General features: G+C 29.9%; 2 protein-coding genes and 1 long non-coding RNA gene across 3 annotated transcripts; 1 reads left to right on the top strand and 2 right to left on the bottom strand.

Moving 5' to 3' along the window:
* Positions 1-22,702: 22,702 nt before the first annotated feature.
* On the bottom strand, positions 22,703-61,887 carry LOC142331484 (cytochrome P450 4C1-like). The gene is made up of 10 exons (XM_075377426.1): positions 61,597-61,887; positions 58,434-58,501; positions 56,644-56,784; positions 35,657-35,725; positions 32,231-32,357; positions 30,572-30,665; positions 27,099-27,208; positions 25,904-25,972; positions 24,494-24,662; positions 22,703-22,853 (listed from the first exon to the last, which is right to left on the bottom strand). The coding sequence occupies exons 5-10, from the start codon at positions 32,336-32,338 to the stop codon at positions 22,834-22,836; spliced, it is 570 nt and encodes a 189-aa protein (XP_075233541.1). The 5' UTR covers positions 32,339-32,357; positions 35,657-35,725; positions 56,644-56,784; positions 58,434-58,501; positions 61,597-61,887; the 3' UTR covers positions 22,703-22,833.
* A 5,098-nt stretch (positions 61,888-66,985) lies between these two features.
* LOC142331486 (uncharacterized) lies at positions 66,986-119,988 on the top strand. Its single transcript, XR_012758007.1, has 3 exons — positions 66,986-67,110; positions 117,549-117,887; positions 119,811-119,988. It is a non-coding gene; the product is annotated as an uncharacterized LOC142331486 (long non-coding RNA).
* A 12,877-nt stretch (positions 119,989-132,865) lies between these two features.
* LOC142330883 (LIRP-like) lies at positions 132,866-139,166 on the bottom strand. The gene is made up of 2 exons (XM_075376350.1): positions 139,010-139,166; positions 132,866-133,017 (listed from the first exon to the last, which is right to left on the bottom strand). The coding sequence occupies exons 1-2, from the start codon at positions 139,164-139,166 to the stop codon at positions 132,866-132,868; spliced, it is 309 nt and encodes a 102-aa protein (XP_075232465.1).
* Positions 139,167-144,179: the final 5,013 nt, after the last annotated feature.

Genomic DNA, 144,179 nt, shown 5'->3' on the forward strand with positions numbered 1-144,179 from the left:
TAACTTAACAAAATTTAATAAGAAACAAAGGTGTGAAGTGATCCAAGTTCCCCACATACAATGATGTAGGTTACTCTTACTTATTACATCTGTCCGTGGTTGTACTCATTTGCATTTATAAATATTGAACAAGAACAATATAATTCAGTGTACTCTTTACCGACCACCAGAGACCCACTGCTGTGGTAGTGTCCGGTCGACACAATTCTTCCGTTTAGAAAATATCCTTTCATCTATTTTGACAGTCATACCAGAGCTGCTGATGCATATCGGATTGTTGATTAAGTTATGAGCGCATACCTCTTGCATGTAGCGCACTCTTCACTACTGTGTTGTTTATTTCTAATTCTTTCTTAGCCCAACAATAAATGAAAAAAAAAGTAAATTTTAAACTAGTCATAAATTTTTTTTATCGTAGCAGTTTGACCTCCCACAGCAGTCCCTCAAGCATGTCAAACTATCCTGCAAACCCAGTAGTAAAATCATGTTATGATCGCGTTAACATGTGCATGGATTACGGAGAATGCTCCTGTAACAATGCAACGGGTCATTTTTATTTTTAACTTGTTCAAAAATGCGTACAGAATTCATGTTGACTGAACTATCGAACACTATTTGATAAGACTACATAACAACAGGCGATACACAATAGAACTGCGATAATGTAATCATTTAACGAACATGAATGAATTTGCAACGTGGATAAACTTGTTGGCTAAATGGAATCGTAAACGTCCAAGATAACGTGAACAATCACAATGTACGTACAATGATAAATAAATATGTAAAATTAGGTAATTTCAGCAATTAACATTTTTTTATAGAAAACAGAAAAGTTTATTTCAATGAAATACAGTTCAACTATAATTTAGGTACACTGGGGATCCTCCCCCTCCCAACAGAGAGATTGAAAAAATCATTTTTTATCCCCCTTCCTTCATAGGGGTTTGAATAAGACCAGAAAATATGTTAGCTATCAAGGAAGCGTTAATATGAAAAAAGTTTTCCTCTTTCAATAAAATTTTGAGATTCAGGACCCATACCACATGTCCCTGCCTTCTACACCTATTATGACTGGAATTAATCGCCATCACGTACAAGAACTACTCATTAAGGCAAATTTCATACGATTAGGAGATATCCAGCTTCTTATAATTTGCAATGCTAAAATTGTGTAATTTGGTTAGAAATAGTCATTAAACAGAAAGATCTGCAAAAATCCAAATGTGCAAAATTTGAAATGTATACATACATTTTCCTTTTACAGTTTACAGTACAGCTTTACAACTTAGCTGGGAAAGTAGAAAAATTAAAAAACCAATGTATTTAAAATTTATATATTTAAAAAACCATAAAGGAATTAATTATATTCATTATTTATGAAAATTTCTTTAAAAAAAATAGATAACCATTTAATCAAATACTGTTTGACTATAAAACCCTAATGATAAAATAGTCGCCGATTAAAACTGGCAATGGAAGCATAATTAGTTTGCTTATCATGATGAGTTACATAAAACTAATTCTGCTTTCTGGTATGATAAACAGGATTTATCATACAGTACTTATAACGAAGAGAACCCCTCATTCTCAGGTGTTTTGTATGTTGCCAAACATAGGGTCGAATTTTTTTGGGGGAAAGTATTTTGGGTCAGGGGTCGGATAGGTCAGAAATGATGTGAAATGCCTAGAATTGAAAGAATTTGACCAGACGAGAATTTTTTGGGGGGTTATTTTTGGATTGGGGGATCAGGAGATCCGGGGGGTTTTGGTCTGGGACGAACAGATTGACATCTAGAGTTTCCAGATGTTTGTGGAATATATCTACTAGCATTCTCAAGTACCAGGAAAGTAAAAGAGATAAGTTGATCAAAGGCGACTGCAACACCATCGTCATACTGTGATGGTAGAGTTTTATGGTAACCGTTCCAATCTGCCTTTTCAACAATCCATCTCCGTGGCCTTTTACTCACCTCGTGGTCGATATCAAAAGCAATAATAATTGGCCTGTGGTCACTACCGTAAAAATTGTCACACCGAGATCAATTAAGACGAGGAAGTATACACGGTGACCATAATTAGAGACCGACAATAAGGACATAAATGTGTATGATCCATCATTCACTAGACAGTGGCCTAAATTTTATCTCACTCTGTTTATCACTTTTCTTCGGGAGGAGCAGAAAGATGAGCCTCATGAAACATGGTGGGTATTAAAGTCTGTTCATATTTATTTGTTTACTTTGTCCTCTTGCTTCATGTAAACATTTCCTGTCATCTTCTTATTTGTTAATAAACCAGCTGATCTTAGTTACTGTTAGAATTAATTATATGAATTTACTTTTTTTTAAACTGTATTAGCAACATCACTAAATTTTTATTGTTCTAGCTAAACATATTTAATATTTATTTAAAATGTGAATTTAACTAAAAACAAATTATTATAACTCATTGCAATGTTTAATTAATGAAGTGTCATTAAAAAATATGGATAAGACAGGATAATTAAATAATTATGTGAAATATCAGCTACATATGAAGTTCTAATATTGTGATATATATAAATATATATTTGCCAACTTGGCAAATTCAATCTTCATTGGTGATATTATTTTGGAGTTTTCTTCACTACATTGAAACTAGGTTTGTAATTTACATTAACACCATTGTCTATGTATTATTATTTGTGTAATTTAGTTTCAGTTTGTCTAAATTCATTAATGATGTTTCTTCATTTGTCAACTTACTTGAAGCTGTTGACAAATTTGAATTTATTGTAATTCAATTTCTAATAACAAGGCGAGATTATAATACTGCCAGATTATGGAAGGAAAGAGTATCAAATAAGGACTGTCCAAACTTTCAAGTTCCTAGAATTTCTTAAGACCAGACAACACATCCTGGAAAATCTTAGTTAAGTACTACAAACTCTCAATTCACTATTGGAAATGTTAAAGGACAACATTACAACAATGCATTTAAATCTAATTGCAAACATCCTACTTAACAAAATTCATAAACAATATAATGCTAGTTATTATTCTAGATCTAACTTTAAACATTGTTTATTTTATAATCTCAATCATCAATTATAAAAATTAAAGAATTTTTTAATTTATCCAATGATGAACAAAGAGACTTTTTAGAACATAATAATTGTTGACGCATATGTTTTCACAAAGATCATAGTAACAATCAATGTTACTCAAATAACTTGTGATTTATGTCAACAAACACAACACACTTGTTCATACTGTTAAAGTTAATGATTCAAAATTAAGTAATAATAAATTTAGTAATAATGACTACTGTTAACAATTAAAACAAAAATGTAATTTTGTCTACTGCTGTGTGTAATGTAGATGTCTTTGGTCATTCTCATTTCTGTAGAATCTTGTTAGACTCAGGCAGTTAACTAAACTTAACCCACCTGGTCGTCTAGTGGTGAATGCGTCTTCGAAAATCAGCTGGTTTGGAAGTCGAGAGTTCCAGCATTCAAGTCCTAGTAAAGTCAGTTATTTTTATACTAGCATTTCATCAATCAATGTTTGAATTGTTTTCGCTTTAACACAAGCCAAATGCAACAAATACGTCAGTTACCATCCATTCTATGTCTGTACAATAGATTATGGAGGTCCACTTACAATTTGATATGGCAGGGAGCAGTTCAAATCCTTAAGTAAATTTTATATTGCACTTTTTATATGCCTTAGTACCAAGACAATTCATTTAGAATTAGTCTCGGATTTGACTACACAATACTAGAGATTTATTTCATAAAGAGGTATTCCTACCCAAATATTTTCAGATAATGGTTCACAAATAAGAGATTTATTTCATAAAGAGGTATTCCTACCCAAATATTTTCAGATAATGGTTCCAACTTTCATTCTGCCAAACATACTTTGTATGACTTATTTAAATTATTAAATTCGGGAAATTTAAAATCAAGCATTCATTATTGCATTAATATGCTTTCAATTGTGATTAATATTATGGTCATAAATGTTATATATTGTTATAATGTAATATTCTGTATTTATATCAATGTATAACTTACTCATATGCTCTTAAACTTTTAACACTATACTCTACAGGCTAATTATTATACTACATTTACATGTACATATATACTACATGGCAGGCACATATGCAGACAACACATACAACATAAACACACAAATATTATATATTAGATGCTATAAGTCACTAAATGTGTAATAATTCATCATTGTTTACACTTTCTAGCAAATGACACAATGGTAATTCGGGTCACTGGACACATCTTCTCACAATAGGTGAGTCACAGACAACATATTTAAAGTAATCCTGGTCGCTATAAGATTATAGGTACAAGTCTGCAGTAATGTATATACGCAAATATATTATTACTAAGTTATTAATATTATGAGCATTATTATTATTATTATCTTGTTATATATTTATGATTCTCATATCAAGATTAATGAAACTATGAGCATTATGATTATTATTCTTATTTTGTTATTATTTTTATAAATTTTCATTGATTTGTGATCACTAATTATATATATTATATTGATTAAAAAAAATGTAAAATAAATATGCTTGGTTTATCATGTACTACTGAATCATGTTAATGATATAATTTATATTTATATTAAAATAACATTTATGTACCATATATAGTATGGCTTCTCTTGACAGGGTGCTTATTAGATGGCTTACCACCAGCTCTATTTACTCCTGTCTGCAAAGGTAAAACCTTAGGGACAGGAACTTTCAGGGAGATCCCACTGTTGGTTTCACTAGCTACAACTATTGACTTTTTGTTCATCTTTGTCAGATAAATATAGTATATAAAGACTGCAGGTGTCCACAAGCCTTCCAGTATATTTGACAAAGACCTTTTTTTTCTTTATTTTCCTGTTTAGCCTCCAAGAATTACCATTCAGGTATTACTTCAGAGGATGGATGAGGATGATATGTAAGACTGTAAATTAAGTGTAGTCTTGAACAGTCTCAGTTCAATCATTCCTGAGATGTGTGGTTAATTGAAACTCAACCACCAAGAACACCAGTATCCACGATCTAGTATTCAAATCCGTATAAAAGTAACTACCTTTACTAGGACTTCAACGCTGGAACTCTCAACTTCCAAATCACCTGATTTGGGAAAACGCATTCACCAATAAACCAACCCAGTGGGTTAGATAAATATTACACAAACTAGGATAAAATAAAATTGTGTAATATCTATTTTTCAAAAATACATTGAGGAAAGCTGGCTCCATTTTACTGAACAGTTGAATAGTAACTGATAATAAGTAATTTATATATATATATATATAGGATAAATCAGACAGAAACTGATAATTATTAAATGGAAATTTAAGAAACAGAAACAAAATATAAATTTTAACTAACAGGTGGGATCATTGAAAATTTTTTAAATGAGAAATGGTATTCCATAAATATTATACGTTAAGATAGAATATCTTCCTTTAAATACATCCAAATTGAGATAAAATTCTCTTGGAGGTTTTGATGAAATCGGTTCTGATTTTGGTATGCAAAAAAAATTTTAAAAATTACCAAAAAAAATTAACTGATCAGTTCTTTTTTAACACTAACACATATTTAAACTACAGTTGGAGGCGAATTAGGCCAAAAACAGGAAATGTTTTATTTCCATTCTGTATATACACTGCTTGACCATTTTTTAAGTTCTCTGTAATTTGAAGTGGTTGTTCTTTGGTTATTTAGTAATTTATATGTTTGAAAAGTTTTGTAAAGTTTATTTCATTTTTTATAACAAAATCATATTTTTGTATTTTTTATCCAATTTGTCTTAAATATATAATAAAATGTAACTTCAAACATTGTTTCTCTTCCGGAGCACACCACTATGACACAATGAAAAATAGCTTGCAGTATGGTACTGAAGAGGAACAGTGAATACTATTTTAAAACAACTCAATTCTGTGGAGAAAATAAATAATTCCTCTTAACAATTCCGTTTAATATTTACTAAAAGTAAGAAAATAAATAAAGATTAAAACATTTTTTTAAAAACATGCTTTTCAAAAAAATAAATAACTAAAACAAAGAATTCATAATAAAAAGTAAAAAACTTTCCATTTATGCATGACTAAAAAGAAATGCATGGGGTGCAGTCTAATTAGAAAATGGTTACTTGAGTGTCCAAGACTTTGCTCTTAGTCAGACATAAATAGAAAATTTTTTTAATGTAATTTTCTTGAAAATTACTTTTAAAAAAGTACTTTTTTATTATTTTAAAAATATTACTTCGATTATTTTTTTACTTTTTAGTATGAATTGTTTTTTGTTAAGTAAAACATGTGAAATACCTCTTTTTTTGTGATTAATTTTTTAACTTTACTTATATTTATTTACTTTGTCCTTAACTTCTTTATATTAAAGAAAATTAAGATAAAAGTTGGAATTTGAATTTCACTTTCAGTTAAGATCATATGACAAATTAACAAAACTTCTGTGATAAACACAACAAACCATGATTATTTAAATTAAAAAATGACAATAAGTACTAAATTATCCATATGGATGTACAATTAGTTCCTATAGATACAATGAAAAATAACCTCAACATGCAAATCTTATGCATAACAAATAAAATTGAAGTCAATAAAATTCATTAGTGTACTGTTTTTTTGTCATATAATGCAGTTACATGGAGTATCAATCAAATCAGATTCAACTATAAAGAATGTACACTTACCGTATACTTAAAAAAAATAACAATATCCACTGATATCAAATTGGACAACAAAACAATACTTTAACTTACAAGAAAGGGGTTTATTATTCTCCCATTGACATTTTTGTTTAATTACAGTACCATTTGAAAGATTTTCTCACCTATTTATTTAAAATACAAATAAAAGATTTTCTTTATAGAAAAGAAACAAAAATTTATCTGTCTATAAACTTTTAAGTAATATTAATTATAAAAAAAATTTTGAATTTTTGCATCCTGCTTATGTGTAGATAATTTTCATAAACACCTTCTGAATAATATATTATTTTGTAGTGTGTATTATCTGTACTTTTATTTTAAATAATTAACATCTATTTTTAGACTAATCTTATGATGCTGATATGATAAAGGTTTTATCGCTGTTTCCCTTGATCCATCCAGGTAAATGATATGGAAGTTCCTTTTTTTATCCATTTATATCCACCCACCCCTGATATGAACTGTATAATTTATTGTCTAGTAATCAAAATAAAAAAATTGTTTAATTTGTATTTGACTATGTAGTGATTTTTTTTTTAAATTATCATAAAATTGAAAACTAACAATAAATAACTTAATAATTATGAGGCAAAATAAAAAAAAATCTTGAGCAAACTGTTTTTAGTGCTATTACTGAACAAGGAAGTAGATGTTTTCTTTTTTAAATATTTTAATCATATTTTGTCATATGATATTGTAAATTTATGTAGCACATTGCTTATAGAAACACCCTAATTTTTGTCTGATGGTTATTTAGGTTAGAAGTCTAGTGAATACAATACTTTTGCTAAAAAAAATATACTATTTATTCTTAAAATAATAGTAACATCATCCTCCTTTATCAAACTAGAAATAAAGCCCAGTGCACTTCGGTATGCAAGAAATGACTTTTTACACTTACCTTGCCAATCCATTTTAATATTCTTCCTGTCAATTTATTTAAAATATTAAAAGTTATTGAAACAAAACTATTCCATTCACCTGTAATCATACAAGTGATTGATTATACAGGTTGTATATACAACTGAAGATTCTTTTCATTATTGTCAAAAAATTTATTGCCTCAAAATTGGTCAAGTTGTAAAAAATGTTCAATTACTTAACTGTAATCACAATTAAGGCAATTTGAATACAAAAGGTTCAAATGATAATGTATGTAGAATAGTTTTAAGAAAAGGAAATTTTAAAGATACTGAAAAAAACATTTAAAAAATAAATAATACACTATTTAGAGATAAACAAAAGGAAAGAATATTGTTTAGAAGTTGTAGAAATTTCTTGATTAGATAATTTATTGGTGTGGGAATTATAGAAATCACAAGTAGGAAGCAACACAGATCTGAAATGAAGAAAGGTGAGGTGATAATTGTAGTTGAATAGGGATATGTAAATGTGTAGTTGAAGAACAGCTAAAGAAAGGGGAAAGTTTTAAATGTTAGAGAATACAATAAAGGAGAGGATATAGAAAGATATAAATCTGAAAGTAGCCATAGATAGGAATACTTGAAAACATGTGGGGAATTTGACCTTTTATAGCCAATCAGATTTACTAGAACTCAATATTTTCACATATAACATAAAAAAGATTTCTGCAAAGAAGTGTAGAGCAGTAGAATAAAATTTCTTGACACTACAACAATACAGATATGTGAAAAACCATCAAAAAGTAAGTTTTGGGAAGGAGTCGTCCTTTCAAGATAAAATAAGAATATGATTGTATGAATGTCGGAGGAGAGTGAAGAAAAATGGCTATATTGTACAAAGAATGAAATGCAAAATGGAGAAAAGAAACCATAGTTAAGATTGAAAAAAAAAGGTTTGTGACAAAGTGTACAGAAAAGAAAACAGTAGAAAGTAGTGGTAGGGTAGATAAACTTATCTTTCAATTAAGACTCGGCTACTGGCTAAAAAGTATGTCTGTCAGTAAGTTTGTTTGTCATATATTCTATGAAATTTCAATGAAAATCTGCCATTGTCCAGCAAGATAAGAGGACCATTACTAGCAAAGTTTTCAACAATTTAAAGGCTATTTTGTAAAGCTTTTTGGGGTATTTTAGTTTTACTATCTTTGCAGATTTTTCTTAAAAATGAATCCTGAATAAATCATATAAAAGATGTATAAAATCAGATGCCATAAGAGTTTATTGGTAAACCCAATATAATTTAATCATTAATCAGTATTTGAACTTCCTTCTTAATTCATAACGGAAAAAACACATTGTAAGTCGCTCAATAAAGGAAAATATACATAAAAATAGGTTTCATCATTTATACACAAATGAACCTGAAATTTTCATTTTTGTGTATAGGTAGTCTTAAAATGTACCATTACTAACAACATGAGATCATTTTTAATGCAGCATCTTCATCGACATTACTAGTAAAAAATATGCTACATCTTTTTCTTCATCATGTTTTTTTTAATCTAAAATCAGCCAATTTTAATGAAAAACAGAAATAGCATATTTAATGACAATGATTTGAAATCACTGTCATTAAATATGACATAATAAATGTCATATGTCATTATAAATGTTTCTGAATCTAAATTTAGTAACAATGTGGTAAGATTTGCTCATTAATATAATAGTTAAGTATCTGTAGGCTTTCCTTTATTTACATTTAAAATTTTTAATAAAAAAAAGAGAGTGGAAAACTAGGTGAAAGTGACAAAATAAAAAAAGTGGATGCAATAGTTCATTCAAACTAAAGATGTGATATGCTGTGAACTAAGTTTTTATTCACCAATATTTACTTTGTAAACCGTTTATTACAGCTTCTGAAAAAATCAGTTTTCTTAGATGTTTGAAATCGTAGAAAAACAGTAATAATTTTTAGAGCATCAGTTGTTGATATTTACCATTACACGACAACTGTATCAAGATTTTTAATTTTAGAAGATTCGAGGAGGTACCAACTATATCTGACAATAGAATAAAAAATTTTATAACCACCTTACAAGCAAAAAAGAGGTGTTTTCTTGAGATCATCAGGAGATGAGTATACTGAAAGTATACTGATGAATATCAACAAAAGTATACTGAAGACAATATAGTCAATCTGGTGGAAATATATGTTTTCAGTATACTTTTGACATTCAATCAGTCAAGACTCTGTAACAATTTTAATTTTTGACTTATTACATTATTTTTATCTCCTGAAAATGGTTTGAAATAAACTAAAAGATCTTGAGAGAACACATCTTTTTTCTGGCAAGGTGGATATAAAATTTTTAATTATTTTTTATTCTACTAAAAAAAATTATCGGCTTCTAAGGTAAATAGAAATTATTAGTGATCATCACATAGTATTGTAAATGTATGGGTTATTAAAACATACTTAAGGAACAACAGATGAAAAAAAAAACAAATAAGAGATTTTGATAAGGTTTTATATTTTAAGTAATTACACTGTTTTAAACTCAGAGCTAGATGGAAAAAAAATTATTTCTTAAAATAATGAATTTAACCAATAAAGACTGATGTTTGTACAAAATAAATTGAACTAAATTAAAAATAAAACAACCAACAACTGAATTAAGCTAACAAATAGTAGTTTGGACTTAGTAACAACTTACAATACACTATAAAATGTATTATTTAGCTTCTAAACATATATAAGTGCTATTAACAATTTCATCCAGCTTCTGAAACTTTTCTTGAATTTACACATATTAGAATGATGATATTAGCATTTATGTTTTAATTGGAAATCAAGAAAGGTATTTTCAAATTATACAATTTATACAATTATTTATATAATTATACAATTATTTATATAATTATACAATTACTCAAAAGTGGCTGAATTCATGTAACTAATAATGAGAAAAGGTATGTGTATAGACTAATAATAGTAAATTTTCTTGTTACAACGACTACAACAAAGTTTAGTAAATTTCATGCTAATGAAAACATTTAATATTAGTTAGGCAAACATATAGCAATTTGTTTTTGATTAAGAAATCTTACAATATTGTTTTAGAATGTGCAGATTAATGTTTATGATAACTGTATATTGTCAGAGTCAATAATTGATTCAGTCATGTTTCAAGATATATAAGAAATCATTTTATTTCCTGTTTAAGTAGCTTGTTTATTTTGCTGTACCTCATTTTACTTGCTTTAAAAATTTTATATTATGAAAACAAATGTACTTGGTAATTTTTATTCATTACAAAATGTCATTTTGTTTTGTCTTTGGCATGCGCAGATCAATGATTTCAATCATGTAGACTGTGCAGAGTTTGTTGCTTTTTTCTTGGATGTTCATTTGTGTTTGTTATTTTAATGCAGAAAGAACATCAGTCATAATTTTCTTTTACTAATAATGAGGTTATATAGTATTTAGATTACCAATTACTTATTTCACTGTTATTAGACAGTCTTTAACAATATTTCTAAAGTCAGTTTTTAAAAGAATACATATTTTATTCAAAATGTAGTTAATAAGTGACATGTGTTGCCAAACTATTATTATTATTGTCATCAATAGTCAAGGATAATTTAATTCAAATGATGCCATTTTGATGAGTTGTGTGCAGTGATGTGGTTGATCAAAATTAAAGAAATTGTTATTGTGTGAGGTTGTTCAAAACTAAAAAAAATTTGCTAACACAAAACACTAACGAGGATATGTTATTTGGTATAAATGTAATAGATGGTGTACATGGTCTGTTCAAAAACTACGTAGCCTAACGTCATAAAACAAAATGTAATTTATTTAGAAGTTACTTGTCTGGGTCCCTTCAAAATACTCTCCTCCCCAATGCACAAAATTATCCCAACGATGTTTTCACTTTTGGAAACAATCCTGGAACGCTTCTTTTGTGATGTTCCTCAGTTCCTTTGTCATATTTGCCTCAAATCTTCTTCCTTCCAAAGGTCTTTTGAGTTTGGGGAACAAGAAGAATTCACAAGGAGTGAGATCAGGTGAGTGGGGAAGAACAGTGATCAAGTAATTGGCCAAAAACTCACGAGTTCTGCGGACTGAATGGGCTGGAGTATTGTCGTGATGAAAAAACCAGTCACCACGTTTCACATTTCTGGCCTTTTCCGCCGGACAGCGTCTCGCAGATGTTTGAGAACTTCAATGTAGTAAGTCTGGTTCACTGTGGAGCCTTAGGAGATGTACTTGTGGTGGACTGCGCCCTGAGCATAAAAAAAAATTGTCAACATCACCTCCCCATTGGAATGAACTTGGCAAGCCTTTTTTAGTCTGGGAGATATTTCACCCACCCACTGGGACGATTGAACCTTTGTTTCGACCTCATAACCGTACATCCAAAATTTATCACCTGTTATGATCCTCAACAAGAACTTTTCATCTTCTTCTGACCATTCAAGCAATTCTTGACAAGCCTGAACACGATGGGCTTTCTGGTTGTTCGTCATCAGGCGAGGAACAAATTTCGGAGCAACACGATGCATCTTCAATTTTTCAGTCAAAATCTCGTAACATGATTCAACTGATATCCCACACTCTTCAGCAAGCTGTCTGATGGTCAGACGTTGATTTGCCTGAACGAGGGTGTTGATTTTGTCTACATCTGAGTCATCAGTTCATGTGGAAGAACGTCCAGGATGCTCATTGTCATGTCATTAAAACATGTCGCACGCTTTATAGCAACGTTGCCTTAAGCCATCTTGAGCATATCAAAAGTTTCACTCGCAGATTTTCCGAGTTTAACACAAAATTTCACAGCAACTCTGCTAGTTCAAGTCACTCATTCTAAAATTCGCCAAATGAAAAAACACACTTCACAAACAACCACGTAACTAAGCAACCAATAATGACATTTGCAATCAAAAAACTGCGTTGCAATCAGCTGATCTGTACAAACATAAATTGACTGGAACCAGCTGGACCCGAGCAATTCAGACAGTCTACGTATCTCTTGAACAGACCTCGTATGTTTATGATTTATAATTGTTTTATTATATACTTAAAAAATCTGCTTTTTAACTATAGTCCTATATAATTTTTTAAGCTATATAATCCTCTTCAGTCCACTTCAGAGGATTTGTTACACATATATCTTTAGATTTTTATAATTTTCCATACTCTAGTAGTCTGCTTATTTGCTATAATCTTAGCTGTTTGACCGAATAAATATTAAAAAAATTAAGTGTTCTTCATTGTGCTATTAGTTACTGATATTTTATATAATGTTTTCATTTACTTTACTTTTGTCATATGATATTGTAAATTTATGTAGGACATTGCTTATATAGAAGCACCCTAATTTTTGTCTGATGGTTATTTAGGTAGAAGTCTAGTGAATGCAATACTTTTGCTAAAAAAAATATACTATTTATTCTTAAAATAATAGTAACATCATCCTCCTTTATCAAACTAGAAATAAAGCCCAGTGCACTTCGGTATGCAAGATATGAATTTTTACACTTACCTTGCCAATCCATTTAAATATTCTTCCTATCAATTTATTTAAAATATTAGAGTTATTGAAACAAAACTATTTCATTCACCTGTAATCATACAGGTGATTGATTATACAGGTTGTATATACAACCAAAGATTCTTTTCATTATTGTCAAAAAATTTATTGCCTCAAAATTAGTCAAATTGTAAAAAATTTTCAATTACCTAACTGTAATCACAGTTAAGGCAATTTGAGTACAAGAAGGTTCAAATGATAATGTATGTAGAATAGTTTTAAGAAAAGGAAATTTTAAAGCTACTGAAAAAACACTTACAAAATAAATAATATGCTATTTAGAGATATACAAAAGGAAAGAAAATTGTTTAGAAGTTGAAGAAATTTCATGATTAGATAATTTATTGGTGTGGAAATTATAGAAATCACAGGCAGGTAGCAACACAGATCTGAAATGAAGAAAGGTGAGGTGGTAATTGCAGTTGAAATGGGATATGTAAGTGTGTAGTTGAAGAACAGCTAAAGAAAGGGGAAAGTTTTAAATGTTAGAGAATCCAATAAAGGAGAGGATATAGAAAGAGATAAATCTGAAAGAAGCCATGCATACTTGAAAACATGTCGGGAATTTGACCTTTTGTAGCTTATCAGATTTACTAGAACTCAATATTTTCACATAAAACATAAAAAAGATTTCTGCAAATTAGTGTAGAGCAATGGAATAAAATTTCTTGACACTACAACAATACAGATAGGTGAAAAACCATCAAAAAGTCAGGGTTTCAGAAAGGAGAGGAGCCCTTTCAGGATAAAATAAGAATGTGATAGTATGAATGGCTGAGGAGAATGAAGAAAAATGATTACATTGTACAATGAATGAAATGCAAAATAGAGAAAATAACAAGTATTTAAAATTGAAAAAAAAAGTGGGTGGCAAAGTGTGCAGAAAAGAGAACAGAAAAAAGTAGTGGTAGGGTAGTTAGATTTATCTTTCAATTAAGACTCGGCTACTAGCTAAAAATTATGTCAGTAAGTTTGCTTTATTATTCACAAAATATTATAAACATATAATGTCATAGATTCTATGAACTTTCAATGTACATCTGCCATTGTTCAGCAAGATAAGAGGACATTAGTAGCAAATTTTTCAACAATTTTGTTTTTTAAAGCCTTTTGGGGTATTTTAGGTTTGCTATTTTTGCAAATTTTTCTTTATAATGAATCCTGAATAAAGCATGTATAAAATCAGATGTATAAAAGATCTTTTAAAAGATGTATAAAGAGTTTAAGAGTTTATGCCATAACAGTTGATAAATTTGTTTTTTTTTAAAAACCCAATATATAAACCATTAATCACTATTTGCACTTTCTTCATAATTCCTAAAGGAAAAAACACATTGCAAGTCGCTCAATAAAGGAAAATATACATAAAAATAGGTTTCATCATTTATAAACAAACGAACCTGAAATTTTCATTTTTGTGTACAGGTAGTCTTAAAATGTACAATTACTAACAACCTGCTTCCTTTCAAAGATCTTTTGAGTTTGGGGAACAAGAAGAAGTCACAAGGAGCAAGGTCAAGTGAGTTGGGTGGGTGGGGAAGAACAGTGATCGAGTGTTTTGCCAAAAACTCATGAGTTCTGCGGGCTGAATGGGTTAGAGGGTTGTCGTGATATAAAAACCAGTCACTACCTTCCACATTTCTGAACTTTTCCGCTGGACATTGGAACGAATTTGGCAAGCTTTTTTTAGTCTGGGAGATATTTCAATTTCATCCACCTACTGGGACAATTGAACCTTTGTTTCGATGTCATAACCGTACTCCCAAGATTTATCACCCATTATGTTCCTCAATAAGAACTTTTCATCTTCTTCTGAACATTCAAGCAATTCTTGACAAGCCTGGACACGATGGGCTTTTTGGTCATCCACCATCAGGCGTGGAACAAATTTTGCAGCAACGCGGTGCATTTTCAATTTTTCAGTCAAAATCTCGTAACATGATCCAACTGATATCCCACACTCTTCAGCAAGTTCTTTGATGGTCAGCGTTAATTTGCCAGAACCAGGGTGTTGATTTTGTCTAAATGTGAGTCGTCAGTTAACGTGGAAGGACGTTCAGGATGATCATCATTTTCAATCAACTGATGACCATCTTTAAAATGTCCATGCCACTTAAAACATGTCGCACGCTTTATAGCAACGTCGCCTTAACCTGTCTTGAGCATATCAAAAGTTTCACTCGTAGATTTTCCGAGTTTAACACAAAATATCACAGCAACTCTTTGCTCGTTCAAGTCACTCATTCTAAAATCCGCCAAATGAAAAAAACACACTTCACAAACAACCACATAGCTAAGCAACAAATAATGATTTTTTCAATCAAAAAAATACATTGTAATCAACTGATCTGTATGAACATAGCAATGCCTAGTGGATTTGACTGGAACCAACTGGACCCAAGCAATTCAAACAGTCTATGTATTTCTTGAACAGACCTTGTATGTTTAAGATTTATAATTGTTTTATTATATACTTAAAACGTCTGCTTTTTAACTATAGTCCTATATAATTTTTTTAACTATATAATCCTCTTCAGTGGACTGAAGAGGATTCGTTACACATATATCTTTAGATTTTAGTAATTTTCCATACTCTAGTAGTCTGCTTATTTGCTGTAATCTTAGCTGTTTGACCGAATAAATATTTAGAAAATTTTTCAAACATTTATTTCCTTGTCATAGGTGTTCTTCATTGTGCTATTAGTTACTGATATTTTATATAATGTTTTCATTTACTTTATTTTATTTAGATTTAAAGAATTTCAATCATTATACATGAAGAATGAATTGATTTGATTTTACAATCAGTAATTGAGTAATACAATAGACAAATGTAGGCATAAGATTTTCTTAATGTAACCATGATCCTTGCAATTCCCAAAAATTGATGTATGGTAAACAGGCAAGATTACAGGACAACTAGCTTAATTTCTCACTTAGCAAAGGTTCTTCTGTGAATTCTGAAAAGTGTAGAAAAATGGATTGGATGATACAGAAAAATAATATGGATTCAAGAAAGGAAAATGGACAACAGATGCAGTTGAATTAATAAGAATTACTGATGAGAATTTTATACAGATTAAAAATAAATGTTAAGAAAATAAACATGATGAGATTAGGAGACAATAAATCAATAAATAATTGCATTAAAAAATGAAGAATTGAACTAGTAAAAGAGTAAACATGCTTAAAGTCCCATGTTAACAAGTCTAGATTTGAAAATTGAGAATAAAACAGAAATAAGAATAGTAACAGCTAAGGAAGTGTTTAACAGAAAGCGATAATGTTCCATAATAGAATTAAAAGATTTGAAGAAGTGTTTTGTAAGTGGTTATGATTGGACTGATTTTATTATTATTACTTGTCATTATTAATCAAGATTAAAAAATAATGTCTCATATAATACATTCAGCAGGAGCTATGTTAGTTCAGATAAAAAATATGTAGTAACGCATTTACTTTACAAATTTTCTTATTTACTAATTTGCTTTTTAGTTGAATATCTTCTCTTTTAATATTAAAGCAATCAGACATCTACAATTCTGGTATGCATACACTTTAAGGTCATTATTTTAAGTGATTATTTTCAAGTAAAAAGTGATTAGGCCTACGGGTGACATGGAAATCAACAACCAAAATGACAAGTTCACATTCAACTGCTTATTAATAATCAACTTAAACTCCCATATAATTGATATACAGAGTGTATCACAAAGTTCTCCTGGGACTTTCATACGTATTCTACTCTTGAAAATAGTGAAAAAGGTTTCTATGAACTTATGTCCTAAAATGCTATGTTTCCAAGTTACAGCTAGTGAAATATTTTGCTTGAATTTCAGCTAACCCGCTGAAATGAGGTTGCACTGAAATTTTTATCATGTTAATTAAGGGGCAAAATTAGTGATTTCTAATGGTTTTTGACCTGAGAATACAGTAGCTTTTCAAAAATCTGAGATGAAAAACAATAAATTGGGATAAAAAAACAAGTGGTTTTTATGTTGGATGTACAATAACTTTGTTAAATGGGTAATAAACTTTTAAAAGTTACAAACAAAGCTAGTAAAGAATTTAATTTTTAACAAAATGGTGTAAGATAAGTTGAATAAAACAAAGAAAATTTTAAAAAATTTGTATTTTATTTAGAAACAGTACATTACTACATTGGTCTAAAACGTACTTAAAACAAAAATTAAATTTTTTTTGGTGATTTTAAAAATCATTTAAAACAAGATTTACTGAAGATAAACAGTAATAGATGACCAAAATTAAATCCTTTTTAATATAAACAACTAAATCTCAAAAGACCCAGAAATGACCTAACACAAAAAATGTTTTCAAAGTGTTTTCATGACACATTTTATTAACTTTACAAAAATCTTACATCTTCTGGAATTTTTCTGAAATAATATTGCCCACATGAATCACTTTCACTGCCCACATGAATTAACTTTTGTCATATTATTTTATTACTTCAATTCTCAGTAAATTAATAATTTCATGTGGAATTGTATACTTGTTTCAATACGCTTCTAGATTTTTTTATTAAAAAATCCCTCCGTCTGGTATTCCTTCACATACACTCTGATCTTTAAATGGTTATTAAAATAAAATGTTACATTATTCTCTTAGTGTGTATTTTTAACATTTACTTTCTTTAAAGTAATAAAAAATCAAAATATAAAGATTAGCTGTTTTTTTTTTTAATTTTTTTAACTGGGTTCATATACATTAATATTACTGTTTAAATTCATAGCAATGTAATGAATGTTCAATTCCTTGCCAGAGTGGCAACTATAAACAATGCACAGCAGTTTCATAGCACGTGTTATTCCTACCATTCTATAAAATAACATATCATGCGTACATAACATTTATATAAATTTTTTTTATGTGTTCAGTAGTTAAACACAGCAAATATATTTTAGTGGTATCAAGTTCATAATAAAATCAACTATACTGAATTGTAAATACTGTGTTGCTTGAAAGTTTATAGATACATCGTTCAATAACAATAATTATTCCAAAAATACTTATGAAATGAAACATTTTTATACAAATTTAACAAGAAAACAGTTCAACTATAAGGACCTAAATTTAAGAAATACATTGTGCTGTACTAAAATCAATAATGACCTATATACTAGTCATAATACAAATATCTTTAAGAATACAAGTACATATAAGGTGTGTTCAAAAATTAATGAGAATTTTGAAATTTTGCGGGTTGTATTATTCCCAATTCTCAGGATTCTTTGTTTTTGTATTGGTAAACACATCTGAAAGGTATCTGTACATTTTTAGCCATATTGGAAAACATCCAGCTGACAACAGGTTTAGTCTGTTGTCAGCTGTCAAAAGGATAACATGTGTTTTGGTACGATCTGTGATCTTTTATTTGTATAAATAATGGATCAGAGAATTTGTATTAAATTTTGCTATAAGAATGGAATAAAGTGTAGCAATGTTTTAAAAATGTTAAATATTGCTTTTGGTGAGCTGCTATATGAGTAAAGCAAGGGTATAAAAGTGGTATAAGCATTTCCAAGAAGGTCGTGAAGACATTAAAGATGACAAGCAGATATGTCACAGCATATCAACAACCAATGAAAATTTGGAAAAAGTGAAGGAAATGATTATGACTGATCGCTGAATCACAATCAGAGAAGTCACTGATGATGTTGGGTTATAAATTGGCTCATGCCATGAACAACTTTTTTTGGATGTTTTGGGTATGATACGTGTGACAGCAAAATTTATTCCAAAATTGTTGAATTTCAAACAAACACTGCAGCGAATGGAAGTTGCTCAGGAGTCACTAAATGAAGTCAACAATGATACAGAACTACTGAAACATGTCATAACAGGTGATGAAACATAAAGTTATGGATATGATGTCAAAACTAAGGCTCAATCATCCCAGTGGAGGCATTCTGGACCTCAAAGACCGAAAAAAGCTCAACAAGTTCAGTTGGATGTAAAGATTATGCTTACCATGTTGTTTGATTTTAATGACATAGTGCATCATGAGTTCTTGCCACAAGATCAAATGATCAATAAGGAGTATTAACTACAAGTTCAACACAGTTTGCGTAAAGCAATCAGAAAAAAACACCTGGATTTGTGGTGAAATACTTCATGGCTTTTGCACAATTTGGTCAATTTTTAGCCAAAAACAATACTGTAATGACACCCCAGCTGCCATATTCGCCAGACATGGCCCCATGTGACTTTTTTCTATTCCCAAAAATACAGAGACCCTTATTTATAGGCTTGTTGTTTTACAAGCATAGATGAGATTAAAAGCGAACAGCTGAAAGAGCTAAACACTATCCCAAAGATCGAGTTCCAGGGATTGGAAGTGTTTCAGGGATTGGAAAAAGTGCTGGCATAAGTGTATAATATCTAATGGGGATTACTTTGAAGGGGATAACATTAATGTAGACAAATAAATAAAATTCTTTCCAAAAAAATAAATTCTCGTTATTTTTTGAACATACCTTGTACATTATATAATTTTTTTCTGGTGTATTGCTTATTTGCAGTCACTTTCCTGAACAATGAAACTACAAGTAAATTGTACAGAGTAATGAGATGAAAGGGAGGCATCTGGTGATACCTTCAAAGACAATATAAAAGTTTAAACAAAATACAGTACAATAAAAAGTATAATGAATAAAAATATAATGAATCATATTTTAAGTACACACAATTCGACAATTAACTGTTATGAAAAAAGTTAAGTGGTAAAAAATATCTTAACGTAGATATAGAAAATAATAAAATTAAATGGAGAACAAAATAGAATAAATAATTGAGTATAAAATAAATTATCACAAGCCATATATAAAAAACAAATTAACACTAGTCACTTATAAGAAACAAAGTTGAAACCAAACTTAATCCATAATTCATAAACAATACAACAAAAGAATTCATATTACTAAATTAATGTAATTCATAAATAGTATCAGCATAAATTCAGTAAGAAAAGTATGATATTCGACGCACAACACCCTGTATGTCCAATACATGGAGCCTCTTCACTTGTCTCATATCTTCACTATTATCCAAGAGATTAACCCCCACATGGTTTTCATTTGCATCAAGCTTTATATACTGATGATCTAAGCTTGATATTTGTTTTCTCTTTTCTTTTGATTTTTCCATGTCATGTGGCAGACCAAATGAAAGATGTGAAGAGCACCTAGGCAGACTAGTGGGCAAACTCCTCTCCTCATTGCAAACATCATTGATTCTAATTTTTAGTATAAATGCAGTTGTTTATTGCAGTTCTCCAATGCTACTGTTGGTTAATGTCAACCACCATAATCATCAAGCAAAGGATGATCAACAAAGTAGATTTGAATACAAAAACTGACCCAAAACTGAGCTCTGTGGAACCCTCGATTTCATACCAAAAGAGCCTGATAACTCTTGGTCGTATTTAATCTGTGAAGATAGTTGTGTAATACCAAATATGGTTGACCAAAAATACCACCGTGCAGTATTCCTTCCTTTCCTAACAACTAAAGAGTCCACTCCAGAAACCAATTGGTGGTGAGAAATAATAACAACTCTGATTAATCTTTCCTGATCATCAGTTTTTTTAACTTATGAGCACATCTATTCATAGCCATCCTTCAAGGCTCTTGTATAACTGCCATCTTCTCCATGATCTTCTTTTAGTGGCAATAAGATTTAACTCCCTCTTGGATAGTCTGTGCCTTGGGAGTTAAACACCATGCTGTCACCTGCATAATCAAGGTCAGTCGATAGGTCACGTCATTGATGTCATTTGGGAATTGGGCACTGGGCATTTTAAAGTAATAGGTTGCCCTAGGCAGCCTGTCTTTCAATCAGCTTTGATATGATTCCCAATCTGTGTTGTTAATCCAGTACTTAATGAGCATCCGATCATTATTCTCAACATTAGTATAAAAAAGAGAAACTTTTGAGATGATATCAGTCAGGCACCTTGTAACATCTGTAGGCTTCAGTCCAAAAATTACATTCAGCTGCATGTAGATCAATACTATCCTTCAAGGCCCTCCCTTGAGTCATTGTGAGATCCCCAGAGTACATGCTTTGCATCCCAGTCATCCCCCACAATGAAAAGGGGACCTATTTTATGTTGAAGAATTCCACAATCAAGCCATCTGTATCACATGAAGAGGAGGACAAATTGCAGATAATATGCTTCGTCTAAGCCAGTCTAGTATTTCAATCAACGTCACTGAATATGATCTGTGCTAAAACCTGGAAGCAGGTAATGCCTTAATGTATTCTTAACTGGAACTGCAGTATGTGCTTTACTATCCAGGTAAGAAGTGGTTAGGGGTGTAGATCATACACAGAAATAGATGGTCAGTAGTAAAGTGTGTTTCAGAAAAATTCCTTAAATATCATTTCCTCCAATTACTCCCTTCAACTCCAGATAATAATTCTCACCATTAACAAAAACTTTTGTCAGTAGACTTATCAGACTACTAATTTTTTTATACCAATAATTATTTGCTAGGTTTTCTATTTTCTCACCATTATCTTTGTCACCAGAAATGTACTTGTTGTCTGTAACCACAGCTAAAGATCAGAGAAGATCAAAAGCAAGATCTTTTGAGTCCTCTTGTGAGATCCGATTCAAAGAGGAAAATTACTTTTACTAATGTTAAATGTTCCAACTTGGAATGTCCATTCATCCTTCCTTGTGAAGGTGAGCCCTAGGCCTGTCCTACAAACCAAGTCAATTATTTTCTTATTAATATCTACATCTTCTGAAATTAACCGAATTGTTTATAAAAACCTTAGTATTATCGGTTTGTTGGCTACTCATTCATTAGAAGGTACTAATGAATTCAAAAGAGGCGAGAGACTGATTCATAGTAGGAGGATTTGACACTTTCAATTTGTGTAAAATTGGGATAATCTGCTATGGAAAACAATTTGTTTGCAAGTCCGTGATATCCTCCTCACTTCCAGACTTGTCACCATGTCATCGATGATGTCACTGATATTTCTACAATGTTGTCTCTTAAATACTTGTGCCACAAATATTTTCTTGGATCCCAGTCTGAATGCATCTAAGGTGATCTTCTTCTATTTACCTGAACATTTGTACTTGAATTTATTTGTGAACTGTTGTTTTTATTTGAATCACTAAGAACTGATCCATAACAGCTCCCAAACAGAGAATTGTTGGTTAGCTAGGATAACCTAATTAAACTACTAAAGATGATTCAGTTTTTAAAAAAAATAGAGTCTTAATGATATAATAAAAAAATATATTAATTATTATATAGTACCTTCTGTTTTCCTAATTATGAAACCTTTATCAATGCAACATATAATTCAATATAATAATATAAATCATGACAGCAAAAAACAACATGCAAATTTTAATATTATCAGCTGACTTATAATATAAATTAACCTTATCTTTTTATTCTTAATTAGTTTTAGTTTCAACTGGGATGGGAATTGTTTTTCTTATTCTAGGTTTATTTAATTGTTACTGGATAACCAATTGAACTCCTCATCAAAAGGTCTACCTTTAATTTAATATCTTCCATTTTAATATCTGTTTGTAAGGTGTAATTTCTCAGTACTGTTGATACAATTATCTTCATATGGCATACTTGGAACCTGTAAAAAAATTTATTAATATTAATTAAAGTGTTAGTTGCAGGTTCTTTCCTATTATTAATTATCCTATAATTTGTTTTAAAATTTATATTCATTTTAACCCTACACGCCTGTGCATGTATGTATATATCCTAGGTTTATGCATCATGATTAAAAATTGATGCTGGTTATCAATAGTTATTCTTACTCTAAACTACATTTTTAATGTATTAAAGATATTTTTTATTAGACTAATATTTCTTTATTTATATTTTATGCTCACTACCTTCTGCTTCCTGTTGCAATACAATATTTAGTGCTCCCAACACAGCCTCTGAAGATGCTTAACTGTACTGAATTATTTTTCATGTATAATATATAAATAACAGTGAAATTAATTTTATTTTAATAGTATAATCTTTAGTATATAGTATTATTCCATATGATTGAGATAAAAACAACTCTTACTTGTAACTATGTAGAAAAAACTATTATAATATCAGAATTTAATTTTCAGCTTTCAGGAAAGCTTACTTACTAAACTCAGACACAATACTCAGAGTTATACCTCCTATACTGATGCAAGAATATTTTTTAATGATTTTTTTTTTAAATATTTGAGATCTTTTATTTAAGTATATTTAAAACTACCTCAAACAAAATAATTTGTAAAAAAAACTGCAGTTTGTAATAAACAACTAAATAAATATTTCATTCTCTGTATAAAGTCCCTAATTTCATTTGTCAGCATACTGTATTATATTTAAGTAGAAATTAAACTGATGTGTGACTATTAATTTAAAACATGAGGAATTTAATTTCTGGATGAATTCAATATAAATTACTTTCATTTCCAATTAGATTCAGTTACTGAATTATTTCCAAAGAAATTGGCTTATTTATCTTTCACACAGTTTAACAGCTAACTTTGCAATAAGAAGGAAATTGAAGTGTCACTCGGCTTAGTATAATTCTGCCAATGTTGATAAGGAATTTAATCTTCATTTTCAATATATATATATATTTTTTTTAAACGTGAATACACTTAAAAAATCTCAAGAAGAAATGTGATTAGTATAATGAGATTTAATAATAAGATTTATAAAAATAATACTTCATGTATAATAAAAGTGTAATTTTTTCAGTATAGAAGGAAATAATCAAAATTTTTGGATGCATTTAGGGAGAATAATTTGTATTAGATGTTTATCTATGAGATTTAATTTAATTTTTATAATATGTTTTTATTCTTACAGAGTGGAGTTCTATACATTCCAGCCTGATTTAAATTTTTTACATTTTGATGAGTTTCGTTTAAAACTGCTTAATGTTAGTTTAATTTTTACCATTGTTTGCTATTCCCTATATATTTTTTTTTATGGCTATTTATCTTTTATGATGTTTCTTTGAAAATAAATTATTTTATTTTAATTGTAAATTTCTCATAAGTCGGTGTATAATATCCTTTTGTTTGTCATATTTATATTGTTTCATTACTTTTTGTCTCTGTTATTATTTTTTTTTTATTTTTATAGTAACAAATCCAATAATTTTAGAGGAGTTAAAGATTTTAAAATGATAGCCAAATATGAAAAGAAATAGAAGTGATAATGTATATGCAGAATATTAATAATAATAATGATGATGACAAAAATGCATACTTAAATCAATATCCTCTTTTACTTCTCTTAGGAAAATTGGTCCTACAGGAAATCTACGAAGTGTTTCTTTAATGACTTGTTCATGATACACTAGTTTATTGAGGTCATTCCATGTCACATCACGATCTGACTCACCAAAAATTGAGTAGACCTCATTGTATAATTTATCCTGCAACAGATTAAAATTGCAATTTATATTTAAAAAGAACATTTAATAAATGTTACATTGCAATAAAAAAAAAAATGTATTATTTATATCACTAATTGACTTAACCGTACAGAATAGAAAATTTTATTAATTTTTTTACAACCATACAAAAAACCTTTTTTTTAAGTACTCAGCCCATATATTTCATAGGAGAGAATAAATGCTGTATATTTTAATTTCTCTTTTTCTATTGAAAATCAAAATTTTCAATAAATGTAAAGGATAGGATTGTGACATTATTTAAAAGGGTAATAAAAAAAAAAAATTACCTTATAACACTTCAGGCTATGACAACCATAACCAACATTTCTGCCATTTAATAGTTGAGCTGCCATTTAAAAAGTTTGTGTTGTCATGGAAGTGTACTTACATAGATCTCTGCGAGAGTATGTGGTATTACAGGAAATTCTACACAGCACTTATAAGATGTAATTTAACAAAAAAAAGTATTTTTTTAAATGGTCGCAATAAGCATTTTTAGAAAATCTGTTAAAAGTTATTAACATTGTCCAAAAAAGAGATCAGTTTTACTTTAAAAAAAAAAACAAATTACCATAATTTACTTTGAAACAAAAAAAAGTATGTCAAAAAGCATGTAATGAAATTAATCAATAACAAAACTGAAAATAAAAAATATATAATAAAAAAAGTTACTCGGGTAAATAAATAAGTTTGTACAGAAAAATGGTGCTGAGAACTTGAACATAATAATTACTTGATTACTTGTCTTTCTATAGATTTAATTATATTTTTCCATTAATAATTAACCAATTTTTAGCTAATTAACCGCATTTAGAAATTAGGTTTACCACCAGGATTGTATTTTTTTTAGATTAACTTAAAGTTAATGTTTAGTACAAGATAAATTGTTGTGGGTAAATATTTTAAAATAATTTCAAAAACATGCTTTAGTACTGAATTTACTGTAATTAATAATTACACACATTTTTTAAACACATTTTGTCTTGGAAATGTTTTTTAAAACTGAAAATTGATTAATTATAACAATTCTCAATTATTTTTTCACAAGATATTACGCTGTGATTTCTGACAAAATTATAATACTTTACTTTTGTTGTTGTAATTTTATTACTTAAAGGGAAAATTTTGCAATCCGAAAACAGTCCCAAAATGCCAGAAATTGACTGCTAAAAATACTCACTTTATTAATGATATAAGTATGTTATTGTCTAATTATTTACCTGAATCTCTGGATGTATTGCCAGCAACAAAAGACAGAAACAGGTAGTTATAGCATTTGTCTCAATACCCTGAAACAGTTATGAAAATAATTAATTTTCTGCATGAAAAAACTGTTTTGTTTAAATAGCGCGCATGATACGTGTATAAGCAGCCTATTTGCCATTTGCATTAATCATTGAGAGTTTTATTTAATTAATTTATTTTAGAAACTACCAAATTTCAGTTACTTATGAAAAATTATTTCTTTTAAGAAAATTGCCAACCCTGATGAGACTTGAATGTAGAACCTAGCAGATGAAAAGTAGAGATGGTTCCTGTTCACTACAGAGGTTGGCTTGAAATTAAATACTACTTCCATCTCTATTTCTAATAAGTGATACCACTAATATGCAAATCTCTCTTTTTCGGTTTAGTCTCTGAAACCACCGTAAGATTATTAATTCAGAGGATGAATGAGGATTATAAGTATGAATATAAATAAAGTTTAGTTTTGTACAGTCTCAGGTCGATTGTTCCTGAGATATGTAGTTAATTTAAACCCAACCACCAATGAGGCCGGTCTTGAAATCAGCTGATTTATGATGACGAGTTTACCACTAGACCAACCCAGTGGGTTATCACTAATAAGCTGTCAGCATTTCTACTTTCCTTTCATCTCAGTTTCTGATAGATATTGCACTGAATGAAATTACCATCCCACATCAAACAAGATTGTACATCCACATAGAAAAAAGTCATAATTGTGAAGAGGGTGTAACAACAGATTTAAAAAAAACTACGCTAATGTTTGGTAACATATATTTAGATAGAGGCCTAATGATAAACTATACCATACAGATATCATCTAAGGAACAAGTTAATTGTTGCAGTAGACACACCTAATCAGAAGGATTCTATGTGTACTAAAGAATCTACAGGTCATGTGGTTTGGCAGAAGCAGGCTATTTTATTATGCACCATTTTGTATAATATATCAAATATAGTATGTATAATATATCAAATATAGCATATTTGTAGTATTGTATAAAAAAATATATTTAATTATTTTAAAAATATTAAAGCTGAAATAAGGATTAAAACTATTTATAATTTTTCTTTATTTACAAAATTAGGCAAACCAAAATATCTTTAATTTTTTTTTTAATTCTTTACAATAAACATATAATTTTTCATGGATAAAATATCGCCACTTACTCCAACCATCATGGTGACTACTTCATCTCTTAAATCATCATCAGTAAATGTTGTACCTGAATCTTTAAGTTCTAAAAGTATATCCAAAAATATTTTCATTCTTTGGGATTCTAAAAAAACAAAAAAAAAAAATTAATATCAAAATACTTACATAATCTCAATAAGTTAAATATCAAAAATAATAGTAAAATTAAATAACAAATAATATAACAACATGCATCAAGCAGCAAAATATATTTACATCTTAAAAGTAACACTAAACGATTTTAATTACCTCTGCTTCTTTAAAATGTGTTTTTTTAATAAAAAAAAGAAAACAAACTATAGAAATACACATTATTATCTCAGCTGAAATAAAATTAATTTCTTTTTGTCTTCCTTAAAAGAATAGAAATTACAATCTGCCATATGCCAAACGTTATACACAGTCGACAAGGCCGTATAAATAAATAAATACTTGAATCAAGATCCACGGCCTCCATAAATCGCAAGACAGTTGATAATATCATTGCATTGTTCCCCAAAATATTTCACATGTCAGCTCCTAGTTAAACTTCTGATGCAATGCCACATAACACATGCAATCTACAAGAATATGGTGCACTGCTAGTTGGCATTCGCAGCAAGCATAAAGGGATGCATCTGTTTTCTGTTTTAGGCAAATAATAACCTCCTCTCGACGGTTAGTGTGCTTTATTGGATGAAATTTATTGTTAATAGCTGAATCCCAATGACTTTGCCACTCATCGTGAACTACCCTCTTCAGGAAACAGACAAGATCATTTGAAGCAATGCAACTGGTAAAAGTAGGCTGAAACAAGCCTATTTGGCAGCAATATCACTAATTGTCAGAAATTCCAATACGATTGGAGATAAAGCAGAAGTTCAGCTGTAATAGAAATAACACACTGAATATCACAAACAGGGTGTCCAGAGTACAAAGTCACTAATCACCTGTAAGGCACTCATGGAATCCAAGCAAACACATACTGGTACTTGTCAAAATGTTGGACTAATTATACTTAAGGCCTAATTCCAAGCAAACAGCTCTGCAACAAAAATACTGGTGATGCTATGATGGCAAAACATAACCAACAGAATTAATGTTTTTAGAAACATCCGTACAAACTTAACTTCAGGATTCACAATATTTATAATATAAAATTTGGTTCGCAAAATAACTTGATTTGTGTTTTATTATACTGACAAAGATCAAAACAGTCGTAATTAATGAAAGAAGGCCTCAACAGGGATAGTAATATGAAGCAACAGAAAGTACTGGAGGTAATTTTTTATTCAAGAGCTGAGGAAAGGCGCTGAGCTCTGATGCCTAGCGGAGCAGTAGATCTCAACTGTTCCTGGTATTGAATCAACTCAGATGTTGGTTAGAGAATACCACATCAAAGGTTGGATGAGGTTGCGCTTTAATCTGAACCACATAAAGCTAAAGCATTCTGCCTATTCTAAAGAGATGGCTCACCACTGTACACCAGCAGACTTACCACGGGGCTTGAGCAAAATGCACCAGTGGCAAGAGGGATGATTGAATGATGGACTGCATCGAGCATCTCTTTCAGTGGCCCATACTGATGAATAATATACGCTGCCACAGTCTAAGCAGGAATGTACCAGAGCTTGGTAGAAGTGCAACATGCATATTATGATCGGCTCCCTAACGGGTATTAGATAGAACTCTCAGCATGTCTAATATTTTTAGACATTTTACCTTCAACTCCTTCATATGTATTACCCACATCAATCGTTAGTCTAACCACATTGCTAAAAGTTTAACTCGCAGGCAGGCCTCAACTGATTCACCATGTAAATACTTGCACAGTTGAGGGTCAACATGTTCCCTTAATCCGGAAAAAGCAAATGCAATTTGTTTTCTCTGGGAAAAATATGAATCCAGGAGATTTAAACCATGATTCAAAGCGAGTTATTCTTATGAAGTAGCCTCTCACCTGTAGTTACCATTCTACATGTAAAGATAAAGATCATCTACAAATAAAGAACACATAGGGCAGCATACAGTATAATCGCCTTGCATACACCCTTGTAAAGGATACTCATGATCTTAAAATTAAGACCTCAATCAGGATTAACCACACGTCAAAAATCAAAGAAAGTATTATGTGCCTTTCCCACGATGTATTTCAAGTGCTCCTTAAGTTGAAAATCCTTATCAAAGTACACTCCCAAAGTACTTCTGAACCTAAACACATTTTATTCATTGGCCTGATATCAAAATGCAGGCTTGCCACATCACAGCCAAATGGCCTTTGAGCAGCATCATCATGGTCTTTGAGGGACTAAAATCATATTGCGTTAATGACTCCACAACTCTACTATCTGACAAGCTTCATTAGCTCTGAATTTGACCTCCCTCCACAAACATCCTTTGACCAGCAGGAACTTGTTGTCGGCATAAGCCACCACACAGCACCCACTAGGCAATATCAGCTGCAGAATATATTCAAACTACTATCCACAAAAGAGGCACCAACACACTGCCTTGAAGACAACCCTTAGACAGTGTCTTATCCACTTCATGGCTGTTCTCGCGGAGCTACACATTCTGATAACTGAAGTAGCATAATAGTCTTTACTATTTGAACATTTTCCTACGTTAGGGCATGTATGTCATCATGTCCAATACCGCCATAATGCACAAAAACTTGTTTATTTGTGCAACCATCTTTGTTGTGGCCAAAACCTTGATACTGAAAGCAGTGTCTAGAGTTCGATATATATATAGTCAGACACAGATACTGAGGTAACCTACTTTTATTTTGCCTGGTATGGTTGGACTTGAAAAGGTAAGAATTAAGAAGAATGTTGATACATCAACACTATTCTACTTTCTCATAATCCTATTCACTGACGTAACTGACTGCGTTGATAACCCATCTGTAATTTCATATAACTTATTTTCAGCCGAGTTGACAGAAAATAACCCCCTTACCGAAATTCACAGGTTTTTTCAGGTGGACAACAACCACTGAAGAATTTATAAGTGGAATTAACATTCAGTTTCCATGAGTACCAGCGATACAATGGACCACTCCAACAAAGCACAGGCATACTTCATAAGATGTCACAATACCACCAAGTGCAAGTGAGAAGAAATAGTGTAAGATGTTGTTGTGTAACTGTGTAAGGGTATATGATGTAATTTGTAAAGTGTTTTGGGTGTAGTGTATGTGTACAAAAATTCAACTTTTCTACATGACATTTTTATTAACTTATGAAGGTGACTCAATGCATTACCAAAACATTAAACCAGAAAAATAATAGTAATAAAATATGTTTTAGTTTGTCATCAAATAAGTAAAAAAAAAAGCAAAACGCTTATTAATACTTTTGAATACTTCAATATAGTATGAAATTTAACTAGTTCTAATATTATTTAGTTACAGTAGATAAATTTAAATGTTACAAATATTATCTATTACAAAAAAATATACATATACCTTCTTCTTCTTCTGATTTATCCATCTTTCCTTCAACAATCAGCCTTTGTCTTTCTTTTCTTTGATAATATTCATCTTTCCTTTTCTTTATTACCTGTTAAAAAAAAATTATTTATTGTAAAAATTAAATTAAGCAACAAAATAAGATAATATGCATAATAAAATTTAGTATACACTTTTGAAATACAAATTTAAGATTCTTATTATGCTTGTAAATTTTATAGATGTTTTATGTATTATAAAAAACAAGAATTTAAGAATTTATGCACTAAAACTATTTGATATTTACAATCATATTTAAAAAAATAATAATAATAAACAAATACAACATAAATGAAATAACATAAATAATGTGATAACAAACTAAAGGGATTTTCTTACTCCTCAACAGTGTGTCAACAACCCTTGTAATGCAGGAACTGATTCAAAGCTCTGAAAAGATTTTCAGGAAGCATATTTCCATAAATTTAGAACGCAAATCATTATACTTAAACTTTACTTTTGAATTCTTGAAGAATTAATTTTGTAAATCTGTGTATCATAGAATTTGTAAATAAATTTTTATGATTAATTTAAAAATTCTTCATTTTACAACTAATTACACACACTAGGTGATATGGTTAACCTACTACTGATTGTATTTATCCTTTCTTGTTAAAAAGTAGTGGATATCTGTTACAGCTGGGTAGCACATATTAAGGTTAACATTTTAAGCAGTATGAGGTAGTTTAGAATCTACTACTGCATAATTATGAAGCCACTTAAAAAAATAGATGATTTGTGTTAATGAAATAGAACAAGTTTTTTGCACAGTTTGTTAGCACCCACATAAATTTTATTATGAACTTTCAAAGAGTTTCTATCTGTTTTTTAAATTTACTAAAATCAAAAGTTGAAAAATTCTTTTTTATTAAAAAGAAAAAAGATATGATGTCAGGGGTTGTCTCCTGATTAGAATTACTAAGTTGGTTGCTGAACATTAAAATGCCTAGAGGTGGACTTATTTTATTACTCATTTGAGTAGTGGAGTTTTTTGTTTCACAGTTTAATCCCTCTAAATGTAGATTTTCTTTTACTTTCATTCTTTTCTCATTATTTTTGGTATTTGTCATTTAATGAGGTCTGCTTCACCTACAAATCTATTATCGACTATTCGCTATCTGTTGCTTACAATAAACAGTCTGACCTCAGGCTCAAGTAAAGCCAAGCTTCTGAATCAATCCTAAACATAGTATATTGTTTAACTGATAAAAAACTTAGAAATACTTTCATTTTAATGTGAAAAACACACAATTTGATTTATTTTTGCTGAGTATTAATAATACAAACTTAATATGTATAGAAAGCAGGTTGAAAAAACTAGCTATTCATTTTAAGTAAGGAATGACTTGGATCAGAAAAATATTCTTTGAGAGAGAGGCAGACCCTCCATGCTTTATTTGTTCTCTCTTTCTATAAGGGTCCTTTCCCTTTCGTTATCCTTAATCATTGCTTCTCTGGAAAGTACCATTAAGTCTGCGCCAACACCACATAAGTTTGTTGTGCCAGGCTGGCATTGTTTGGTAACCATAGAAGTTTAATTCTACTTTCCACCAAAATAATAATTTTAATTACTATTACTGGTTTATTATAGAAAGAATAAATAAAAAACCTAATTACCAAATTTGGCATTTCATGAAGTTTTTTGTAAATTTTTCTCGCTTCTTTGCCATAACCAGTATTGTAGAAAATTAAATCTGGGTGTAACCAAAATTTGTAGATTCTCATATAATCCAGTTCAGAAACCCTGAAATAAGAGAAATTAAAATTATTAATATAAAAAAATGATATATTTTATATTAATAAAAATAGATTATTATTGTAACACTTGAGGTTTTTTGCAGAAGCATTTTTTCTCTGGTATTACATAGTTTCAATGTTCTCCTGAATAACTACAAGGGTTACCTTGAAAACAATTTATTTTTAGGAATTTGGCCCCCAAAATTTGACCCATTTGTTGGTACTGTTTGATCGTATCCTGCTATTAGGATATGTAGGATACGTATTAGTAGGATCTTCCTACTAAGAAGGAAGATTAAAGAAAAACAAACCAACATACTTGGCGTTTATAGACCTAGAAAAGGCATTCGATAACGTAGACTGGAATAAAATGTTCAGCATTTTTAAAAAATTAGGGTTCAAATACAGAGATAGAAGAACAATTGGTAACATGTACAGGAACCAAACAGCAACAGTAACAATTGAAGAACATAAGAAAGAAGCCGTAATAAGAAAGGAAGTCCGACAAGGATGTTCCCTATCTCCGTTACTTTTTAATCTTTACATGGAACTAGCAGTTAATGATGTTAAAGAACAATTTAGATTCAGAGTAACAGTACAAGGTGAAAAGATAAAGATGCTACGATTTGCTGATGATATAGTAATTCTAGCCGAGAGTAAAAAGGATTTAGAAGAAACAATGAACGGCATAGATTCTTCCTACGCAAGAACTATCGCATGAAAATAAACAAGAAGAAAACAAAAGTAATGAAATGTAGTAGAAATAACAAAGATGGTCCACTGAATGTGAAAATAGGAGGTGAAAAGATTATGGAGGTAGAAGAATTTTGTTATTTGGGAAGTAGAATTACTAACGATGGACAAAGCAGGAGCGATATAAAATGCCGAAATTACATCAAAAATGAATTTAAATGTCAGGAAAAAATTTTTGAAAGTGTGTGTTTGTAGTGTCGCTTTATATGGAAGTGAAACTTGGACGATCGGAGTATCTGAGAAGAAAAGATTAGAAGCTTTTGAAATGTGGTGCTATAGGAGAATGTTAAAAATCAGATGGGTGGATAAAGTGACAAATGAAGAGGTATTGCGGCAAATAGATGAAGAAAGAAGCATTTGGAAAAATATAGTTAAAAGAAGAGACAGACTTATAGGCCACATACTAAGGCATCCTGGAGTAGTCGCTTTAATATTGGAAGGACAGGTAGAAGGGAAAAATTGTGTAGGCAGGCCACGTTTGGAATATGTAAAACAAATTTTTGGGGATGTAGGATGTAGAGGGTATACTGAAATGAAACGACTAGCACTAGATAGGGAATCTTGGAGAGCTGCATCAAACCAGTCAAATGACTGAAGACAAAAAAATAAAATAAATAAATCCTACTATTTACTGGTTCTCTCTTACGCCAATGTAAATAATATTTTATTAAATGAATAAAACTATTGATGTTGCTACTGACTCTACAGTCAGTGCCCAAATACTATTTGGGCAGTGGTATGTTGACTGGACTTTCAAAATATAATACCAGCTAAAAATCATTCAAACCTGGTTTCTATGTACGGTGTTAATAAGATGAATGAAAGAAATCAGCCAAAAGATATGACATTTTCCAGAATAGTAAACTAAATATATGATGAATAGCATTCTGAGTAATTAACAAAATATTCATGTAAGGGCATTGATTGACAAAAATAAATTAAATAAATCATTGAGTTACCATTTTGGATTTGGATTTTAAAATTAATTTTACTTGATGTTTTGATGTTTCTGGAGCAGTTGTAATAAAATTGTCCTTGACTGATTAGGCTATAAGATTTATAACATCAATACTCATATTAATGAAGACCACAAACAAATGAGAATATTAATCACATTCCATCACATGCTATACAGAAGAAGGTGATCAATTTTGCAATCTAATTTTTACCAGAGATGAAATTTGTCAATTATAGTCTAAATTTTAATCACTCAGGCGCATTATTCATCATTTAGGTTAGAATTATTTAGAATGGCGTTAGATGCGCCATTCTAACCTAAATGGCACATCATTTTAGGTTAGAATTAAAGTTTAATTGATATATTTTATTTTACTATGGAAAATTATTGTGAAAGATTACTGAGAAAAGTTGTAAGTTGTGCCATCCCATTCAAAATTGATAATGAAGCACCTGATAAGATGAAGTGTAATTGTGTTAATGTGCGTCTGAATTCTGCAACAATGTTGTTTCCAAGAAAAAATTCAGAGGGGATTATTACAATCTTTTAATATTCAAACATACTTAGCTTCAAATGTTTTCTGTCTGTTCAGTAATTTAATGGAATGTTGAGTGTCAAGCAATTTTTTTTAGAGAATTGCCATATTGAAAAAAGCTTCAAGATGGTTAAATGGATTAGCAGTAAAATAATAAGGTAAAAGTATTTTGAAGCTTGTGACTTGCTGTAGCAATAATACTTTCACGATAATTCTCATACACGTTAATATCATAAACAGAAGATGAATAATTTGCTATTAGGTAGTAAAATAACAAAGGATGAACAAAGTAATGAAGTTGTATAAAGGTGAAACAAGAAGAGTTTCATGCAGAAAATAAGTTTACTAATGTTTAGTGTAGATCTAAGAGATGGATTTTTAAAAAAATATTTGTGTAGAGTAAAACATGTAACAATAGAAAATGGACAAAGAAATATAAAAAGGAAAAGAATAGAATCCTTTAACTTAATGTTATAGGTGGATCCTGAAAATTACATGGATAAATAAAATATAAAATGAAGAAATCTTGAGAACAGAAAAGCAAGTTTGAGGCAGAATCTTGTATAGAGATGAACTAGGTTAGTGGGTCATGAATTAAGACATTCAGGTTAATTATTTTGCTAACAGAGAGATGCACACAAGATTGCAACACTACTGATTACAAGGAAAATAAAGAATAGTTTATTGAGCAAAAATGACTGACAAAATAAAATTTTGTTAACTACAAACCAAATTAACCTATATATGTTACAAAACTATTGAGTTTTTAAAAACACGTAATATATGTCTTTCACCATGGCCTTTAGTAGAATCCTTCAACCTTTAGTTGATTTAAAATTGAATTTATATTATTTACAATTTACTCTCACACCTATCACTATTTTTTTTTACAGATTATTTAATTTTTTAACTATTAATGTAAAGTTAGCTAAGTTGTTCTTTTATTCAATTTTTTGAAATGCAATTTAATCAGACTGTTCAGCTGTAAGAGTAAAATGAACTCAAAAATAAATTTAAAAATCTATAGTTAGTTTCATTGAATAAATTTCTAACTACTTACCTGTATAAAGCTTGGAAAATTCTAAGTTTTGATTATCTTGTGCTTTAACATCTATTCCTAGAGCAGTTTCTGAAATATTTACAAAAGTACATAAGTTTTTTTACCCAATTAGATTGTTGGTGTGCTTCAATTTTATAATTACAATTTTTTAACAAACTATAAATAAATAATCTTTTTTAGTTCGTGTCATTTATTTTTAAGGATTGAAGAAGAAAAAAATACATAAAATATAATAAATTGTATCCAATATTTTTCTTCTATCACATGTAATTTTTATTTATTTTTGAGATTATAACAACTCTAACAGATTGCAAAATAAATTTTATAGTTCAGCAGATGGTGTTGAATTAATTTTCTTTTATTTGTTTCAGCTGGATATAGATGAAAGAAACTAAAACAACCATATTGGGTTTTAGAGTGTAATCCCAGTTTGTAATTTCTTACATACTAACAATTATATTTATAACACGATATTTATGGTTTTAGTTATCTCAATACATTAACTTGTTTGAATAAAACATCATTTTTAAAACATTCATTTTCAATTCACGGAATTTTACATCTAGATCTTATTGGAAGTGAGAGTGTATGAATTTATGAACAGAAAATCATCTACAAAACATTTGCAGATTACAGTACTTTTATTTCTAACTGGATTTTTTTGATAATGTTAAAATTAGAATTGAAAAGATCTGTGTAATCTTTTCTCCTTGTCAGTAATAAGTAAAGTTCCAAAAAATGTTATTTGTTATTGTACAATTTTGTCTTTTTTAAAAAGAAATAGGAAAGCCAGAATATTTTAGAACAATCAGGGTTTATGGTAATTGGTTGTGTGACCTTAGGTAGATACTGCAGTCTAGGCAATGTGTTCCTTTTTTTTGTTTTTCTGAACAAAAACGCTTCCGCATTATCATCACCCAGACACAATATTTTTGTTGTATTATACAAAGAAAGATATATCACATTTTATTCATCAATTTAAATAATAAAGTTATAATCTGCTGTACAATTAGCATGAAAAGCTGAAACACACTACAGTAATTCAAATATTTTGATACAAACAAAACCGCTCTAAGAAACAATAAAACATAAGATAATAACATTTCATTATCCCCAAGAATAGTTTGCAAAAAACCTAGAATAGAATAGTTTCATGTTACCCCCTAGGTTAAACTTCTGAAGCAATACCACAAAACAGACACAATTCACAAGGATGCGGTGCACTGTTAGTTGACGGTCACAGCATTCACAAGCAGGTGCATCTGTCTGCATCATCAAATATCCATGAATGAGCCTAGTATGCCCTATTCACAAACAGCAAAGAATAATGTCCTCTTGACGGTTATTTCTGCATGAGGAGCTATACAATGACACTGTGTTCTTGACCGGATGAAGTTTATTGTTAAAATTAGCATCCCACTCACTTTGCACTCACCATGAACTATCCTCTTTAAAAAACAGGCAAGCTTGTTCGAAGCGAAGAGATTGCTGAAAGGAGGTTGGAAACAAACCTATTTTACCGCACCACCAGCATGCTCAATGTCTCTAATCCCAATATGGGTGAGGATCCACCCATATTGTTGTATTTCTAACTGTTGCATTATAGTGATTCATTTGTGAAATACACTGAATCTCACAGGCAGCAGGGTATCTGGAGAATACATCAATAATCGGCTGTAAGGCACTCATGGAATCTGAGCAAACAAAAACATGTCAAAATTTTAGGCTAATTATATGTAAGGCCTTATTAATGGCATACAGTTCTGCAACGAAAATACTGGTGATCCTGAAAAGGCGAAACATGTATGTTCTGCTGCCAACCACAAAAGCACAACCAATAGAATTAACGTTTCTAGAGCCGTCTGTATAAACTGCAGCATCAGGATTCACACTATTTACAATATTATAAAAATTGTTTTATAAAATATCTGGATTTGTATTCTTTTTATCATACTGAGAGACAAAAGCAGTAATTTACGAGAGGAGCCCACCAAGGCGGCAGTAATAACATGGAGCAACAGAAAGGACTGGAGATAATTTTATATTTTGGGCTGAGAAAAGGTGGTGAGCTCTGATGCCTAGTTGAGCAGCAGATATTGACTGTTTTTGGTATCGAATCAAACGTTGGTTAGAGAACACTGCATCAAAGGTAGGAGGATTTTGTTGTGCTTTAATATAAGCTACGTAAGTGCAGATGTTTTGATTCTGGCTATTCGAGAATGATTGCTAACCACTTTCCATCAGTACCATAGGGCTTGAACAAAATGCACCTGTACTAAGACGGATGAATGAATGATAGACTGCATCTAGTATTCTAAGAGCAGTGGACTAAGTGGAAGAATAATTCACTCAGCCGTAGTCCAAGAGGCAACGAACTAAAGCTCTGTAGAAGCAAAACATGCATACTCAATCAGCTCCCCATCAAGTATTAGATAAAACTCTAAGCACGTTTAACATTTTTAAACATTATAACCTTTAGTTCCTTTAAATGTGTAACCCACGTTTGTCACTGGTCAAATCACATACCTAAAAATCTAAGCTGTGTGCATGCTTCAACTGGTTCACTATGTAAAAACACTTTGAGGGTCAGTATCTTCTCTCAAGTGCAAAAAGCAGATGAATTTTGTTTTCTCTGGAGAAAATGTGAGTCCAGTTGTCTTATGCCACGATTCTAAATGGGCTATTCTATTTTGGAGCACTAGTAGCTTAAGTTCTAGATGTTACGTATATTAAGAAATTAATAACACATAAGAGGTTTTCACACGCAGTTTGTTATACTATTTATGACAATTGCAAATAAGGTAACAGTTAGGACACTTCCCTGAGTTACTCCGTTTTCTAAAATGAAACTTTCAGATAATGTCGTTCCAACTTGAACCTGAACAGACCAACTGCTGAGGAAACCCCCTGATAAATGCTGGGAGATTTCCTTGCATACCACATTCAGAAGTTTATTTAGCATTTCTCTCATCCAAGCCATGTAGTACACTTTTTGCATACCAAAAAATACAACCAAGCGAAGTAGGAAGGAATTTTGAAAAACAGATTCCAAGATAACTACACGATCAATAGCCAATCTACCTAGGCTGAAACCACATTGGTTGAAGAAAATTAGAGGGTTTATCTCAAGGTACACACTAAACGACGGTTTATCGTATGTTCCATCACTCAACTCAGCCTCAATAACTTCTGAAGACAAAATATCCACACGAAAAGAGGCTGCATCATTCCGAACATGAGAATGATATGCAGTCTCAACCGCTAAATCATCATCTGACAGCAAATAATTCAATAGTGAACGACATAAAATCTCAGTTTTATCTGAGATTATACTCACCAGGTTGAGAGAACAGACTTAAAAATGTTCTTCTTTCACTTGTAGCATAATATCCGGTAAACAACATCCCATGGGTCTTTGTTACCTTGCTCCTGCACAAAGGAACACCAGGAATGACATGTTTGGCCTGTCTTACGTAATGATAATATTAACATCTGAGTTCCTTGTATAGAGAACCCAAATCTGCACACCGTTAAGGGTCACCTTCATATTGAGAAGATCTCCACAAACAGAGAACAGACACTTCAACTCAATAAAGTTCCTGCATCCACCAAGGGACAACCCTCTTCCGACCAGAACTGTGGGGAATGGAACAACACTCAGTGGCATCTATGAAACTTCCCCAACACTATTTTTTTTCACAACGGCTTTTATATTTATTGATTTAACAGCATTCTACATCGAGTAGCCTACCCATATTGGGTCCCTGGGCAACTCGGAATACTAGTAGGTGTACGCAGTCAGCAGCGGTGTCGCAGGACTCACAAGCTCCCCACCACACTCCCGGGATGTCATATACTCGCCGGTCTACATGCACATGATCTGTTCTTCCTAACATCCCCTGTGCACGCTCACTTAACTGAAGAAAAAGCCTGACAACTGCATACAAGAGACATCAGGCCCAGCTCTATTTTATACGCGTCTAACACCACAGGTTTCCCTACCTGAATAGAACAGGTGAGTTAGAGGGTAGGTAGAGCTTGCCATCTGGATATGCATGCCCAGCTGCTACCCCGCTCATAACCACAGACATGGGAGCAACTGTCCCTTTTCAATTTACAGCATGAACCATGAGATGGGAGAGAAGGATGCTCAAGCACCATTGGTCTGCCGACCACAACTCATCTGGGCTTACCCTTTATGAAAGTTGCATCCCTACTGACAATCCTTGCATTGTTTGACTCTCTTCCCACCTTGCTGCCTAAAAAGCATCAACTATCGGAGGAATATCTGTGCATAGTACCCATCGTAGTAACAGAACTCAGTCTAAATAACCACTGCAGAAACTCACTTCTTAGCAGAAAAAGCCATCCGCCCACACAGATGATTCCCCGGGTCCACCCCCCTATTTCGCCAGACTCCAATTGCCTGCCTGTCATCAGACAGGCAACCAAGATTGCATGTTTTCTAGATATAAATTGCTACAAGTAAAAAGACCACTTAAATTTTTTAACTTTTATGTTGCCTTGAATTCAAAAATATTTCTATTTTTGTGTACAGTGACACAATAAAAATGTAATAAATTTTTTAGGACATGTTCTATTGGTGAAAATAAGGAAGAAAGTTCATTTAAACCTAGGTTCGGAAACAATTTGTTAGTGTATCGTTATTAAAATAAGTGTTTCCAAACCTAAGTTTATTTGAACTTTCTTCTTTATTTTTACTAGTAAAGCATATCCTTAAAGTTTATTAAATTCTTCTTGAATCACTCAGTACATAAATTGTTTTATTGAAAAATTGAATAAAGCAGGTCCCATCTTCCATAGTTTTCATGAAACCCAACATAAAACAGAATGTTTTAGTGACAATAAACACGTTTTTTTAGGTTTGAATTACTATATCATGGAAACTACCGAAGATAAGTTCTGGGACCTGTTTTATTCAATTTTTCAGATCAAAAAACATAAGAATCCATCATGTTTACCCCTTATGCAATGAGTATCCCTTAAAAATTTCAGTATGAGTTCATTTCACCAGGGGAACTGAAATCCAGGCGAAATTTCACTAGTCGTACCTCGATAATAAAGAATTTTTGGATAAATATTGTATGAATTTTTTCCTAATTTGAAGCTCCAGTATCAGTTCCAAAATTATTTTCCTTTTCTCCTGAATCACTTTGTATATTACCGTCTAAGTATAATGCCATCTCTTGGGCCTTTCGCAAAAAATAAGAACAAGTTTTCATTGGATTGCCAAATGTCTGTTTAGTACCCGTAATATGAATCCTGTTGACCGATATTTAAAAAATAAAATATAGTGAATACAAAAAAAATAATGTCAGAGTTTTGAAGCTATTTAATATATTTTTAACTTTGACTTAAGTTAATGAATCACAAATAAAAAAGAGTAATTCTTACAGTTTTCCCCCTCAAGTGTTCAATGTGAGCACATTTCGCAATGTGTTGCAAATCTATACTTTAACCAGCATGTCTTGAGTAATGGAAGCAACACCTGCTTAAATCTTGTGCCACAAATCAGGTAGGTACCTGATTTGATAGGTATAGGTATAATACCTATAATAATACTGATTATTATAGGTATTTTTGAAATGAATTTAATCTTTTTATTATGACCAATTTTTTATTTTTAATTACTACAAGTACATTTGGAATAATATTAAATAATAAAACGAGGAAACATTTTAAAAAATCAATAAGTTATTTTAAGCAATATAACAATCCTTATCTTGTAAATTAATTTTTGATCTTGTCACTTCATCAGGGGATTTACCTCAATAAATTGGGGTAAAAACGCCTGTTTTTATGTCTGACATATAATAACTTTTTTAAATGGATAATAAATACATAAAATGAAAACAAAACTTGTAGAGATATTAATTCTGAACAAGATTCTGTAAGATAAATTGAATAAAACAAAGAAAAGTTAGAAATATTCAAATTTTATTAGAAACAGTACACTACATTTTCAGAAGAGTACTTAATGAAGAGTTCTTATTTGGTGATGTGAAAAATTTTTAAATCAAAATTTACTGTTAAGAATTGTTTTAAAAAAAAATTAAAAAAACAACATAACAATTGTGAAATAAAAATAAATAAATAAAAATTACATGGATAATAATTTTTTTTGATATTGACAGATATTCAATACATTATTTGAAAAATTATTATTTCAAAGTTGGTAGTAAAACAACAGCTGATAAATGATGTGAAACACTGTATTAGTGTTTAAATCATTCTGTAAGGTACATATAAATATATCGGGTACTGTGAACTGTGCCGAAGTTAGCAAAGGTTTTATGTGAATTTTAGATTGAGTATGAATGGTTTGCCATTGAATTAATGCTGTACTTAATTACAACAGAGGAATATGCTGATATGACATTCATTTTTGATGTGTGTAATGGCAATGCTACAGCTACTGCCGTAAAATACGAAATACGTTTTAATGGCAGGATTCCAGATCCCAAAACAATTAGCATGACTTTTTGTAATCTTCAGGGAACAGGTTCACTATCTAGTATTCGTACCAGTTATGAACAATCTGTCCAACACAAAGCTGTTATTGATGAAATTATTAGTGATATAGTCCAGGTGTCAGTACACGACATCTTTCTAAGTAGGTCAGAGTTCACATTCGATGGCTTGGCCAGTACTTAAACAAAACAAGTTTTATCCTTATCATACAGCCAGTTAAACATCTACAACCAAGAGACAGTCCGCTTCCGCTTTGAATTCTACTGGTGAAATACAAATTGACAACCCTCAAAGCATGTTTTTTTTACCAACGATGCAAATTTCACCCGTGATGGTGTCAGCAACTTACATTATGAGCATACACGGGCAGAAGTAAATCCCATGAAAAGGTGGAAAACAATTTTCAATACCTATTTAACAGCCTTGCGGAATCAGCTGCTTGGACCGTTCATATTACCTGGACACTTAAATTCAGAGGTCCATTTGCACTTTCTTCAAGAACTCCCACAGCTGCTTAAGATATTCCTCAAAGTACACTTCCAGCAAGATGGCAAACATCAAAACAAATGCAACCTTATATGAGGCTCCTATACAAACGGATCACGTTACGGATAGCATGAATTTACGCTAAGCATTCCATCCGGTTTCAAAATAATCGAGTCACTGAAGAATATAATATATTTTTCAGTTAATACAAAGAATATAAATGAAATCACGTCATCATACATTCTTAGATGGTAAAAATGTGTCTGCAAACAAAGAAACTAAGATATGTGAAATTCTATTTACAGATCGATACAAATGATAATGCCACAAAGGCTTCAACTAATTTTGATATATCAAGTTGGTAAACGTATACCTGTATCTTAATTCACAATACTATCCGTACAATAATCTACAAGATGATGTGAATATGATGCATGAAATGTTGGCTAGCTTTTGCTTCTGTTATTACATGATGGTAGGCAAACGTTTAAAACACACCATAAGGAGATAATTTTGTAATTATGTAGATAAGCGCTTGTTTTTACCTCCTAATATTCCTCACTTTTGTCCAGGTGAGAAATGTCCAAGTGTATCCTTTTCGTTTAAATTACTGCTTTTTAAAATGATACTCCTAATTTGACAGACTTTTTTAATAAATAAAATGCCACATTGCAACTCCTAAACTGCAGCTAAATATCCAATGACCATTACAAGAAACCCAAGTTTCTTGTGTTTCAAAGTCATAGTCATTCTCTAAATAACAAGCACCTCAAGCCAGGATTATTAAGGGAAGTGAGGAATGATATGTTTTCTTCTAGTTTTTTCGTAGAGCCAAAAATACAATTGCACACAGGTATAGTCTACCAAAGTGCATAAGATGTTCAGTTCCACAACTGACATCTTTACACTGTACACTATAGGGACTGAGTAATGAACATCATTACTCTCAGAGAGAATTATTGAAATTCATATGTATCAAAGCTGTAAGGAAAAACCGAGATGGCTAGTAGAAGTGAATTAATGTATTTCTTCTAACAAGAAACAACTTGATTATATCTTGCCTCTACTCAATAGTGATCTCTCTCACTCTATATAGATATACACTAGCGATAATGGTACTTGTCTTGTTGCACAAAGAATACAATAGTTTCCAGAAAACTGTTGCTGACAACTAAAGTGATAATTCTTCCAGGGAAAGGAACATGAATCCTTTTCTGCATATTTTTTAAAATTTTTTGTTTTATTTTTTGTTTTTTATGTTATTATTATAGATTTTCTGGGTCAGGAAATCAGTTAAAAATGGTTTCAATTCATTTATTTTTAACGGTTAAAGAAGTTTTCCCAATACTTATTCTGAGAAAAATCACACTTTTAAGAATTTATGAAAACTAAGTAGTAATGAATTTTTATTTGCTTAATAAAACCAGGTGTTATTCTATAAATAAAACCTGACCTTTTTTTCATAATCAGGGATTTTTTTTTAATGATATACCAGTACAACGCTTTTATAGTTTTAAAAAATAAACAAATGACTTATTTATTGATGAACATTTAATAATGCTACATTTACTGGTAAAATTCTAATACACCATAAAATCCAGTTTTATTTTTTTTAAATATTATCAATTTAATAAATCATTATATATGAATAATTAATTCCAAGAAAAAAAAGTATATTTAAATGTTCGATTGATAAAAAAAAGATGTAAGGAATTGTGAAAATAATCTTTTTTATATTAAAGCTCTCCTTGTTCGGGCTAATGCGCTTTTGATCTCTCTGTTTTAGCTTTTCCATCCTTTAGAATTTTACTACCTATCTTTTATTTTGTATAATTATTTACTTAACTAGTACTTATTTTATAGTGTATAACATGTTTATTACAACAGATATTATTATTTTAAATTACTGTCCATATTTTAAATTCACCTTACGCGTCAATATACGTTTCAACCAAATGGCTGTCATGATCAGTACCTCTAGTGTCTCAATTTATATTTCAAAGTTAAAGTTAGTTTTGTATTTGATTTTTTTTTCCAAAAATGATTAGAAATGACTGGCTTTGGTAAAGCACATGCATCTAGTAAGAGGTAACCAATTACAAGTTACTATTCTGATGTAGTATATCATAGGTCATTCAGTAAATCCAAGTTTGTAAATAAAATCCAGACAGTTGAATTTGGATTATCTTCATTTTCATTTATAATTATAATGTAATATAATTCCACAATAAAAATTTGGATATTGACCAGTATTTGGTATTGAGTTCAATCAAAATGAGTTTCAAGATCCAGGCAACGAAGTTTGGAATTAAATCTTCTACTGGATTAATTTCTGGAGTATAATCCAATTAAAATATGTGTGAAAATATTATTTTCCAGTAGAATATAAAAAAAATAATTGAACAATTTCATTCAAATTTAAGCAACAAGGTTTTAGTATTAAGTGAAAAAAATATTAAATTTATGTACGATCTACGTCCAAATAAAATTAACCACATAAGCTATTATATCTTAATTTAATTATGAAACAAAAATTATTAAAAAAAAAAAAAATATTTAGGAATGATCAGCTATGATAATACATCAAAATCCAATAAGTGTTCAAATATCGATTCAACACTGAGTTAATCACTGCTTTAATGTGCATTAGTAAAATTATATTATTTAACTAACTGAGGTTTCAATATACAATCCAGTGGATTGGATTAGCTTTGTTTTTTAACACTGAAATCTTGAAATAACGTATATCTAGATTCTTGACGTAGATTTGAAGACTTGCTTCGACCAAATGGTGGATTTGATCAGTACACAAGATTTTTTTTAATCCAAAATAAAGAAAGCATTGGAAATATTTCCAACAAGTATGTATGTAACATCCCTAAGTAAAATGTACATGTATACTAATTGGAAAAAAAAGATTAAATACAATATATTTTCAAAATTTTTTCAGAACTAAATAAACAATAATACTAATAAGTCTTCTACATAGGTCATGTTGTCCATAGGTCATGTTGGCTTTATTTTAAGTAAATTATAATAATAAAAATTGTTTTCGATAAATTTAGTGTAAATGATTAATTCAATAACACTCAAGAATTATTGGACCTAATGAACAATTAAGAAAGGATTAATCTGTTTTTTATGTAATTAGAACATAATGTTTACTGAAAATATATTTTGATTTTTACCTAGTAGGTGATGTATTCAACCTAAATGACTGTCATATTATGGAATTACATTTAAATTTTTTGCCAGTGTATATTATACTGAAGTAAAATGTGCTCGTATTCATTATATAGGTATAGAATGTGAAAGTATACAACAGTTTTAAATAAATTTCTGCAATATATGGAAAATAATATATAATAAACCTATGATGCAGCTCATACTGTCCATGCTGCTATTTAGAATTGTGTATCTTAATCAGACTTAAAAATAAAACTATTTCAAGAAAATGAATAGAAAAGACTGACTATATTTAAGCTCATATGTCTAAAACAAATGTAAGGTTTAACTAATAAGAATTTTGAGCCAATAAATGAGGTAATTTTTTTAAATTTCATAATTTGATTACCGATACATTAAAAAAAAAAAGACTTTTGTTACAAATTGGTAGTTTATTTAATAGTATTTAACCTATGTTCAAATGTTTTAGATTTTAAAACTACATCCTGAAGGGTAGGTGGCTACCATTTCGATTCACATGGTCATCAAATTGAATGTTTATGTTTTCTATCACACAACATAATACATTATAGAAAATTCAGTAACTTAGTGACAAAAATGTTTTTATCTTCAATCTTTAAATATCCCTACAAAAAAAGTTACAAAGAAATATTGCAATGTTTATGAATAAGCAATAATTTAAATACATTCATTGAGTGTCTTCCTGCAAGACTGATTGTCCAATCTTGTTGAAACCACATATCTGGATTTATTTCAGATTTTTTTTTCGCTATTTGAAAAAAACAAAAATTTACTGATGTCCCATCATTCTCCTCAAAGACATATCAATCAGTTATTTCAGAGAGTTTTACTGTATGCCATAAGGTTTTAGGTTTTATGCTATTAACGCTTGAAGTATTTCATTAAGGTTGGTAGTGCCTCGATACTGGAAGTTTTGTTTATTTACATATCAGTCTAACTGGAAATGTGATTTATCATTGGCATTCTATGAATAATATCTTTGTTAAATTCATAAAATTTGAAAACCAGTGGAAAAAAGTCGTACAATAATCAACTTTATTCTAATATCTGCATACTTAAATTTTACAAGAATGCATGTATAAATTCTGATGAAGAATCCTTCAAACATTGGAGTTCAACAAGCCAAGTAAAACTTAGCAAGGATTTGTTAAGGCACACAGTTTGGTACTTCATAGTATTGCAACCCTTAGGGCATCAATGTTTGTAGGTGGATGTACTGTTCTTTGTTTACCAGAAGGCTTCTTGTTCAACGCTAAACCAATTACTTTAAAATTCTGCATCTAGACTTTAATGTCATAGGCTAATGGCACCGCATCATTCTGATGGATACTGAAGTGGCATTGAATCAAACATTGTGCAGTTATATAAATAATTATCAATTTTTTTATAATTATTTAATCCTAAATGTATGCTGTTCACCTGTCTAATATGCCATCATAGAAATTTTATAAAAGCAAAGATAAATGTTGCCGAAAGAAGAATATGTTGCTACCAAATATACCTGAATGCTCCAGGAAAAAACACTGTGTTTCTAATTGCCATTTCAACAGTTCATCCATTTTAAGATTACATCATTCAGTCTATTGAAAATCCGATCAACAAACTAGACAGCTGAATTTGGTTATTCTTGGTTCAGTTTTACAGATAAAACACATCACATTAACACAAAGTATACATCTAAATCTTGACCTACTCTTTGACAATCGTGATCAGTGCATTAGATTCTTAATTGAGATTTCTGACCAATATGTATTATTCAGAAGTAAATTGTACAAGTATAGATTGTTTACATATAGAACTTGAATTTGAAAGAATTTAACAATTTAGAACAACAAATTTAGCTGTATATATTAAATAATAAGTGAAAGAAAAATTTGTGATAAATGTCTTGTCATTTCCTCCCCCTGATGATCATAATCTTTTATTTTTATCCAAATGTAAACCTGAAACACTTATATAAAAACATAGTCAGATTGGACATGATTGGGTACGATAATGAGCCACAATCAGATATGATAATAAGGGACAAACCAATTACAATTATTACTTTGATGTGGTTTTTCTTATATTTTCATAAAACCTCTTAGATTTCATGATTTTAATTGTAGTCAATCATTTTTAACTGATTTTTTGAGTTAATTTTAAATGTTTTATTTATTTATTTTTTTGAGGGGATCTAAACGCAGGAATATCTGGTTTCTAAAACAAAAACCCCGATTGGTTGAACATGTTATATGCGTATTATTCAGCGTATTGAAGTAGAATTTGCAATTTGAATCTCAAACCAATCATGATCATGATAATAGATTTGTGTATTAATTTTTTTTCCATTTACTTTTGATCCAGTTTTGATTTATTATAAAAAAATTCATGAGGTGATTTATTTAAGAATAGAACATGATCTTTATGTTAAATTTTTATTAATTGAAGAGAAAATACCGCTTTCCAGATTGGTTGAGCTTTGAACCTGAAAACACCCTGACTACACTAAAGGAGAATGTTAACTAGACCATGTCTTCACAGACAAACACCATCACAAGGAGATCTATAATGTAAAAGGCCACCGAGGAGTATACACAGGCTCAGATCACTATGTAGTCAAAATTAAAATTAAATTTACTCCCAAAGAAAGGAACAAAACCAAGCCCCTTATACTAAAAGAAAAGTGGACCTTATCCAGCTAATCAAGAATGAAAATTACCTAAAAGCAACTGAAAAAATAACAATTATGAATAAACTTGAAGATCTAGTCAACAACCTTAAACAAAACGCAGAAGAATTACCCGCAATAGAATTCCAAAAAAAACATCAATGGTGGAACAGCAAATGTGTTGAAACAGTGGAAAAATACATTAAGCATGGCTATTCACCAATCCCAAAAATTAGAAACATCCTTCCTAAATCTAGTAAAACAAAGAAAAGAAACCACCCAACTCCTAAGGAGAATAAAAAGACACCATAAAGACACACTTAAGTCAATAGAAGAAGAATTCACTAAAACACAGTTAAGAGACTACTACAAAACGTTGAAAAATCAGCTCCAAAAATATACACTCACAACCATACTAACAAAGAATGAAAACTGTAATCTAACCCATAACAATAAAGACAACACGGAAATCCTAGCTAAATATTTCAACAAACTCCTACTCCTAAATTGAGAAGAATCGACAGAATACTAAACTTCAACACCAGCACTCCAATAACAACACCATCAGAAAACATCAACACTCCTGCATTAAAGGATGTCTACCAAGCACTGGGTGAGATGAAGAATTACAAAGTAGCAGGAGAAGATCAGACTTTTGTAGAGATCAGGAAACATGCAGGAAGATCAGCAAAAATTGCCCATTATAAACAGCTAGCCAACACCTGGATCAAAGAAGAACTACCAGAATACTGGAAGACAGCTCTCATCCACCGCTACACAAAAAAGGGGACTAAACAGACCCTAACAATTACAGGAGAATGTCACTCCTAAACACAACATACAAAATTCTTTCAAGAATCATCCTCAAAATAATTGGTCTACAATGTGGGAAAGAACTAGGAGAACACCAGGGAAGTTTCAGACCCTGGAGGAGTTGTACAGGCCAGATCATAAGTCTCAAGCTAATAATGGATTACAGCAGGAAAAGAAATAGGGACATGATAATAACATTTGTAGATTTCAAGAAAACTTATGATTGCATCCACAGAGAATCCCTAGTAGAAATTCTAACACACCTCAGACTACATATCAAGTTAATAAATGTGATAAAACTGACCCTCACAAACACTAAGTCAAAGGTAATTTTCAGAGGCGAGTTTTTGGAATCTTTTGAGATGAAAACAGGACTGCACCAAGGCGATAGACTCTCACCACTATTTATCAACTGTGTTTTAGAAACTGCAATGAGTGAATGGCTCAAAAAATGCTCCCCAAAAGTAAAAATAGGCCAAAAAGTCAAAACAGTCTTGGTCTCACTGACAACTTGGCACTGCTAGCAAACAAGATTGACAAAGCTAAATCACAGATATTAGAATTTCAAAACATTGCAAATAAAATTGGCCTCAAAATTTCATTGGAAAAGACAGTAATAATGACCCATAAACCAACACGATTAAAAGAAGTAAACATAAACTGTAATAAAATCAAAATAGTAACCCAATCTAAATACCTTGGAGAAATAGTAACAAACAACCTAAAAAAAAAACCTCAATCCGAATAGGAAGAAACAAACTAGCTAAGCTCAAAAATTAACCTGGTACACTTAGAATAAAAATGCTTATCAATAAACGCAAAAATAACACTACAACACAGTTATAAAAACAGAAGCCACTTATGTAGCAGGAACACTCTTCCACCTCAACGAACAATCAAAGACAGAGTGCAGAAAATCAAAAGAAGAATCAGAAGAACCTGCATCAATAACAAGTACCAGAAAGACGGGCGGTGGTGGATTATGCCCAACAAAGTTGTGTAGAAAGAATTAGAAACCTTCACTGACACCATGCAACTTGAAATCTCGACTTGAAAACCACCAAGACAGGATGCAGATGGATCAGAGAAATAAAAGAGGATCTGAAGGAAACTGACCATGCACCAGTAAGCACCATAGATAAGATAAAAATTAAACAAGAAAATCCAGAACAAAAACACCTGGTATGAACATTTTCAACACTAGAAAGGGCACAAAGATCAAAACATGTAAAAAGTACAGGGATGATTGCAAGGCCCAAACAGCCCCATTCAGTTTTTTTCCATACTATTTAGTGTATACAATGTTAATTTCAATATATTTAGACTAAATATAATGATGAATTTATCAAATTTTGATAAAAAGTAGTTCATTTATTATTATTGTACTCTATATTGCTACAAAATGTAAAATTACATGCTCCATCCAACAGGCGATAGCAATCAAAAAGAATATATTAGAAGCTAAATTTCTTTTGATTTCTTTTTTAATTCCATTATAAAATGTGGATGGAAATATTACTTTGGTGATAGAATGTATAGAATTATATATTTTTGATCATGTTCCTTAATTAATATGAAAATTAGAATGATTAAGAATGAATTATCCATGATAAAGAAATATGAACAAATGAAAATCTAGGTAGACTTTTGTATCAAAAGCTGATTGAAAATATTAATTTAACATATTTAAAACAAACATTCATTTATCAGATAAAAAAAAAATAAATTAATATATTTAAATGTTGACCACTAAACTAACCAACTTAGTATCTAAACCAAATGTGTAAACATAAATGATGTAAGTTGTGTGTTTTTTTTTAATTTCTTATAAAAACTATTTTTTTCAGTAATTCAGTATAAAAAATTAAATTAGATTCAAGTGATTAATTTTGGTCCAATTATCAGAATTTTAATCTTTACCTCATAGAATCTATTGAGATTCTATGAGGCAAAACTATGGCAAAATTCAATAATTCAAGAAAATTTTATGAAATTTCATTTATTTTTTATTTTTTATTCAGATTATCATATCTTATTATCTCTTAAAAAAACCAAAGATACAAGACATAGAATTTAGTACTTAAAAAGCTTTTTATTAATATTTTTAAGCTAATTTAAAGGAGGGGAGTAAAAAAAGAAAAGTTATTATTAAATTTGTTGTGATACGATTCAATTAGTTTTGCATCAACATCAAACTTTTCCAGCTTCTATTCTATTAACACAATATTTAAAATATATTACTTCAATAACTGAGCAGATCAATATTACTGTTTTCTAGAATATCCTTTCTTTTCTTTTTCCTGTTACCTCCGGTAATTACCGTTCAGATAATACTTCAGAGGATGAATGAGGATGATATGTAAGAGTGTAAATGAAGTGTAGTCTTGTACAATCTCAGTTCGACCATTCCTGAGATGTGTGGTTAATTGAAATCCAACCACCAAAGAACACCTTGATCTACGATCTAGTATTCAAATCCGTGTAAAAATAACTGACTTTACTAGGACTTGAACGCTGGAACTCTCGACTTCCAAATCAGCCTATTTGGGAAGACGCATTCACCACTAGACCAACCCAGTGGTTTTCAGAATTTCCCAGAAAGGTTAATCATAACACTGAAAAATTAAGTGATGTTCTTTATCATGCCAATTTAATATTTCTTAGATCCTTATAATATATGATAAAACACTATTATAAAATTTTTGGTCAGGCTGAGATCAGATTTTCTGACTATATTGAATCCGATGTTGGTAATATTTTATGGTGATATTAAATCTATGAAGCAAAAACAATATTTATGTTTCTTAAAAAAAAAGTTAAAAGTTAAAACAAAATTTCTTAATAACAAAAAGTTGTAATTTTCAAAGGAGGTCAAAATTTTTGACTTGATTTTTTTTTCAAGAAATACTAAAGAGTAAGGACTATAAAAAATAAGGATTTTTAAATTTTAAATGAAATGGGTAACTTGAAAGATGGATTTAAAATTAATATAAAATTAATAATTTTTTTAAAAATTAAAAAAAATTTTTGTTATTTCAGACCATAGAAGTGGGACGGAAAAAAATGCTTATAGTGGTTTGAAAGCCTATTGATGTAGAAAATATATATGCATAAAATCCCATTAACTCATTTTCTGATGCAAGGTGTAGATAAAAAAGAAAAATATATAGTCATTTTTGGAGAGGGGTGAGAATGTTAAATAAATTTTTTTGATAATTTCTAATCTCTATAAAAAAGCTTCAACTTTTGTAAGAAATTTTTTTTGCTAAAGTGCCCCAATAAAGATTTGAAATTTTATCCAAAATACCCCCACTCTTCTTCCAATTTTTGCAAAAATTTAGTACGTTTCTCCCGTAATGATATACCTACCAAGTTTGAAGAAAATTGGTGAACAGTGTCCAGAGTTATAAGACAAAGTACAGGCCAACACACATACATATATATGCACAAATACCTATTTAACAAAAAGAGTTTTTTGGACCTGGTACACTGAAATAAGAAATTTCTTCACATTGTAAATAATTAACTTAAAAAGATAATTTTTTTACCAATCTATCTACTTTTCTGTTATAACTATAGCTGCTGTAGCAGCATATAACAAAAAATAGCTGGAAAAATATAAAAGTTAGCAAAAATCAATACAATTTTCCTATGAGAACAATTCATAAAATGGAACCATATAAAAAAAAAAAAGTCAAGTAAGATTATTGCAAGATAAAGTGCATTCTGTTAACATAACATAAACATTATAAAAGATTATAAATACACTTATGGGTGACAAGACACTGATATCCAAATATTAACTTTGTTTATATTTTGGTTCAACAAATTTGATGATATGTGCTTACTTAATTACTAATTTATCAATGTTACTAATTTATATATCTATTCTAGGATGAGATGATATTGGATCAATTGATAATGGGTGTAAGATACTTAGACATCAGAATTGGTCTTTACAATAATACATATTGGGTGAATCGTGGATCTGTTACTTTACATCCTTTGTCACACATATTAAATCAAGTAAAACATTACATGGATCATACAGAGGAGATTGTCATCATTGATTTTCACAGATTTCCTGTAGGTAATAAAATTAACAACAATCTTCCCATATTAAAAAATATGTTAGTTTTGATTCTTATCAATGTAAACATCAAAATCAATCTGCATTATTAATAACATTACCATGTAGCATGCTACCCGTGGCTGTGAACCAGATTCTTGCAGTCTACTACAATACAAAATTAAAGAGTAGAATAGATATACATACCATAGAAAACATGCATAAATATTCCATGCACATATTCATGCATAAATGATTACAATGAATAGCTTTATTATTACTCCAAAGAAGATTGATTTAAAGATTTAAAGGAGGTGAGGTTCGAATACTTTAATTTTTTATATCTGTCTTACAAGACCCTCTATAATATATTCTAGTCGTTATTCTAATAATTCTATTTTTGAATTTAATTCTCCTTTTGAATGTTAACATTCAAAAATGACACCATAAAAAAATGACATAATATTAATACTTTTTTAAAGTTAATAAAGAAAAGTTAATTTTCATCTGGAAACAAGCTTTATTAAGGCTTAAAGAAAAATTATCCAAATATTTTTTCATTATAATCTGTTTAAAGACCCAAACAAAAGAAAATCCTTCATGAAATTCTGTGTTAAATCATCAAGTAGTATTCAAATTTTAATTTGAAAAGATTATTTGTTAGAAAGAACATTTTTTTTATCACACTTAGACAAAAGACCACTTTCTGGAACTATTCCTTCATGTTCTCAAATATCTCATAAAGACATCATGATTACAGTGGTGTCATCAAGTAAAATTACTTTCTATATTATTAGGCAAGCAGTTTAAATAAGAAGAGTGATAAATTTTGTTTATTCTGTCAAGGATTCTGAGGGACGCATGATTTCACTTTTTGCCATGAAGAAAAATGTTGATAGTCTTTTATGACCATTGTTCTCTACATTCTGTTTGACAAGTAAGATTTATACTGTAGCTCAACATCAGATATAATGTAATACTTAACCTTTCAATAAGAAAGTTGGCTAAATCATAAAAAATACCAAAAATATTTCACAATTCATCCAAAGATTCTAGTATTTGACCTTATCTTTAAATTATAAGTATGGAGTAATAAGTAATTAATGGAATAGAGAATTGAATCAAACCAGTCATGCAATCAGTGATAAAATATACATAGTATCTGTAATAATATGACAGGATTTTAAAAAAGTCATCATTAAGAAGTTTTTTAATGCTCTTCTCTGTAAAATTGTTTTCAATTCAATATTTTGTTCATATTTGCTGATCTGCCACACCTAACAGAAGAAGGTTTAAGGCACTGGTACATTTTTCCTGAAGTATATTAATCCCTATAAATTTAGAGGTGATTGATAAAATTTATTTGATATTCTGTTAGAACTGTATGTATCTTAATTGAAATGGAGTAGTAGGAAGTTGTATCTCCTTCATGTAGTAAAATACTTATGGCATATTACATCTTTGAATAAACAGACCAGGAAATGTAAATGAAACTGTAAATGGAACAGTGGAAATTTTATATTCCATTTTTGCTGTTTAAATTTATTAATTATGAAATTCATTTAAAAAATGTCATCTCTTTATTAGATTATGGTTGGTTGTTTGTGGACTGTATTTAAAGCCATTGAACTTTCAATTCAAAAATTTTGTAAAAATGAAATTCCATGTAGTATGTTAAGCATGGAAAGCTTTAAATTGCCATATAAAAATACAGAAAAGTTGCTACTTTGAATTATTTATCTTAAAAATTGTAATTAATCGTGATAAAACAAAAAAATTCAGGTGATATTATTTTTCATTAATATCACATACATGTTTTAAAAAAACGCTTGTTTGTTAATACAATTTTAAAAATACAATTGCTGAGTTCTGTAATTTACAAGCTATAACACAAAAAAAAACCTGAATAAACAGTGGTTAATTTATTTACAACTACCCTATAATGAGGATCTGGCTATAGTTTGGAAAGATTATCACCACATTTCCTGTCAATAGTTTAATCTTTTGGAAGAGAAGTGTCTAAGTAGCTGTTTAGAGAGTACATTTTGTGATAGGTGGTTGTGGTACAATTGAATCGGCTATATTTTTATATCAGTAGCACATATGAGTAGGATGGGAATTAATGTATTAGGATTAGAACCAGGACAATCCAATCCCTAATAAAATATAAATTTAATACAAGAGAATGAGAAGACAAACTGGTGATAAAAATCTAACTCTATTAATTGTACTCTTAGGGTGGTCTTCACATCTATAATTCTAATTCTAAATCACCATCACCACTAATTTTAATTTTAAACACTGTGAACAACAGCATAGGGATACAAATGCAAGGCTATTTCAGAAAAGTGTTTTATAACATCATACTTTTCATTTTTCACATTTAAGTTTGAAAGTATTTTGTTCTGTTATAGTGTTTGGTTGATTTTGTCATTGAATGTTAGCTAGGAATTGCATTTTAATTGCTTTTTTTTAAGTAAGATTAGGTGACCCTGTAACTACGAGTATGTTTATTTCATTTTACTTTGCATTTACAACAAATACAATCTAAACCAATCTAGGTAGACCTACAGAAATCTTTTTCTTAAATTCATTACTTTTTAGCATATTAGAAGTTTTAATGATTAACATATGTTACTGCTGTCTTAGAATTTTGATTATATATCATTGAGTTATATTTAAAATATTTTTACAGAATGTCCTATTTTGATTAAAGCAATTTAGTTTAATTTCTTCATTTTTATTCTGGAAAGGTTTTTTTTCATTATGGCCATGCTCGATTGGTTAAAAAGTATTAATAACCGATTAAAATAATTGCAAACAACATTTTTTAACATAGTCATAGCTTTGTTTTGATTTTCAAAAAATAAATAGATTATTAGAATAAATGTAGTTTACCTCAATCATCTAAATGATTCATGTCATTGCATGATTAATAAAATTAAATACTATACCATATATATATGTATATAAAACTATCATTAATTGCATGGTCAAAAGTAAATTGTGCAGTGAAACCACAATTAACCGTTGTTTAACTTAAATGGTTTATGAAGCTGATTCATTAAATCTGGCTTTGGCCAGTAGTTGATTACCACTTGCAGTTCGTAGCGTTTAACATGCTTGTAGATTAGAAAACCAGAATTTTTTGCATATTCAGTTAAAATGTAGAAAATTCTTTATTTTTTTTGTCCTAAAAAATAATTCCTCTTTTTTAAAAATAGAAAATTAATAAATAATAATTAATCATTTAAAAAAAAAATATATCACCTGTCACTTAGATTAATCCTAGTTAGTGAATTAATACATAGCCATCAGAGTAGTGAGATAAAACCACAAATAGGTCACCATCCATAGGACCTCCTCCATCAAAATTGACTGAGTACCACTTCACTGAAAACATTCCGGCATCTGGGAAGAATGTAAAGACTCAAAAAAAGGTGTATAGTTTATTATAAAAAAGAAAAGAGAAGGGATACAGTATACTGGTGCCCAGACTGTGAGACAGGCCTCTGCTTACAGGAGTGTTTGAAAATCCACCATATTCAACTGAATTTTTTAAAGGTAAAATAAAAAAAATATTATGAATTGCATGCATAATATACACATCCTTTGTGTAATTAATGTATTTTATGTGTTACTATAAATTTCTATTAAAATAAAATAATATATAAAATTTCTTATAATAATAATTATAAGAAACCTAATTAAATAATTTATTCATGAACTATGCTAAAACTGCGCAGGTGCAGGCACATGTGCACGCATGCGTGTATGTGTATATATATGTATGTGTGTGTGTGTACATGCATCACACACACATACACACAGTCAAAAAACTATTAAGAAACAAACATTTAAAAAAATTATATTAGTTTAGGTCAATAATAGTAGTTAAAAAAATAGTTGCAAATACTACAGTAAGTTAACATCAACAATAACAAAATTAATTTTTGACAAAAGAACATTTTACTTTTAATAAATTAAAATAAACAATAAAAACAAAACAGTAAAAACAAAATTTCAAATATCACAGTTAATTTTTAAACAATTTGTAACACAGGTTTATCTCTAGCAATTTTCTTGATCATAATTTCTAAGAAATCTGGCAATTTATTGATTGGATTATTACTGTATATATCACATGATATGTGATATTGTGCTACTTAAAGTGAAAGATAAATTCATGATAAAAGATAAATTCAAAATTTTATTTTGTTAACCGCAAACATCTAAATTTGTTTCTATCAATAAGTCATATTCAATTTGGTAATTTGAAGCCATTTCCAGACTTTTTTAACATATTGTGCAGTAAAAATAAATGTCATATATAAAATATCAATAAACATAATCTAAAAGGAATAACAAAATACTTAGTAATGAATGAAAATAAATAATTTATGATGAACAAGATATTGCATCATGTTACTGTTTGGAAATAAACAAATGTGTAATGCTAATAACAGAATGCAAAAACACAGAAACTCTTCTTACAAGTATCAAAGTAAATAAAAAGAATTAAAAATAAATCAAGTAAATTTCAACTAGAAAAAATTACTCCACTTGTATTCAGCATCGATCATGGCAGCTGGGTCAGACTGTTCAATAGCCTCTTCAAAATATGTCTCTAGAGATGGTAGGAAATCTCTTTCTTTAGCTCTGCAAGCTTCTAAACTGTCTGGCAAATGATTCCATAATTTTGTCAATTCAGGGTTATGAAAACATAAAAAAAGCATTTCCTTCCAATTGCAAAAAAAATTCAACACAAAAAGGAATAACATTAAAATATGATTAAAATGCTGATACAACAAATAATCAAAATCTGCAGATATTTGCTAATAGTCACATCAAATTTCATAAAAATTGTCATCAAGTTATGGAAAACAAGATTATACTGCAGAAACCATTACAAAAAAATTTTTTTAAAAATAAATTTAAACAGTCATTTTGATTGTTAAACAATCATCAGTAGATCCTACAGAAAAAGGGTGTGTATATCGACATACATATTTAAATTCTATTAAACGAACCACCTAGTGTAGAATATTGAGATGGCTTACCTTAATTCTTCATGAAAATACTTTTGCTGAATTCCGTATCCTCAGCCATGATTGAAATAATTCCATTACTGCATAATAAAAATTTAAAAACAATGGATAGATAACAATGGATAGATATTACTCTAAAACAATTATCAAAACACAATAATAAAATAAATGGCTTACAACCAATATATAATAAAACACAGACATACTAAGAAAGAATTTTTTGAAATTCTGAGTTTAAAGGGTTAAAACGAAGTTTGAAATTTACCATTTTTTTTTTTAATTTCTCTGAAAGGGGTGAAAAAAGTAAACAATTCTAAACAATGATTGCAATTTTCTCCTCGATTTCTGACTGTATTAAACGAGATATTCACTTGATTTGAGCTTGCAACTACTCTTCAGATAAATATCTAAAAAACATTTTCAGGTTTTTGAATTTTAATATTTTAAGGAATAAAAAAAAACATTTTTGCCATTTTATGCTACCGCTATTGAGTCAACTTTTATGAGATTTGGTAAGATTATGATTGTAATTTATTTTTGTAATTCTGATTATGTACAGTATATAGTGTGTGAAGGTGTGACAGAAATTCTAAAAACCAATTAATGAGTCCTGTACTGACCAAATTGTTTCTCTGAAGTACAATACACTGATAGTCTTTATAAATTGAACAGGCTTTAATTTTTATTTATCATCATTATTCTCATAAGCATGAATTTAATGAACACAGTAGGTCCAGGGGGCAGAGACCCTGGCTAAATGGAGAGGGCATGTAAAGCAAGTCCTGACTGACTGACTAAAGATCCCCTGATTGCGATGGGAAACGCAAGTTATCATACAGTGCAGGTGACACCGGAACAAGGATGCTAGTAAATATATATTACACTACCCTTCTCCTTATTCTCAAATAATTTCTCCTATATTTAGGTCCTTAATATCATCTGATTATCTCAGAATGCATTATATAAATTACACTTATAGCGGTTTTTATGTGTTAAATCAGCATATTAATTTGTATACACAGATATAATCATACAGAACTGAATCTCTTATATCAAGATAGTTATCCTACAAATTTTATTACAATTTCTTTGATAATTTTTTAAAAGCAAACTTAAAAATTCACCAAATGGGAGTTAGTAGACAAATATTACCTTACCATGATAATTAAGTACTGATTTCATGCACTATATTTTTATTGTGCTACTACAAATGTTATAACGTAACATACTCACTTTCCCAACATATATTATTTCTAAACAGCAGCGTCCTTCATTATTTGAGCTAACTTTTTACAGGGTCTTACTGTAAAACTGAATTGCAGATTGATGCCACATTTTTTACCACCTAACATTACACCACCAGTATTAATAGTACTATTAGTGATGTCATCTTCAATATCTAGTGGTGCTGTTTGTTGCCTTTTCACGTGACATCCTTCATTTTTCCAGTTATTACAGTATTCTTCTATCTATTAAGTGAAATCAATTCATATCATAAATATGTTACTGTAAATTTATTTTTTTATTATACATGTATAGTAGTCATTCAACAGAATGACTATAATTTTATCCATTGAATCATCGAATCCATTCATGGAAAGTAATTGACAAATGGTAGTAAATGGTATTTTTAAACACTATTAATCACCGGGATAAAAATTTATAATCACTGTTTAAATTTTGCTTTTTATTTTTAAGCCTTTTAATCCATTACAAAGATTTTGGAACTTTCATTTTCAGCCAATTGTTTTTTTAATATTATAATTTTGTTTAATTTTTTAAAAAGGTTTATAAATAGTATAATATTATTTATATTAGGATTTTAGTAAATTTCACATAATATTATTAATATATTTCAAACGTTAATTAATGGTCTCTGAGTTCATAATGCAAATAAACAAATAAATTTTAAAAATGTAAAAGTATTTGTTTTTTCAAATGAAAAATTATATTACTGCTCTATTAGTAAATTGTAGCTTCTGATTAATTTTCACTATCTCTCTTATGTTTAAATTCATTATTTTTTTTTTTTTAATAATAAATATTTATATTTTTATATCATTCACAAAAAACAAAACACTCAGCTTATGCACAGTTAAAGCCATTCCAAATAAAACAAAAAAGTTAGGATTTAAATGTTTGATTTGTATAATAAACAACTGAGCTTGTATGTGCAGTATATTTAAGAATAAAAAAATGAAAAATTTGCTGTAACAATGATGTTAATCAGCAGACTTCTGATGTAAAAATGTACGATAGAGAAATACTGAGGAGTAGGATATTCCAGTATTAATATTTTACAAATGAATTTAATTATGTTAATTCTATTTTTGAGTTCATAAACCTGAGCTTTTCTGTGGAAAAATACTGTAACTTAAAAATATAACTGAACCTTAGCCCATGAAATTTGAGCATTGTTTGTCACTAAAGCATGATAAAAAAGAAAGTCAAATTTCAGAAAAAAAATATAATGCTCAGAGGACCTAAAGGGATTGGAGTGAGAAATAAATTTAATCAGGATTTAAATAACTGTCAGTTCTACAGAAAAGCTGTACACAACAAACATATAAATTAGTAGTAACAGTATTAACTTACGATAATATAAAAAACAAATAAATGGGTAATATACAGAGTATATCACACAGTTCTACCATGACTTTCATAACCTATTATACTCGTGAAAATAATTGAAAAAGTTCATAATAAACATACGTCCTAAAATGCTTTGTTTACGAGTTATGGCTAGTGAAAGACTAGTACCAGAAAGATTAGACTCATGAAGGTAACACACATTATAGTCAGAAAGCATAGATTAAAAATAGCCAGTGTACCTGTGACTTCCAATCTACCACTTGTGCCAGTGTAATTAGCTGCACAAGTGGTCTCATGATTACCTTGTAATCTGTAATCTATCCGGGCATTCACAGTACTTACATTATTTTTACAACGAGGGCCTTTCTGGTTGAAACAGAGGGTTGAAATAGCAAAAATAAAAACATACTTGGCTAAGCTAAAAGAAATCATTTTTTAAAGCTGTACAAAGTGTGCAAATGATATAATACGTTTAGTTCATCAAATTTTCATTCCTGCTAATAAGTTAACCTTCTTGAAATTAATCACATTATTTGATTGTATACTATTTTTTTTAATATAAGATATTATTCAGAGTACTTACCTAGTTTATATGTACAAGTCTTTTGTAAATTCTTGTTTGTATTCATATAACATAACTAATACTCGTAAAATATTTAGAATAAGCTAAACACAAATAACTATGTAAACCAACTTTGGTACAGTTTTAAAATACGCCACTGTAGGTTGCAAAGAATTACATATTTCTTATTGTATATGACAACGTTAAAACAAACACTTAGCTTAATAAGTTATCAGAAAGAAAATATTACATAATATGCAAACTAAGTTTTGTTTATTTTTACATCACTTGTAATGGTATAAACAAATATAATTTTTCATCAACTTGCTGTAACATAGATTTTGACAGACAGTTGTTTTGACTAACTGTGGCGCAGTTTTTTTTTTTTGTTTTGTCTAACTAGATGTAATATGAGACAGTCGGATGCCGTCGCAGCAATTACGCTATCTTGTTTCCATTCTCTGTAAACACTCCCTCTCGCAATCACAACTACGTACAAAATTGCCGCAGTAATTAAATGTTTTTTCTTCAATTTTGTCGACTTCAAGTTTGTCGAAGCCATGTTTTTTTTTTTTTTTTTTACAATAGGTTTTTTTACTATTACTTCCTTATCGATCTGAATTATTTAGTTTTAATTTTCGATAGTATACTTTTAACATTTTCGTAATATATTTAAAAAGGATTTTTTAACTGTAATTAACAATTTTTTCACAAAACAAAAACAAAAGGATTTTTAATTACAGTTAGATTATATATGAAGAATGATTATGTATGAAGACCCGGATAATCGACTATTACGCAAATATTATTTTCAAAGTACTTCTTATTTTGATTAAAATATTTAATCATTTTCGTTAAAATACCACTAAATTAAAAAGATTGTTTAAAAGAAATTCTTTCACAGAATATTAGAATCACTGATGAGAAACGTACTTCAATATATACTTGAGGTTACTTTAAATAAAATTTCAAGCTAAACACAAACGCACACAAGATTTTATTAGCACCCCTCTTTGTAATTATTAAGTGCAATATTATACTCGAATTCCATCTAATAGTTGTACACAATAAATAAACCCTGTCATTGTAGTTACTAAATCTGTGTATGTCCAAATAGTTCAGTTTAACTATTACAATTTTCAGATTTTAAAACACGTGCACTACGATAGATTAATAAATGATAGTATTGATTCGTGTTTTTACAGAATAAACCGTTTGAAAGTAAGGCATGTTACCAAAGGGTTCTGGCTTCGAATCCCAGCAACGCTCAATATTTTTACACCCTAAAAATGCATTTCATAATTAAAGAGAAAAAAAAATTGTTAACATGTTAATTAATAAATTAATTATTTAAGATGAATAGATTATTAATGTTTGTTTCAGTAATGCGTGATAAAAACTGTTACATAACAGTTCCGCGCAGCACAATCTGGGTAGCATCTCTTCGCTGAACCCACCGGGTTGTCTAGTGGTGAACACGTCTTCGCAAAATCAGCTGATTTCGATTTCGGGAGTTCTAAAGTTCAAATCCTAGTACAGGCAGTTACTTTTATACGGATTTGAATGCTAGATCGTGAATACCGGTGTTCTTTGGTGGTTGGGTTTCAATTAACCACACATCTCAGAAATGGTCGACCTGAGACTGCACAAGACTACACTTCATTTATATTCATACATATATCCTCATTCATCCTCTGAAGTTCCTCCGGTAGTTCCGGAGGAAACAGTAAACGAAGCATCTCTTTGCTATTCGTGATTGTTTCGTAACCCTTTCTCCCTCCAACCATCTATGAGGGTTCAAGATTAGACAGTCTACCACTTAATACATCATTTACATGATAGTAGAAATGAGAATATTATTTTATAAAACAATTAAATAAAGTCAAAAATATCAAATAAAAGGTGACACTTTACGCCTTCACCGTCTGATTATTTTTATTTATTTTTGAATCTATTGCGCGCTTAAGTATTACTTTTATGATCAAATTATGAATGGCATATTAAAAAAACCGTTAATTCAAAAAATGAAACCCAGTACCTTATTTTTTTTAATCTGGTTACATTTTAGGTGTCTTAAACCGAAAATCTAACCTAGGATCTGCAGTTTTTTTAATCTGGTTAAACTATAGGTATGTGAGCTGATGTCTAAGTTGGGAATTAAACCTGAGACCTTCAGAATATCAATCGATTCTTTTCAAAATTTTAATTACGAACCTATTTACAGATGATTCTTAGTAAAACTGAACAATGTAAAGAATAAATCGATTCCGTATCTAATATTTATATTAATATAAGCGATCTGAGACAGAAGCATTACGCAAGTAATTGTGTGGTGATCATTATCCATAATGATTTTTAAAGATGATATCAGGATAGGCATATTACGTTGCGAACTGTCTCCAAGCAGAAAAATACCTTAAACTGAAGGTCTAAAGGTTTTAACTGCCTTTTTTTAACTGGCAATATCCAGATAAGCTTAAACATATGAGTTAGTGTCCAAGCCAAGAATTGAACTCAAAACCCTCAGTATATCATTCGTTAGTTATATTAAGGAGGTGACAAAATAGATTATAAAAATCCGAGATCCGAAAAAATTTAATTCCTAGTCACTTAATGAACTTTCAATATAATTTTTGAATTAAATTTTTTATCCAGTGACACCCAAGTATTATTTAAGAACAACGAAATATATTTTAAAAGATCTAAATAAAATTAAATAAGGCTTTACAGGTATAATAAAGTGTATTAATAAATAGATGTGTGGATCTATGTATGCGCACAATACCCATTTGATTTGGATACTGTAGACAGGCTGAACTGTTAAATATGGTGGTCGGTTGGATATGATTACTTTTAATTTTAGAAATAATATTAATTGTTACCTCCTTACTTACCGATCATGGTATCTATAATTTATATCATAAAAGATGTGGTTCTGTTACTTTTCACTTTGAGCTCAATTTTCCAGATCGTAACCGGGTATCGAATTCGGAACTTCTAGTCTAACAGGTACGCAGCTACCTCTCTAATAGCGTGGAAGTCATGTTTCATCTAAAAAAAATTAATACTATTTTTTTTTTTTAATTCCTGATTTGATATTTAAACAAATATAGTAATAATATTGTATGTGCGCGTGGCGTGCGGGTATGTATTTAAATCTACTATATATAGAGCTTGATTACGTATATAAGCTGATTATTAGATGTAATTAAAACGAGTTGTTCTAGCAGTGGTGAAAGCGTCTTCCCAAATCAGCTAATTTGGAAGTCGAGAGTTCCAGCGTTCAGGTCCTAGTAAAAGCAGTTACTTTTATACGGATTTGAATACTAGATCATAGATACCGGTGTTCTTTGGTGGTTGGGTTCCAATTAACCATACATCTGAGAAATGGTCGACTTGTGACGTACAAGACTACGTTTCATTTACACTCAAACATATCATCCTCATTCATCCTCTGAAATAATACCTGAACTGTAATTCCCGGAGGCTAAACAGGAAAAAGAAAGATGTAATTAAAAAATAAGTGAAAATTTCATTATAATCCCTTTGTGTGTGGTTGGCTGTTATATTAAAAATTCCATTTATAGTTAAAGTGAAAATTTATTCTCTTTAATATTTTATGTAAGTATAAGTTCCGCAAGCTTAATAATAAATTTTAAAAATCTGATGGACACTACATGACTTCCTTGTACGCCTATTAAATTACATATACACATTTTTTGCTGCACTTCATTTAATTAATTTCATTTGAAAGTGAGATACGATCCTCCATTTCATTAATAAAGTGGACATCTGCTGAAATATTAGTTTTTATTAACAGCAAATATTTATACAAAACTTAATTCAACAATTTTACATGAAATATTATGATAAGAGTAAAAGTCCTTTTATTTCTCGTATTACTAGATAACTATTATTCGTATCTTTATGAGTTGCTGATTAACAAAGGTTTTAGATTTCTGGAGTGTCGTATAAACAAAAGTTTATAATAATTAAACTATTCCGTTTAGTGAACTCCTGTATGGTTACAAATGTTAATTTCTACCTAACAGTGTAAAATATTCATTTTTTATTATTGGATTATTTGGTGAATAATCAAAAATGAAAATCATACAGGAAAAAGAAAAATAACATGAAGAAATGTATCTCAAAAACTACAAGAAGATGAATATGAAGGGGAAGAAAACGTTAAGACCAAGGAAATAATAAGTTAAGAGGATGATGAATATAGAGAAAAAATTTGAAAATTAGAGAACGTGTACACAAATTAAGAGTAGAAGAATTATATCAAATGAAGGAACGATTAAATGAATGGCAACAAAAAACAATTAAACGAAATGATGATCAACTCCGACTTAGGGAGAATATTGCCCGACAATATCAGAGGAGTAATGAAGTAAAACATAGAAATTTTTTGCAATTTATTAAAGATCGGGTATGTATGCCTCAGTGTATATGTTGTTCTTATAAGTGTCTATTTTCCAATCACTCAGTAGTTAACTTTAATATAGATAAAATTAAACAGAAATTCCACAATAATTAAGTAAAATTAAAGAGAAATTAAACTAGAAAATCCAAAAATAATACGATTTTAAATTATAATTTTAGTTAATATTAAATAAGATGTTTCACCAACATCTATTTTACATATACACATATGTAATGCTTATTATTACATTTACACATTAAAAGTACATAAAATTTTATTTCGCTAATAATTTTTTTTGTTATCGTTGAATTATTATGTATTGTAAAAATTTTTGTTTACTATCACGGGTTAATAATTATTAAATCAATATATTTAAATTAAAGAAAAGATGAAAAAAACAAAAGGAGATGAAGCCTTCATTTTAAGATCAAAATATTTCATTAATTAAAATTTTAGTTTTAATTTGCAATCAAAAAGGGATGTGCACAACTGTAGGTTACAACAGTGCTAAATCCAAAATTTCAACACCCTACGGCTAATCGTTTTTGAGTTATGCGACATACATACATACATACTCGTACAGACGTCACGCCGAACTGGTCAAAATGGATTCAGGGATGATCAAAATGGATATTTCCGTTAAATCTGAAGACTAACATTTTTCGCGATCACAATACTTCCTTTACTTCGTATAAGAAGTAAAAATAACAAAAATAATTTAATATTAGACAGCATATAATGGATGATCTATTGTAAAAGAAAATTGACTGAAATAGTGAATGAAATAGTTTGCGAACCAAAATTTTAGATGGAATTATTTTTCATGATAATTTTGTTGTTTAGATGTAGTGGTGTTAAAGATGTCTACCGGTGACGATCGTTGTCGTAGTGGGGGTAAAGCAGAAGCAAGTGTAAACAAAGATTAACATATGAAATACAGCTACCAGTCTTGTGTTATAGTTATTGGCGGTAAATTATACATAGATACTCAATAAGCACTACAATTAACGTTTCGAGAGAACGCTGTTGCTTAACGTAACCTAATCCAGTTGTAATGTCTTCCAATTTACATCTTTTTATTTAGATATTCGTTATTAGTGATTAAGGTGAGTTTTATTTACTTTCTTACAATTTTTGAAATAATAATTTGCAGTTGTTTTATTCTTTGTTTGTATTATTCAAATAAAATACGAGTAAATTAAACAATCTTTTTAACAGAAATTCTTTCGTAGAAAGATTAGATTACTGAAGAGAAACGTACTTCACTATAATGTAATTGTACTTCAAGGTACCGTAAATAAAATTTCACACAAAAGATTTTATTCCCTTTGAGATTATTGAGTGCCATATTACACCCGAAAACCGTCTTTATTACGTTCGTTATTTAAACAATAAACTACCTGTCATTGTATTTACTCGAACATTCCATTATTTAAATATTTATTAGATTAAAAATGTTAGAATCCAATTTACACTCATTTATTTTTACAAAATAAATTAATAATGTATCTAAATAGAGCGAAACATTATCGATAAAATAAACAAATAAAACGAAACAAATTAAATATTTGGTTATTTGACCATTAATTAACAAGGGAAGTAAAATATATTGTATATCAAATTTACTGTACTGATATAAGCAAAGTTTATTTCTGAATAAAAAGAAAGAGTTTTTACACATGGAATTTAAGATATTTCATTTTTGATATAACAAGTTTTAATTTGGGTAACGAGAATGAAGCTTACTAAGCAAGGTAAAAATTCGCAGCGGTATCGTTATGAAAAATATACTGATTCTGGAGCTCCTGGGTTCATCTCCCAAATAACTTACCATTTGTTCACCGATCTTAGTTCTTGTCGTTAAATATTCATAAATGAATTTATTCTCAGGAATAACAAAAAAAAAAAAAAATTTTGCTAGGAAAGAAAGCAGCAAATAAAAGCAACATTTTAATAAATTTGTAAAAATATTTTTATTAATTTACTGGCTGTAGTTTTTAACATATATAGTATTTTTTTAACATATATATTTAATAAAAATTAATTGTAAGAGAGGATAAAGCATCGGTAGTTAGTTTGCAGAAGAGCAACCAATACTTTATAATTTACGTAAGGTTCCGAGTTCGACTCCCGGTAAGAGCTTGATATTATCATGTAACATCTGATTACACATACATAATATTTAAAGCACAAATTATTCGAAAACAGTACAATGAGATATATATGACAATAATTCATTATGAGCTTTTATATTTAACATTTTCCATATTTAATTTATCTTTTGTTTAAGTTGAATTAAAAAAAAAAATCATAAAATTGTTGAAAATGTATAGTTGATTATTCTTTTAGAGGAAAATGATTTTTAAGAAAAATTTAATGAACTTCCTTAGATCGATCGGTTGGTAATTTAACAGACTGGATATACCGATAATCCTGGGTTCGAATCCCGGCATCATTCGGGATCTTATCAGTCACAGTTCATCTCATTAACTACACATAAGTAAAAATTTAAACAGAAATTACTCATAAATTACATGAAGATTAATTTTTTCTTTCGGAGAAACATTCGGAGCGAGCGTTAAAATATTTAAAATTTTATTCGTAACGTTTAAAAAATATTTACCGATAATTTATAAAACCGTCGGAAAATATAGTAATATATTTCAATATATATAATTAAAATTGTGCGCGCGTGTGTGAGTATACAAATAAATAAATAATTTAATTAATGTATTATTTATTAAGAGATAATAAGATTTACTGAAACTGAAAATTATTTCAAAATTATTTAAGACACCGGTTCGCTTCGGTTGATATACAGAGAATCTATTCTTAATAGGAAGCTTGTATTCATCATAAAACACAGTTTAAACATTTAGTGACTGACAGGTGCTAAGTTGCCATTTAGCCTGACTTTTCCTTCACCCTTGGCCCCGTTTCCGTCAAGTTCGGCAACATATAATTTGCTGCGTTTCGTTTGACTTATTCAACAATACATAGAACATCCAAGCTAACCGGTAAGGAAGTGAAAAAAAAAAAAATTATTTTTACGGTAAAATTTTTTTTAAATTTATTAACGAATCAATATATTACTATTTATTTTACTATTATTTATAAAAAAAAAAAAAAAAATCGTAAAATATTTTAAATCGATGTTATATTCTCCATTTGACAATACTTACTATGGTAAGTATATGGTAAGGTTGTACTTACTATTAATGAACTTATATCATATTTGTCGTTTTATGTATAGTGTTAAAAACTAAAAAAAAATCATACTTAATAACTTTTTTGTTTATTTTAATTTTTACGTTGTAAAAATACAGTTAGTAAAATAATCACTGATTTTATACAACCGACCTCTCAGTTTCTTATTCGAATGTATTTCCGTCCAGTGAAAAAGGAAAAACTGACTGGATTACACTGTTTAACGCATTTCTTTTTTTATATTATATAATTTTGTATTTATTTTTTCGTTTAACGCCTACATCTCATGCCCAAACTTATAATTATTGTTTGCTTATTTTTAAATATGACATTGAAGTAGATAAAGATTTTGGTACGTAAAAAATTAACGGGATTCGAATCCAGAACCTTTCGGATATAAGTCAGGCACGTAATACATTTAATCTGATAAGTAAAATGAAATGTACTTTTTTGTCAACCATAACGGTAGTAATAAAAAAATAACGAGAAAATTGTGTTCTGTTGCCATTGTAATATATTACGTGTTGAGCGTATGTATCAATTGACCTTACAATTTCTAATGCAGTAAATTTTCTCTAAAAAAAGTACTCTTCCCGTACAATTTTTGGGTCAATGAAATCAAAAGAATGGATTCGTGTAATACAAAAAATATTTTTTAAGTTTTGAGTTTGTTGCGTAATTAAAGAACATGGAGGGCGCGCGCAAACACACACACACATACTGTTAGGTAGATTTCATAAGAAAGCTATCTATTGTAATGGGTACCATGATTCGATTTCTGGAAAATTTCGACATATCTTCACGTTTCTCCTCCAGACCCCAAAACCACCGTCAGTTTATATATGCATTTATATCTGTATCTATATATATATTATATGTATTTAATTTTCTTGTGGATCCTATAACTGTCCTAATTTTGCGCCAATCACTTTCAAATTGATATATAACATATAACAACCAAAAATCTCTGTCGAGTTCATTATTGGAAAAAATCAGACCACGGAGGTGGATATGGGGGCTTTTTTCGAAAAAAATATCGCTATAACTTTCCTATTAAGTAATTTCTTATTCTTTTAAAGTTCCTACTATTCTTTGCATAAGAGGCTAAAATTTATGTAAGTAAAGGTTTTTGATATCATCAATCATGCCCCAGGGGGTAGAAAAAATGGGGTTTCGAAAACAAACAAAATCATACCTCCCTTAATAGGCACAGTATCGAATCTGTTTAAAGTAATCGTTAGTCCTCTAAATATTACCTAAAACTTTTTTCTGAAACAATTTTTGATAATGATCAACCCTTCCGGTAAGGGATGACCAAAATATGATTGGAATTGTAAGAAGATGGGGCTTGTCGTATGCTAAACATGTGTAATATTTTTCCACATACTACCATTGTCGTATTGAGTAAATTTGAAGTTTTTCTTAACTTTACGGTGGAAATCTTTTTTATCCCCTACTTAGCACCGATGAAATCTACCTCCACCTTCCGGCGTGCCGAATGGGATTTTTTTTTTTTTGTTTAACTGTTACTGGTATATATTGTTAACAGCGAGGGCGAGTTGTATCTGAAGTTCGTCTGTATTCCGTTCTTTTTGTACACTAAATAATTTATATATTTCTATTAATTTTGCACAGTATTACATATTTAGCTTGAATTATTTTAATATATGTATAAAATAAAACAGATTAATAAAGTATGCGTTAATAATATTAATTTTATTATAGTAAACAGTATGAAAATAATAATCGCGAAAGGAGAGTAGTGTCGAATAAAATATTCTCGGTTTGACGTCCGGTTATGCTTGTGATATTTAATTTTTTAATATTTAGACTGTTCATTTAATTTTTCTTTTCAGAAATAAATTTACATTTAATTTTTTAATTTATTTTAATCTTAATAATATAAAATAAAAGCTCATTTTAGCCACATTAATTTAATTTTATTAATTGAACTAAAATTTTACAGTAAAATTATTAAAGTTAAGAGATTATTTTACATTATTTAAAACCCTTTTTTTAAATTTAATTTACGCAAATTTATTTTTTTTATTTTTTAAACATCCCCATGCACCCGATCCTCGCCATTAAGCAAAACACAGTCACCTCGGAGTGTCGTGGCAGCAGTCTGCCCACCCTAGCTAGCCCCCTTCTGGGGCTTCCCACCTGGGTCTCCCCAACTTCACTAGGATACACCGACATTCCTCTTCCGGATAGCCGCTTTGTCCTTCCGCTAAGGAGCTACCCATCCTCTCCCTAATCCAACAGTTCCAGATGTACGTTTCGCACATCTTTCACTTCGCGACCCACTCATACCTTAAGGGTTCTTTATGCCATCATCGGGGAGTTCCGACCCCTCCACTCTTGAATGTGGGCGGACCCGAACACTCTAGGCAAAAAGACTACCTCCCTGGCCCTACATGTTGCCACGCTTCGACCCTTTTTATTTTTAATTATAACATTCCGTCACACATACATGAGTGCACCTTATCCTACTTCTCCTGTAAAACAAAGTAATAAAAAAAATATATAAATAAATAAATAAAAATCCCCTTGATCACGGCGTCGTCAAGCATCGCGTGGCCGTTACTTCCTCAAAGCAAGAATTCATAAAGTCCTGTTCCTAGCCTCGTAGAGCCACCTCCTAATTATGCAAATTAGTTTATTTAATCGTTTGCTTGAAAATAATATTAAAATTATTTTTAATAATAAAGGTTAATTAGTTTCTTGTAATCTTTTAATATATATTATATTAAGGGGGTATAGTCCATCCTGTTTCTTATTATCCTCTAAGGCTTACAGGATTATAAGAAGAATAATAATAAGAAAGTTCGCTTAGAGTCTAAGCGAACTTCAGTCATCATCTATGTGCTTCAGCAACATTATTATGTTTTTATTGTGTGTTTTGTTTGAATCGGCGTAAGCTCAAAATCGGTGAATGAAATCAGAAAACAGAATATTGGAATTTATTAAAAAGTATATAATAAAAAGTTTGTATTTTTTACCGCTTTTGTTTCTTTATGTACGATTATTATAAATATGAGATAATTTCAATTTTCATTATTTTAATCGGTGCAGAATAAATTCACTATGTTTTTTTATATTGACAATTATTTTCACGGTGTTTCACGAAAATAGATAGCTTAGGATAATAATAAAAACAGCAAACCATGATTTGAACTTTAGTTTTAAGAAGGTATCATCATTATCCAGCTGGTTCGGCGTTGTAGTGGTCTTATTTGCGTTCTTCAGCATTTCTATCCACCGGTGCCAAGTCTATACCTTGATGTTCTGTTAGTTCATAAAAGTGCTGATCGATGACATTTTAATTAAAGAACACGAATCAATTTGGTTGTTATCGAAGGCCACTACCACCACATGGCAATAAAATTAAGTAATTTATACTACTATTATATTTTATTGAATAATAAAATATTATATTTTTATTATTTTGAGAGGAGGTACGGAGGCTAAGAGAAACATAACGGTATGTCAGTTAACTATAATTTTTTGTATAAGGAGTTTTATAATTGATAAGATAATTAAGTTTTATGTTATCTCTAGGTATCAAATGTCTCAAATTGTATACATATAATCAAAGACAAAAGTATAAAAACAGTTTACCACCAAGTTTAAGTACCGTTCTGTATGTGTGGCCAGCCACACAACAAAAAAATTTAATATTTTACATTTTTATGATTACATATTTTTATATCTTTACAATTTTAATGTTTTAAGTTTAATGTATGATTTTTTAAAAAGAAAAAGTTTTATTAACCGATTTGAAGAAAACCCTCGAAAGCGCTATTATGAAATAACAATAGGGATAAGTTAGAAACATTATTGAATTCTATACTCTTGGTGGTAAACTATTTTTATACTTTTGTCATTGATATAATTAGTACAGTGTGGAATATGAGCAAATACAATAACAAAAGAACTGGTTTTGCTAAGTTAATAAATATGTATCTATAAATTAAATGAAAGAATAAAAATATTTCAGTCTCTACTGAGATTTATCTCAATAAAACTGACGTATGCCGTTATGTTTACAAGTATTTTATTAATAATATTTACTTAATTAGTTTATCGTTTTCTTAAAAATTGAACTATAATATTTTAATTAATGATATACATTTTTATTATATTATTAGCCGGCCCTCCGGGCGGGTCGCAGTCGGAATGAGATTATTAGGTTTCCAAAATTGATTACCTCTTTTGTAAAATTTAATTATCTTGAATGATGAATATTGATATAACGAAAGTTAGATTAGAAATTTAACTGTAGAAAAAGATACTAACGAATAGGAATTTTCGCGCTAGTGATCGGTACATTCTGGTGCCTACTTTTTGGTTATAGTATATTATTTTACGAAGAAAAACAATCGCATAAATAAAAAAATCTGACATGGGCACCGTATGACTTTCTTGTACGCCTATCTATATATATAAAAATAAATGTTCTTCTGTCTGTATGTCTCTTATGGAATCCTAAACCGTTCATCCGATAGCGATGAAACTTTGGGGAACGGTTAGACGCATGCCAGGGAAGGTTTCTGAATTTGTTTGGACCCGCTAGCTGGCGCTGGCGTCGAGATATTTTGAAAAATTGTATTTATGGTCCGATTTGCCTCATATTCAGAATATGTGTTACTTACATGGAAAAAAGTATCTCTACAAAAAATGGACCCGCTAGATGGCGCTGGGGTTGAGATATTTAGAAAAATTATAATTATTGACCGATTTAGTTCATATTCAGAATATGAATATTAGTTACGTGAAAAGAAATATTTTTGCAAAAACTATACCCGCTAGCTGGGGCCGGTGTCGAGATATTTACGAAACAAATACACGAACAGACCTTTTTATCTATATATATAAAAGGCATGTTCGTATGCGTGTCTGCTAAAGACCAAAAAACTGGAATGGACCGATTTACGCGCGGGCCAACGGGAAAAATGGAAAACGGGGAAAAGGTGGAAAGAGAAAAGGGAAAAACGGGAAAGGGTAAAAAGGAAACTGGGAGAGGGGCGAGGGAGAAGGGTGAAAGGGAGAAGTTGGAAAGGGAAAAGGGTAAGGAAAATAAGTGAAAGGTAAAATTGTGAAGTTCCGTAATGTTCAGTTTTTTAATCTTTTTATCAAATTTTCAATTGTGTTCATTTAAACTCTCTCTCTCTCTCTCTCTCTCTCTCTCTCTCTATATATATATATATATATATATATATATATACACTCAAATCTGGCAATAGCGAAGCATTGCCGGGTTTGCTAGTTAAAGACTCAAATATATATCTGAAATCGGGAACAAACGAAAAAGACGTCAATATATATAGAACTGAGGTTAATTATATTTTTTTGCTGTTATGTATATTCTTCAACAGTAAAGAATTTAAGTTTCTTGCTATGTATGTAAAATATTTAATTGATATTTTACTACAAAGCACGTAATTATTTTTTCCTAATCTCGTCCTCACCATGCTAAAGTAACGAATGTAAAAAACTCAACTTTTCACGTACGACGTATTCGCCGAACTCCAGAAACTGATTCAGGACACCAAAATGTGCAAAAAAGTTCATATCGACATAAGTCCTACTTTGTTTTGTTTTCCTTCTGGACACCATTTTGTGATTTTCAACAAAAAAATTATTTCTCAGTAGCGGGTAAACCTACTTTAATTAAATTTAGAAAATATATTTTTTTATTTTACAAAATAAAAAATTTTGAAAACGAAATAAAAAATTAAGAAATTTTTTATGCTTCAGTATCTTTGTAATTATTTGATAAAATTTTTACTTATTATAAAATTTATTAAGCATTTTATTCTGAACATAATGACACCTCATTTGTAAAATTCCGTTGACAAACAATCGAGTTGTAGGAGACAAATAACCCGGCAGTACGCTTTTGCATCGTTATGCAAGCTGAAAATTTTTTGTCTCTTTCTATTTCCTCTATTAAATGTAATAAAAATTATCAGCTTTTAATATTTTAAAAGCCCTTGTTTCCCTTCTACGTTATATGCTTGGAAATGCAAACATTTTAAAAACATTTAATCAGGGACACGTATTCGTATAAATAATGTAGTATTAAAATAATTGTAATAGTTATTTCCTTTAATTCTGCAGTCTAAACATTTTATTTGCTTTGTCCTATGGGTGTGCGTGTGTATATATTGAAAGATAATGGACGCACAATTAGATCGCATAGTCAAAAAACCGAAAGGGAAGAATATGAACAGATTTGTTAGTTATTCATAATAAATCGTTTATGTAGCAGAGCGCGCTCTCACTCAGTCTCTCTATACACAGTTATAGATATATATTAAAACGTCTGACTGTTGTACAAGAGATACGAAATTTCAATGCTTTTATATACTAATGTTTTTATATACTGGACAGCTGTCGCTATTTTGTCTACTGTAATAAGAGATGACTCATTGCTTTTATGTCGACTGATTTATGTCTGATCGGTTCTCTTGCGGTTTCACTTCCTTTTTTTTTAACGGTAATGTTTTTTTCTACGCTAGTTTGTAGTTGCTTCATAGTACATAATTCGGTCATATTCTTCCTAGTAAAAATAAAAATACAATTTTCCTTCAAGATATCTTCCATTTGAATTATTAAAAAAAGCCAACATAATCAATCATTTCTTTAATCTTTTCTCTGTTTTTTCTCTAAAATATTTTTTTTTTCAGTTGCGGATCATTTCTTATTAGTTATTATTTAAAATAAGTCCTAGAACTGTATCTGCAGCAGGTTTTAAGTAACCTGTGGTGAAAATTAATAAAATGGGATAAAAAAACCCTGATTTTATGTTTTATGTACAATAACTTTGTTAAATGGGTAATAAATCGTGTGTGTTATGGGTGCGCGCGTGTGCAGTTATCTTTTTAACTCAACAACCACTGACGTGATTTGAACAATTATTTTACCAATATTTTAATTAAACTTTTAGAGAATGATTTTAATTAGAAATTTATTCAGGTATCTCTATTATCGTAGAAGCTTGAACTTTAGTAGTTTGTCAGAGTTGGATCAATTGTTCTTGTGAAGTAAACTATTAAAGAAAAAAATCTGATGTGGACACTACATGACATACTTGTGCGACTATTAAATTACATATTCACATTTTTTTTAAATTGATAAGTACATAAAATTTTATTTTATTAATAACTTATTGAATTCTAATTTACCGTAAAAGATTTTTTTACAATCAAAGGTTAATAATTATTAAAAAATCAAACATGAACTTTAATTTTACAATTAACATTATACAACTGGTATATATATTAACTGTAAATAATTAACTTTTAACATTTTGCGTATATGTTAATGAATTAAATAGGACGATGAAGTGTATCGAACGAGTACTGCAATAGAACTTTACTCGACGAATCTATGTAGAACTGAATAATTATTCTGTACACTTTGTAAAGGTTGCAGCTGCATCGGTAGATTTCTAAATGCTAAGTGATATGAAGCACACGTAGCTACGTGTGCCATAAGCCTGTATATTCCTGGGAATACACAGGCTTATGGCACTACTGGGTCGAATTGAAAATAAAACTGGAAACATTTTATTTGTTATTATGTCATTAGAATCTTTTTTTTTATAAATTACTTTAAAAAACGAATGAACTTTATCATAATATTTTTAATATATTTATTAAAATTAAGGGAGATTAATTATTATTTTAAATAAAATGTAATAAATATAAAATAGTAGACAAATCTTGATTTAATTTAATTATATCGAACGTCCATACGTCTAACGTTTACTTGCACAGCAATAATGACCGTTACGTTTAGGGTAGTCTTTGAATTGTACCACCGCGTGACAAGTACTGTCCAACGGTAGCCAATCAGACTCAACGGAAGACAACTACGCAGTTTTGTTTGTTAGCCTCACACCATTCTCGCATTAGTCACAGACTGACAAATCTTTTCACTTGAAGCTTGCTGCTACCACAAAAAAATTAAACAAAAAAATAATTACCTCTTAAAATTTCTCTTCGCAAAATAGTCTATCTCTATCACCGTATGACTGATACAATTTTATAAATTATTGTATTATTTTATTATTGGCTATTGAATTACTTTTTTTTTATTAAAGCATTTATTACTATAAGAAATTTATTTTATTTACATTTATTTATGATTAAACATTTCGCTTTAATTATAATCTGAATTTTTAAAATCTAGCACAAATGATGTATTACAATAAATAAAACTGTACCTTCAAAACTAGATTGAATATACCAGCGGTTCACAAGGGGTTGAAGCTTTCTACTATTTAATCAAATCTAATGTTCCATCTTGATAAAATTATGTGTGTACATGTCTTCATCAGTAATGCAAGCGTTCGCACACACACACGCGCGGGCGCGCGCACTAAGGAAGACATCTGTTACTACATAATTATAATTTTTGCTTTTTAATTTTTATTAAAATATTAAATAACGTTTACTTATTAGCAAATGTTACGCATTCGTAAATATATTCACGAAAACATCAGAATTTTTAATTTACTAAACAATTTACACGAATCACATTTACCGGTACATTACAAAATCTGACAGCCCATTTCAGTATACTTTTCAAGTAATCACAAAACATAGTATTATATTTTAGAAAGGGTATATATACATAAACGTAACAAATGATAACGATGATGCAATATTAGCATTTTATTAAAACACTTCAAAGCAAGACAGTATGATTTGACTCACTGTAAATGAAATAGGTTTAGTCATCTCATGAAAATTTGCTACCTAATCACGAGACGGTCCAAACATTTTATAAAATGTACAACAGAAATGTTGTCACTAATGAGAATAATAATTATGTAATTAGCAACGTTATTAATAATTAAATTACTTTTTACTATTATTAATAATAAAATTATTACTTTTTTAAATTCAATTTAGTATAATTAATGATATGTGAAGTAAATAATTATAATATATAACACTTTATTGTTCCTGAGGATGGATTAATAATGGTAAGCGAAAACTTAGGTTAAAAATTGGCGCACAGCGGAGTTGGTTTCAAACTCAAAACCAAATAGTCAACCACCTTTTGTCAGGACTCTAGAGGCCACAGCCCGTATTCAAAGAACAATATCTGCCGGTCCAAAAAAATCTATAGAGTAAATTATCGCAGCAAGATTGTGTAAAATACACATCTTGCCGTAAGATTCTTCATAACTTAAATTGAAAACTTTATCGTGTAAAAAAATGCAAACAGTCAAACTGTACAACGGACAAACGGAAATGTCTTAATTGTTGCGACTGATTTCTCAAAAATATAGTCGATGAATAGTTAGATCCGAAGTTGTATTTCATGTCAGAAGAGGCACGGATTCATTTATCAGGACGTGTTAATTCGCAAAATACAAGGTATCGGGTGGCTAAAAATCCTCACCGAATGTTTGAGCGTCCACTTCACTTTGAGAAAATCGGTGTATGATATGCTGTTTCTGATAATCGTATATAGAGGCCGATATTTTTTTTTAACCGGACTGTCAATACAGAAGTGTACCGTACAATTTTAAAATAATTGTACATTCAATTAACAGATCGTGAAAAATAGTACGCCTTCTTTCAACAAGACGGAGTAACTTGTTACATACCAAACTATTCACTTGTAGTAGTTCTTGCTGTTTTTACAGAAAGAACCGTCAGCAGAGAACTGTTGATTTGGTGGTCTTCGGATTCCTCGCGTTGTTTAGTTGTGATTTTTTCTTTCGCAGCAACTTTAAGAATACGGTTTATGAATCAAACACCCATACTATCGATGAACTGAAGGCGAACATGCATTAGAAATCCATCGATTTCTATTTGTCAACGGCATTCCGTTGACAACAATGTGTAAAACGTTGTCAACGTTCTTGTGACGCCTGACGAAACTTCAGATGACGCTCAATATGATCAGTTGGAACATTTTTTACAAATATAAAACATATATTACAAAAAAATATAAATCGAGTACTAGCGTACCCCGTCGCGACTTCGTCCACAATATAGATGTAGCTTCAATCGCAATGCTTTTTTAATATAACAATTTAACATAAACAAACAATTTATTACAATCCCAAATCTAGCATCCCATCGCGGCTTCGCCCGTACTCTAAGGTTACTTGCGCTTCCCGTCACGATCAGAGTGTCTTCGCTCTCCCTTCCCGTTTTTTCCCGTTTCCCTTTCCTTCTTCAGTTTCTCTTTCCCTTACTTTCTCTTTTCCCTTCATCTTCCCCATTTCCATTTCCCCCTGCATCTTTCATTTTTTTCACTTTTCCCTTTCCGTTTCCTTTTCCCCTTCTTCCCTTTTTCGATTTTTCCCTGTTTCCCCGGTTTTCGATTCCAGTTGGTTTCCGATGAATTTTCAAACATTTATTTTAAATTGGAAAAATATAAACCACAATGAATATTTGTTTTTTAAAGTAAATTAAAAGTATTTTAATTTTTCAAAGGTTTAAATATATTTTACTAAAAAAAAAAAAAACTAAAAAAACTTTATTTTAATTTTTACAAATCCTTAAAGTTTTTCTGTTAATTTTTTTTCCATAAAGTATATTACAATGATTTTCTCAAAATTAAACTCTACAAATTTGTTTAACAAAGTTATTCTACTTCAAACCTAAAAAACGTGTTTTTCGTTACTGAACTTTTCTGTTCTACGCTGGATGTCATAAAAACAGGGGATGACAGTTCTGGGTTTTGTTTTATTCAATTTTTCAGGTCATAAAACATAAGAAACCATCAAGTTTATCCCTTACATAACGCCTTAAAAATTTCAGTATGACCTCATTTCACCGGGGAACTGAAATCCGTGCGAAAGCTATGCTAGCCGTAACTCGACAAGAAGCCTTTTCGAACATATGTTTGTTCTGACATCTGACATATGTTTGACATCTGATTGTTCTGTCACCTAAAGTTCTACTTTCAATTAGACATGAAAGTAAAAGATATCTGTATACATTTTGTTTTCGAGATTTAATTAAATAATGTGTTTTATTCTGATTAGTGCATCCCAACCCAGTAGGGGGAAGCTTAACCCCGTAGGAGGTAATCTTGTGACGTAACCGGTCGCTACACCATCCCTTCCGTTCCGAGCCTTGAGGGGCTTTACCGGAGGTCGTCTTTAGATCCTCTTAACTGATTACATCTCACAGTCATCAGCCAGGCCTCGGCCGGGATGCCACCGATGTAAATGCCTTGGCAGACATTTGCATCGTCCCAACCCCTTAGGGGAAGACACTCGCCTAGTGACGTTCCGGTCGCCACCCCCACCGTTCCTTGCCCTGTTGGGCTTTAACGGGAGTCGTCTATCGCCCTCTGACTTTTTACATCTCAGTAATAAGCCTGGACTCGTTGGGATGCCACCGATGCAAATGCCTCGGTAGACATTTGCTTCGGTGATTAAATAACTCAGCTTGCCTCAGACATTTGCATCAGTAAAATATAAATCAAATTTTGTATTTAAACGGACATCTTCACATCCAATCTAACATGATTCCCTTAAACTAACTAACCGAAACCGCGGAAGCGCGGACCCCGCGCCTAATCCAAGTTTGACAGCACCGTTCGAGACTGTGAATGCCTCAGAAAACGAACGAGTTGAAAGTTAAATCAGTGCTACACTCGCACCAATCAAAATTATATTTTACGTAACATAGAAATTCAGACCTTGCACCCGAATAAGTCGACTAAATTAGGTCACCTAACTATGGGAACGTAACCTCATTCCGTTCCGCGCAGGAGCCGGGGACAAACCCCGCAACACCACTCGGTCCCATCATGTAGTCTCGCGCGGCATTACCAGGTCACAATCAGGACCGCCACCGGCGGAGCGAAGCATTGATTAGTGCAGAATAATATATTGTATAAGAGTATATAATACTCAGGAATGCACAAATATGCTATTTCATTAATAAATATGGAATTATCCCAGCATTTACTTGGATGGATCAAGGGAAACCGTGGTGAAACCTTAATCAGAACAGCATGACAAATTTCATTATCGATTACAAAATAAAATTAGGTGTGATTTAAGTCCATATTAATTATTTAAAATATAAAAACAGATAAAATAATATTGAGATAAATAAATGAAGGAACCAAATATAAATGTATAAGTATAAAATAATTCACAATTGAGAATGCGTTAGTGAAAATTATTTGAGATTGTGTTTTTGTTTACACAATGAATAGGACACGGAAAATTGAGGTTTTTTTACTTTTTAATCAGTATTATTTAAAAATTTATGAACACAGTAATATTTTTTCTGTAGAACAAAATCATTTAATTGTTTTTTAAATAGATAATTGATCTTAAACAGAAGCATAATGTGGGCAACAAACATATCTTTTGTCTTTTAACTCATGATTTCTCATAAACTACAAAAAATACAGTTCTGAGACCAATTTCTTTTCATTTTTCACTTCAGATTTTTATAAAGAAAATGAAAACCATTACATTTACCCTTTAATTTGGATACACAGTTTGGCTAAATTTTACCAAACTGTTAAAAATTAAAGTAAATTTTTTTGCCAGACAAGACTCGCTAACAAACAAAATTAAATTTTTAAAACTATTTGAATGAAATCTAAACTTTTAATTGAAGAAACATATTATCTTCTTGAGGGGTTAATGATTGAAATCGTTGAGCGACGATCTTTTCCGATTTCATCATCGACGCGTTTCAACAAGTTGTCTGTGATCATCGAGGGCCTCCTCGAACATTCTTCATCGTGCACATTATTCTATTATTTCTAAACCTTTCACACCATTTTCGGACGTTTCTTTCATTTATTACATTATCACCGTACACAGCAACCAACTGCCTATGAATTTCAGCCGGCTTAACGTTTTGATCGTTTAAAAAATGTACGGCTCCACGTATTTCACAGTGGGCGGCAACATCAATTTTCCTATTCATTTTATATCGTAATAACTCACACGTAATCAAAGATACTACAACGCTACAACTTACAGACAACAGTGCAGTGAGTGCATTACTAGCGAGGCCATGAACGACACGGTTCGCCTACCTTAAGGAGAGAAATTTCCGAGCGTTCTTTTTTTACTTTAGAGATATCCCTCGTAAGTTAAATCCATCTACGGATGTCTGTTGCATATGGAAAAATTATGCAAACCATAGAAGTATGATTTTACTTACAAATAAATATATATACAGATTGCTTATAAAAGAACTCTTTGGTTTCAAGTATGATTTAAACAGCATTAAGTTTAAGGTAGTATAGTGTGTCTATCCTGAAAGGGTAGATTCTGAAGTTTTTCATGGTGTTAATTTCATGGTGCACTTCGATATGTGCACCATTCGTTGCCCTGCAAGTGTTTACACGGTAATCCAGCTCTTCCCACTTACTCGATAGCATGTCGAGTGGAATGGAATGCAAAGTTGGCGGGAGTTTATTACTCCCTACTTTATCACAGAACCTGGACAGAGTCCCTTGCTGCTGGATCATTCTAATCGGGCTTGTTTTTTAAAAGGGTTAATTTTTAAATAGCGGGTCTAATTTTTTCTAGTTTTGGTAATTTTTACTTAGTTAATTTAAGACGGATTTAATTGCATTCCAATCCGTTGTTCAACCAGCGTTATCGAACCCATTTTATGGGCCGACCGCGGAAGGCTAGGCTTATGAAGCCTGTCCTCCCGACGCAATTCCCCTTCAGACCGTCTACTGAAGTCCTTTCGGTGCTAACGCTTAATAGGCTAGCAGGAATACGCCACAACGGGGCACTAACTATAAGGAGGGAGCAATGCGATCCCTACTCCGGAGGAGTCGCAATTGCTGGTTTATTTTATCTAACTTGTAAGTTTGAAAAGGAGAGGTTGTGTAGAAGCTCTTCATCCGCTTCTGGTGTAGCTGCCCTTCAGGACGCATCTCTGCTGGGCTCTGTTCCGGGCATGTCGAGTGTAATGTATGCTACTGCAATAACCCTCTCCCATAGATGGTTGATGTCGCAGATTTTCTCCGAACAATGATTTTTACATGTCCTCTCAAAAAGAAATCTAGTGAGGTTTAGGCTCCTTGATGGCCATGCGATCGGCCCTCCCCTTCCATTCCACTTGTTTTAAAAAAACCGATGTTTAATGCAGCACTGACACGGTTGCTGTAATATGGCGGAGCGCCATCTAGCTAATAGAAAATTAATCCTTTTTACTTCCTTGTACGAAGTAAAGGAAGTAAAAAGTATTTGAGTTAAATTTCAACTTTTAATGATACAGGGCTACATTAATTCGGCATTAAGCAGGTAATAAAAAAAATTACAAAAATAAAATTATAAATAAATAATATTTATTTTTATTATTTTAAGTGTGAATAAGAATATCAAAGATTAAATTCCACGGAAAACTAAATGAACTGTTCCGGCATTTGCCCCATTGTATCAAGGGAAACCGTGGCAAAACCTTGATAAGAACAGTCTAACAGTATTTATGTCTATGATACATTATCAGATTACAGGCATATAACATATAACAGTAAAAAAAAAAACTTATACATTACTATAATATTACATATTTATAATAAATCTTTATGATTTATAAATTTCTTCCACATCTGATATCCATCGTTTTTCCCTGTAAAAAAACAAAAACAAAAATTATTATAATAATAACGATCTACAATCTCTTATCAATAAAATATATAGAAAGGTTTTCACCCGTTACAACCGTCTTCAGGAGAATACAGAAAGAATTGAGTGAAAAAAAAAACATATGTGTCACGATGGTTCGTAACAAGTACTAGTATATTACTTCAGTTCTAACAATCGATTATGAATACATTTTTGAAAAAAAAATATTAAAAAAAGGCTTTTATAATATGAGGAAAATTACAATGAATGTAACCGATATATAGATTAACAGAATAAAAGTTCTGAAAGTAATTTGAGAAATGAACTCAAACATAGAAATTTAAAATTACATAATCTATTCTGATCGGTTCGAGATAAAAATGTAAGCAGTATTTTGGTCCTATGTATTGATGAAATTTGCCATATATATATATAAATTTCTGGGTTTTGCAACAAAAGAAAAAAACAGATCAATCAATTATTTTTTTATTATAGAAAATCAAAAAATTATTCTGCTTTAATGAACAAAGATCTTTTACTATGCTTAATTTACAAAATGTATGAACAGAATTGTGCCTTTCATTTGAGTGACGTAAACAAATCGATTTCAACTTTAGGTGAGGGAGATAACATTTAATGATTCAATCTTTTTTTAACTAATATTTCTTCTGTTATCTCTTTAGGCTACCTAATGATGTCATATAGACCCGCAGTCCGGTCTTTAAACCCTTGCAGATTGTAATCTTAGTTAACACTCATTTTACTGTTAAAGCTAAACATTTAAAAATTAGATTTAGGTACAAAATAAATTGTAAAACAAATTGTTAGGGATGTATACCGAAATGAAACGAAGAGCACTAGATAGGGAATCTTGGAGAGCTCCATCAAACCAGTCAAATGACTGAAGACAAAAAAAAAATAAAAATAAAATAAATAATAGAGTACATAGGGCTCTTACTCGCTAGTCAAATGTACGTATCGCATCGATTTAAAATATCAAATTTTGCTTTATAATTGGTAAAATAAAGTTAAACGAAGTCTGGGACAGAATCTCCTTTTAAGAGTAGACTGATTTGCTGCTAACAATTCATCTTTTAGCTGCGCGATTACCGATGCGGTCGATGTCTGTGTACTGTTATGGTCACAAGCATGAATTTAGTCGATGGTAGGATCTACCTTCACAAAAAATCAACTTTGTTGACTGCAGTTGAATGAATCGACAGATTCCTGTACAATCAATCCAGCAGTGTGGCTTAGGCCATAAAGCTTCACCGTTAATGACAGACCATTTTTCCTCTTGGCTTTTAAGTTCCAGGATGTTATTGTCTTTACCATCCAAGAGTGTTTATTTAAATGAGTTAATTAAATCTTGTATTCTGATCAGTAAATAATAATACATTATATACAATGTTATGCTACTCCTGCTACAGCTGAAAGCAATGGAAAACTACAGCTGCTTTATTTCGAAGAAAATGTAACTCTCTGTAGTAACAAAGATGGAGGCACCTTCCTTGGTAAAATGTTTCAGAGGTAAATTAGAACTCTGTTTGGATCTCTGGATGGGGACTGCTAAGGAAGGGATCATCAGAAAATAAAAAACCAGGAGCTTGGAATGTTCCTGATCATCTACGAATTGCAGCGTGGAATGTTAGAAGTCTAAAAAAGGTTGGTAGGTTAGAAAATTTAAAGAAGAAAATAGATAGATTAAATGTAGATGTAATAGGAATTAGTGAGGTTTGTTGGGAAGAGGAGAATGACTTTTGGTCAGATGATTTTTAGAATAATTAACACAGCTTCAAATAAAGGGCAGGCAGGAGTAGATTTTGTAATGAACAAGAAGATAGGGAAGAGAGTAGAGTATTTCAAAATGTATACTTACAGAATCATTGTAATAAGTATAAAATCAAAACCTAAGTCGACCATGGTTGTTAAAGTCTAAATGCCTACCAAATGCTCATGATGATGATGATGATGAGGTAGTGTGCATATAAGAAGAAATTGATGAAGCAATTACACACGTAAAAGGGGATGAAAATTTAATAATAGCTAAAGATTGGAATGCAAGCATTGGAAAAGGCGAGGAAGGAAATATTGTGGGTGAATATGGGCTGGGCAAAAGAAATGAAAGAGGGGACTGACTTAGAGTTTTGCACAAAGTATAATTTAGGAATTGCCAACACCCAATTTAAAAATCATAATAGAAGAATACGCACATGGAAAAAGCCAGATAATGCTGCAAGGTATCAGATAAGATTATAACATGATTAAGCAAAGATTTAGAAATCAACTCGTCGACTGCAAAGCTTATCCTGGAGCAGACATTGATAGCGACCATAATTTAGTGATAATGAAATGTAGATTGGGGTTTAAAAACCTGAAGAAAAGTTGTCAGATGAATCGGTGGAATTTAGAGAAGCTTGAGGAAGAGGAGGTAAAGAAGATTTTCGAGGAGGACATCGCAAGAGGTCTGAGTAAAAAAGATAAGGTAGAAAATGTAGAAGAAGAATGGGAGAATGTTAAAAAGGAAATTCTTAAATCAGCAGAAGCGAACTTAGGCGGAACAAAGAGAACTGGTAGAAAACCTTGGATATCAGAGGATATATTGGAGCTGATGGATGAACATAGAAAATATAAGAATGGTAATGATGAAGAAAGTAAAAGGAACTATCGACAGCTATGAAATACTATAAACAGGAAGTGCAAACTAGCGAAAGAAAAGTGTTCAGAAGTGGAAAGAGAAATGATCATTGGTAAACTAGACGAAGCATATAGGAAAGTTAAGGATAATTTTGTGGTACATAAATTAAAATCTAATAATGTGTTAAACAAAGATGGTACACAGATTTATAATACGAAAGGAAAGGTGGATAGGTGGGTGAAATATAATGAAGAGTTATACGGAGGAAATGAATTAGAAAATGGTGTTATAGAGGAAGAAGAGGAAGTCGAAGAGGATGAAAGGAGAGAAACAATACTGAGATCTGAATTTAAGAGAGCATTAAAAGATTTGAATGACAGAAAGGCTCCTGGAATAGATGGAATTCGTGTAGAATTACTGCACAATGCAGCTGAGGAAGCATAGATAGATTATACAAACTGGTGTGTAATACTTACAAAAAGGGGAAGTTCCATCAGATTTCAAAAAGCGTCTTATTGTCATGATACCAAACTAAGCAGTAACAGATAAATGTGAAGAATACAGAAGAATTAGCTTAACTAGTCATCCATCAAAAATCTTAATTAGAATTCTGTACAGAATTGAGAGGAGAGTGGAAGAAGTGTTGAAGACAAATTTGGTATCAGTAAAGGAATAGAGACAAGGGAAGCAATTTTAGTACTCAGATTAATAGTAGAAGGAAGATTAAAGAAAAACAAACCAACATACTTGCCATTTACAGACCTAGAAAAGGCTTTTGATAATATAGATTGGAATAAAATGTTCAGCATTTAAAAAAATGTAGGGTTCAAGTACAGAGATAGAAGAACAGTTTCTAACAATTCCAGGAACCACACAGCAACAGTAATAATTGAAGAACATAAGAAAATCACAAAATTGTATTGGGGTAGTCAAAATACCCCGCTTGGTAAAATAAAGGTGTCATAAAGCTTGGCAACAGGAGGGTTAATTTAGACTGGGTCTAAGCCACACCATCAGACAGGAAAATAAATTATACTATGATATTATAACAAAAAAATATTCTATTTGAAAAGTTATATTTTACAAACCAGGAATAAATACTAGTTAATTTGAAATATAATGCATTATACTTGTTATTTTGTGCATATTTTTTGCTGTTTCAATTGAATATTGAAGTTTCAAGAGAATCTTTAGGAATTCTGAAAATTACAAATTCATAATTATGTATACATTTAGAGTCGTACATAGCTGCATGATTTCAGTTAAGATAAAGATAAAAAGGACTCTAAATCTAACAAGAATTTCCACTAAAACTGCTGGCAATCTTGGTCAATACTTCATAATGCTGGGCAGAAAAAAAGTTTTGCACTAATAAGCATAATGTTTCTAGTGTACAACTATTCTACACAAACATGGAATGACTACTTATTTTTAACAGATGACCGAGATCGAGAAGTGTTTCAAAGAGAAACTTTCTCTTTTGCAATACTATTAAAGATTTTACTGAAAAATAAAACTTTTATTTCTATTAAATTTAAGTAATATTGTACTTACTCATGATCCCAGAACAGTGCACTTGTCTCGTACAAGAACTCATTAAATATTAAATAATTTAACATAATCTGGTGAAAATTTCATGCTCATTGTTTTAGATTTCTCTCTCTAAAGTTAATTAACAAAAGTTAAAACGATGGTAAACAGGGCTGTAAATAAAAAAAAAAGTATATAAACCCCTTAGCATAAGAGCAACAAAAGTTAATAATTTTTTATCAGAATAAATTATATCCTAATATTGTGAAATTTAATAATAGATATTGATCACCTTAATTCATTCTCCCTGACAAAGTTAGGAAGATTATTTATTATTTTATTTTGCAATTATTAAATCATTACAAAAAAAAAGTTGCACATTTGGTTTAAATGAACAGAGAATTATATTTACTCTTCCTGATAAAAAAAATACACAATTTGTTCTCTTCACCATTATGTAGTGTTAAAAAATATTACCATGAATTACATTACAGAAAAATTGTTTTAATACTATGTGTTTTTTGTACAATTCAAATAATTTCTATCCTAGCATTCAGCAGAAGTGTTACAAACTTGATTTTATATCATATTTACTTCTATAAATCATTTAAATACATACACCCCTCTTCTAGTGGTTATATAAAATAAACAATAAAAAAATTCAAATAAAATTTTTAATAAACACAATATTGTTCAATTTAAAGAAAAATTCCCACCATTCTAAAAAAAAAAATGTTAACCAATTACATGCATTTAATAAGGTGAATAGTACTATTTGTGCGATTTCAAATCTGCAAACCAGAATTAAATTGGAGAACAGGGTTTTTAGTAGCGCAAATTTAAAGAAAACCTGATTAACAAATTATATAGCCTAAAAGTATGATATTACCTTACCTAATATCTGTTTTTCTTTAGTTTTCTTCTGAATCATCCTTAGGAATATCCCTTTTCATTCTCCATAAGTAATCAGCAAAAAAGTTTTAGGCACCATTTTCCCTGGAAGCATGTTTCCATCTCTGACATATCCTGAGGAAAGCGTTCATCATGCTTATCAGTAACATTGCTAAAGTTAAGTGAAAAAAATTTCAAACGTGAATGTAAAATATGTAATTTTATTTAGACATATTTCTATTTGAAGTCACTTTCTTGCTTACAATTATTTTCTCTGTTAATTTTATCTGTTCATTTTTTGTAAAATCTTGTTTTTTGTAATAGTTATGATCTTATGTTTGTCCCAATTTTTTTCATATCATTCTTTTTTTTTGTCTTTTTATTATCCCATTTTTTCTTTGTTATCTGTACCTCACCTTACATTTAGACACAACTATAATGTGGTAAGAATGTCTATTCCTGGATGTAATTTCCATTCCATAATTTAGTTTGGAAATCTCTCAAATAATCTAGTAGATGGATTTCACAAATATATATAAAACTTCTTTTATGAATTTTAAAAGGAAATCATTTTGATTATCAGTTTATACATTTTTTGTGTAGGAGGAAAATTTGCGACCAGACATATAGCAGCCCACACCACTGGGTGTGTGAGGTTCCCATCAGAGATGAGGACTCGGTAAACAACCTCCCTCTAAGAAAACATGCCCTGATACCTCTTGGCATTACTCAGGGTATACTATTTCTCCTGTGAGACACACAGGGTGGTGTTGGGAGTCCTATACATATCACCAGTGGCAGCAACCCAAGGGCCCCTAACCACCTCCATGCATGCCCCGCCCACCCCATATGCTCCAGCAAAACACATGATCGATGGATCCTCTGTTCACAGTGGAACATCCTCTCTACATCTATTTACCCGTGGTGCATCTGGTCCAGTAGGGGTCCAGGGTTCAATCTACAGCACCACAGTGAAGGGTTCACGGTCTACATCCAATGTTAGCAATGCTACAGATCTGCTGGAAACAAGCAGAGATCATTGTTGGCCCCAAGCCAATGGGTTGGAGAGTCCTGCACACCTTGACAGTAGTGACGACCCCAAAGGAGCCCCCAACTACCTCCTTGTACAGGCTGTCCCCTCACCATCTGCCTGTGAAGGCTAGTCCTCATGCAATAATTCCTGTGCCTTCTTGATTTTGAGGATACCCTCTGCCAAGGCAGCCACTTCTCGCCAGATATTTCACTGGTCAACATTGTCTTCAGCAGATTATCTTTGGCAAGCCCACCAAAAGCAGCAAAGCACTGGGATCTCTTGCTATCACCAGTTTATACTTAACTAAAAATTCTGAAGGTTCAGTTCTTTAATTTTTTTAATCTAGCTCATACTATCTTGACTATTTCTCCTTCTATTTATTATAAAATTCATACATATAATAAACCTCTATCAATCAGATAGTGTTGTTTAATTTCCCTCCATATGTGAAATCTGGTTTATTTAAGTCAATTTAATGTATGCTGTAATGAAATCTCACTCATGTTTTACAGTGGTAGTTGAAAGTAAATTTGAATGAATTTTTGCATTTTAATGTATGATCAAATGAAAATTACTCTTTTGATCCATTTTTGTTCTAAACTTCAGCTCCAAGGTGGTGTTTGATGCCAGCAGGGTTCTTAGAATGTTAGAGTCTGAAGGTAAGCTGAGAGCGAGTCTGGTTCTAGTAGAGAATACCAGGCCTGAAGTATTGCTTGGTGATGGGATGGAGATGAATGATGATAGATAGATTCCACCAAGGGGGAAGACTCCGCAAAGCTTGAGTGTTATCGAGCATTGCTTATGATTAACGTGGTGATGAAGCTTGACTTGGAAATCAATGTGGTTGGTAATGCAGTGGGAAAAAAAGTGCCTTCGGAAGGTTGCCGAGTATGTTACGAGGAGAGTCGATCGGAGGTACTCTTTCTGGTTGGTGGCAGATAGTGCTGCTAAGCCAACAGCCACGGGTGGAGACAAGGGTAGTGTTCAATGAATGGATATGGTGCCAACCCAAAGTAGAACGCTAGTGGTTAGAGCAGAGGGACGTTTCTTATGTGGATTATCTTTACTAACCATATCTTACTAATCCCATCAAAACATTTTTCTATAATTTGGCTGTCTCCTTGAATAGTTTCATTGATCTATGATTTCGCAATTGCAGCTGAAACTTTGATCGATCATCAAATCCCCTCATGTTAATTATCAAATTAATTTATTTTGAAACTTTCAGCCACTTTTAACTTTAAATATTTATTATTAAAATTGTGGCCACTTTCAAACTGTTAAACTCACTTGTAAAAATTTCCATGATTAATAACTGTATTACTTACTTAATAAGGTGGTAATAAATTTTAGGTGATTTTTAACCCTTTACAACATTAATCTTATCGCTGAGTTTTTTATGCAAAAATACACTTTTCAAGAAGACTTAATGAATAATTATGATAGTTATATAAACAAGAGTATTTATTATTCACAGTTTTTACTGTTTATACAGATGCTCCCAACTAATGATTTTATGATTTTGAAAGTAACACATCTATTTTCTTTTTGCAATTGTACTGACCGAAGACCGGACCCACTTTTGAAGTATTAGTCGGTCCCCACCCAGTGAGAGGTCACCACCTACACAAAATGGCCATACTGGCATCGGCCACACAATTGCTTAATTAGTTGCTTAGTGCAATTTCAGACACTGAAACAATCTTACGCGCCACAATATATTTTAAGAGCTTATATACGCGTATATATATATATATATATATATATGTGTGTGTGTGTGTGTGTGTGTGTGTGTGTGTGTGTGTGTGTGTGTGTGTGTGTGTGTGTGTGTAGACTATTTGACATACTCCTGAAAGTAATTTCTTACATATAAAGACCGAAAATACCTGTTTTGAGAATTGTACATAATATACTGAAAACTACTATGACAAACACATAATATGCAAAAATAAAACAATAAAATTCACAACAATACAACATAAGCCCCGACATGAGTACTCACCTACATTATACATGAAAACATGATTAATAAAATACACAAAATACATGCATAAATACCAAAGATGCAACATCACCTATATACATAAAAATTAATACACTTAATACATACAAAAACTAATCTCGCCCAACTACATATATCTACATATAGACAATACTATGAATAATAATGAAATACACAACAATAAAACACAAGCCCCAACCAAAAAAGAGCACTACATCAACTACGACTCATGCAAGGTACTCCTACTCGCCGTCCTCTGCCTCTCTTCCACACACAATAGCTTCAACCATGGCAGTTTTACCCCACCACGCTACTTCCAAGGTAAGCATCTTAGGGACTACATTCCCGACCCTTAACTTCCCAAACTCATCCATTACTGGGCGCCACACACTAGCATAACATGTTCTGGGGAGTCAACAACCCCACAACATTGGCATAGGGGAGAAGCCCTCTTCCCACTTCATCCCAGTTATACAGAGGCACTGTAGGCATTGCAGTGAAGCTCACTGCAATCCCTACTCAGGTGCCCCTCCCGTCCACAGTTATAACACTGTTTCCGGCAGTCGACCACATTGCACTTAGCTGCAAGATGGCCGATTCACCACAACGAAAGCAGCGCATCTCCCGACCACAGTTACAACACTGCTTCCGGTGGTTGACCACATTGCACTTAGCTGTAAGCTCGGTGTTTGTCCAATAAAGCCCCCGCAACGGCCACTGCATAAGAACGACCCTTTGCTCTAACCACTAGAGTCCTACTGTGGGTTGGCACCATATCCACTCATTGAACACTACCCTTGTCTCCACCCGTGGCTGTTTGCTTAGCAGCACTCTCCACCACCAGCCGGAAAGAGTACCTCGGATCGGCTCTCCTCGCGACATACTCAGCAACCTTCTGAAGGCACTTACCGCTGCGATACCGACCTCATTGATTGCCAAGTCAAGCTTTATCACTGCGTTAATCTTAAGCAATGCTCAATAACACTCAACTTTGCAGAGTCTTCCCTCTTGGTAGAATCTACTATCACGACGAAACTATATTATAACGCTCATTCATTTCAATCCCATCACCAAGCAATACCTCAGGCCTGGTATTCTCTGCTAGAACCAGACTTGCTCTCTGCTTGCCTTCAGACTCTATCTGTCTAAGTACCTTGCAGGTACCAAACACTACCTTAGAGTACCCACTACTATTAACATTAAAATCCAATACATGGACCACATCACTCCCCATAGCACTGGTGGCATTGGGTTCACTCACGCGGGTAAACCACTTCTCCCACCAGAATCTCTTGCGCAGGACAACATCAACTGTGTTGATCCTCTCGATGACCAACACTCTGCTGGAGCTTCAGGACAATGTCTTTAATCTCCTTCTTAGTTTTGGTGTTCTCTTTTACAAGCAGGGTCAGTTTCCTGACTTCTTCCTCAACTACCCTGACTGCCTTCAACACCTCAGTGTCAGATCCATACCCCATAAGATCCACCATGTTCTTCCCCAGGTGCTGACTCCCAAATTCAACTGGACCACCCTCCTTAGCAGTTCCCTCTGCAGCCTGCCTACAAATGGGAGACCTAGACAGGCTCATACATGGCCTAAAGCTGTTGGTCCTGCAACATTTCACAGCAAAATATCCATTGGTCACCTGCAAACCGTCTGTCAACCATGATCACGTTGAAGAACTGGCCAATTTATTCCACCTGACCTCAATTCAGAACAAATCTATTTAGATATACTTTTAACTAAAGATGTTTCTCTCTACATATTGAACGATTCTTTTATTATAATACATTATATTTCTTACTCTTTATATATAATATTTATACAAAGTCTGATCTCAATAACAAAAAATATTAATGTTTGGGTGCTTCTTCTTAAGTTTTATTTGTCTACACTATTCTTTTTTTTTTCTCATGCTATCGATCATTGTTCTTCAGTACATATATTGCACTTCACGCAGTAGCATATTTTATAAAATTACAGAAGAATTCTTTGATGAGTTTAAGTAAACTTCATAGAGAAATAGTGAATTGATTGTATAAAATATTATAATCCAGTTAATTAAAATCCTGCAAAAAAAAAGAAGAAAACATTCTTAATATATTATGATTTTTTTTAATAAATTACAGTAATAAACAATCTATGTAGAATTCAAAGTTCAGTATTAATTATTATTATTCATGCATTTCATTATTATTACTTCATGTATTTTGGGAGAGAGGAAAATACAAAATTAGTTTTTGTTACAAAGGGAATCCAACAAGCTGGTAGATTTTCCAAGTTGGAGAAGTTTGCTACAGAGTGGTGATGTCTGAAAGGAGGTAGTGTTTGTCATATTATGCGCTCATACTGACTTACAGTAAAAGTACACAGTTGATCGCAGATAAAAAAGAAGGAAAAATCCAGTTATTGGAAACGTAATACGTAAAATAAAATAAATAATGGTAGATTAAGCATTTGATCAACCACAAGGGTGATTTACAAGGACTAGTACTGGAATGGAAAATGTGAATGAAAAAATGAACAAGGCTGACAGTCGGTTTGTGCATGTAATGAAGATTGAGAAGGAGCATAACTGAAAGAATTTGTGCAAGAAGAAATACAAGTCTGGATGAAGATCACAGAGGTGATGGCTCAGTAAACTTATAAAGGGCATAGAAAAGGAAGTTAGGGATATTTCAAGAGTATTTAGAAGCAAAGGAAGGCTCAAACAAGAGAAGGTTGTTTCTGAAAGGCTTACTTCCAACAGACAGCTGGATAAAAAGGAAAGAAGAAAAATCTGCACTCAACTCACCCACCGGATTGGCAAGTATTCAGCATTGTTACTGATAAGCTGGTTTTCAGTTCTGTAGGACCCTTAGTTCTGACAAAACTAAGCAAGAAAAAAGTTTTAAAATAGGATTTAAAACATTACCACTTATTAAAATTCAGTTATCTCATGATCTGTTGATCTGAGAGTTAATATGATTATTAAATGATGAAATGATTAAAAAAAAAATCAAAAGACTTTTTACAATGTACATAAAATATCAAATCATTTTGAGTTTTACTCTAGTATTTTTACTACTCAATCTAGTGATCAAATTTCATTAATCTTCGAGTCATTTTTTTGTGCAAAATGTATCTTCTTACTGTATCGTACTATTTTTAACAGTTTTACAGATTGAAAAATTATTGTTCATTAAACTTTCCAAACTGTCAGACTTTTGTGTCTACTCTGGGCAGGTTGATTCCATTGAACATACTGCCTTTAACTGCCACCACTGGGAGCAATCGCAGGCAGAATGTTAACAACAAACACTGGGACATCTAGATCCTGATAATGCTATGGCTGCATGCTCAGGACCAGGAGGACTGGGCTGTGGTAGAATGCATGATCAAGGGTAATCATCGGACATCATCAAGGGTAAGCTGGCGGTTGGGTAGTGGGTGACAGCGAGTCTCCAACAGTGGACAGCAGGAGCCCACCCAGTTGTCATCTGCCAATGACTCCTGATGATTGTCAGATCCTGCCGCTCAGAAGCGAGCAGTATTTGTATCCCGTACCTGTCACATAGAAACCATGTTCATGCCTCGCGGCCACGTTCAGTTCCTATGGAAAGAAGGGGGAGGTTTTTTAACAGGTGTGAACCCTGCACTGCCGTCAGACAGGGCCTGATGGCAGCTGGTAAAGCTTTTCCCTCCCCCTGTGGAAAAAAACTGTTGAATAAGGTTTTCAACAAATATCTGCGTTAAATCTTATGAATTTTTTTAAAAAATGACCAATTTTAAGATCCTTGAGAAAGAATTTATTCAGTTTAAATCACTTGATTATCTTGAACTTGGTTGATTCAATTATTTTTCGTCTGTAGAGAAATATAATTTAATCATAAAATTTTTGAAAAGACTGTACTAACCATCATACTCATGTTATTGTTAGTAAAGTTATTTTCATTTAAGTAAATAATTGCTTTGCCGGCCTCCATGGCGTGGGTGGTAGTGTCATGGCCTTTCATTCGGAGGTTTCTGTTTCGAATCCCGATCAGGCATGGCATTTTCACACAGTCATTCATCTCATCCTCTGAAACAATAACTAACCGTAGTCCGAGAGGTTAAAAAAAAATTGTAAATAATCGCTTAGAGAATGAGTAATACACAGAGTTTTTCCAGAATTATCACTTTATACAAATTCTGTTTTAATCTAAATGAAAATAAAACTCTAAAAAGTTAAAAAATTATTTCAAATAATGAAAGCTGGCATATTTTTATTTTAATTGAGAAATTGTTTCAAATAAAACCAGTTTTATTTAACTAAGTTTGACGATCAGCACAATTAGTTTTAATAAATATTAAAATATTAATAGATATTAAATATTTTAACATTTATTATTACAGATATAGTACACTTATTCTTACCTATTTTCAGCAGCTATAAAGACAGAATTCATCCACCGGATGATATCAAATCTAGTGAAGGGTTAGGCAGTTTTAAACAGATTTAAATTTTTTCAATGTTAAAAATTTACTGTTTTTGTTAGGATTAAATTAATGGTGGGTACTCTCTAGGGAAACTCAGCCTGAGACTAATAAAAAACAAATATTAAATAGCAAAAATATAACTGTATTTTGATCTTGGGATAGAGTTTAATGAAATTTAATTTAACAATATTATTTTTCCAATAAACTAGATGGAAAAAGCACAAACAAAACTGGAGTATTTAACTTTAATTTTCTTTAAAGTAAAAATTTTGAAAAACACAATACTTACTTCATCTGTTTATATTTCAAATGATTTTTTGCAATACCAATGCAAAATTATCCCTCTACGTTTGCTGCTTTTCTGTTTTGCTTGAATTATTATTTAGCTAACTTCTCACATTGCATTTTTTTTTAAGATGTCAAAACTGGTTTAGTTTTTAATGACAGATTCTATCCATGATTCTACTCGCACCAAAACATTTTCTTATAATTTGATAATTTTTTATTCTTTACCTTGTTAGGTTTTCCTGTATGTTGTTCTGGAGCTAGAGTTTCTGATTTTAATGTTTTGTCTCTCTTTATGCAATTTATGTCTAAAAAAAAATCAAGTAAACCCTATCAGAAATTTCAAAGTTAGTGAACAGTTGGTCTTTGTTATAACTAAAGATCTCCTAAAACAGAAAAGAAATTTCTACTTGGATTATTCTTCCCCAAACTTATTTGTAAGACTATTGAATTGGTGTACTTATTAAAATAAACTGAGTAACTTAGTGAAAAGAGATATTAGAAACAAATTTGAAAAAAGGAGAACTGACATTTAATTCTTTTCACAATCTGTTGCGCCTGAAATGGCCAGACAGAAAAAAATGTTGTGATGTTTTTTTTTTATATAAAAATCCCTTGTGCAAAATATTTACAAACTACTAAAAAAAATTAAATTTAAAACTAGTACACCTGACTCACCTTGCGACACATAAAATGTTCCACATAATAATAAATCTTTGCAAATCTATTGTTAACAAATAAGCCTGTGTTAATAGGCTAGTTGACTGTTTTTGAAAAACCGGTTTATATTATACCTTATGGTCTATTTCACTAAAATATAAACATTATAATACACAAACTATCATTTACACGATGTATTCTGCATTTTTATAAACCAATTAAAATTTTCTTGCTAAAACTCTCCAAACTGTCATTGCTCCTCGTATGATGCCACGCCTTATAAAAAAATCAGATGTTTAGTGGAGTCTTTAAGATGTTGCGAAAATTACAAAGTCTAAAATGAATTCCAAGTTTTACAAGTACTGTGAAGTGCCTCAGTGTGAAAGTATTACCATTAAAACTCCAAACAAATTGTTTATTTAACTGTATTTATGTTTATGTAACTATTTAATTATTTATTTAACGAACTTAATGTTCCGTGCTAAATATATTAAAGTTAATATTAAATAAATTAACAAGTTAGGTTCATTTTCAATATTTTTAGACTAAGACCAATTGTAGAAAGCAAAATTCTATCAGGTTTTCCCTTACTGTCATCTAGCCTATTATACTTGTTTATTTTTACTTACTGCCTTTTCCATTCCTGGCACTAATTTTTTTTTATTGGGGAAGAACCATTTTGTAATCACCCAATGTTCCCTGGATTTATTATCTCATTTATACAATAAGCAAGAACATTTAGAGCACCCTCTTTGCTGACCCAAAAAATACATCATAGTTTCACATTATAGCCCACAATGTTCAGTATATTTTATTTGATTTTAGTCAATATAGAGTAAAACAGTTAAGGTAAATCTCTTTATATGGATATTGCAATACCTAACGGTGGACCTGGAGGTTGATACTGAAGTAAATCTGTTTCCATCTCAAGAATATCCTTTAGACTATTTTAAGTCAATAAATGAACACAATGTGTTTGATAATAAATTATTTCTAGATGACTGACCGTTCAAGACAAGGTCTGCTCAACAGTTAGAATTTTTCCTTTTATCTCTGTATCAGTAGAATTTCTGCCAGAAAATAGAATATTTATCCTTTCAATATTGATCCTAAAAGTTATTAATTTATTTAGCAAGACCTAAATTGTGAACAAAATCCTTCATCTTTGGGTGGCTATAGATTCTAATCTTCAAAGGCCGGTGAAGAAACTGTATCAATTTTTTCTATATGCTAGGTGGATAAAATTTTATTGTCTTGTAACACAGATTGAAGTCTTAAAATAGGAGTATCCTGTCCATGAAGCACAGGTCTTATGTCAATGGCAGATTAATGAACTGAATAGCATATTTTTTTTAACTACAGATATTTTGCAAACAAAAAATTGAAATGATTTTGTTTTTTACACTATATCATTCGAATACCAAACAGCATAGATGAATGAATCCCTTTGTATCACTGTATTAAATTTTCTGCACAAGATATACAGATGACATACAAAGCCCATGTTTGTTTTTTTATTTCTAAGTTTATTTTAAAATATGCCAATCAAATTTTGCTTTGCCTCATTAACAACCACTTATACTGTTTGGTATAAGTTTGTTATAGTGTCAAAAGTATTTGCTCAGCCTTCTGTTCAGATTAGCAATTTTTAATATCATGAAAACAAAACTCACATAACAGAATGCAAACCAAAACTAGTTGAATATAAGAGGGGGTCCTGTGAGTTTGCTAAATAACAGTTAACTTACCAGGTTAGCATTGCTGTTGGTGGAAAGCAGCCCATCTTTAATAGCCCACTGAGCTGGTCTAGTGGTTAACTCATCATCTGATTTTAAATTTGAGAGTTTTAAGGTTCAATCCTTGTAAAGGGGATACTTTTATATGGGTTTGAATAGTAAATTGTGGATACTGGTGTTCTTTGGTAGTTGGGTGTCCATTAAACACACATCTCAGGAATGGTCGACCTGAGGCTGTATAAAACTACACTTCATTTACATTCATACATATGATCCTCATTCATCCTCTGAAGTAATATCTTACGGTGGTTCTGGAACCTAAACAGAAAAAAAGAGAGCCCATCTTTAATGTGATATAAAATAAAACTTGTACTAGACTATAGGAAATACAGATTTAAAATGCTTACATAATTAATATAATGTGTCTTATAGTGAATCCAGCAACTCTTTTACTACTAAAAATAGGGTAACAGCAACATCTAAAATATAGTATTGGGCAAAATCGTTATAAATAATTATTGAGAAAATTCAATTTAAAACTATTGCCATTGATTCATCTTCAGACACATAAAATGCTCCATGTAGTAAAACTCTTCACAAGTCCGTTTTAATTAATAAATAAGGCTAATTAATTATACTTGTTTATTTTTACTAAAACTGTTTAAACTCAAATGCAGTATTCTGTGAAACGTTTTACCATTTATGATGTCAAAAATTAAAACTGTCTTAAAAAAACCTTCACTTATTTTGTAAAATAAATCTGATCATGAGGTTTTACATTGTTTTCCTATAATCTAATTAAATTTAAAATTATACTCACTCATGTCATCTAGCTGTTGATTGTGTTAATCTTTTTGACTGATCATCATTTTGACTTTTGAAATTAGCCTTTTCATCTTATTTTTTGTTATACATTCAACACATGTACAATTTTCTAAGCATCACTTTAGTGTGTTTAATTAATTAGTTAAAATAGCAGCATTAATTAGTTAAGTAATTACCAGCATTAATTAGTTAAAATATCGCAGTTTTCTATGCCTGAAACAGACTTGAAACACTCTGGAGAAAAATTAGTATAAAAATAATAAAATAAATTAATACAAATTAACAAATTATTAATATTTTAATTCTTTTGGAATTCATTTTTCCTCTTTTTATTCTTCATCACACCATTTTTTTCATCATTGATTAGTTAAAATATTACAATCATTAATACCTGAAACAAACTTAAATATTCTGAAACAAAATTAGTAAAAATATCAAGGCAATTGTTAAAAATACAGTTTGATGAACTTGAAATATACATACATAATAAATAAAACATTACTTCGGAAAATTCCCTACAGGTTAACATGGCTTAACAGCATGCACTTAATCTAATCTTAAATAAATAAAAAACATATTTAAAATAATATCTCACTTTATAATTGGGCCTACTGTGGGTGGGGTATGGAACGCGAACGCGACTTAACATACTTAATTCTAACTTAAAATATATAATGAACCTGTAAAAAAACAACACATATAACATAATTAAAAAATAATTACAACCTACTGAGGGGCCTACTGGGGAAATGCGATTTTTCTTTAATTCTAACATGCAAATTTACTCTAACATGCACATGTTTAGAAAGCAAAACAAAAATATATAATTACCTGAAAAAGAAACTTAATCCTACTAGAAAAGGAGCACCAGATACAAAGTAAGTAGTCCTCCCTTTAATTGTTATTATAAAACTAATTAGTTAAGCCACATTAACGCTGTTCACTCTTAACCTATGTAAGTAATCGTTGTCGTACCTGCAACAAAAGATAAAAAGAACAATGTTAGTATTATATATGTACTGTTAGTAACAAAAATTTATTTATTTAGTAGCATTAAGAAAAAACATACTATCTAATTAATAGCTATTCTACAACAATGTTATAATTCAATTTTATGACTTTAAAGAGTGGAAAAGAGCAACTTTAAAGAGCTTGTGTATCTATTTATTTATTGATTTAAGAAAGCAAGACCATTTATCCAAAATACTTAATTAAAAGGAACATTGTTAATCGTTATAATAGAACTAATAATTAAACCGCAACTTAACAGTTCAAGAAACTCATTATATAAAGAACTCAAACTAACTTATTGACAAAATTAGCAAGTAAATTTTCAAATAAAAGTTTACAATTGCTTACTAAATACTATCAGGGAGATTTATAAGCAGCCTATGAATGCCTAAGTAAAAGTGGATTAGAATTAAATAATGTGCCAGAGTGGTGCGTATGGTTAACGATATCTTTCCATAAAGAAGGTATGAGATATGCATCATAGGATAAATATGTTGACAACTTATACAGTAATATATTAGTAGTAGTAATAGTATGTTGTATCGTTTAAGAAGATTTGAAGATTTGCCAGAATGATTAATAAAAAAAATCAAATATTGCATTAAGTTTATTATGATCCAATTTCACTAATAAACACGGTTTTGTTAAATGAAAGTTTTATTGTTTTTCTGATGTAAATTTTATACTGAATTAAAAAAATGCAATCAAAATTTTTCCACCATCTACTGTTATAACATTTTTTGAAGTATATTTTTTATGTATTTCTGAGTAATATATTTCTACATATTTTTAAGTAGAATTCTATGTATTTTTTTAGGGATAACTTACGTACATAAAAGAATATTTTAAATGATTTCTAATTGAGAGTGGATGCAAATATATTATGAAGGCAACAGCTGTATTTGGATGATTTATTCATGTACAGTAGGTTCTAACACATCAGTAGAGAGCAGTCATCAGAGTGATTCAATTAACACACCAATATTGTTTAAACATTCACTGCGTATGCACATACAGTGGTTTCATTCTGTTTTGTGATTTACAGGCACTGTGTCAAGTGTGTTGCGTTAAGAGAATAAATATGCCAAGAAGTGTGTAAATGACCCAAACATAATAGTTGAAGAACAACTATTATGTTTAACTACATTAATTAAAAAAGTTATGAAGTAAATTCCGGCATTAAAGTTGGAGATCAAGGTAAGAACTGATCCCATCACATATCTGCTGTTAAACCTGTGTGAAATATCTCACTGTCTGGGCTAGGGATAATTGGCACATGAGTTTTTCCATATCAACATGTGGTATGAACTACAAGATCGTTGGACTTTTATTTCTGTATTACAAAAATAAAAGAATAGCTTGTAAATCCAAACATACACCATCTGATATTAGAAGAGCACTCATGGGGACGATTTACCAGTACCGCAACCTCCAACACAATTAACTTTAGAGAATTAATCAGAATATGAGGTAATTACTGAAGTCTGACAAGAGGAACAAGAAGGTCCTGCTTTTGAAGCAGAATCCTCTAGCCCTGAATCTTATTAGGTATCAAAGTGAATTATGATCTTGTTCAGGATTTGAATTTGTGAAAGAAACAAGCCAAGCTTATGGGATCTAGGCCGGAATCTTCTCCAAACTGACATGAAATGTGTTTATTTCATTATTATCAGGAAGAGTTTCAAGATTGACATTCTGGCAAAAAAATAGTTTCGTGTTCTGACACAATATTTGTGCCATGATGGATACACTGCATAATGAACACAACTTTACAGAAAGAAGATTGTTCATAGATTCTTTGAAAATTAGTTTAAAAACTGTCCTTTTGCACAATGGCAAAAATTATCCTTCTGTGCCATTAGCAGATGCAACTAATATGAAAGAAAGATAAGAATATATGAAAATCCAATTAGAAAAAATTCACTAGTTCTAGTGAACTGCCCCCTTTACAAATTAGCAGATTCCCAAGTACCACTGAACTATATGTTGCAGTTTAATTTATTGCGTTTCTAATGGTTTGCAATTCAGCTGCATTAAATTTTGTTGCTTTCTGTGCAAATGAGGCAGCAGGGGCAAAACAAATCATTATAAATAAGGAATTAATAACCAAAGCGTGAAGCATTTATGCCTGGACAGAAAAGTGTTTTACATCCCTTACTAGTTAACTTGAAAATGATTTTCTACATCCATTCCACATAAAATTTTCAAAAACTTTGTTAAGGCAATGCATAAAAATGGTACTGGATTTCATTATTGTAAATAACAATGTCCTCGCTTGAGCGACACTTAAATCAAGGAAGGAATTTTTGTGGGTTCCTGATAAAGAACAGTGATTAGAAATGGACAATTCAAAAAACTGTTAAGTAAAGTCAAAAAGTCTTTGTAGAGATCAATTACAAGTGTTGTCCAAAACCTTTTAGTAAATTTTAAATTTCTGAACTATTTTGGACATTGTGGGTAAAATGCTACAGTTGTACAAACATGTGTGTAATATGTCCCTAAAGTTTATTTCTTGGATTCGCACCTGGATTTCTTTTTGTACAATGTCTGCACAATCGGTGACAAGCACAGGGAATGCTTCCACCAGCAAATTTAAATCATGGAAAACAGGTACCAGCAACAGTAGAGTGTAAGAATGGTTGCAAACCTGATAGACACTAAAGAGGGAAATTCTAGATGCCAAATACGAAAGGAAAACAATAACTACCACCTTTTAGATAAGTTGAATACTGTCCTCCAAATTCTCCAAATGTTCTAATTAAAAAGAATTCTTTTTGAATATAATAATGCCATAAGGTAGGTATCTGTTAAATATAAAACAAATAGATTCATGTATATAGCTTTTGTGTCGTCATGTTTATCGATAGTTTTAACTTTGTGGAATTAAGAAACTTTTTATCTTAATTTTTTTTCAAGTTAGGAAGAGATACACTTAGAATGTGATCAAAAACTGCATTGTATTTAATTGTGCTTATTCATTTAATATGTAATTATGTGTTCTACTGAACACAATACTTTATAGAATGTGTACAATATCAACATTATTTTCTATTTTGGTGAATTTATAACTCATATAAATGAGATGTTTGGAAAGTATTGAATATATTCCTACAGAGAGGTTTTAGTTCAACTGTTGAGAATTTATTTGTGTATCTTTAAAAGTATAAATAAGGTGCAAAGCAGCTCACATTGTTACCAAAATTACATTATCTGTAAAGTTAATTAATTGCCTGTATGATATACGATTTGTTAATATTTTTTAGTTTTTTATTATTAAATTATTTTTATTCAGTTAAATCTGGTATTCCAGTTTTTTTATTTCATAAGTTAAACATTTTTTCTCTTTAGAAAAATACTGATGAAGCAGTATATAATGTACCTGCTTCCTGTAGTAGATTTTTAGTTTTTCATTAAGTCAATGATGGTCTAGAAGACTACCACAATTATTGCTATAGTTTAACATGTGCAGTGCAGCAACAATGATATTCCTTTTTTTATTTAGCTGTCAATACCACATTCTAATTTGAATAATACCAGTGTATTTATATTTTGCCATTTGGTCTTAAGCTTTACTTGAAATGATATAAATTTGTCCAAAGTACAAGAAGAGAGATCACCCCAGAAATCAAATTCACATTTCATATGGACATTACAATAGAATGGATAGGAAGTAGTTAGGAAGCAAGAAAATAAGCAAGAAGGAATTCGGTTGTATAAAATTTGCCATAAAAAAGAGATTGATTACCTTCAGCAATACATATACAGAACAGAATAGAAACAAAAAGAAGTTTCATTGACATAACCGGAAACAAGTGTGGAAGTGACAACTGACCTTCAAGTTCACAGTATCTTAATGGCTCTAATTTCTGTCATATAGCTGTGAAACAAGATCACCTAAGTTCATTCAGAGAACTGATAGGTATGAGTACTAGACAAGAAAACAAATTTTTATGACACACAAGGTGATTTTTTTTTTTTTTTTTTTTTTAAATGAATGCTGATGAAAATACCATTACAAAACATGAAGGTGGCCAGTATATAAACTGTTAAATCACCACCGATGAAGACTTTTCATTCACTCAGATTGATATTAAACTAAAAAAGCAGGATCAACCAAAGAAGTTAGAAAAAATAGTATGTGAATAGAATATAATAAACTATTTAGAAAAAGAAATATTTTAGCATATATCCTTTGTTGGAATCTACAGGTAGGATTCCAGATTTAAGAAGAAAGTTGGATTATTGATAGATTTATTAGGAAGATCTGCCAGTTGGCCGTGCATTTTTAAAAAAAAAATATTATCAACGCCACAAAAATTAAAATAATAAATAATCCACCATCTGATGAGAACAGGAAAGAAGACTGAATATTAAAGTGGACATTTTTTAATAAAAAGAAATAAAATAGTATTCTTTATCACATCATTTTATGTTTACTGTTTTGAGTCGAACAGAATAGAATATTCATGTTTTAATATTTAATTATGTTTATGAATAACTTTTTATACATTTTTTGATTAATAATAAATTAAGAGAAAATTTTTCATTACCAAAAGATAAATTAATTAATTAATTTGGTTCTTTATATTCTGAGTATTTCTTTTATAAATACTTTAAAAATAATGATAAACACTAAAGTAGTTTTATAATAAAAAAATGTAATAAATTAATAAATGTTAAAAAATTTAATTAAAAAGTAAAAATTATTTAATTATTAAATATTATTAATTTTTAATTAAATTTTTTAACATTTATTAATTAAAAATGTAACAACAAATTAATAAATGTTAAAAAATTTAATTAAAAAGTAAAAATTATTTAATTATTAAATATTATTAATTTAATAATATTTATAAATATATATGTATATATATATATTTACAATTATCAGTGGCAGCTTGTAGCTAAAATTAGTGGCGGTGTTGCCCCAGAAAATTTTTTTCTGGGCCTTTTCAAGGTAGGGTTAAAGTTTTCTGCAAAATAAAAGAACCTGAAAAATAATGAATTGTAGAATAGCTGGAAGCAGGATAATAATCTAATTCTACACTTGTATCATATTCAAAAATATGGCACACAGTTTTTAAGCACATTGTGCTTAAAAACCGCATTCAGTTTAATCGAATAAATAATAAAATGTCAATACAGATAATATTTTTTAGCATCATTAGATAATAATTTAATAAAATGTCCGCTTAAAAAGAATATGGTCCAATGGTGCTTAATTTTATTTTCTGTGTACACAGAAACAAATTCATAAGTACGTTTTACTAATTACCTTCTTTTTCATCTTTCCAGTGTGTTTTTGGACAGATTTGGCAATCAAACAGCCCTTGCTTTCTGCCATCTTCTGATCATTACTGAAAAAACAAGGAATGTTCCATACACACGTGGAGTAAAAAAAAAGACTACCTTCCACCAGACACCAGGGTCAACACTGCGGGCAGCAACAATGCTCTCTCTGCTTCACAGCCTTGTGTGCATGCGCACAACAGCCAAAACCGTGCTGCTGGAACTGTGAAGTGCACAGTTCCGTACAAAGATTTTTGTATCTTTTTCATAAACTGTGGCTGGGGGATGGCTACTGACATTAAGCTTAGGATTATTATATATTGTACAAGTATAAAGAAGGAATTAAAGAAAAAGAGACATTATATTAATTGTTATTAATAATATCAAGTGGAAATAGAGGATGCTGCAGTTCCACAGTGCCTATACGCAAGCCGCCACTGATGTATATTATAATATATTAATATTAACCTTTCTGTTTTGCTTAAAAAAGTATTTTCAATACATAAATTAAACATTTTAAAAACTTGTACATAACGTCACGTTCATTAGTATATGTTGGATTACATAAGAATGAAAAAATCTATCAATTATACTAACAGTAACAACACCACACCTGTTATGTAAACTGTACATTATAATGGTTAAATATTTAGAATGATTGTTACATAGATAACATAAGACTTTTTTTTAATTTTCATATTAAAAATATTTACATAATGTAACAAAAATTTATAAAACTAATTTAAATATTATAGTTCAATTTTATAAGAAAAAGAAAAATCATAAAAATTTACCTGATGTGGCAAATATTGATTGATATGATGATATCATGACTTTCAGTACTAATCAAGTTCATATTACATATAAAATATTTAAAAGGTAGATACATAAATACATAACGGGTAAGTCAGTTTTATTGAATTAAATCTCTGTAGAGATTGAAATATTTTTATTCTTTTACTTAATTTATATATACATTTGTTATAATAATTTGATGAATAAAATAAAATATAATTATTTTAAAAATGATAAAACTTCTCTTAGAAAAAAAATTATGGTTAACTGACATACCATAATATTTCTTAGTCTGTCCCCTCCCCCCAAATTATAATAGTAGTGTAACTTACCTTAATTTTATTGCCCTGTGGTGGTAGAGGCCTTCAATTGCAGCCCACGATAACAACCAGGTTGATTCGTCTTCTTTCTTCTAATTCCTCAAACATGATCGACCAGCACTTTTATGAATCATCCGGATATCAAGGTACAGACTTGTAGGTATCCACCGGTATAGACTTGGCACCAGTGGATATGATGCTGAAGAACTGCAAAGAAGGCCACTGTATAATGATCTGGATAATGATGCCTTCTTAAAACTAAAAGTTCAAATCAGGGTTTGCTGTTTTTTTACGATCATAGGCAATAATCCATTTTCATGAAACAACATGAAAATAATTAAAGGTATAAGAACATAAGAGATTTATTCCGAACATAGTAAAATAATTCAAGTTGAAATTATTTCATATTTAAAATTATAATCATATATAAAATCATAATCATATTTTTAAAAAAAGAAAAAATTATAAAAAATTTTATTATATGCTTTAAATGAATTTTAATATCTGATTTACAGATTTAATTCACCGATTTTGAGCTTGCCCTGATTCAAACAAAACACATAATAAAAACAACATAATATTGCAGAAGTATGTAGATGATGACTGAAGATCGCTGAGAGGATAAGGGCCAGGGTGGACTATACCCCCCCTTAATGAAAAAGTATATAGTAAAAGTTAAAAAGAAATTAAATAATTTTCATTAATTACACTAATTCTAAAATTATTTTCTAGATACCAATTAAATAAACTAATCTGAAAAATCTAAATTAAAAAAAAAAGCTTTGAAAAAGCAAACTTTATAATTAATTTTACAGTTAAATTTTAATTAGCTTAATAAAATCAGAGTAATATAACTAAAAATGAGCTTTTATTGAAATTAAAATGTTAAATGTAAATTAACTTCTAGTGAAAAGAAAAATTAAATGAAGTCTAAATATTAAAAAAATTATAATTTTGAAAAAAAAGAGTATTCCCCTCGGGTGGATAATCGGGAGGACTGATGCTGAAGCGATGAACTGAAGAAAATGTAGACTGTAGCTCGCTGGATGGGGTAAAGGGCCAAGGTGGAGTATCCCCCCTTTATTGAATAATAATAAGTTTAATTATATAAATATTTAAAAAAACGTAATTATTGTTAAATAAAAATTAATTATTAATGTTCAAAAATCATTCTTAAAACAAATCAAAAATTACATCCCCTTAATGGAAATAAATTCCTACATAATAAAATTAGGTTATTTCTTTTAAAAAAATATAAAATAAAAGACAATATAAATTGTGCATTTAAAAATATTTTTAACTTTAAAAAAAAAAAAACTTTATTAAAGCAGTTATGTATGTATTTTCATTAAAAATATAATTTTATAAATACTATTAAAACTAGAAAATTAATAAAATTTAAAGAAATATTATTTTGATATAAAAATTACAATTTTGAAAAAATGAGATGTTTCTTTTGGGTGGATAATAGGAAGGACTGCTGCTGATGGAACTGCTGTAGTCGAACCTGGAAAGAAACAGCACAAAAATATATATGGGTGTTAACATTAGTAACACCCATCTTATACAATTCGCGTATCTACATTTACGGTTTATGCGTAACCCCGTATCGAAGAAAACGGCCGGTGTCCGACGCGGTTGAACGCGTACGCGTCGCGCACTCACTTATTGAAATATTACAACATATTTATGCTTCTTACATATCAGCTGAAGAAATTAATTATATGCAGAACATGTATAGCAATATCTGTAAGACCATAATTGTGTAATATTTCCTACAGATATATACATTTGTATTCTCTAATCAGAGCACACTTGTTTTTGCTGATATGTACTATTTCCTGCAAAGGCAGGAAACATTCAGTTATGCATTGACATTGTACGCTGTACACCGCAAAGCAGAGCACAGATAATGTTACCTGATATATGTTACATACTCAAGTACCAAACATTTATGCTGGTTACTGTTAATTCAACATTGAATTGTAATCTTATTACTATACACCCTAACTGGAACATAAGACCAGAAGAATATTTTCATTTAAGTGGCTTTTACACTGAAAAATGCCGAGTTATAATAAAGTTAATTAAATTTAATGACAATGTATTTATCAAATTCATTACAATAAAGAGTAGTAGATGTTGTTATTGTCGCAAGTTATACTATGAAAATATGGCACTCATAAGAATATATTACACAGAGAGTTCCTAATCAAAAATAAATTTATGTTTTTATGTTTCAACATTTCCAGTCATTCTAGAAGCTTTCACATACTGCTTCATGCTTTGCCACCCAAATCGTTTCAACCTTGTCCTCCAATAACAATCTCTACAATATATTTTAAAAACAAATTAATTTTTATTAGAATATAATTTATCTATAAAATCTAAAATAAGAAAACTAATACTATAAGAATGGAGGAATATTCTCTTCTGAAAATTACTAGTCATGTAAAGATAAAGGGCAGTATAATGTTTCACAGACAGTTTACTGGGTTAGAACAGTTGTAGCTCAATGTTATTTGAATGTCTAGAAAAAGGATAAAAGCCATACAGTCTGTGATAAAAGGGAACAGTAAAATGATAATCTAGTAATAAAATGGCATAAAAGTAAAAAGATTTTAAAAAATAATAAAAGTTTACTGAATTTACACTCAGAATAATAAACAAATTAATTTGATGTAAACAGGATAAATATTTTTGAAAAATACTTTCCTAAAGATTTGGAATCGATTGATTCCAGAACATAAATACATTAAATTGACTGTTAAAAAAGAATGATAAGTAAAACTCTTGAGCTACAGCAATAGGCTGATGAAGGTTATTCACAGCGAAAAGTAACATAAATTAAAGCGCAATTTAATTATGAAGATGAAAAAAGAAAGTTTATTAACAGTAGCAAAATAATATATAATATATTAGTAGAATAATAATATCAGTAGAGATAATTCATTCACCTCATTGGAATAGAAGTAAACAAAAGAATATTTTTGCATCGGGGGTTGATCACACCAGAAATATTGAAATATATTGGTAGATTAAACGGTACTTGAGCGATATATTTGAAAGAATTACTGACCTGTACTATGTAACAACTTCAATAATAGGAACTGGGTCAAAATAGTTTTAAATATCATCTAATTATTCTGAAATAAATACAACCAATTAATTCATACAATTATAACTATTAGAATCATAATAAGAGAAGTTCATGGGAAAATTATCAAAAGAATGTAAAATTAAAACAGGAGTAAAGGAGAGGGGTAATTTATCACCAATTCTTTTTAACTGTGTCTTAGAAAAATTAAGAGAATGGGAGAAAGATGAAAAAAATTGGAACATCATGAAATAAAACTGGGTTGGAAGTTAAAAGTTACTTGAATTAACTGCCAAACCTTTCCTAACAACACTGTAATTTTCTCAAGAAATCTCACACAGTAGCAGAACAAGTAAACCACATAAAAGAAATCACAGATAAATTAGGGCTCAAAATTTCCTTCAATAAGGCAAAATTCATGACCAATAAAGATTCGATTCAAAATATGAAAAAATGAACAAAGTTAATAAATTTAAATATCTCTGAGAAATAAAGTTAATGGTTTAGATAAAGAAGTCAGTCATTTAAGAACAAGATGATTTTGTTCTTACATTTTATTTTTATTAAAGGATTCTACTGTGAATCTTAAAAAAAGAAAAAATATGATCCAAATAAGGTAAAAAAAGAAAACGCCTCTCAAACTGTATCTCATGTAATTAATAACTAATTTTCTTAACTTCAAACAATCAGATTTTAGTTAATTCTTTGAATACTTTGTTGATCAATACATAAATTCACCAGCATAAGCTTAATGATCTAAATTTAAATATATTATAGCAACATATATAATACACATAAAAATCCACCACCAGTTAATTGGCTTATAAACTATTTCAGTACCCAAAGTAATTGTTAATGTTAATGGTTAATAGTTAGTATATGATTAGTTGTTAAGACAGATAAAAAAGAGAGATTAGATTAGGAGACAGATTAAGTTGTTAAGACAGTTTTTTTTATGTGTATATTAATGTCGCCATAATTAAGCAAAGAAAATCTTTTTTAAACATTAACATAAAGAAAATATCAATCAATAACTTTTCTCCAAAGAAATTAAAAATGTAATTTGATTGAGGGGTTTAAATTATAATTATTATATATATATCTCAGATTATATAACAAATATATATATATATATATATATATATATATATATATATATATATATATAGTTGTTATATAATCTGAGAATGTTGATTCAAACCAAAATTACAAGTAGAAGGCAATTAACATTCAATTGTGGAAAAAGACAATAAAAATATTAACCAATATGTTAAAGTTACTTAATTTGTAAAATTTTAACTTACAGGAAGGATTTATAAGTACAAATAAATTGTACAATAAAACACGAAATTGGATTACATCTGGACATTTATGAAAAACAAAAAGAACTGTTACTTTATTTGGCCATACAGCAATAATAATAATAAACAAAGGGATAAGTTGAAATTATAGTTTTAAGATGCAACAAAAAAATTACTCAAGAGAAACAGCTTTTTATGTAACAATTATTGGATAAGAATGCTATTAAAAATTATATTTAAACTGCATTTATGTCCTGAGTCAGTTATAATATATTAATGAATTAGTTAAATCTATAATAAAAAAAAGGAATGTAAAATCCTGGCAGAATATTTTGGAAATTACTCAATTGTGAAGAAACAGAGGAAAGATTCTCAGAAGTAGAACCAGAACAATGGATCAGAGTCAGTGAGATCTGAGCAGAAATGTGGAAATATGCCAAGGAGAGTACAATCTGCTCGCTAAGTAAAATGCGTACAGGGATTTAGTAAAAAGAAGAACTCGCAGAGAAGTGGAAAACAGCTCTAATTCATCAAATTCACAACTAAGGGGACAAAATGGATGTCAACAATTACCAAGGAATATCTCTTCTGCTGATTACATATAAAATTCTTTCTAAAGTTATCCTTGACAAATTAGAAAAAAAATTAATCTACAAATTGGAGAGTATCAAGGTGGATTCAGGAAAGGGAGATCCAGTGCAGAACAGATTTTTTGCCTGAAAACAGTCATCTCAAGGAAAATCCTAGGGCCCAAAAAAACTAACGATAGTTGAAAATTAAGGAAGAATGAGGAACTTTACTGGGAGTTAGAATCACGTTAAGTTAAGACTGGTATTTTATAGACATCTGACAAGAATGGATTTAAACAGACTTACGAAAAGAATTTTTGACAAGTGTAATGGTGACAAAATAAGTGTTAAGTGGTTCAAGCAAATTAAAGGGACCTAAGGGTAGCAAACATAAATGTGATTGATTTAAAAGAGAGAAGGATGCTTAAAAAAATCGTAGAATTCAAAGGGATCCAGGAGAAGAAAGAATACAGTAATCGAAAGTGGTTGAAAGAAATAAGGAAGTGGCACAGTGAAAGAATGGAGTATTGGAGGGCTAAAAAACTAGCCAGTTAACTATTCTTTGTGGTCCTACAGTGACCAGTGTTGAAAAAAAAACTGTTTAAAAAAGATTTCATAAGAGGTGTTGGTTAAAATTGATTTATACATGTGACAAATATGCAATCAGTTTCTGTTTCGACTTACTAGAAATATGGAACTGCATGAAAATTAAACATAATCTTAAATTATCTTTCATTGTAAATAATTAATTAATTAATTAAAATGAAAAATAATTCTTTTCATAATGATTAAGATCTCTTGTGATGAATGAATGAAGATATTATCTATGGATAATTAACATATGTAACAATAAAGCTGTATACCATTTTTTAACGGTTTTTTGGAAGAAAAGTATATTTTCAGTTGAACAGTGGGTTTGAGGAGGTGAAATTGAATTTTCTTTATGTTTTGAGGCATGAGATGTACAAAAATATCATTCACTTAAAATTTAAGTTCCTTATATACACAAGCCTACATATAAAATCGTGGCTTGAAAATCTCCAAAATTACTAAATCATTTTCATCGAAATTTAGATATGCTGTAGTAGTGTAATTGAAGTTGTGCATGTTAAAATTTGATGAAGATTGGTTGAGTTGTTGAACTTATGTAGTGCGTTGTACTATGAAAAAAAGAAGAAATCAGTGCATTTTTGATTGTAAAATAACAAGGGTGTCATAAACAAAAAGCTGGTCAGAACTGTGCAAGAATTCATTCTAATTACAGAAATTTAGTGTTTGAATTAATGAATGCCTGGGGATGTTGTGTATGTGTAAGCATAATTTTTTTTTGTTAAGAATGCTATATACCATAATCAGATTTTAATTAACTGAAAATTACTTTTAAATCATGAAAAAATTATAGAAGTATAGATTAACTAATCGGGTCACTTGTGTGTATGTAAACAGCCTAACAACTTATTTATGTCCTACTTGAATTCCATATTGCTAAAAAAATATTATATGAAAACTAATCTATAAATATGTACAAAGCAGACGCGTAAAAACCTAATAACAGTTTACACATGTACAAATAAATGTAATAGTGTGGCTAATAACTGTTGAATTCATTTTCTTTCTAGGATCTACAAGTGACCTTAGAACTAATGAAAACATACATTATTACTCTGCCAACATATAGTAATATTCTACTGGTCTTACTCCATAATTTTAATAAACATTATCTAATATCATTTCAAACTTTTAATTAAACAGCTACTTAAAAAAAAATTCCAGTAATAACTGGTTTTAACTTTAAACCAATGTATTTTGATAAATACATTGAATAATTACATTTTTCCTTTTTTTGAGGAAATGAACTAGTCATTACCCCAAAAAAAGTCTTGTTCTATAGATGCACATCAAAGTTTCACGCAGCAGTTAATCACAATAGACTTGATCTAAAAGCTTTCAATGAAAAACTGGTTCATTATATTAATTGAAATAGTCAGTATATGTAATAATCATTGGTACATACATTTTTTTATTATAAATTATTTAAACAATAATTAATTTTTCTGCATACACCTTTTCTCAGTATATGAAATAATCATTGGCACACACATTTTTCTATTAATTATTTAAACAATTAATATTTCTGTATGCACCTTTTTGCAGTATATGCCACAATCATTGGCACACACATTTTTCTATTATTAATTATTTAAACAATAAGCACCTTTTTGCAGTATATGCCACAATCATTGGCACACACATTTTTCTATTATTAATTATTTAAACAATAATTAATCTTTCTGTATACACCTTTTTGCAGTATATGCTACAATCATTGGCACACACAATTTTCTATTAATTATTTAAACAATAATTAATCTTTAAGTATATGCCACAATCATTGGCACACACATTTTTCTATTATTAATTATTTAAACAATAATTAATCTTTCTGTATGCACCTTTTTGTAGTATATGCCACAATTATTGGCACACACATTTTTCTATCATTAATTATTTAAACAATAATTAATCTTTCTGTATACACCTTTTTGCAGTGTATGCTACAATCATTGGCACACACATTTTTCTATTAATTATTTAAACAATAATTAATCTTTTTGTATGCACCTTTTTGCAGTATATGTCACAATCATTGGCACACACATTTTCTATTATTAATTATTTAAACAATAATTAATCTTTCTGTATGCACCTTTTTGCAGTATATGCCACAATTATTGGCACACACATTTTTCTATCATTAATTATTTAAACAATAATTAATCTTTCTGTATACACCTTTGTGCAGTGTATGCCACAATCATTGGCACACAAATTTTTCTATTAATTATTTAAACAATAATTAATCTTTCTGTATGCACCTTTTTGCAGTATATGCTACAATCATTGGCGCACACATTTTCCTATTAATTATTTGATAAATAAATTGATAAACATTTTAACATAAATTAATAGATTGTAGAGCTATTTTTCAATAGACTACATTGCATAATCTTCACCTAATTTAGGCTGTTGCAAATTTCAACTGATTGCATCATCTTTTTTCTAAATTGTAGGAATTCAATATATTTTTTAATATATCAATAGTGCATAAAGAGCAAACAGCAGCATATTGAACAAATTAAAAATTATTAGAATTTTTATTTTATAGAAACCAAAGCATTGCCATGAAAGCATGGACAAAAGACTACAGCCTTGAAACAATTTTTTGGTAAAAAAAAAAAATGGCTAATTTAAAAAATGAGAAAATTATATTGCATACAAATATCATAGCAATAAATATTAATTAAATAAATTATCTATTTAAGAAAAATCAATTTTCTAATTTTTTATCATTACACAGTCTAAAGCACGTGGCTTTATAAATAATCAGTAACCAGTCAAAATTGAATATTAATTTGTATAATTAATTTAAATACTTAAAAACTATTAATCCTCGCATAAATATGCTGCTTTTCAATAAGTTTACCCTAATTTTACCTTAAATCCAGGAAATTAAAACTTTAAGCTAACACGAAACGTTGCGTTCCGATCAGTTACTCGGCGTAATCTGAACATGTTTTAACAGGTTTGTGGGTTCTACAATAGATTTGAGTCGGGTAATAATCATCCGCGGTCATCTATTTTTGTTTATTAGATTATTTTTAAAAAAATACGTTTATACTTTTAAATAAATAATATTTGTAAATAAAACTAAATAATATATATTAATTAATGTCTTAATTACAACTAGTTAATAGTTTTATTTATTTACTTATTTATACAATTAGGTACTATTTTAAATACCAATCTCTTTATTTAAATTTATGTTGGCAAAATGAGAGACCGTTGTTTTTTTATCAGTTTTACTTAACGTGTATAATTATTTATGACATGATTATTTTTTACAATAGAAAATTTAATAAATAAAGTTACAAATATAAATAACAAACAACATTAAATAAAAATATTTTAAAAATATACATCATTAGAAGAAATCCCGAAATCAATTTAGTCTGTAACCTACAACTATCATATGTTCATACTTTTTAATTGACTTTACCTATTTTGTAAAAGTAATGTAAAAAAGATGTATAAACTAACTTATATAAAAAACTATGTTCATGAAGATTAGGTAGTCTTATTGTGTTATTATTTTAAATTATTTAATTAGACCTAATTACATCAAAAATTAATTTAATTAATTAATTTCAGTTTTAATGTAATGAGGTTATGTAATATAATGTTATGAATATGTTATTCAGTTGTGAATAACTACTCATGACAATGCTAAAAAAATGCAGAAAAATTAATTTTGTCTTGTGGTTGACATACAAAACCAAAAATTATTGAATCAGAGATTTATAGGAGGTATAATCCACTTTATTGGAATGAGCACAATATGTGGTTTCCTACAAGATGTTTGTGTATTTTGGTATAGGTTAGGTTAATATTATGCAACCTAACCCACCGGCTTAGACTAGTGGTCAACGGGTCTTCCTGAATCAGCTGATTTGGAAGTCGAAAGTTACAGCGTTCAAGTCTTAGTAGTTATTTTTATACGGATTTGAATACTAGATCGTGGATACCGATGTGGGTTGGATTTCAATTAGCCACACATCTCAGTAATAATCGAACTGAGACTGTGCAAGACTTAACACTTCATTTATACTCATGCAAATCATCCTCTGAAGTATTATCTGAAAGGTAATTATCAGAGGCTAAACAGGAAAAAGAAAAAACCTAATCTATTTACACATTTCATTAATTTATAACCTCTAATGTCATATTTATTGATATAGTATTGGAAGTTAGATTTGTTATTACAAAATGTAAATCTATTTATATAAAGTATAATCTAGTAGAAAAGTATATATATATATATATATATATCTTTTCTACTACTTGTATATATGTAATATACTTTACTAATTACACTATTAATTATTACACTAATTACTTTACTTAATCTACTACTTGTTTAATTATATATATATATATATATATATATATATATATATAGAGGTTATCCTAGTTAAATTTTCATTTTATAATTTTTGCTCTAATCTACTTTTGTATTATAATATACATTATTTTTTTGTTTAGCTTACTACTTTTCAGTTTTCAATATAAGCCAGTCTTGGTTAATTAATTCATGTAGGATGCTTGTATATTTTTTAACATTATCAATGTAATTTATAATACAATATTTTTTATTAAAATGGGAATGCAAGAAAATCTCATTTTTATTTCCTTGTATGAAGTAAAGGAAGTATTGTGATTGTAAAAATTTTGGTTTTCAGATTTCAACGGAAATATCCGTTTAACCATCCCTGAATCCATTTCGACTAGTTTATAAATAAACAAATATCCATTTGTTTATTTATCCAGCAATTACTTAGTGTATGCAACTACCACAACCAACGAATTATCTGTGGCTGGATTTGCTGTAGATTATTTTTGGCCTGGATAATTAAAACTTTATATGAAATATCAGCTACATATGAAGTTCTAATATTATGTTATACATATAAATACATTGCAGCTTGAAAAAATTAAATTTTAATTGGTGACCTTCAATAATTAAATTATGAATGAACAAAAATATTTTATTGGAGTTTCCTTCACTACACTGAAACTGGGTTTGTAACTTATGTTAACACCATTATCTGTATAATATTATTTGTGTAATTTAGTTTTATTTTGTTTTTTTGCCGCATTAGTTAATTGTAATCATTACGGATTATAATCGCATTTTAAAAATACATTTTTTTAAATAGAGAATCATATTAAATCTTATTCAGTGACATTTCTTCATTTGTCAACTCACTTGAAACAATGAAACTTCCAGTTAACATATTCAAATTTATTATAATTCAATTTCTAACAACAAGGCTAGAGTAAACTGCCAGATTATGGAAAGAAAGATTATCAAATTAGGGCTATCCAAAACATAAAACAAACTCACAGTTTAGTATTGGAAATGTTAAAGAACAACATTACAACAATGCATTTAAATCTCTTAACAAACATCCTACTTAAACGTTAACAAGATTCATAAACAACATAATGCTATTATTCTAGATCTAACTTTAAGCATTGTTTATTTTGTAAGTTCAGTCATAAGTTACAAAAATGTTATAATTTTTTTAATTTATCCAATGATGAATGAAGAAACTTTTTAGAACACAATTGTCTCATATGTTTCCACAGAGGTCATAGTAACAACCAATGTTACTCGAATAACTTATGTGATTTACGTCAACAAAGACATAACACAGTCGTTCATAATGATAAGATTAATGATTCTAAATTAAGTAATGATAAATTTAATAATAATGACTATTGTTCACAATTAAACAAAAATGTAATTTTGTCTACTGCTGTATGTAATGTAGACAATGTTTTTGGTCATTCTCATTTGTGTAGTCTTGTTAAACTTAGGCAGTCAGTTAAATTTTTGCAAATTGGGACTTTAATTCAATAAAAATTTGCCTATTTCAGGCATAAATAATGCATTAGACAAATCTGAGTGTAGTGCATTACTTAGATTGCATTCAAGATACAAAAACTTTCATTGGTATGCGTTATACTGTTTTGCCAGACATAACTAACCTTCCATTACATACATTTAAAACTTTTCATCTTAATCTACCTCAAAATCTTTTCTTTACAGATTCTAAATTTAACATATCAACTATATTGATATTTTTGTAGCCCAATTTTATTTAGATCTTATTTTACCTTATTTAAATTTATTCAAGATTCAAGATATCCTGTTATTCAAGAGATTAAACTGGGATTTATTCTTAGTAGTTGTCTTCCTACTTAATTTAAACATAAGAATAGTATTACATTCCTTTTTACAAGCAACAAAAGTTTTGGAAAATTCATGAAACTGATCTGAAGTTTCAGTTAATGAAACTTCCACCTTTTCATGTGAAACACATTTCCAACTTAATATCACTAGGAACAATCAAATCAGATTTATCTTCTCATTACCACGTTAATCCGATAAACTCCAGCTAGGTGAAACTTTCATTAATGTTAAAAATAGGTTCTTATATCTGGAATGAGATTAGAATGATTAGAATTATGAAACAATTCTAATATTGAAAGGAAATATACTGTCTTTATGCAAGAATATCTAAGATTAGGTCATATGTCATTACTTAATTCTGACGATTTATTAACCAATGAATCAGATGTACATTACTTACCTCACCAGCCAATATTTAAGCCCACAAGTCTAAATACTAAAATGCGAGTTGTCTTCGATGACTCAGCTAAAACCTTTAATGGTTTCTCTAATTGGGCTTGTTGTCCAACAGGATTTATTTTCAGTAATACTTAGCCAAATGTTTCGCCAAATTCTAGTTAAACCTTTTGTGATGTGAATCTCCAGATCAACAACTACAATATTTTGCACTTAGAACTATAACATATGGAACCGTTTCTGCTCCATATTTAGCCACTAGATACCTAATTCAAATATCAAATGAAAACCAAAAATTTTCCATTATCATGCAATGCTATTAGAAATGATTTTTATGTTTTTATTTCAGGCTCTGACCATCTAGATGAAGCTATCCAACTAAAGGTTGTTTCAAATTTACTCTAACGTTATGGTTTTCCATTTCATTAATGGTTCTCTAATAATCATAATATTGCTACTCTTGAACATAATTTTATTCCTTTAGCACAGGAACATGAGTTACATAACTTAGGTATTTTATGGAACAATTCTACACACATTATAATTTCAAATTACTCAATTTATTGATACTAAAGAATTATTCTCTATTATTACAAGAGTATTTGATCTATTAAATCTTATTGGTTCTATTGTTTTCTATCATAAATGTTTCAAGCAATCTTTATGGAAACTTAAAATTAATTGGGATGATAGATTACCTATAACGATGTTATCTCAGTAGTATAAATTATATAATCAGTTGCACTTAATTGAATTAAGATAAGTTGTTCAATTAAATAACCTACCAAAACTTGAATTATCTGGTTGTTTACTACTCTCATGTTTATTAGTAAAGGCAATAAATGCTTTGAATATACTTATTAATGAAATACATCTTATTTAGATTGAACAATAGCATTGCCCTGGATTCATGGACATGCATCTGCTTGGAAGGTATTTGTAAGTAATAGAATTACTGAAATTCAAAGAGATACCTCAAATGCTAAGTGGCACTATATTTACTTTGGAGAATCCAGCTGACTTAGTCTAGGTGTTGTAAAACAAGCAAATTATTTGATATCACTTTGGTGGCATGGTCCTCCTTGGCTCTTACAATTTTCAACTCATTGGCCAAACATTGATATTAATTTTAATAATTCTAGTAAGTATTTGGCAGAATGTCTTATAGAAAAACGTAAAAATATATAAATATCTTTGGAACACTGTTTTTAGTTGACTATGCATAACAATTTAGCTTTAGTTTCCAATTTATGCACAGTCTTAAATTAAATCTTTCTGTGTGTGTGTGTGTGTGTGTGTGTGTGTTCACTCAAAATCTGTTTTAGCAAAACCTTTGTAATTACAAAAATAAAAATAAAAGATATTTTACAAATCTTTTTGTTTAAACTTCCTTAAAATTTTATTGGTAGCTGTCTGATCCTTTCCTACTGAAAAATTACAATTCTTCACAATTAAAAAAAATATTAATGAAAAATTGTAAGTTAAAATTAAAGTTATTCAAGGAACCAAAGGTGTTACAATCATGAAGAAGAAAAAAGAGTGAAGTAGACATAGCTACAAATTTCGAAGCCAAGGGTACGCAAGGTGTGGTGAATCCATAATGACGCCCAACTTATTTTATCATAATCAAGGAAAATAGCCTTATTTTCCGTGACCCTTCATAACCGGAAGATACCTGTTATAAAGGGGAATATCCATTAAGGCAAAACTATTAGTAAGGCAGACCAATTCAAACCAGATTCCTTGGATTAAGAATCTGAAGCGCTGCACTTGTACACATAATACTTCATCCGATCATGAGAAAAATGATAAATTTTAAACATTGCATGAAAACACCTTTTTTTTTCATTTACATGAGGTTCAGTTAATTATATTAGGGATGTTAATTAAATGGCTGTCGATTAACCAGTAGTTCTAATAATCATTTATCCAAAATTATATGTTTTCAATTTTGAAGTTATCGCCAACATCTAACAATTTTATTACAAATAATGAATTGATTGAATAAAAAAAAGATATATTTTAAAATAAATACCATTGCCAAAAGTCGATTATCCAGTGCTTCATACATATGTAATTTTAAGGAAATTAAGTATATATAACAATACATGTTATAACTTTACATATTTGATGAAAATAATTTTCATTGACTGATTATCCAATATAGTTGTGATAGCTGAAAGTACGTTCCTCTTCACTGATTTCAAGCTTTCTATTAAAAAATGTAGTTGCGTTTCAATACTTTACTTGTTAAAAAGATATTTAATGTAAATGAACGAAAATAATGATTAAATATTTCCATCCGAATTTATGTACTTTGAAATTAATATCTACGTTAGCAGTCAGTTTTCAGTTTTAATAGATTTTATTCCCTCTATAATAGTGCTTGTGTGTGTGTGTGTGTGCGCCTCTGAGCGCGCGCGCACGCACACACATACACACAGTGGTATTGTTAACAGTGAGGACGAGTTGCATCTGAAGTTCGTCTGTATTCCGTTCTCTTTGTACGCTTTGTATTATATTATGTTATTATCAAAATTCATAACATGAAAAAGAACATAATTTTAAAAAAAATCGTGACTGGTATGTAATGTTTGCCGGCCTCCGTGGCGCGAGTAGTAGCGTCTCGGTCTTTTATCCAAAGGTACCGGGTTCGAAGCTCGGGCAGGCATAGCATTTTTTTATGCGGTACAAAATTATCTCATTTTATCTCATCCTCTTAAGGGTGGTCCCGGAGGCTAGTAAAAAAGTGAGTACTTTGTATACTGTCAATACGAGTAAAATAAATTAATAAAAAACAAAATGGTTATAAATATTCGTGATATTAGTACGAGATGTTACAAATCAAACTGCAATCATCGATGGAATGAATTGCTGCCGACGCGCTGTCAACAACTGCCGTTGCCAAGTGAGCGCCCCCCCCCGCACAATACTATATACCACGACAATAGGTTACCGAGTAGGTAACCAATAACCTAGTCAAGGTTATACGACTCGCTTGCTCTTAACTGCCATCCCTTCCACGCATCTGCGTAAAGCACATATTAACGAATTTATAATAAAAAATATTCATTGGTTCCAGAGTTATGGCAAAATGAAATTTTAATTAATGAAATATTTGGATCTTATAAGGGGAAGGCACATCGGTTCAAATCAGACTTCATTTCCCGTTTTTTTTTTTTTTTTTACTTTTTTTATTTAGATATAATTTATTAATAATAATTATTAATCTACGCTATTAATGAAATAACATTTTAATTAGTTCATTTAAAAAAAAAAGTGTTTATATAATTTAATTGGGTGAAACATCTGTTTATTCATTTTTGTTGATGGTTACATTGTAATAATTTTATGCCAAATTTCAAGCAATGTTTGTGTAATTTAGTACATACACATTTAATCATATTAATATATCGATAAATTTAGCCCACTTTTCTTGATATTACTGTAGTTGCATATGAAAGTATTTTACCTACAAAGCAAAAGTTTGACTGTAGGTAGGAGTACCCATCAGCAAATATAGTTAGAAAAAAAAACATTAAAATAAAAAAACTAACTTCTTACACACACCCAGTTTTATTATGTTATCTCTTCCTCTCCCTGCTCACATACACACACACATGCACACACACCTGTGTAATTAACATAACATTTAAAATTAACTACTCTTTCATTTAGACTAGATCACCATTAATTGAATAATGTGCTTCCATCTCATCATATTAATTAATTGAATAATGTGCTTCCATCTCATCAATTGTAAAGTAGAAAATCCATTCTTTTATGTTAAATTTAAATTAAGATTACAAGTACTTCTTACACTACTCAGCAGGGAGTTAAAGAACTTAAGTTTTAGAAAAAGAAAAGTTTTTGAAATAATGCACAGTAAGGTCTTGGAAGAGTAACATTTTTGCAAAAGTCTGCTTAGTTATAAAACTGCTTTCACCCTTGGCTACCACCAGCTCGATTTTACCACTTCATTTGTAAAAGGTTAGAAGACCTTATAAAGAAAAAGATGTAATGCAAAATACAGATATTTACTGAAAATAAAGGGAAAGAATGTTTTCCTACTTGCACCACACATTATGTATATAATTGCATTTTGCAAAATTATAATCAGATGATGAGAGCCAATAAGTTGATTCCCAACCATGCAATCCATAGTTTAATTTTGAATGAACTAGAGAAAAGAAGATTTGATGAAGTACATCCATTGAAAAAAACTTATAACATTTTTTAATGCGTGTAAACAAATATCTCTTCAAAACTCTGTAAACATATAAGTAAATTTTGTGATAATTTGCCTTCTACCATCAACCCTAAGTATTTAATAGAATACACCCAAGATATGGCTGAAAAGTGGTATTGTAGCTGAATAAGAGCACAGTCAACACTGTGGTATATTAATGGAGCTAATAACCTGGAAGCAGATGATAGAGAAGAAATTAGATATTTGATTTTTAAAGCATTCCAGGTCAATCTACAACCTATCAATATTCAAACAAATGTACTAGAGCAACATGTGCAAAAGATATATAGCTTTCTCTTACCATAAAATTTATTTGAAATAGGTCATTAATAAATTATAAATAGAATAGGTTCTTAATATATAAATAATGGAGAATATATAATTTACCTGAAAGTTATTGCTCACACAGTCACCCACAATTATGCACTTACTTCTTCTGTCTTCCAGATAATACGAAAACAATTTTAAAGCTAGACCTCTCATTTCAGTACTATACATTTTAAATAAAGGTGAATTAATTTTTTTTTTGTACTGTATCAAATTCATAATAAATATCAAGAAATAATACAAAAACATGCATTGCAAATGAAATATCCACCCTCATGAAACCCTAATTGATACGAGCAAAAAATTTATTTTTGGATAAAAAACTAACCAACTTTATTTAATTGCTTTTTCTAGCAATTTAAAAAGAAACTGAAAGTAGTAAAATAGTTTGATATTTACCAGCCACATCTTAAGTAGCTGATTTATGAACTGAAACAATTTCAGGATAGAAGCAAATTTACCCATATCAAGACTATTATTATACATATTAGATAAGGTAGGGATTACTTGAACAGAAATTTCCTTTACGTGAGCAAAAGAAGAAGGTATCTCAACATTTACTTGGTTTTAGAGACTGTATATACGTATACCAAGCCTATAATAACCAATAGGATTTAAGTGAAATGAGAGAATTAAAGTGATCTTGATAATTCTGCATCATTCTATCATTCACCAGCGCTACTGATAACTTCATAAGAAATTCCAACAAAGTATTCATAAAAAAAATATTAATACATATTTTTGATAGTTTATTTGTAGTAACAGACATACCAGTATTCTAGTTTATAATTCTCTACTATCTTTTGGCAGGTAATTCCCTCATTTTTAAAATATTGTTTTTTAGCTGCCATAATCCACACATGTATTTTTTTTTCTTAGGTTGATCCCCAGCAATGCAATCTATAATTGAATTTCAAATAAACAAATTCTTTTAATGCATATAAACAAATATTTCTTCAAATTCTGTATATGCAAATCCCATGAATTTTAAAAACCATCACCTCAAGTAATAAAGTTCACCTGAGATATCACATTGTATACAAGCAGAGTCACCATTATGGTATATTAATAGAACTAATAAACTGAAAGCAGATAAAGTAAAAATTAGATATTTGATTTTTAGTATTATGAAATAATTTACTGACAAAACTATAAGCCTAAATTATCCAGATCACTCTGCATTACAGTTTGCAATCTATCAAGATTCTTATGAATATAGTAGAGCTGTATCACCTGCAAAAGATGTAGCGTTACCATAAATTTATGCAAAAGTAGGACACTAATAAAACCAACTGGCTTCCCAAATCAGTTGATTTGGAAGTCAAGAGTGCCAGCGTTCAAGTCCTACTCAAGCCAGTTATTTTTACAGAGATTTGAATACTAGATCGAGGATACCGGTGTTCTTTGGTGGTTTGGTTTCAATTAACCACACATCTTAGGAATGGTCAAACTGAGACTGTACAGGACCACACTCACACATATCATCTTCATTCATCCTCTGAAGTATTATCTGAAAGGTAATTACCGGAGACTAAACAGGAAAAAAGAAATAAGTAATATACGACGAGCGTATATTAAAGCTGGTGTATCGCTACGATAAATGTCTTAATTTATTTGACGATTATATAGAGATGGTAGTATAAGGTATGTAGTTTAAGAGAAATAAAAAATATTTATAGTTTTCAGAATAATTTTTTTACAATTAAATGAGGTTAGCGAGCGAAGGTTATGTTAAATTTAAACTTCCTTTTTTTACAAGGGTTTCTCATAATCTATTTACCAGCCACCAGAGCTTATCTGTGTATGTCGACATCTATGAAGTCCGAAAAAGGAAATATTTAGGTCTTTCACCGATGTGTGTGTTATGTGTTGACAATCACCGGAGAATATCAACATTTGCCAAATATCAATTTTTCACGGTAACTGAATATATATATATATATGTAGCCAGATATTTTTGTGAAACCTAAACTATTTTGGTCAATGTGGTTCCGATATATGTGGGACACTGTTTTGAAATAACTTTGAATATTAGAATATTACCTACTCATAGATGTGATCGACTTTAAAGTTTAGAACTTTAAATAACTTTTATTGCATCTTAACGTAAATGTTACATAACTACCGTAAATGTAACTACAAAAAAGGTATTACACTGTTAGTTCTGAAGTCTGAATATCTTAGAATAGTTCTTGTGGGAATTTGATGCCCTCCAATAAAAAAACATGAATGCTAATCGAAAAACTGTTATGCACGTAAGATTAAATTTTATTTTTTTTGTCTTCAGTCATTTGACTGGTTTGATGTAGCTCTCCAAGATTTCCTATCTAGTGCTAGTTATTTCATTTCAGTATACCCCTTACATCCTACATCCCTAACAATTAGTTTTATATGTTACAAACGTTGCCTGCCTGCACAATTTTTCCCTTCTACCTGTCCCTCCAATATGAAAGCAACTATTCCAGGATGCCTTAATATGTAGCCTATAAGTCTGTCTCTTCTTTTAACTATATTTTTCCAAATGCTTCTTTTTTCATAAATTTATCGCAAAAACTCTTCATTTGTCACTTTATCCATCAATATGATTTTTAACATTTTCCTACAGCACCGTATTTCAAAAGCTTCTTTTCTTCTCAGTTACTTCGATTATCCAAATTTCACTTCCATGTAAAGCTACGCTCCAAATATATACTTTAAAGAATGTTTTCCTGACATTTAAATTAATTTTTGATGTAACAAATTATATTTCTTACTGAAGGCTTGTTTCACCTGTGCTATTTGGCATTTTATATCGCTCCTGCTTTGTCCATATTTAGTAATTCCACTTTCTAAATAACAAAATTCTTCTACCTCTGCAATCTTTTCTCCCCCTATTTTTATATTCAGTGGTCCATCTTCATTATTTCTACTACATTTAAATTTTATTATGGATTCTTAAATACAATCATTCATAAACTTGTCATTCTTGCTTATGTAATTAAATTGAAGGTATGGAAGGTATCAAAAACCCCTATTTTAAAGATTATAGAGGTAGTGTTGCTGCCTTACTGTCAGGTTGTAATACTTATCCCTTGATAAAGAATGACAATCAGTAATCAGTATTTTTTTGTATAATTTACTCAATACTATATTATTTGTATTGCTATAAATTAGAATCTAATTTCAGAGTCTGAAATTTCTAAAGTCCTTTACATTCTTATTTTCCTTATGCCTATATTAATATTCACAGGGCTAACACATTTTAAAAACTCATTAAATAATAACATTTTAAACCTCAGTAAATATTTCCTTAATCCATGTTTAATAAAAAAACAAAATTAAATTATTGAATAATTATTCAGTATGATATTGAAAACAAATAAAATAAATTCTTGTTTAATGCCCAGTCAAAGTATTAATTAATTAAATAATAGTTATTTAATTATCATAATGGATGCTGGTAGAAGCTGCACCAATGGTTTGTTTTATTCTTTGCATTATTTTATACTTTGCTGATAAAACTGGAGTTAGCATCTTTTCAGTTATGTGTCAACTAAATTTTGAACATTCTTAACTTATAGATGTTAATGAATAAGGACAAATATAGAAAGATAATGTTGTACAACCTTTTTACATGTAAATATCTGTTTTGGGATAAGATTAACAGTAGATTTATTACATTAATAACAGCATTGATATTCCGGATAATTAATTTTCATTCAGTTTCATTTATTTATTTTTCCAAGAAAAGGGAAATTTTGATGCAATAATTTTCATGTAGTTATAGAGATTAATGTAGTTATGTAACAATAAATTGAGTATTACTACTGATAGTAATTTTTTTATTTTTTGTCTTCAGTCATTTGACTGGTTTGATGCAGCTCTCCAAGATTCCCTATCTAGTGCTAGTCGTTTCATTTCAGTATACCCTCTACATCCTACATCCCCAAAAATTTGTTTTACATATTCCAAACGTGACCTGCCTACACAATTTTTCCCTTCTACCTGTCCTTCCAATATTAAAGCGACTATTCCAGGATGCCTTAGTATGTGGCCTATAAGTCTGTCTCTTCTTTTAACTATATTTTTCCAAATGCTTCTTTCTTTATCTATTTGCCGCAATACCTCTTCATTTGTCATTTTATCCACCCATCTGATTTTTAACATTCTCCTATAGCACAACATTTCAAAAGCTTCTAATCTTTTCTTCTCAGATACTCCAATCATCCAAGTTTCACTTCCATATAAAGCGACACTCCAAACATACACTTTCAAAAATCTTTTCCTGACATTTAAATTAATTTTTGATGTAAACAAATTATATTTCTTACTGAAGGCTCGTTTAGCTTGTGCTATTCGGCATTTTATATCGCTCCTGCTTCGTCCATCTTTAGTAATTCTACTTCCCAAATAACAAAATTCTTCTACCTCCATAATCTTTTCTTCTCCTATTTTCACATTCAGTGGTCCATCTTTATTATTTCTACTACATTTCATTACTTTTGTTTTCTTCTTGTTTATTTTCATGCGATAGTTCATGCGTAGGACTTCATCTATGCCGTTCATTGTTTCTTCTAAATCCTTTTTACTCTTGGCTAGAATTACTATATCATATACTAGCTTAAAAATTATTCTGGGGTATCACTTATAAAGTTATAAAATAAAAAAAAAAATAAATAATTAATCATTTTAAATAGATAATATATTAAATGACATTTTACAACTCACAATAAATATATAAAAAATATATATCTCAGAAAAATTAAATTAAAAACAAATATGTATTTAAATATAAATATGAACTTTAACTAATGGTATTTTTTCTTAAAGAAAATATTTTATTAATGTTATTAAGTAACAAAATATTACCATTTAAGAACAAGGCATATTCATAAATTAAGGGCCATTGGCTTATATTTAAATATTAGCGGGTCTACCTGACCTTGCACATCTTCCTCTTCCAACTAATTCCTCTTCTTGCATTTGAAAAAGTGGCTTGGTGGACAGAGGTTTGAAAACTACAAGGAACTTAGACTGCCGTTTATCAACTGATTCAATTCCCAAGTGGTGAACTTATATTCAGAGGGGTTAAAGAAACTGGTGCAGCAGTTAGAACTGGTGTAGTACTTAGAACTGAATGGTGAGTGTGTGGAAAAGTGAAGTAGATATGCAGTAAACTAAAACTAAGTAAAAACCTTTTCTCACAAGTTAATTTTTTTGAATGACCAAATGGCCCTTACTTTATGAATATGCTTCATATATAAATAAATTAATGACATTTATTAGACAATATTTGTATATATATATAATACTGCATACCGTTTTATTAATACCAGGTAGTACAAATAAAATTGCACTCAAACCTTATAATACTTATATGTTTTCATCTCAAGCATATTTGTGACCAAATTCCATTAATGACTAGCAGAAGTTTTTGAAACTTTGCAATTCACACTAATTTGTAAAGGCAAATAAGTATATAATCTGTTTAGTTCTTCTTACTCGTAAAATAAATGAAGTTGTCAATATTCAGCTGCCTTGTTAATAGTTTATAGTTAATAGTTTAACTTTCTCTTTATTGTTGAGTATTAACTCGGAGTTCATAGTCAACATGACGTTTCATTAAATCAGATATTTCATTAACAATGTATTAAAATTATGGAATCATTAAAGATTATATATAAGTATAAACTGATAAATGTGTTAATTTATTAGTCTTGAACCAGCGAATTAGCATTAGAATAATGGAACGGTATGTTATTCAATGAGTACTGATGACGTTTTTCCACTCAGTTCGCATCTATAAAATTTAGAAAAAATGAAAATACAGCTGTTTTTAAATGGTAAATTGAGATTGACAAACAATCAACTATGCAAACCAAGAACTGTTTCAGACATTGTATCATATGTACCTCACAATTTAACAACAATTAAATCCAGGTTTTAAATATTTCTTCTTAATATCATTACGAAAACTAATTAAAAAAACATGATTAGGGGAGACATCCATTTCTGTGATTACTGGCTCTGAAAAATCACTGTTAATAACAAATTTTCTATTTTTTAAACAACAGCTGGTGGTAAACAATTTCAACATAAACTTCAAAATAAATGTGTTTGAGTCTGATTTTATTTTTCACCATGTTGTATTATAACTCATGTTATAAAATATAAATACTATATAACTTTCTTCTTCAGTAAAACCACTCATTTCTTTTTTTTTAATTTTTATTAATTATTAAAAGTAACTTTAAAAATAAATATTTATGTGTTCATGAGTTTTTAAATTTGTATAATTAAAATTCTTTATTAAATAAATAAAATTGTTTTAAAAATAAATAAGTATGCATCTGAAACATAAAAACAAAAGCATGAAAATATAATTAATTACATGAAATATTTTCAATAAACAATAATTTAGTATTGGATATATAAAATTAATTTTTGGAAAATTCACAAAAATCAGTTTGGTAGTTTCTTTGATTAACTCTGAAAATTTATGTACATCCATGAAATATATACATTATAAAATATTCAAAATGAAAACTGAATGTCCTCATACATATTTTTATATTTACACAAATTTATATGCTATAATTTATAGGTGAATCAAATGTATGGTAGAAGATATACAAAGATGACAGCCAATTTTGTTTTATAAAAAATTTAAGGAAAACTGTTCTAGACATAAGCTTTCTAAAAGACCATAAGTATATGTATTTACATGGTCTTTTAAAATTAAACTAAAAAGCTGTAAATGCTATGGCATTAATGGATCTGAGAAGGCATGTGACAATGTTGAACAGAAAAAAAAATTAACATTACATTTACAGTAATTAATTTATTAAGTAAACATTAGTTAATTTTACATTTTAAGAAAAATAAAAATATAAAATCAAAGAGCAGATGAGTATTTTAGAAGATAAGGAAAGTAGGCTCCGATTCAGAAAGAAGTGAAAACAGAAATGTAGCTTGTTCCCTCTGCTTTATAATTTATATATAGAATAAATAATACAGAGATTGAAAACCAAAATTGACAGTGGAGTAACTATCCAAGCAATTTTTTACTTTTCGATAGGGTTGGATCTGTTTTAATTACATACACAACTCCACATGAAAATCAGAGGGCATATTCATCCCTGGACTTCTTTTCCGTCTTTTTTGGATAATTAAAATCTTGAGATCTTGTGCTATACCTTAAATGAGTAATAAGTGCCTTGCAGGTGATTAGTGATATGTACTGACTCCCGTAGGGGGGAGACACCCTCTGCCATCCCTCTGTTGGAGGTCATCTTTGAAACCTTTTGACATATTCCAGTCTGCCTTGGCCAGGATGCCACCGATGCAACTGCCATGAGTGACACTCCCATCGGTGTACTACTATTTAATGAACTCAAAACAAAACACATCTCACTGAGTCTTAAGTAAGACTGAAAGGACCTAACTATAATCAAAGGAATTGAACTATCTACCTGTAGAAGGTAAAAGTGAGTTGAACACACAACATGAAACATAAAAGTGTTACATGGAACTATAACAACACAGTAACGTTGAAACAAAACAAAACAAAGGACAAAAACATTATAAATATAATAAATACAGCAGAAATTCAAGCAAAGCTCTAGATCTCCTCTGCAATCTGTTCCTTTTCCAAGTACACTATAAAACTCTCCAGTATTGCCCATTCGGCCTGGCTTCTCCAGTTTACACAGAGATCCAACGCCGACTCGATTAGATCAAGCCGACAAATAGTCTCTGTACTCATTAACTTGTACTTTGAGCACTTGTATAGAACAAGATAGGTGTTGCCCAATTGTCCACATTGAGGACACATCCCAGAATCTACCAGGCTGAATTTCTGCAGTCTGTCCCTAAAAGCACCATGGCTGGAAAGAAACATTACATCACATATTTATTAGGGTGCACCCAAGAGGTGTCCTGCAAACCAACAATATTTGGAGAGAGATCATGCGTATAACGCCCACCATCTGTCTCCCAGACTCCCTGTTGTATGTTATATATAGGCTGTTGTCTCTGAAATAATTCAGCATAACAACTGTGAGTTTCTGTTGGATCCGTAGCTTTATTGGAATTTCAGGCAATGAATGTGCTGATCATGTAGCATAAGAGAATTGTTTGCAGCCTCTTTTAATGAATTGCTTATTTCAAACAATCTTGTCTGTTTTTTGAGATAGTGGTTCATGATGAGTGGCAAAGTGAATGGAATGCTATACCATCAACAATGAAGTTCGTCCAATTAAGAACACTGTCAGCTTGGAGCTCTTCATGCAGGAATAACCATCGAGAGGAGGTTATTATTTGCCATTTACGAATTGAGCACACTAGGCTCACTCATGGATATCTCATGATCCAGACTTTGTCACTGGCTTGTGTTTGCTGGAACTAGTCACTGACAGTACACCACATCCTTTTGGACTGTGTGTTATTTGCTATTGCATCAGAAGTTTAAACTGGGGGGGGGTAACATCTGAAATATCTTAGGGAACAATGTAATGTTGTTATCAAATGTCTTTTGTATGATTCTTTTTGTCTATCTATTCCATTGGACATATGCCAGATCATTATTTTATTCTTTTTAAGTTACATTTGTAACATTGTATTTCATTGTGGTTTTATTTTGTCTTTAACATAGAACATAGGCGTTTCCCATCTATGCTGTGTTTTTATATTAGTATTGTTTAAGTTGTACATCTTTTATTACAGATATACTTTGTTAGATTGGCATCAAACCATACAGATTCCTTCCACATAACCCAAGAAACTAGGGAAAATGGGCATTACAAACAAAGAAAATAAATTTGATGTTTATTATACTTACTGAAATTAAACTACTGCCCGCAATATCCAGCCATTTCACGAACACTACAGCTCTTTCTACAACATTCATCATAAATACCTCTTGTTCTTCTACGAAATGTTCCTGGCATTAAAGCTGTTACATTGGCACAACATTTAAATGGATACTGAACGTTCTCCATATCTGTATTCATTATCCAATCTTCATTATAAATTTCATCCAGTTATTCTATGTAAGTATATAGGAATTATACATTTTGTATTGTTACACAAAATTAAACAAGTAATATTCTGTGTAAATAAAATTAATTAAAATTTTAAAAACTGCTATTGGAAAAGTTTATTAGATCTATCAGTTGTTATTCGTAATACTTTTTATGTCATTAAAACTTTTCTGAATGTAAACCTTTTCCAAGTAAATTTCATCTAAATACATCTTTACAAGCTCTGCATAAATCAAAAGATACGAAAAAAATAGTTTAGAAAAGTCATCTCTATTCTTACACGATTCTGAAACATCCAAGAATTACTTAGAGATGAAAAAGTCTGCATTAAAATAAACTAAAACTATTAAAAACATAAAATGTACTGATAATGCAATCTTATTGGCAGAGAATATCAAAGAATTCCAGAGAATGGAGGAAGAGTAAAAAGAACCAGTGAACTATATGGATTAAACAAGAACCTGAAAAAACCCGAGTAAACATTTTTTTTTTACAAAATCCTCAATTAATAGCAATGTAAAACTAAAAGTATATAACACCTACATCGAGGGAGTACAAAAATAAAAATATTTAGGAACATGAATTAAAAAAAAAAAAGTCAATACTAAAAAAAGTATCAAGGATAGAAATAGTCTGGAATGCATTCCATAAAATGAAAAACTTTTCTGCTGTAAATATCTAAACTACAAATTAAATATTAAAATGAAAGGTGACATTCAAAATGTAATATACACCTTCATAGACACGATTACATGTTGAGGGTTTGTTCGCTATCTGCTGTAAGTAATATTTTTTGCAAAGCTTGATAATCCTTTGTTGTTTCTAATCAATGTAATGTAAGACCACTAATTGAAAAATTTAATGAGGCAGGACCGGTAAAGGATTACGAGCGAAGAGTTACACCATCAATATTCAACAAACAAAAACTTCAAGACATATTGGTTGCTATGTGATGTAGAAACAACAAGTCTATGTGAAAGTTGGATTGACAAAAAATCTTAATGGCAAAACTCCATACAAAGTAGTTTGTAAGAAGCTCAATCTTATCCCGTATAAAGTGAAAATGATTCAAAAAGTATTTTCCACAAACTGTGAAAAAAGAACTCTGTACTGTAATTAGTTTCAACAGTTTCTAGTGGACAATTCTGACGATATTTTGATTATTTCTTATATATCGTTGAGGCATGGTTCCGTTTATCAGGGTATGTGTGTGCCGGCCTCCGTGATGCACGTGTTAGTGTCTCGGCCTTTCGAATCCCAGTCAGGCATGACATACTCTGAAGCAATATCTAATGGTGGTCCTGGAGGTTAAAAAAAAGTGGGTATTGCACAGAACTCACATTCATAGTCTTCTGACAACTCACATGTTGTACAAGAAATTCCTCTATATAAGAGAAAAGAATAGTTGGCCAAATTTTCCAATTACTGTAAGGTATGTTGATGTTACATATTGTTGTACTAGTGCATGACAGGTGTGTAGTTAGTTTTGAAAGCACTGTATATTTCATTCTCCTTTATAGAATAGAAATATTTACACTTAATAAAAACCATAAGAAAAATATTCAAAGTTTTGTGATTCTTCAGAACAGTGTTATGATTACCCTAGACAGAAAGTATCATGAATGAAGAGGTCATGGGTAGAATGTCTACAAACAGAGTATCAATAACTAAAAATCATGCAAATTATAATCTTGTGTCATGTAATAAGAGGGCAACATTATAAGAGCGATTATGTATGAAAAAATTTATGAAATTTTTTCATACATACCTATACTAGGTATAGTTCAACAAAGAATATCACGGCTATGTAATCTCAGACAATAGTTTAATTGTACATCAGATCTGTTATTTAGAGCAACTGTACATAAGGTGCAGTCATGAAGATCACAAACCTTTATTTGCAGATGGCATAAGAAGAAAAAACTATTAAAAGAAGAATTTTTTTATCTGAAAAAATATTTTTTAAGCATATTGATATTAAATATTAAGCTAGTCAAATATTTTATTAGTTTCTAAGTATTCTCTTTAATTCTTTCTTAATATACTTCATTAGGAAATTTGTCATTGCTTTTATGGTTGAGTTAAGATCAGTTTGAAAGAGAAATCTACAAACATGATGAATGTAGAACATGGGCAATGGGACTATAAACCTTATCTATTAATAACATTCTCACTGTTGCCTTTTCTTGCTCCATGTTTGAGTGTACTGCCATTATTTTAATCTGTTGTATATTCATAAGGTATAGAAGTGAGATTCATAGAAAATAAATGCAGTGTGAATAATTCTTGTGTAATTTTATTACTTGAATGCTTCAGTGTTTTGTTGTGTGCTTAACCTTGGTTTTTTTTCCTTTTTACAGAGAATATGGTTTTCCAATTCTTTTATGATTTCATTTATTCTTTTGTAAATGTGTTGTTACATTTCTGAATAATATTTTTTTTTTGTGGTAAGGGATATTACTTAATATATTTTTTTAAATTTTATTGTAGTTGTACGACTGATATATTATTATAAAACAAAGGAAAGAAAAACTTAAAAAGAGGTGAATAATGAATACCATTTATATATGTAAGTTTATATATCTGTGTTTAAAAAACATGGTCAATTCATTAGTTATGAATTGTTGTAATACTGTTTTTAGAATCTGTAAGATGCACATGTTTTAATAAAGCAGCTGTGTACCATGCAATTAGTGAATTTAAACATAAGGGGGAAAGATAAAAAGCTGAATAATTGTAATAATGTTAACAGGTTTGTATGGAATCATCATCATCATTCACTAAAGGCTACGTCTTATCGATTTAGCCACGTCACTCTCAACTCCGCTTCTCACTTCCCCCAAGTCATTATATGAACCAAGGCTCATCTCTTCTTTAACATTATCGATGATAGTTGCTTTCTGTCTACCTCTAGGTTTTTTACCCAAAACCTTGCCTTTAAATTTATTCACAACTGGTCATGTATATTACATGTCCTATCAATTTCGCTCTTTTTCTTAGTGTAACATTTAGCAAGGATCTCCTCTCATTCACTTCTGCTAAAACTTGGATCATTTCTTTTCCTATCCACCCATCTTGTTTTGGTTATTCTGTTCCAAATCCACATTTCCATTGCTTCCAGTCTTCTTCTTTCCGTTTTCCCAAGTGTCCACGTTTCACCTATAAGTTAGAATACTCCAGACATAAGTTTTAGCGAACTGTTTCCTTACTTGCATACTTGTATGATTATCAGTCAGTATATTTTTTTTATCCTGGAAGCTCGTTTTGCCAGTGCTATTCTTCTTTTTACTTATGTGGCACATTTATTATCGCTAGTTTCACTGCTTCTCAAATAACAAAATCTGTCAACCTTCTCTAAAACAGTACCATCTAACTTAATATCAAACTTTGTACCTGCCTTTTTTTTCCTACAATCATAATCTTTGTCTTCTCCTTATTAATTTTCATTTTAAGTTTTGTTAGTACTTTAGATAGTATTTCTAACATAACTCTCCATTCCTCTTGCTGATACCGTCAGTAACACAATATCATCTGCAAAGCAGATACAATGTATGGATTTCCATAATTCTGATTCCTTTTGTTTTTTCTTTCATTTCTACAATAGCTTTTTCAATAAACAAATTAAACAAAAACGGTGACAGTGGGCAACCTTGCCTGACTCCCCTTCTTATTTTGGCTTCTTTCTTTAAGCCGTTGATTTCACTCTCAGTTTTCTGCATTTTATACAGATTCAGAATTAATCTTCTTCTTCTCTCCAGTCAAGCTTTATTTCCCTCATTGTTTGAAATAGCAATTCCCAATCCACCTTGTCAAAGGCTTTATCTAAGTCTACAAAAGTCAGAAAGGTCATCCTATAAATCCCAATTCTTCTCTCTAATAACACTCTCAGTGCTAGTATCGCCTCTCTAGTTCCCTTCCCAGATCTGAAACCAAACTGGTCTGCCAAATATGCCGCAATTTTCCCCTTTATTCGGCTTTTAAAAATGTTTAGCATTATCTTCGAAGTGTGGGATAACAAAGAGATTGTTCTGTAATTGGTGCAATCCATTGCATTTCCCTTCTTAGGAATTATTACAGTTTTGCTATTTATATAATCTAGTGGCGGTATCGTTCCCTCTTCATAGCAACTATACAAACACTTTGATAAGCCTATACAAACACTCCTGTGTTGACTCTCCTAATTCTTTTAATATTTCTGCCAGGATGTTGTCTCCTGTTGCTTTTCCATTCCATTCAGGTTATTCAAGGCGTTGACAAATTCTTCTTTAGGTACAGGTGGTCCCATCATGTCTTTATCCACCCTATTTTCGTCTTCCAGATTTTTCCTACTATTAACAATATCCTTTCCTTCATATAGCTTCTCAATATATTCTTTCCATCAGTCACCTACATCATCCAAATCAAAGAGAAGATCCCCATTTTTATTCGTTACCATATTTGTTTTCGTTCTTCGATCTTATCATCGAGAACGATGTATGAAGTCAAAGTTCTCTAATACGTAAACATGTCAGTATTTTACTATTAATTAAATTTGTAAATATTTTGGTATCATCTAAAGAATTTTTTAAACCAAAGATTAATTACAAATAAATATGAATTAAAAAAATTAATCATATTTATAAAAATATTATAACCTAAATTTATGATAAAGAGAAGAATTATAAAAGACATTTCAATCATAAAATAGTTATTAGTAACGTTTTGTATTGTAAAAATACAAAGTAAGGATACAAAGATTGGAATTTATAAAACAAATAAGGATGTAAGATGAAATAATAATTATCAAGTTTATCATAGAATATAAAAGAATGAAGAATAACATCAAACCAAACAAATGGTTGCTAGCTAAAAAATAAAATCAAACCGTAGGCGTATAAATTCAAAATTTGCTCCAAAGTATGAAGCTACAATCATTTGTAAAAAACAAATTCTTATCAACTTTGGGAAATATTGGTTTACTCTTATTTAATTATTTAATTTAACAGATCCTAATCTATATAATTATATAAAATATCTTGTTTGTCTGTTACTAGTTTTCTTGTAAGGGATAGATTCAACAATTAACAAGCCTTTTTCCCAAATTTGTATATTTGTATTTTAATTTACTATAAAAATAAATATTCATATTTAATTTATCAAACTCTTGATTTAGTACACATCTTTTATAATCAGGAACGATTAGGTTTCTGAATTTGGCATATTCAGAACATGCCAAAACATTATTGAAACATTTGAATTCTGTAGTGTTGACATGCAATGATGGTATTATTTACGTTATGCTATGGATATAATTCTAAGTTGTCCGATATATTTTTTTTTACTGTTATTATTTAATAAATGAATCTGTTAAGCTGGACACTATTGGCATTTTATCAACTGTTCAGAGATTTTAGCAATAATCGTGATTTTAGATTCCAAGATTTTAGTGATTTTGTACCAGTAGAGAAAAAATCTGTGTTTAATGATTGATTGTTAATGAATTTAAAATTAATAGTATATACAAGTTTGCCTATTTTGCTGTTACCAATTTTTAAGATAGGTACTTCTTATACTTGTATGTAGAACAAATCTAAGTTTGAAAAAAATTATATATTATCTTAATGCAAAAAACTTGGTTTGATTACTTTCTTTTAATTGAATATAAATTTTCTGCTGTAATTAGAGTAATATGTCATGCTCTTTATTTGTTAACAGTGTTTTTATCTTCTACAAACATCAGTTTTTGATCAATTTTTTTAAATCAATTTGTCAATTTTTAATTTTTGTACCTACAATCTGGTATTTAAATATATTGATTTATAATTTTTGTTTTCTAGTATTATTGTTATTTGTGAGCTTTATTTTATTTAAGAAACGTGCAGTTTAGGAGCTTTTTATAACTAATCATACTAACAATTTAAAGACATAAAAATTTACAAAGCAACTGTTAATTGTTATTACATATTTACCTACCTGAATACGAAGATTTTTTGAACATGGAGTTATATACACCATTACAGATTAGTTGTAAAGCTGCCACTAAGTTTTTCCCACAGTATTTACCAATTTCTCTTTTATCAAACATTTGGAATAGGTCACTTTGTGCTTGAACAAAATCGAGGTACACCATGCAAACTATCAAGAGTACCAAACTCTTTACAAACATCTGAATTTTAAAAATTTAATGTTTATATATTATTAATGTTTTATGTAATTGTAATGTTTGTTTTTCAGCATTTCATATCAAAAAATGCTTAACAATTATTTTATTCCTCGGCTTTGATTGACTGGTATGAAATTAAATGTTCTTTTACAGGAAGATTAGCTGTAGCTCATTATACTTAGTCGGAAAGAGAAATTTTAAGAGGGATAGACTGGTAGAGGCTCAATAATTTAGTGGCCATCGATTATTGTTTAAAATTATTTTTTATTAGTTTAATAAATAAGTAAATAAATTAATTAAAAAATTAGTAATACTTAACTGAGTATAATAATTATTATTTGAGTATAATAATTATTATTTTCTAGTGTAAATAATAAATGCCTATGTAAGTATAAAAGAAAGAGTTGATTAACTTCTTTGCCATCACATCCACTTGGTAAGAAGTGCTGGTATAAGCCCCGTATTATAATGAAAAAAAAAAAATTTATGTGTAGATAGAGTGAGAGGAAGAGATATAATTTTATTGGTATTTTTTTAATTATAAAGATTTTGTATCCATCTGCATTCAGAAAGTGTGAAAATTTTATTCTATAAGTGAAGAGATAGAGACCCTCTAATAATATTTTTACAAGATATTTTAAATAAGATCCATTGGTTATCTGCTGCTGTTGATTTGTGTTCTGTTGGTGGAATTACAAACTGTTTATAAATTTGATGAACATTTTAATATTTACCATTTTTAAATAGTTCAATCTAAGCAATTTAAATTAAATATTTCTGTTAAACAAATTATCTCTTCTATCAAACTTTACTTATATTTTTATTCTGTGTAATTTTTTAAACATATGTAATTTATTGTTATTAATTTATAATAATGATATTCAAAACTTTTGGTTTGTTTCCTTGTAATATAACCTTCAAATTTTTATTAAAATTTTTGTTGTCACCATATTTAAATTTTTTTTAAAATTATGGTCACAACATATTTCATTTTTATAATATTTTTAACAATTAATTATTACATTATTGTTCCTAACAGTTTGGCCATCTTAATAAGACTTACTTATATGAACAAATATTAAGTACGTTGATTAATCAGTCATTAGTAATATTGGTAATTTTAATATATATATATATATATACAGTTAAAGTGGATATGCAATTAATATTTGATGCGTGATTTTTAAAGAGTATTTAATGATTAATAGATGATTCTTAAAATATATCATCGGATGAACTGCAAGGTGGAAAGGTCCCTAATGCTGCTGCTGTCTCCATCCATTTCTGTCTCAAGCCTTTGCCTTCATTATCTTATAGTTTCTTATCTTCACCTCATCAATTAATTTCATATTTTTCTTTGCTTCCTTTCTCCTACTGATCCTTCTGCAAAAATGTTATTTAGGGAGTTATGTGAGGTAAGTTTTATTTCTTCTGTATTATATTTATATTGGAACTGTTTTTCTTGGCCTCTACCTTTCAGAGTTACTTATTCAGGTACTTTTTCCATGATGCTATTTATTGTATGGTTAAAATGTTTCTGACATTAAGATGTACAATTGGCAGATGTAATGATACATCACTACATAAAGCAGGTACTAATATAGTTGTTTGTTTTATTATATGTTAGGATAAGATGGTGATCAGTAAAAAATTATATACTGGGTTTTTAACTAATCTCTCTATTTCATACCCTAAGGAGGCTATTAAGACAAATCAAAACAAAAAATACCCCACCGTACCTCGTATATTTTCACTGGCTGTCCACAACTGCTTATTTGGGTTTCTCTTCATTCCATCATATTGATGTCCTTTCCCCTACCCATTAATTGGGGACACATTCTGTTACATACAGCTAAGCTCCTAATCCATAAGACATGGTCAACAAATACTCGTACTTAGCAAAATGTAATCTGAAAGCAAGTCTTATAATAATTTTTTATTATTTGTTTGTTTATGTTGTTCATTGATTTTAATTTTTATTAAATTAATTTCATTTAGTTAATTATTATAATTCAGGTTCTTTTATTTAAATGTTTATCTACACTTAACTAATTATTACAATCTGAACATTTATTTCTTGTTTTTATTTTAGTAAAATTAGAATATTTTTTCTTTCCTTTTCATTTCATTTCCTTTTTAATTAAATTTACGAAGTTAATGAAACTTCTACATGTGCAACACACTTCCTACTTAATACCACTAGGGGACAATCAAGACAGATTTATTGTCTCATTACCATGTAAATCTGATAAACTCCAGCTAGGTGATTCTTTCATCAATGCTAAAAATGCGTTCTTATATCTGCAATGAATATTATGCAGCAATTCTAATCTTAAAAGGGAATATTCCGCCTTTATGCAAGAATACTTAAGATTAGGTCACTTGTCATTACTTAATTCTGACGATTTACTAACTAATGAATCAGATGTATATTACTTACCTCACCACCCAATATTTAAGCCCACAAGTATAACTACTAAAATGCGAGTTGTCTTCAATCGTTCAGCTAAAACCACTAATATTTTCTCTTAATGATAAGAATATTAGTTGGGCCTGTTGTCCAACAGGATTTATTCCCTATAATACTTAAATCTAGAATTCATAACTATCATTACATGAGACATAGTGAAAATCTATCGTCAAATACTAGTTAAACCTTATGACACTAATTTACAACACATACTTTGGCACGAATCTCCAGATCATGAATTAAAATATTTTGCACTTAGAACTATAACATATGGAACCGCTTCTGCTCCATACTTAGCCACTAGATGCCTAATTCAAATATCAAATGAAAACCAAAGAGATTTCCCATTAGCATGCAATGTTATTAGAAATGATTTTTATGTTGATGATTTTATTTCAGGCTCTGACCATCTACATGAAGCTATTAACTTAGCTTAAAGTTTATGATATAGTAAACACTTGTATTTAAATTTGGGGAAAATTTCATTTTTTTACATACTTCTTTTTTAGCTTAGAATGTTTCAATCATGTCCTTAAATCTTGCAACCTTAATTCCCAACATCATACAAGGGTGAAATTTTACACATCGACAGAAGTCAGGTGACAATACAATATTTCATTGTTAATTTCATATATTTCTATATTTTATATATAGAACATTTATACACCATATAATTTGTCTGAGATACAAGAGGAATGTCCTGAGGAAAAGAACTGAGTAGATAAGATGAATGTATTGACTGATTTTCACTGTCAATTTAGTACGAATAGATCAGGATGCTAATAAAAAAAATTTTTAAATTACTGTAAATTTACTTTCTAAAATTTACGTATGCTAATTGTCTGCTTTAGTTATAAGTAACTGGTATCATTTATAATAATTGTAATTAATTATCCAGGTTATAGAATAGATTAAAACTACAAATAATAATAATTTTTTAAGGTTTTCTAAGGTTTGAGAAATAATTTTTGGTTTGTTAAAGGATTACAACGAAAAGTAAAAACTTAACTTGACAGTTAAAAATACTTACACAACTTTAAAAAAAGTGGTAAAATTAACACTTTATGAAGAGATTCTTTAAGAGAATTTAATTTGTTCAAATATGATTTCAAACAACTCAATTCTGTGGATAAAATAAAAAATTCCATTTAATTTTGATTAAAAATAAGAAAATAAAAAAAAGATTAAAACAATTTTTTAAAAACATGCTTTCTTCAAAAAATAAATAACTATAACAAACAAAACAATTCATAATAAAAAGTAAAAAACTTTCCATTTATGCATGACTAAAACGAAATGCATCCCCATGCAGTCTAATTAGAAAATGGTTACATGAGTGTGTCCAAGGCTTTGCTCTTAGTCATACATAAAATTTTTTTAAATATAATTTTCTTGAAAATTACTTTTAAAAAAAGTACTTTTTTATTACTTTTAAAATAATACTTCGATTATTTTTTACTTTTTAGTATGAATTGTTTTTTTGTTAAGTAAAACATGTGAAATACCTGTTTTTTGTGAATAATTTTTTAACTTTACTTGTATTTATTTACTTTGTCCTTTACTTCTTTTATATTAAATAAAATTAAGATAAAAGTTGGAATTTGAATTTCACTTTCAGTTAAGATCATATGACAAATTAACAAAACTTCTGTGATAAACACAACAAACCATGATTATTTAAATTAAAAAATGACAATCAGTACTAAATTATCCTTATGGATGTACAATTAGTTCCTATAGATACAATGAAAAATAATCTCAACATACAAATCTTATGCATAACAAATAAAAATCAAGAAGTCAATAAAAATTCATTAGTGTACTGTTTTTTTGTCATATAATGCAGTCCATGTTACATGGAGTATCAATCAAATCAGATTCAACTATAAAAAATGTACACTTACCGTATACTTAAAAAAAATAACAATATCCACTGATATCAAATTGGACAACAAACTTACAAGAAAGGGGTTTATTATTCTCCCATTGACATTTTTGTTTAATTACAGTACCATTTGAAAGATTTCTCACCTATTTATTTAAAATACAAATAAAAGATTTTCTTTATAGAAAAGAAACAAAAATTTATCTGTCTATAAATTTTTAAATAATATTAATTATTAAAAAAAAATTGAGTTTTTGCATCCTGCTTATGTGTAGATAATTTTCATAAACACCTTCTGAATAATATATTATTTTGTAGTGTGTATTATCTGTACTCTTTTATTTTAAATAATTAACATCTATTTTTAGACTAATCTTATGATGCTGATATGATAAAGGTTTTATCGCTGTTTTCCTTGATCCATCCAGGTAAATGATATGGCAGTTCCTTTTTTTATCCATTTATATCCACCCACCCCTGATATGAACTGTATAATTTATTGTCTAGTAATCAAAATAAAAAAATTGTTTAATTTGTTATTTGACTATGTAGTGATTTTTTTTTTAAATTATCATAAAATTGAAAAATAACAATAAATAACTTAATAATTATGAGACAAAATAAA

Source organism: Lycorma delicatula, chromosome 10 (assembly GCF_047948215.1).
Source record: "Lycorma delicatula isolate Av1 chromosome 10, ASM4794821v1, whole genome shotgun sequence".
Lineage (NCBI taxonomy): Eukaryota > Metazoa > Arthropoda > Insecta > Hemiptera > Fulgoridae > Lycorma > Lycorma delicatula.

Excerpts from the sequence above, each read along its gene's own strand:
- LOC142331484 (XM_075377426.1), bottom strand. The coding sequence starts at position 32,338 with ATGAGAATCTACAAATTTTGGTTACACCCAGATTTAATTTTCTACAAT. Across the intron at positions 30,666-32,230 it reads TTCATGAAATGCCAAATTTG|GTAATAAAGAAAAGGAAAGA; the intron begins GTAATTAGGTTT and ends TTTTTTTAACAG. Across the intron at positions 27,209-30,571 it reads TAAATCAGAAGAAGAAGAAG|AATCCCAAAGAATGAAAATA; the intron begins GTATATGTATAT and ends TTGTTTTTTTAG.
- LOC142330883 (XM_075376350.1), bottom strand. The coding sequence starts at position 139,166 with ATGGTGTACCTCGATTTTGTTCAAGCACAAAGTGACCTATTCCAAATG. Across the intron at positions 133,018-139,009 it reads CAAAAAATCTTCGTATTCAG|ATATGGAGAACGTTCAGTAT; the intron begins GTAGGTAAATAT and ends TAATGAATACAG.